At 36.0% G+C, this 139844-nt stretch overlaps 2 protein-coding genes and 1 pseudogene across 2 annotated transcripts; 2 read left to right on the forward strand and 1 right to left on the reverse strand.

The window, feature by feature from the left end:
- The first annotated feature begins 20169 nt into the window (after positions 1 to 20169).
- LOC141723804 (CASP-like protein 1F1) lies at positions 20170 to 21645 on the forward strand. Its single transcript, XM_074525702.1, has 3 exons — positions 20170 to 20650; positions 20733 to 20853; positions 21205 to 21645. Exons 1-3 carry the CDS (start codon positions 20448 to 20450, stop codon positions 21436 to 21438), a joined length of 558 nt encoding a protein of 185 aa, XP_074381803.1. The 5' UTR covers positions 20170 to 20447; the 3' UTR covers positions 21439 to 21645.
- A 3617-nt stretch (positions 21646 to 25262) lies between these two features.
- On the forward strand, positions 25263 to 115995 carry LOC141661426 (long chain base biosynthesis protein 2a-like; annotated as a pseudogene).
- Positions 115996 to 118058: 2063 nt separating this feature from the next.
- On the reverse strand, positions 118059 to 119243 carry LOC141723805 (uncharacterized). The gene has a single exon (XM_074525703.1). The coding sequence runs from the start codon at positions 119049 to 119051 to the stop codon at positions 118281 to 118283; it is 771 nt and encodes a 256-aa protein (XP_074381804.1). The 5' UTR covers positions 119052 to 119243; the 3' UTR covers positions 118059 to 118280.
- Positions 119244 to 139844: the final 20601 nt, after the last annotated feature.

Raw genomic sequence — 139844 nt, forward strand, 5'->3', positions numbered from 1 at the left:
CAAAATGTGCATGATAATTCTGCTTTAATGACTAGTTTCAAAGGTCCAACTCAAATGACTAAGGATGAATCAGAAATTCCCAAGTCAAATGAGATCAAACCTAAGAAACCAAAGAAGAAAACTAACAAGGCAGGACCCAAGGAAACTTGGATACCAAAATCAACTTGATTTGGTTTTGATGTGTACAGGGAAACAGAAAGAATCTTTGGTACATGGATATTGGTTGTTCAAGGCACATGACTGGAGATTCTACCCTGCTCACAGAGTTCAAGGAAAGAGCTGGCCCAAGCATCACTTTTGGAGATGACAGCAAAGGTTATACTGTAGGATATGGCTTGATTTCAAAAGACAATACCATCATTGTAGAGGTTGCCCTAGTGGATGGTCTCAAGCACAATTCGTTGAGTATCAGCCAGCTTTGTGACGAGGGCAATTCAGTAACCTTCAATTCAGAAGCCTGTGTTGTGACAACAAAAGAAGCAACAAAGTGGTTCTCACTGGAGTGAGAAAAGGAAATATGTATCTATCTGACTTCAACTCATCTAATGCAGAATCTATAACTTGTCTTCTCAGTAAAGCAAGTCAAGATGAAAGTTGGCTGTTGCACAAGAAGCTGTCACATCTAAACTTCAAGAGCATGAATGAGCTTGTCAAGAAAGAACTGGTTAGAGGCATTCCTCAAGTGTAGTTTTCTAAGGATGGATTGTGTGATGCCTGCCAAAAAGGAAAGCAGATCAAAGCATCATTAGGAAAGAAGCTTGATTCAACAATTAAAGAACCTTTGCAATTGCTACACATAGATTTATTTGGACCAATCAATGTGTTGTCCATCTCAAAGAAAAGATTTTTCCTAGTAATTGTGGATGATTTCTCAAAGTTCTTTTGGACATATTTCCTAAAGTCTAAAGATGAGGCTAGTGAAATCATCATCAATTATATAAGGCAAGTCAACAATCATCCTGATTTTAAAGTAAGAAGAATCAGGAGTGACAATGGAAATGAGTTCAAGAATTCTGTGATGAGATCATTTTGTGAAAAGAATGGGATAATGCATGAGTTTTCTGCAGCAAGAACTCCACAACAAAATGGAGTAGTGGAAAGAAAGAACAGATCTCTTATTGAAGCTGCAAGGACAATGCTTGAAGAATCAAAGTTACCAACATATTTTTGGGCTGAAGCTGTGAATACTGCCTGCTATACTCAGAATATTTCTTTGATTAATCAAGCAAAGTGTATGACACCCTACCAATTGTTCAAGAACAAGAAACCAACTCTAAATTTTCATCATGTCTTTGGCTGCAAATGTTTTATCTTGAGGAATCAAACTGATCAACATGGGAAGTTTGATGTTAAAGCAGATGAAGGAATTTTTATTGGATATGCTGTGGGAAAGGCATATAGGGTCTACAATCTAAGAACCAACATTGTTATGGAATTAATACATGTTGTGTTTGATGACAAAAAGATTGAAGGACTGCAAGATGGAGATTTCCATGAAAGCCTCAAGTTTGATAATGTGGAGATGGTTAGTGATGATAATGATGATGAAAGTGATCAAGAAACAGTGAATAAGGATAATGTAGAAAAATCTACAACTAATGAAGCACATGATTTAACATCTGTCGAGTTGTAAAATGCTTCATCCGTCGGGAGACAATCTGCCTTATCTGTCAGGAGACAATCAGCTTCATCTGTCGGGACACAAAGTGCACCATCCATCGGGTCATTAAGAGAAGCTGAAAGTCAGAATATATCACTTACAGAAAGTTCCCCTTTCTCAAATCAAAGGTTCACAAACTCAGGGGGAGTTTCTTATAATCAAAACTCAGTCACACATCAAGACAACAATGAGTCCTCTTCATCTAGAGCTAATCTACCTCAACAAAGAAAATGTTCTAAAGATCACCCTTTTGAGCTCATCATTGGTGATGCATCTTCTAGAGTTCAAACAAGGAGAGCAACTCAAGAAGAATGTCTATACAGTAGCTTCCTATCTAAGGAAGAACCAAAAAAGGTAGAAGAAGCTTTGTTGGATCCTGATTGGATTTTAGCTATGCAGGAGGATCTAAACCAATTTGAAAGGAACAATGTATTGAAGCTGGTACCCAAACCTAAAGGAAAGAATCCAATTGACACCAAATGGGTATTCAGAAACAAGATGGATGAAAATGGCATAGTAGTTAGGAACAAAGCTAGATTGGTTGCTAAGGGCTACTGTCAACAAGAAGGAATAGATTTTGATGAAACTTTTGCTCCTGTTGCAAGACTTGAAGCCATCAGAATTTTCTTAGCCTATGCAGCTCATGCCAATTTCAAAGTCTATCAAATGGATGTCAAAAGTGTTTTTCTGAATGGAGATTTGGAGGAGGAAGTCTATGTTAGTCAGCTCTTGGTTTTGAAGATCCAAATTTCCAAAATCATGTCTACTATCTTTTGAAAGCACTTTATGGACTGAAACAAGCACCTAGAGCCTTGTATGAAACTTTATCAAAGATTCTTTTGGAAAATCACTTCACAAGAGGTACTGTTGATAAAACTTTATTCTTTAGAATGTTAATGGCTCTAGTGTACTTGTTCAAATTTATGTAGATGATATTATATTTGGCTCTACAGATGAAAAACTTTGCAAAAAGTTTGCCATATTGATGCAAAGTAAGTATGAAATGAGCATGATGGGAGAACTAACTTACTTTCTTGGTTTGCAAGTTAAGCAAGTTAGTGATGGAATATTCATTTTTCAAACTAAATACATTCATGATCTTTTAAAGAAGTTTGATCTAATGGATTGCACATCTGCAAAAACTCTCATGGCCACTGCAACTAAGCTTGAATTAAACAATACTTAAAAGTCTGAGAATATTTCAAGCTATAGCTAGTAGGCTAGATATAATGTTTGCTACTTGTCTTTGTGCTAGATTTCAGGCCGATCCTATAGAATCTCACCTAGTAGTTATTAAGAGAATTTTCAGATATCTCAAGGGAACACCAAAACTTGGCATTTGGTACTCTAGAGATTCTGGTTTTGATCTAACTGGTTATTCAGATTCAGATTATGTAGGTTGTTGAAATAGACAGAAAAAGTACAACGGGAACCTGTCAATTTCTAGGGAACAAGTTTGTTTCCTGGTTCAGTAAAAAGCAAAATTCAGTTTCTACTTCTATAGCTGAAGCTGAATATATTGCTGTTGGTAGTTGTTGTGCACAGATTTTTTGGATGAAAAACCAATTGTTGGATTATGGTCTACAAGTGAATAGAATTCCCATTTTCTGTGATAACACAAGTGCAATTGCCATCACTGAAAATCCAGTACAGCATTCAAGAGCAAAGCACATAGACATCAAGTACCACTTCATAAGGGAACATGTGATGAATGGTACTGTGAAACTGCATTTTGTTCCAAGTGAAAAACAGCTTGCAGATATCTTTACCAAGCCACTTGATGAATCCACCTTTTCAAGGTTGGTAAGTGAGTTAGGTATGCTTAATTATTCCTAAATCATTTCAGATATTTTTGCAAGTTTTAATGCAGCCAGAAATTTAATTGATTTTTCTGTTTTGGATGAAATTGTATCTTAGTCAAAATTTACATCCCGACGGATGTTCATTATCCATTGAGTTTGATCATTCGTCGGAATATTAATTGTTAATAAAAATCAATTATTTTTCTGGAGTATTTAATAACTCGGCGGATAATTATTTTATCCTCATCGGTCGAATTGTCTTAATCCTAGCTGTTAAAAACTCTGAACATTATCCATCGGGTATACTTACAGTTTGTAAGCATAACACGACGGATAATTGAAGGAATTTTTACAATTTATTTATTTTTAAACGGCTATTTTGGGCAATTTTTATTGGTCTCTTTATTTCACTTTATTATTTTTGTCAGTTTATTTCTGAGATAGTACAAAAGCTAAATTCACTTTTATTCTAATATTTTATCATTCTCAAGAATCAATTGCTCTAACTTCTTTCTTCCTCAAAAGCAAATACTTTCTCTGCAAATTTCCCAATCTCTAACAATGGATCCAGTCGTCAAAATCATGTCTCAAACTGGATATATCTATGAAAAGAACAACTCCACAGCTCTTGTGAACAAGGAGATTCAACAGTCTCGTGAGTTCCACAAGATGATGGATTTTGTGAAAGGCTGTAAACTCAACTATGCTATGCTGGAATCTCCCACTATGTACTGTGAGGTTGTAGAAGAGATATGGACAACTGTAGTATACAACTCAACTGACAAGACCATTACATTCACTCTAAAAGGTAAGCAGTTTTGCATAAATAGTGACATTGTCAAACCATGCTTTAGAATTCCTAATAATACTGCTACTGCTCCACACACAGACACTGACATAGTTAATATGCTAAATTTCATGGGCTATGCACTTACTACCTCTAAATTAAGTGAAATTAGGAGGTTAAGTCTTAGAAAGGAATGGAGCTTTTTGTGTGAAGTGGTAACTAAGGTATTCTCTAGTAAGATTAGTAACTTTGATTCTGTTAACATTTCTATGCTTAACATGCTTTACATGCTAGTTACTGATAATTACTTTAATTTTAGTGACTTGGTCTTGTTTGAGTTAGGCTTTAAGTTAGGAGAACTCAATAAGAGAGGTAAAAGTGTTTATTATGCTAGATTCTTTATGATGCTTGCTAACCATCTCATTAAAAATATTGTGATTGAGAACCCAACCAACAAGCTGAATTGTTGGGTTCAAGAAAGAAGGATTATTGTAGATCTCAATAGGACAAACCACCACAAAGAGGTGCCCCTCTTCTATTTTCCAATCATGGAGGGACCGCAGGTAAGTGAGGTAATTTCTAATGTCTCCACTCTTCCAATCTCACACACTTCTTTGCCTTCAAATGTAGCAATGGCATCTATGTCAATGACCCAGCAGATGCCTACCCAAGCTACTAAACCATAAATTTCACAATCCAAGTCTAAAAAAGCCCCCTATGGTTTCTTTCAAAAGAAACCAGTTGCAAAATCCACTAAAACCCAAGAGGGGAGTGTGAAGGAGGGTAAGCAAGGTAAGGGACATGGTGAAAATCAAAGAAACCCTAAGGATAAGGCTGGTGAGAAGAGTGTACCCAAACCTAGCCACACCACAGTTTCCTAACAAACTGTGGTTGTTAATAAGGAAATAAGCTCAATTCTAGTTTCATCCTCCCAAAAGGATGTTACTATTGAAACAAGCTCCCAACCAGGAGCACAGGCCAAGAGGGGTAGGGACACTAGCACACCACAAACTTATGCTAGAAAGAAAAGATCAAAAACCCTTGGGGATGCACAGGTCACACTCACAGTGCAAACTAGTGCTAAAGACCCAGTCATTGCACCATCTCAAAGTCAGGTTGATGTGGCTCCAATAAATGTGGAGTCACAACCAAAATTTCTAATAATTGAAGCACCTGATACACCAAATTCTCCCACACGCTCACTGGATGTTGACATGATAAATACATCACTTCCAAATTCTCCATCTTTAACTCTATTGGAGAAGCCAAAAATCCAAGCAATTGAGCATCATCTTTTAGATGATTAGTTGGCTCACTTGCCATTTCTTTCTGAGTCTGTTGAGACATCTGTGCCAAAATTTTCATCAATCTGCACAGAGTCTACTATAGTCTCCACTCCAAACTCATTCATTTCTTCTATCCCGATGGATATTCATCATCCGTCGAGTAGTGATTGTATCCCGACGGATAAGCCTAACAGCAGTCATCCGTCGGATAGCCAAACTATTATCCTGATGGATATTCCCCATCCGTCGGGTGTCTCTACACAACTTAAAATTTCTTCAATTCTCACAAGTGCAGAAGACTTAGTAGTAGTACAATCACTCTTAGGGCTGAGGGAATGGAGTGAATTGAGTGAGAGGCTGGGTTGCTCCAGGCAAAAGGAGAGAATAAGAGTGAATCCATGCAGTCCATTTCTTCAGGACTAGAAAAAGTAAATGAGAGGAGTCCCACCTTAGATAGTGAAGGTGAGGGTGTGAGGGTGGGAAGCCAAGGGGAGCCTTTGATGCAGAAAGAGAGAGATCATGAGAGAAAAGCAGGGACAGGAGTGATAAGGATGGAATCCATTGCAAGTGAGTTAATGAGTGTCAATGATGCAGGAAGGAAAAGGCTATTTCAACAAGAATATCAAGCTGTCATAGATTCTATTTCCCTGGATGCTGGACATTTACTCATCCTGTTACAGCTTACCAAACTCTAGTTGTGCAGGGCAATGAGGAGGCTGAAAGGATTCTAAATTTGGTGCACACTACACAATCTCTTCAAAGAGCAAAGGATGCAATCACTGCTATGCCTTCCAACACTGGAAGTGATTATGAACTGGCTGAAGATTCATTTGGGAATGCTGGTGGGGATGATGAGGAAGACAGCATGAGCATAGGGGGCGATGCAGATGTTTCTTCCTGGATTCTAACAAAAGAATGTTCCTACTTACATCTCCAATCCACACTATTCAAGCTGATCCATGACACCCAAACAACCATTCAAGCATCTACTAATGCCAGCACAAAGAAGCTACTCACAACTCACCTTGAAGCACTCCAACTGCACAAAATTCAAGCCCTCCAACACAGTCAAAGTGTGGATGAAATCAAGCAAGAAATTTCTGAAGTAAAACAGGATTTCATAGCAAGGTTGGATGCTAGAATTCCTGGAACCACCATAACCGAAATAGCTCACAAGCTAAGAAAGGAGGCTGATCTCCATAGAAAAGTTGAGGCCATGGACTCAAGATTATCTGATGTAGAGAAGTCAATGGCCAAGATACTCACTAATCTAGAAACTCAGACTGCTTTACTCCAACAATTGGTAGCTGCTCAACTCCCTCCCACTCAACAACTCGATGCTAACAAAAAGGGGGAGAAAGGCTCAAGTGAGGGGGAGAAACAGCTCAACATACAAGTCGGCAAAGTGATTGTGCCAGTAATTTCTTTCACAAAACCACCAGTCATGGACAGCATTGACATCATAAATCTGGCAGCAGCAAAACTAAACACATATGATAAACTACTAAAGATTGATGTAGCAGCAGCTGAGAAGGAGTTGAAAGAAAAATGGAGAAAGATAGATACAGAAATTTAACAAAAGTTTAGGCCAATTCAGAAGCCAGACAAAATATTCATTCATCCCTCGCAAGTCAAGAACATTTCTGTGAATGAAATGAATATGAATTATCTGGAAAAAGGCCAAACATCTTGCATCAAATCTCCAAAAGCAAATTTCATCATGAAGTGTAAAAGAAACTACTAAAAGTTTTTAGACAAGAATCCTATGGATATTGTGTATGAGATACCTAGTCCAGATGAGAAGAAGCTGTTGGCTAGGTCAATTTCCTTTTACAAAGATCCAGCTGATTCAGCACTCAAAAGAAGATTAGCCAAGATTTACAGAAATGGTAAGGAAATTTATATGGTGGCTGGACACCCCATGTTTGTGGAAGCTAAGAAGGAAGAGAAAGAAAGAATCAGGCAAGAAAAGAAGCAAGCTGCTCTGGATACTAAAAAGCTTAAACAAAAGAAAAAGCAAGCTGTTATCTTCGCCAAGCTTCAAGCTGTAAAAACCACAACAAAAATTCCTGCAAAACCAACTGTAATTGTTGAACCTAAGGATCAGAATGTGCAAGAAGAACCACAGCAGAAAAGAAGATTCAGATACAAGCTCCATTCCAAGAGAAAATTGGAGCTTAGTGATGAAGAAATGGAAGAAAATATTCCTAAAAAGTCCATAACTTCAACTCAAACATCAAAACCCTCAGTGGTATTTGAAAAATTCAAGGTGATGGATCCAACTAGGAACATTCATGGTGAGCCCATTATTCCTAAGGATGAGCCAGTGGACTGGGATAGTTTGCCAATTCCTGAGCTGAACTTTTCTATCTTCAAGCCAAAGAATACAAAGATTAGAGCTAGCAAGAAAGTGAAACCAGTGACTCTCAAATCTAAGACCTTAGTCAAATCTCAATCCACAGTCAACAAAGAAGATATGTTGTACATCTGTGACATCAAAGAGTTTTCTGACATTAACCTCTACTTAGATGAATTGGAAGAAGTTAGAGGAATTGATGCTCACAGACATCTTCTTGAAAGACTGGTATTCAAATACAAGGGAAGAAAAGAGATCATATAGCCACTTCACAGGATCCTTCTAGAAAGCCAATCTATTCTAATAAAGATCTACTCATCATTCAAAAAGAACTTTGGGTACCATGTTACTGCTAGAAGATTAGTTTTAAAGAAGATTGAGGAGCTGATGAGTAATAGAGACAAAGATGCACTTCCAAAAACTCTATCAATTCCCTTCACAGGAAAGAGAGTGCATTTGAGGCCTTATTGGTTGCTGGAATTCAGGGATGAAAAGGGAGTTAGAAGATTTTTCAGATTGGAGGACCAGTTGAGTATCTCTAGCAATGAGACTCTATTGGAAATTCAAGGAATGCTAGATCTCTCAGAAGCTGATGAACTTGAATTCAACAGACAACTCCAAAACCAGATTAAAGAGAACAATAGGAGGCTTGGGAAGAAACCTAGACAATCAAGGAAGTAGACTTATCTGCTCAGACTAGAGGAGCACCTTGATAATGATTGTGAGCCATTCTTTGTATGCTTTGCATTTTTCAATTTTCAGTAAATACTGCAGCACTTATTAGTTTTATCTGCTATTTTCAATCTATATTCTTAGAGTGTTTTGTTATCATCAAGTTTCTCTTAATTTATGGCTGCAATTCCAGTAGACATAAATTGGGGGAGATTGTTAGGATTATGTTGTGAACTTGATGATAAATTATATAAGACACCTTAGTAGATTTAACTTATTGAATTTTGTAGCACTCGATGGATGATCAAATATAGTCCCGACGGATGATTCAATATAGTCCCGATGGATGATGATTTGACATCCATCGATTGAGTAGCTTATGTAATAATAAGTATTATAGCACATTTCTGCAAACAACTTTGTGTAGATTCTGTAGGAGCTTATGAGTCATGTTGACTATTAGAAGATATGCAGGATAGGTTGATTAATTGTAAAATGAGATGTCTTGTAATTATGCATAAGTGAAATGGAGTCAAGTGTCAAATAGCTACCCGACGGATGATCAACAAAGCTACCTGACGGATGATCAACAAAGCTACCCGACGGATAACAAGCATGTACCCGACGGATGATCAATTCAAATATCTGTTGACAGTGACAACACAGTCACATGCGTTGGGTGTTTGCAAAAAGAATGTGGCAGCCTATTTAGCAGGAAATTGAGAACAAAGAAGCATTACTATTTCCATGCAAGTTATGAAGATTTTCAAAGATGCTGGAATAGAGTAATGAAGCAGCATGGAGTTAGACTTGATAGGTTTTGTTTTATTATCCTGTCTTTTTACCATGTAAACTTGGTGATATATAAAACAAGTGTAGCTAGTAGAAAAAAATTAACCAAGCAAACACATTTTAGGAGAGAAATAAAAAAAGCTGTATTTGTCAAGAATTTCTCTGTAGTTTGTTTGTTCAACTTATAAAGCAGCTGTGAGCCAAATTGAGCTTCACAGAGTTCTCAAATCGATATATATATATATATATATATATATATATATATATATCTGGTGGATACATTCAAATCCACCAGAAAGTTTTAAAGACTTATGTTTTTATTACTTTGTGTTTGATTTATTTAATCCTTTCATTCCGCACTTTGCAAATTAAAACACATATATCTGTCATGTTAGAACTGTTTTAAAATCTTGAAAAAGTAGCCAGAATTATATTCAACCCCCCTTTTGTAATTCTTGTTGTATTGTTAGGGAATAACATATTCACTTAATCACGTCGCAAAATTCCCAGTTGCTACATTTTTCCACGGACGATGCCAAATATTATGGAATAAAAACTAATTTTCATTAGTATTTAATGCTAGGTTTTGTGAGATTCAAGTTTTAATAGTCGTTCTCGCGTTCGTGGATTGGTTGTCCTCTCAAGATGCCTACATATCTCTGTGTTGTAGAGAATCAATCCTAAAATGTAGTTCTAGGTTGAGGGGTAGAGCCCTTTGTATAGAGATGAGTCTAGGGTTAGACTTGTGTTGGGAGACTTGGTGTACAAGTCTCCAACTTAGATGGTAATTAGGACTCCTATAAGGTAGTGGATTCTAGATCCTTCCTTATATGAGTTAGTGTCCATGTTGGACGTCATGTCTCTAGTCTTCCAGTCGTATTAGGCCTTGCCCTTGAATAGATTATGCTCGTGGACCTTGATGACCTGGGTTGTTTCTATTTTGTGACAGACCATGACTGGCCTGGTTCGTATTGGACTTTGCACGTGAAATCCAAGCATATTTAATGCGACATTTAATGTGTCTTTAGGATGTATTTTACATCCATATCAATAAACATTTTACATGTATCTTAAAATTATGATTATAATTTGTATTTATAATTGTATTTATACACTCTTAGAACTATAAATATCACATTACTTTAATTATGTTTTTAATTTTATAATTTCTAATTTAATTTTAAGTATATTTTTTTAAAAAAATCAGTTCGTTCGGTTCAAAACCGGACACCGAACTGAATTATTTCAGTTTGGTTCGGTCCAAACCATAATACAACTTCGGTCCGATTCAGTCAAAGAAAAAATGGCAGTTCAGTTTTTCGATCTATTCGGTTCAGTCCAGGTTTGGACCAAAGTGGTTGAATGCTCAACCCTAGTTGCAAGAATATGTTGTAATTGTAAGGAGAATTGACCTAATTATGTATCTTACTCATGATAACATTTTAAGTCTGTGAGGGAGAATTAAGAGAAAGAGATAGTTTAACAGTATACTAAGTATTTGATATTTGATTTGGTTACAAAGATAAATGAATTTTGAAGTTAATATGAACTTGAATTATGGGGGAAAGAAGCAGCTTCTTGGAAAAGCTTATGAAATTGTTGGATTTTGAAGGTAACATCTACCTTAATACTATATCTCTACCTTAATACTTGTATTGTAGACAAAGTTGTATTCTCCAGAAAACTCAGTGGCAATGTACTGTAAATTTAGAAAATGGAGGATGTCAGTATGTGCTTCAACCATTATACTCTTAAGTATATATATATATATTGTTTAATATTTTAAATAATTTTTAGAGACTTTTTTCCTTCAGCACAGGGCATCCAAAATTTCATGAACGACTCTAATCAAAACTAAGATTGCCGCAGTAACAAACAACCATTAGAAACCTGCTAGTTTGCATATAACCTCAACTGCAGTATATTGAGAAAAAAATAATATGTGCAACTTCTAAAGCACCACTTTCGAGGATAACTTTCATAGACCCAGTATGATCAGTGATGAAAAGTGTCAAAAGCATACAAATTTAGATGGTGTAAGAAACACCCATTATAGTATTTAATCAACACTAATTATGTTTTGAATTTTCAATGACGAACTAACTCACTGAAGCTTACCTGTGCGAACAACAAAATGGATTTACTTAATAAAAGGTTCACTGCGGTATCCCCTTAATGACCACATCTATCATCTTTGTAAAAAAAATTATGCCTTTGACTTAAAATTAATTAAAGCACGCGATAAAATGGAAATAACCACACTGCAAAAAATGTTCATGAATATAATACTGATATGGTAAAGAATACATGAATGTGCAAAATGCATCAATACAACAAAACTCTATATTTTCCAACTCGATTGTGTGTGTTTGTAAAATCAGAATAAGGCGCTAAGAAACATCAACATTTAGACCTATTTCCAAAAAGGGTCACCCATCTGTTTGTCAAAATTTTCTTAGTGCATAACATCATAATTTTACTCACAATAGATTAGAAATTGGAAATTCTAAATCCCATCAATAGATTGTTGTTATAACCGCTTGGTGGCCTCTAAAAGCTTCCTCATCTGGCCACTAGACATAACAAACTCATTAGACAACACGAACTCACCGGCTACCATGAATTAAAATAAAAGAAATATCGGAATAAGAACAAACTTATTCAAAGTTGAAGTTGAAAAAATCAAATACCCTCAAGTAGGGGCGAGCATCGGGCGGTTTTAAGGGTATAAACCGAACTAGACCTAATTTATCGGTTTTCCTAAGTAGGGTTAAGCATCAGGCATTTTGAATCATATTAACTTGAAAAATAAAAAGAGAGGGAATAAGTGTTAGGGATTCGGGCATAAAAACGCAACGAAAAATACAAAAATTTCGAATCCCTACAATAGGATCTATGTATAATGAATGGATAATTATGGAGAATAGATGTTTACCTTAATAAAGCTTTCCTTCTGAATATGATGAATGTTCTGATCTTGATGAACCAATACAGCAACCCTCCTTTCGAAGATCTGCTCTCCAAGGTATCCACACGAACATCCGATCGTCCAACAATTACCGGAGTCGGTACTTGCCGATTTGGTTTCCTCCTTCTCTCTCTCTCTCTCTCTCTCTCTCTCTCTCTCTCTCTCTCTCGCCTCTCTAAGATGTAGAGCTTCTAGGGTTCTTCTAAAAAACGTGATTAACTTCTTAATGTATATATATGGAGAGAGGAGATTCGGGCCTAACCCTAATCATAATGGGCTTTTAAAAGGACCCATTCTGATTTTGGGTTTATATTATTATTAAATTCGAATTCTAATATATATACAATTAATCAAGTCTCACTTAATTAATTTAATAATTAACATCGAATTAACAATAATAAAATATTTAAATTCATAATTTAAATAACACTCCGTTTTAAACGTTCTTTGTGTGTGACCCTTTAAGTTATTATTACGTTGGCAATAATTTTATTTTCTAATAATAAAATTATAAACAATGAGAGACATCTAGTAATACATCATTGCTCCCCAAGTAATAATAATAATTGGTGATTCAATTAAACCTTTCGTGAATAATGTACAATGTAATATAATCCCTTTAGCCTTATATTATAAATACAAATCGAGGCATGCATTGTGTCATCCTCTGTTAACGTTTAATCCTTCTTTCCTTGATCAATGAGTAAACTATTAAACAAATCAGTATTTGTTAGGTCCCAATATGTTTGTAGAAGGGGGGTTGAATACAAACTATACCGTTTAATCGAATAAAATGTGGAATAAAAAAGTGAAACAAAATTCAAGTTAAATAAAACTATTATTAAACTTGAAAGGTGTTACAACAACGGTATCGTTTACAAGGGATTAATCTCAAATAAATTATTCCAAATCTAGAATAAATTTGACATGAACTTTTTCTATTTTTGAAATAAAAAGATCAAATGCTAAAAGCAATTTGAGATTAAGTTCTAGGGATTTTGATCCGCTAGATAGTTACACAACAACAAGATAATGATTTCTAGTGGTTTGAATTTAACATTAATGACTAGAAATTAATAGGCTCTGAATGCAGTTGAGAGAGATGAAATGCTTCTGCTGTGTTTTTCCTTCAGGTTGTTTTTCTGTAATCAATGAGCTTCTGTCTGAGTTTTTCTTTTATAATCATTCAACAGAAATTCACTGAATTGGAAAGACAATCCGTTTGAGCTAGCAAGACAATCCCAACAGCTGGTAGAACTATCAGTATGACAAATGAATGAACTAGCAAGACAATCCCAATAGCTGGTAGAACTTCCAGTAAGACAATTAAATGAACTGGCATGACTTTCGGTATGACTATTGATTGTCATACCGATTGTCATACTAATACAAAAAATTGTCTTGCTGAATTAATTTTGAATTTAACTTCAAAATTAATTCTGAAAATGCATAATATTAATTCAGAATTAATTAATCAATTAATCCAATTAATCAATAAATTAATCTTTGCAAATATAATTTATTTTCTTAATTAAATTATACGACTTAATTAATTAATAGAGAATTAATACTACTCTTGAACAACAACCATTCTTCTGAAAATCTTCTGATAATTATGAATCAATTCCAAACTTCAATGTTGACACTCGATGTACTGTCTGGTTCATGAGTGACTAACTTCCGTGACGTTTCTTCATGTCTTGACTTTAATAACTTGATTTTCTTCAAATTAAATCCCTGTAAATATTTAATACCCTGACTAGATCTCTGTCACTTGATTAAATCCACAATCTTGATTTATATCACTGAGGTTTGATCAATTTCTTTAGCTTCTTCCAGTGAATTAAGTCCTCAAGTCTGTAGATGAACAGTGTTACTTAATCCTTTGACATATGTTACTTAGTGAGATCTCTTTGACGATAGAACCACTATTTACTTGTTACATCCTTATTTAAGTTGAGTTAAATCCTCGAATAAACAAATAGGCTATGACATATGCCTTTCAGTATTTGAGCACGACCATGCATTTTATAGTCTTACTCAATCAAGAGGCCAATAATATCACTCATTTAATAAAAGAGGGCTAAATCCCATCTAGATCATTCATATTTCTCATACGATTCATAAAATACCCAATGACTACTTTTATTATTACCTGGTCAAGGATAACTTTAAATAGTATCAAAGTATATTAATTCTCGTATAGAAATATAATGATTTCAGGTCAAAGGACCAATACATCATTATCACTGTGAGATTAGCTTATGACACTTTAAACATGTTGTTAGGAATATGTTGTGAACTTGATGATAAGTTAAACAAAACACCTTAGTAGATTTAACTTAGTGAATATTGTAGCACTCGACGGATGATCAAATATAGTCCTGACGGATGATTCAATATAGTCCCGACAGATGATGATTTGACATTCATCGAGTGAGTAGCTTATGTAATAATAAGTATTGTAGCATATTTCTGTAAACAACTTTGTGTAGATTCTGTAGGAGCATATGAGTCATGTTGACTACTAGTAGATATGCAGAATAGGTTAATTAATTGTAAATATGAGATGTCTTGTAATTCTGCATAAGTGAAATGGAGTCAAGTGACAAATAGCTACCCGACGGATGATCAGCAAAGCTACCCGACGAATGATTAACAAAGCTACCCGACGGATGACAAGCATGTACCCGACGGATGATCAAATTCAAATATCTGTTGACGTTAACAACACAGTCACATGCGTTGGGTGTTTGCAAAAGGAATGTGGCAGCCTGTTAAGCAGAAATTTGAGAACAAAGAAGCATTACCATTTCCATACTATTATGAAGATATTCAAAGATGCTGGTATAGAGTAGTGAAGTAGCATGGAGTTAGACTAGATATGTTTTGTTTTATTATCTTGTCTTATTGTCATGTAAACTTGGTGATATATAAATCAAGTGTAGCTAGTAGAGTAATAAGCAACCAACTAAGCATACACATTTTCAGAGAAACATTTTCAAGCTGTATTCTATAGCATTTCTCTGTAAGTTTAGTTGTTCTACTTGTAAGCAGCTGTGAGGTATTCAAGCTTCACAGGGTTCTTATTTGATATATATATATATATGGTGGATACTTTAAAATCCACCAGAAAGTTTTAAAAACTTGTGTTTTTATTACTTTGTGTTTTGATTCATATAAATCATTTATTTCGCACTCTGCAAATCAAACACTTATATATTATCAAGTAAGAACTGTTTTAAAATCTTGAAGAAGAAGCCAGAATTATATTCAACCCCCCTTTTATAATTCTTGTTGTATTGTTAGGGAATAACACATGTAGTATCTCACAACGGGTCAATCCAGCACCATGTATTTAATACATGTGCCTATGTTTTAACTTTAGTATCACCATACCTATGATCAATGAGATGTGATCATCAGTCAACAAATACACTAGTCTCAATGTATTTATTATCGTCCCTTAACAATAATACTTGACTAGGGACCTTTAGGAATATCAATAATATTCTCATAATCTCATTTCTAAGTCACGTACTTAGAGATATAGATTTACATATCATATTCCAAGGACATTTATTAATCTAATATTTTATCACAGAAAATAAAGATATAATAAATTACTAATGAATAATCAATAGAATCATAATTAATAATCCAAATGTTTCATAATATAAACATAATAGTATTGTCTCTAGAGTACAAACACTAACAATAAGATCATAAAAAATGTGATTCTTTTACCTTTTATGAATAAAAATAAAAAGAATGATAACATAATATGTATACATAAAAATTAAAATCTCAACATTTTTAAAAAAAGTCTTTATATTGATACTTTAATATGTTTAATCTTTTACATATTTTATAAATTATAATTTATTATTATTATTATACATTACTCATACATGTATGTTAATATCTCAATGTAAATGTTCGATTCAATTATTTCAGACGGTTTGGAAGTAAAACCCGAAACCGAACCGAAAATATTCAGTTTTTAAAATCTCAAACTGTTACTGAACCAACCGTTAATAAACCGGAAATATCTGTTTGGACGGTCTGGGTTGGCTGTTTCGGTCGGTTTGGAAAATTCTTGTCCGACCCTACCCTCAAGTAAAGATCTCTAAGACCGGACTCGACGAGCTTTCGCTCGTTCACAAAGTAGCGAAAGTGTGTATGGCCTTTGTCTAAGATACGAGCATCGCGAGCATGTAACTCGGGGAGATCGAGTTTGAGAATGTGGTCCAGGTTATCAGTGACATTGTTGAAGCTAGTCCCGATGAACTCGCCCCAATCTCCACTTTTCCGCTCAAGGATAAAAAACTTTGTTTTAGTCGTGGTTAAACTCAGGAAGAGAGATCGAATTTATAATTTTATCAACACCAAGTCTATGATTGATCTGGACCCAACCCGCTCTCGATAATGGAGAATTCTTTAGCATGAACATGTGCTTCTAAATATGGTGGCGTTCAATGGAATGCCAAGTTGATGGCACCTTAATATGAAAACCGTTATAAGCGCCCAAGGGCTGGGAAAAACTTGACAAGGATGAACCTTGATCTCAGCTAATAACATTACTATAAAGGGATTAACAGGAAATCTTAACCCGACAACAATGGCACCTTTGAACACGCACAATCTTCCAGGACTCCAATTACAAGTCCTATTATTAAAAAATGTTTGACGGACCTTAACCCCGCTTGGAAAGATATATTGGCGATTAAGCCTCCTCACATCTTTTTTCGTCAGAATGTTTGGGTGACAGACAACGTCAAGATGAGCATTGGTCGGAAATACATCCGATAACTCATTTAACAGACTCTTCAAACTCACGATTCCGGAACAAGGGTATAAATACATGAAAGGAGTGAGAAACATACCTTTCTAAGACCTCACTCAAGCCCGTGTCATGACTTCGGCCACGGAAGGGGAAGGGTTGTCATTACTCTCAAACATCCTTGAAAGAGTAGAGTTGGCCGACTAGCCTCCTGGAGCGACGTTAGGCCAACTGGAAGAGGCCAATTAGACTCCAGGGAATCCTCTACTTAACTAATTGACCTTGGACAAGATGAAACGTCTACGGTCACGACTAAATGTCCACGGACATAACCTTATACAAGTTAGGGTGTTCACGGTCACAACTAAATGTCCGCAGACATGATCTTTGGGCTAATTAGGACGTCCACGGTCACGACTAAGCATCTATGAACACGACCTCAGAATAACTAGAATGCTCAGGAAGACGACCAAAGGCTCCCGCCCTTGACCTAGTAGAAAAGGCCGAGTACGTTCCCGGGAGAGTCTTAGGCCGAGTAGGTTCCCTCGGAGCCCTCAGGCCGAGTAGGCTCCCGGGAGAGCCCTCGGCCAAGTAGAAAGTTTTCAAAAAAATATATAGGCCGAGTTGGGGAGATCTGAGTAGGCTCCCAAGGGGCCTTCGGTTGTTCGCCACGACCACGAAATAATTTTGACCTTTGTGGAAAAAAATTGACGGACACGAACAAAATTTTCAGATTTTTCAATTAGCCCCGCTTAGGGCCAATTTGTGAAATTTACTTCGTAATTAGCTCCGATTATGGCCAATTAGTCTCGTCTTAAAAATGTTAGAAAAATAATTTGCAAAAAATAAAGAAATACAATTTTCGAAATAACAATTTTTTACTCATTCACAAAAAAATATAACATAATTATGAAAAACTGAAAATAAAACTGAGTAATACCGAATTTTCTTGGGATGATTCACGGAACACGCACTCTTTAAAACGTTTCGTGGCTACGTCTAAAAAATGCCAAACATAATTATCGGTCGAACTACACCTAAAATATACTGCTCGAGTTTCTTTTTTTCATTTAAGCAAGTTGATGCTTTTGGTGAAATGAGCCTAGATATTTGTAACTTGTTTTAGTTTGAATGTTTAGAGATTCACGGGTGTGCATGACTGAGCCAAGGGCAGATAAAAAAAAATGTATTTACAATTCATGTGGACATGTTAATTTGTTAGTGGGAACCAGATTGCAGTAAATCGCTTTGTGCAGTATGCTCATGGTAATTTTTTGTTATACACTTGATCTCGCAGACATTTATGCGCCAAAAGATCAATCTATCATCTGGACCAGGGAACAGTGGATCTAAAGATAAGAAAGATGACAATGCATGTTTCATCGGATCTAAGTAGTAGTCGATCACTGCAATGCAAAACATTGTCCACTGAATCAAGTAGAGTGCAGAAGTCTACTTACTGAGGATGGTTCAAACAAGTTAAACTCTGGCTTTCCTCAGGATCTTACCAGACTGTTGTCACCTTCTGGTGAATTAGATCAAAAGGAACATATAAATAGTGATGGAATTGATGAAGTCACTGCAACTATATCAAGCATTACTGAAAGTAGATCTATAATTGGCTCCCCAGAGGTGAATGAATATACAAGTGTATCTGCCCAAAAATGCAAGTTTGACCCCTTTATCTGAACCAGCACAGAAAAATAAAAACTCTGAAGGTGAAAGGCGCTTCTACTTATATAATGACATGAGGGTGGTGTTTCCTCAACGTCATCCAGATGCTGGTGAGGGCAAGGTATGTAGTCATTCGCTATTTTCGAGTTGAACGTATATGCTATTCTTTACAATATAAATTGTTTCTCTTATATAAAATTTTCGGACGTACTTGATAAATCCTTCATACTTTTCTGTGATAATTCAGAAGATAAGAGAGTCAATCGTCAACTTACAAGTAAAGTACATTCATTAGGCTCTTAGTCAACATGTTTCACTGGTTAGCATGGAATCACAGTAGAAAAGTTTTGATAATCCTCGAGAATGAATAAATTATAATCTCAGTCAATACTTGAAGATCATAACATCGAGTAAGAAGAAGAACCTACTCTGCAAAATCTGATATTCTGATCTGTTTCTTGGTTATAGATGCTGCAGGTTGAAACAAAATATAAACCTAGCATAAACCTGCAATTTTTGCAGAATTCTTTTAAGTGTCATAATCTGACGAGCATGGACATTGCAGTTAAATGTGGAATATCATGTTCCATCCGATCCGAAGTACTTTAACATCAGCTGCTGAAGGGCGGAGGTGATTTGCTGTCAGAATTTGGTTGTTTTGTACATAACTCCTAGCTGTAGGTACAGTTTATTTAGTCATCTGACCATAAGATTAGGTAAAAAAAACAACTGCATTTGTACATATTAGTTCCAAATGAATTAGATCATCTCAATTCTCATCTAAATTATAGCAAGATCTAAAAAACAAATTGTACATATTTTTTGTAACCATGTAATTTAAATATAAAAAAATACAAAGTAGCTGCCCTGGTGGATACGAAAAACAGAGCATAAGAGTGTACTGTGAGCTTGTAGCCTCCAAAACCATATCTATCAATGTGGAAATATGGCTCGCAAGTTTGTCTGTTCCCCTCCCATACCGTGCCGTGTCAAACAAAAACTTGGTTTGAAATGATATCTAAATTCCAACATTTATCCACATTAGACAACGTATTGCTGGGGTATGTTCAAATTTGGAAGACATGAATTGTAATCGAATATAGTGCATGGACAGAATATTTATCACGGATGCTACCTAACAAAGTCCGTTGCCCGTTGTTTAGTGCACAATAGTCCCGTATCAAAATTTGGATAAACCTAATAATCAAACCAAATTTCTTGAGTGCATATCATTTGTAAAATGTTGGTGAAAATAAGGTTTATTTAAATTTTTACTCAAAACTCATTTTATATACGCTACAATAGTTGGAAGTAGAATATTTTTTTGTTGATATAATTTATATTCTGAACTCTGAAGTAGTAAAGCTCTGTAATATACAGTACCAACAAGGAGTGCAGTGACTAAATTATTGGTACAAAAGATTCTATTTCCACACACGGCAACTTTATCAATAGATCAGAGTTCAGACTGCTACTTTTTGTGCCTTTTCTTCTCATTTCATACCATTCATTCCCACTTTCTCTCAATCTCTCTCATAATTTCTTCTCTCTCAATCTCTCTCATAATCTCTCTCTCTCCCTCCCTCCTTGAACTCTGCTCTGAACTTTTTACTCTGTTTTTATTTGCTCTATAAATCTCGACGACTCGACCCTTATTTTCTAGGGTAATGAACACGGGTGAGGAGGAGAAGAGCAGACAAATGGTTGCTCTTAATTTACAAAAATACACAAAAGCAGCTCAAATATCTTTGAGAATCATGGCTATGGCTACAACACTAGCAGCTGCATCGATCGTCCTTAGCAGCAACGAAACTGTTGTCATTTACGGTATCACTGCTAATGTTAAGTACAGTTACTCCCCTACTTACAAGTAGGTTCAATATATAAATCTTGTATTTAGTCCCCATTCCTTACCGGAGGCGTTATTGTAAAGCACTGATGTCTTTGTGCAGGTTTTTCGCAGCAGCAAATCTCATTGCATGTGTTTTATCAGCAGTATCCCTGCTGCTCTTTTACATCATAGGAAAAACCTCAAAATCAATCAACTATTTCTTTTTCTTCCTGCACGATTTGGTATGTTTGTTTTTTTTCGTATATAAAATATTGTACCTAGAGAACAAGACTCTTAAATGATTGTCCGATATTTTTTAATGTACGCACTCTTACACTTGAACATTGCCTAAAATGCGAGCGAATATAGGAGATAGAACCTTTTCATATATAATTTTTTGTACAAGAATGTTCATTTTCTAGTTTATATGACATTGCTGGTCCTTACAACAAAAGTTGTACTTGGGAGAAATTCGTAACAACACGGATTCGGAGATTACAACAAAAAATGTACTATTACAAAAAATGTACTATTGTTGGTTCTAATAACAAGAGTTGAGCACACTTGTTAATCATTGTTAAGTTGTGTATTAGGTGGTAATGACACTTCTGATGGCTGGTTGTTCCGCGGCGACAGCGATGGGATACCTGGGACGCTATGGTAACAAATACGCAGGATGGATAGCAATTTGCGGATACTTTGAAAGCTATTGTAACAGGATCACAATCTCTGTAACACTTTCATACATTGCCTTCCTCTTGTATTTTTTCCTCGCCATCATCTCTGCTAGCAAGTCTAGGCCCTCCACCACACAAGTTATTAAGTGATTTGTGTAGCAGTTTCTTGTTTTTGTACCAAACATAAAGTGTGCATTGTATTGTAACAACACACTTCCTACCAAACTATCTAAGTACCTAAAGCTATATCAATATGTGCCCTGGTTTGGTTGATGATACAATGTCTATTCTGTATCTTACTGTTCGTGCAAATGTATGAATGACAATTTAACAGGTTTTCACAATTGCTTCTTATAATACCTCTGTGCCCAAATTGGGGTTAAAGCACAAAATTTGGTATGTAACCAATTTGCTTCCTCAGTTTTTTAATTTTTTATTTAAATCTGTTTTTAATTATACTTTGCTTAAATTGATCAAAATATTGTACTTCAAGAAGATTGTGATTTAAAAAGTTCATATAAATATGAAACTATAATATTCCATATGTTACCATGTGCAAGCTCTAAAATCGAATTATGAATAAATGTTTATAAAATTACAAGCAAACTTTGATCAGATTAACTGAAATTCAGTTAAAAAGAAGAGAACGGAGAAAATATTAATAAGCTGAAGTTCACCATGCAAAATTGCAAATCGTGTTTGGCCGTTCGGGTTAAGATTTATGTTTGGAATTAAATACCGAATCTTCTTTATTTTATTAAAAAACAGATTTGATCATTTATTTAATTAAATACAAATTAAATAAGGGTGTTGGTTCACAATAAAATTATTTGTTCGCTAACACTTTTTGCAAAAAAAAAAACAATCCTAAAATTAAAGTTGAAGAATCCTAAATTATAGAATGATACGCCACTTCGTATTTATATCAATTTTTGTGTTAATTCTGTTTGCAAAAAAATTTAGGGACAGATATTTATAGCTACTATGGTTAGGACAATGAACATTAAGTAATAGGAGACTTCAATGGATCGTATACATGTATATTCAATTTGTTGCGTGTATTTCCATATTTCCGTGTCAAAATTTTAAATTAGTATTTGACTCAAATTTATATTCATGTATGATTTGATTGATACTAATACGAAACTAATAAATTTGTATCTACGTGTTTGGTACACACAAGTACACTAATTATATATGAAAAAGTTAATTTGTAGAAAACAGACTAGATAATTAAATTGTCTGAGATAGTAACAGCTAAATTCTGAAATGTTAAAAGTTTGGTTGGTAGTTTTTTAATCGTTAGATATTTCCTATCAAATTAATCATTATTGTTATATATTATTCTAAAAATTATTATCGTAAGTGATGTAAGTAGTGCTGCACACAATTCTGGTCTTGTAACCGGACCAGACCGAGTTTACTGATCCAAGACCCGGAACGGACCAAGTATACCCGGTTCGGTTCCTAATCCTTTTAATTGAAAAAATCCGGTTTTCAGTCTGGTTCGGTCTACGACTTGAAAAATCCGGTCCCGAATTGAATGGATTTGAATCCCCACACACACATATATAATTATTTTACCTTTATTTTAGGTTTTATAAAATCATATATAAATATTAAAGATTCACACGTATCATATTTTATTGATCCAAATTAATAGGTAATAAATGAATATAATAAAATAAATCGATAATACACTTTAAATTACTAGACTTTGTACCTCATATAATAAAATATTGATATTCATACACTTAAAAATTAATATTTATTTTTAAAATGATAAGATATATACTTAATTTTATATTTTTATTGTCGTACCAAATAACAAATTTTTTAATGTATATAAATTTGAAAGAAAAATTTAAAAAAATTGAAATAAATTAAACGTTTTTATAAATATTAATTAAACTGGTTCAAACCGGTCCGGTGCCGACCCAATCTGGATATTTCTGATCCGGTCTCAAGACCGGATAGAACCGGTCTGTTTTTTACCTTTGTAAAGCCCTAGATGTAAGTTTCAAATCTTACAAGTAACATATTAGAATTGTTATTATTATTAAATTATTATTAGAACGAGCGTAAGATAATAAATATATTAAAAATTGTAATTTACATTATATAATAATAAAAGTAACCGTGCATCGCACGGGTTATACACTAGTAAATTATAAAAATAAAATATTTATATTTGTTATTCAGTATTAAAATAAGATATATAAATGTTATTATTAAATTTTAAAAAAATAAAAAAAATATATTTTTTTATTCCATATACTTTCGTTCTATGTCGTGTACCTATTTTGAAAAACCAAATTCGATACTATTTATGTTCGTATTTTTTCATGTTCGGGTACCATATTTTCAAAAACAAACACTAAGGGGTTGTTTACTTCATTAGTTTTCTAGAAAACTTTTCTTGGAAAATATAAAAATTGGAATATGTGTTCAATTTGCATATTTTCTAAAATAAAAACTAGAAAAATGGAAAACACGGTTTTCTGATTTATAACTAGGAATGAGAAAACTCTGGAAAACAGTTTTTTATTGTTTTCTAATGTAAGAAAACAGAAAACACCCACGTTCTAATCTAATATCCACGTTCTAACCATAATATACATACATTCACTACCTTTTTATCTAATATATGCATAATATATTATAATATTGCTTTTTTTATGGAAATATATGAATATTATTAATAGTAATACAATTAATATTATTAATATTAATACATTTGTTTTAAAATAAAGACAAAAAACTCACATAAGATTTAAAAGTTTTATATTAATAAAGTAATCATAAATAAATTGTTAACATAATAATACATAAAAGTTGATATATAATACAAATATTGAAAACTCTATAAATATAATTAAATAATTTAAAAACAAGTTTTCATAATATAATTTTGTTGACAATAACATTATTTATAATTGTTCATTGATTACATAAAAGAATTATATATTTTAAATTGAGAAGTTTTATATATATTTTCTACTTTTTTTTAAGTTAATTTGGAACATGTTTTCTCATTTTTCAATAATTTTCTTAGAAATAGAAAAGTGAGAAAATTTTAGAAAATTGGACAACAAAAAACTGAAAGTTTTTTCTGTAAGTAAACAACCCCTAAATATTTGTTATTCACGTTTCGTATTCCAAAATTGCTCACGTCCAAGTAATACCCCATGGAAGCCGTCGTTGACGCTTTACTTGAGCAGGTAAGAAGCTGCTCTTTATTATTTTTTAAGAGAAAAATGGGAACTTGACTTATTGCCCATTTGAGAAATTTTAAAATAAGTAACTTACAATTTAAAATGAATAAATATATTATAAGTGATAAGTCGAAAAATACTTATAAATTAAATAAGTGTTTGGATAATTATACTTAAAATTTAGAATTCTTTTTCTTAAATGAACTAAAATAAATAATTATTAAATATAATTATCTTAATTCTTGAATTTGAAGTTTGATTAATATTTAAAAATATATATTTTGAAATTGAGATTAATAAATCAACAAAAAATTAAAATAAATTAAAAATTCAACTTATAAGTTGGATCGACAAACACTCATAGATAAGTTTTTAGGAACTTATAAGCCATAAGTAGCTTATAAGCTTTCCGTTTATGGCTTATAAGCTTCCCGTCAAACACGCCCTTAATTATATTTTTCAGTCGTAATTTCAAGCCAGACGCGGGAGTAATTTCAGAAGACATGTTGGGTTGTGCCATAATTATACGAAAAAAACAATAAAATGTTGTCGATAATCGATATGATTTTGAAAAAGGCCCATAAAGTAAGAGAACCAATTACAAGGCCCAATACTTGAAAGCCTCGTAGAGGGAAGAGGATCAGAAAGTTTGATTATGCTCCCGACTCCGTAATTTTCTCTCTCCAGCTCTCTCTCTGTATCTTCACTTGCTTTTAGAATTGAATACATCACAAGAGGACATACAAATTATTTGTTAAAATGATAACAATACCGTATTTGACAGCAGCACTAACCCCATACTTCAGTTACGGATTGCTATTTGCATTTGGCCAGTTTCGTGATTTCTTTCGTAAAATCTTCGATTGGTGGAATATGTGTAACAACTAAATTAGATAGGGGTGAGCGCGGTGCGGGCGGTACGGTTTTTTCCTCAAACCGCAAACCAAACCGCACATGCGGTTTGCTCAAATTTCCAAACCGCACCCGCACCACGTATCCTCGAAAACCGCATAAACCACACCACGCAAATGCGGTGCGGTTCACTGCGGTTTATACTTTACAAGTTCAAAAAATTTAAATAAATACAAAACTTAAATTTAATCAAATTTCCGAAAAAAGTTTTAGTCAATCAGAATGCAACATCTTAGTTCACTAGTATAAATACTTGGATTTTGGTTTTCCTAATGAAAAAATACAAACAAGAGATTGTGTAGTCTTTTTTTTATTTGTCAGAAGATCGTGTGGTCCATTTGAATTCCTTAATGAATTTAACATATAATTCTAACCCAATAAGGATGATATGGCCATCTGGTGAAATTCAGTTTAACTAAGAACATAAAATGGTTCTTTATGTTACCCGATAGGATTATATAAGTGTGTGTATATATATATATATTTATAATATATTAAATATTGCGGTGCGGTTTAAACCGTATTTCAGAAATTTAAAATCACAACCCGCACCGCACCGCGCGGTTTATTAAAAATTCAAACCGCAACCGTACCTCAAAAATTAAAAACCGCGTTTTGGCGGTGTGGTTTGGTGCGGTGCGAGCGGTTTTTTGTGGTTTGTGTGGTTTTATGCTCACCCCTAAAATTAGATGTAAATTTTAGGGCTATGCTCCAACATGTCTGGGCCTATGAGGAAATCTATATCCGCCGCGTATATCTTCATATTCAAGTATACCTTTTAGGAATCGTTTGGTTCACGTTTTTCTCGTATCATGTATATATTTTGATCATTCTAAACATATATCTGATTTTTTATTCTGAAATTTAATCATCCAACTCCATATCTCAAACACCAAGATATGAGTTTTTATATCATAGTTGAGAGGTGGTTATGAAATATAGATATGAGAAATCAAATATATATTTAGTTGACTCGAGGGTTGTCAGGATGTCGGAGAAAATAATGTTATCTAGAGAGAGAACCTCCCCATTCTCACTAGATATTTTTCCGCCCAATTCTTGTCTCTAATCTTTCTACTGCTGCCAATCCCTCTTCTTTGATTTGATTTTCTCACATTCTAGCTCTCTGCATTCGTGTCACACCCCAAACATTTATAAAAGACAATATAAGAGTAATTATATTAGTTAACAAAAGGAAGTAAATAAATCTGAATCCAAGATCTTTACAGTTTAGGGTTTGGAACAACCCAACACTATTAACTATTACAACCTGATTCCACTATCGAGTCTTCACACACAAAATCACTAACTACCTGAGCTCAAACATACGAATCGGCATCACAAGTCTTTCATCTAAGATCTCATCTTTAAGCTCTTGAACATTTGGAACCCAAATTCTGTAGGAATACCTCATTATTCCCTTATCATCTTTCTCAGTATTAATCTCTTATCTATTTGTTGGCTCTCTGCCTTCATTCATCACTTTTTCTGGCACAATATGTTCTTTTCCAATAATTCGGGCTGTATTGCAATCTCAAACAGCTTTTCGGTACCGGCTCCGGTTACCTTCACTTCTATTTCCATTTTCTCAAAATCTCTTATAAACTCTCCCAAAGACATTATCATCTTGAGTCTCTCCTTTTTACTAAGGGCATCAGCCACCACATTGGCTTTCCCCGAATGATAAAGAATCTCCCAATCATAATTCTTGATTAGCTCTAACCGCCTCCTCTGGCGTATGTTGAGTTCTTTCTACGTAAAAATGTACTAGAGCTCCTATGGTTTGTGTAAATATTGCACTTCTCTCCATACAAGTAGTGCCTCCAATCTTTAGGGAAAAACTATTTCCACGAGCCCAAGCTCATGGGTGAGGATATCGAATTTTATATTCCCTTAATTGTCTTGACGCGTACGCGATTACCTTGTTGTGTTGTATAAGAAGCACCCTAATTCCTTATGCGAAGCGTCACTACACATCACAAAATCTCCTTTTCCATCCGGCAAAGCCATCATAGGGGCCGTCAACAATCTTTGCTTCAGTTCTTGAAAGTTGTTCTCGTATTTCTCTGTCCATTCGAACTTCTCAATCTTACAAGTAAGCGCTTTAAAGGGGCTACAATCTTTACGAACTTGAACGAACCTCCGGTAGTAACCGGCCAATCCTACCTCTGGTAGTTGCCCTAACCATAGTCATCAATTCCTCAGTGGTCCTTTATTCATTCTTGTCAGGATCCTCCACGAGATTCTTCTCAACAACAATCCCTTCTAGGACAACATCCTCAACCGCTACATCCTCAATATGAACATCATCCGGTCCCACGTTAGGACGCTCTATCGGATCCATAATCTGATCTCCAATAAGTAATAAAACATCTGAATCCAAGATCTTTACAGTTTAGGGTTTGGAACAGCCCAACACTATTAACTATTACAACCTGATTCCACTATCGAGTCTTCAGACACAAAATCACTAACTACCTGAGCTCGAACATACGAATCGGCATCACAAGTCTTACGCGCTGTCTGCTTGAATCTAACCATATCTGCTAGCTGTAATATCAGGGTAAGCAAGTAGTGAGCCAAATGCTCAACAAGCGGTATAATATTCATAAACAAGAATAATACATTAACAATGGAATTGAAAGATTCAACAATATAGTATCAAGAGATAAACTTTCAGGATGATGGCATCTTTTATTGTAATAAAACCATTCAAAACCATTTCCTTATCAAAAACTATTTTATGACGCTACGGATTACAGCCGGTGATCAGCCGCGAAGTAATCCTGAACCTCGCTGGGTTCTAGAACATTAATGGGATCCCTAGGAAACTTTTAAGCCTACAAATTAAGAGCGGGAATGACTTGCGTCTCAGTCCAAATCCATTATCTAAAGAAAATATGTGTCCCCCTTTAGGACTGGAAATCCAAATTTTAACTTTTTATTTTAAAATCTGATGCCAAGTGACGGTTAATTTCTTAAACAGTGAACATATATATCAAGGGTTCTAGATCAACTTTGAAGCACAGGGAATAGGTCCACTAAATTTCAAGGCCATGATCAACTAGACTATACTTTATCAAGGAAATTGCAAGGTTTCTATTCACAAAGAATTTGACAATGAGATTTAGCAGGGTTATCGGATAGGATGAAGGAACTAAGTCAAACTAGGTTCAAGGTAATGGTTCCAGATAAGACATAGGTATTGAAATATAAAGAAGGTGAGCATCAGTTCAAAGGATAACATGGTATCATATTTTAGGGGTAAGAATAGGGTCATCAAGCAATCATGAACGACTTTTAAGGGATAGCTGACTTTTAGGTATCAAGATAAGGTTACTGAGTATAACTTGCATAGGGCTCCACATCACAATTACTTGGTATATTAGCATGGTATGATTTTTGAATTACTTGCATGGAAATCTCCAAGCAAAGTTAAACTACTTGCAATAGATACTTGAGGGTTCTGGCATTTGCATATAGTACGAAAGATAGATTTGAAACCACTTGGATCATATATATCAAGGTGAATTAGAATACTCGCATCATATATAAAAGTTGGGCTAACACTATCTTGTATAAACAAAAAGGTAGATTGAAATACTTGCCATGACAAAGGCTTGACTTGACTGGCAGGTGGGAGCAACTGGAGTTTCACTCGACTTTAATGGCAAGTTTACCCTCGTCTCGAGAGCCTACACAAAATAATAATATCCTCATTATAATATATACTCACAAACTCAACCTAATTATAAACCGAAATTACGCACATTGGCACTTAGGCCTATATACACATAAACGCTTATAATTACCTTATAAGCATTGTAACACCCCCAAATCCGGGGTCGGGGATCCGGGTTGTCACGATTTCCATTTCCCTTAATAACACCCAATCTTAATAAACAATCAACTACTCCGTACTGTGACCCCACAATATACACACACACGCCACAAGTTATAGTCTCAGAGATGAATACCAAAAATAACACAAGTCATTTTATTCCACATTATAAGCCATTACACCTCAAGAGGGTTTCTGAATAAATTTACATTTCTTTGCCATTATTACAATTTATATAGATACATAAGTCCGGTACAACAAAAGTTGAAAGCCTAGCCTACTGGTAGTTCCTACCTCAGCTACAACAACATCAACGCCTACAGGAAACTGCGGAACGTTTCCTAACCGCTCACGAATTGGGAGCTTGATCCTGTTCATCTTGTCTATCTGTTGTTGTGTGATGAAAGAAGAAAGCAAGGGTGAGCAACAAGCCCACCAAAATAATATGTATAATGAATAACAATATATGAGCATTCTCATAGCACTCATGAAAGTCTTGGTCAAGAAGAATTGAACCAAGTTGATATCTTAATGCGACCAAGTCGCAAAATATTCGGTATATATATAAATATATACTTTTCACAATCTTTGAAATCCTCTGACATGTATAATATACACAGAGTTCCAGTTTATAACTGTATAAAAATATCGTTGCAAGGTGATCTCATATATCTAACCCTGTCTCAACGTTTTTCTGAAAATCTTTGTCATTCATAAGATAATCATTAACTGGATATAAGTTGAAAAGATGAAGTTACAAGATACTCCAATATACTTATATCTTTTCCGAATACTACTTGAACCACCACCGTTCAAGGTATAAACAGTTTCGAAAGTTCATCACATAGATGAGACTACAAGATAAGACTTGAATAAATTCAATCCTTGAAAAGTTGTTTAAAAGAAATGAAGTTACGAGATACTTCATTTGAGGGAAACATCATTATAACCGTTTGACCCTGTCAATGCCTCAGCAATCACCCATTCGTAGCCTTTCGATTGAATGCTCCGGGTAGTATTGCAGAAATATCCAAACTGGATGATGAACTCATTACGGGAGTTTGCCGCGTCAGGAAGACCACTTACGATGATCAGTCGTAGTAGTTCAACCCCACCATTTTCTACATGTAGAGGAGAGAACCTGTCGGATTTACTTGTCAACCGAACACTGGACTCCTAAGGAATGGGCCGTCTTAGCGGAACTTTCAGGCCATTTGGGTCAATATAATAAGGCTGGGCCAGCGCCACTCGACCACTTACGCCACTCCTAGTTCAGATGAAATCCATGACTCTGAAACGTAAAGCTCGTCTCCCCTTTCCCCAAGTAGGAACTTGTTGATACAACTCCACCAAGAAGTCGCATCTAGTTGGAAAGAAAAACTCACCGATATTTCCCAGGCGATGTCTGTTAATGGATTAACTTATTCCAAGAATTTTACTTCCCGAGTGTTGGGTAAGTAATCAAAAACTCTTTTATCAAAACAGCAACCTTGTTGCGAATATAAAACACACCACAGAGCCGGATCCCTCAGGTTTTCAGCGAGTATTTAAATCCCCTTCGAAAGGAGGATCTTAAATATAAAAATGAGTTTTGGGATCCGCCCTAACTTTTAAAATCATTTTGAAGACTCGAAAATATTTTTAAGAATGTTTGGAGTAATGCTGATTTAATGAAATAAATCAGTCCCGATATGTTAGAAAGTATCTGAATATTATTATTTAAATAATATTCCCATAAGGATGATCCTTATAAAAATAATCAAGGTAGGAGTTTTAAAACTCATACTTGAAATGAATAATAAATAACCAAAGATATACTTATACGAAAGTATGATCTTTATTTGAATAATCGAAAATAAGTTTGATTATCGGAACATTATTCTTTAATAAAATAAAGAATATTATTTAGTAAATAAGCAGAGTCATAAGTCCTCGAATGAATATTCAAAAATAATATTCATTAAATAAAATAAACGGAGTCATAAGTCCTCGAATGAATATTAAAAATAATATTCATTAAATAGAATAAACGGAGTCATAATCCCTCGAATGAATATTCAAAATAATATTCATTAATAAAAATAAAGTTATCGAATAAACCTTATTCGATTAATAGTTTTGAAAACAATACCTATATATATAAATATATATAATATACTCGGGAACATCGACTCCCGGTTTTAGAAAATGTTCAGCTTTGGGTCCCCTATACTAAGGGTATACACAATTACTGCTTATCTCTAGCATAGGTATTATGCAACTATAAGCATTGGAATCAACAGATAGATATTAAGATTACGAAACAGACATGCATATATCCCATATCAGCATGCTCCAATATATGGCAAGATTTGCTAATTAACCATCATGCATCTATCACAAGATAATGCATATACATATATACATCACCACAACAGTATAACGAGTAGAAAACTTGCCTGAGTGCTCCGGGGTAGACTTAAGCTTAGAGTGGGTTCGGTAACCTATGAACAACAACATAAGCTGGAATTAAACCACGGTCGCTTAAGAAACTAGACTTTAACTAATTGAACCCTAACGTTTGCTTATGGTCATTTCTACGCTTAACAAATCACATAAGTCGTTCGAGTACCCTCGGCTCCACCATTTTTAATAAATTAACTGTTACGAATTTTAAGGCGACGCTTTCGCGAATACCCTACCAACTGCCTAGCCCACTTTACATAATTGTTTCATACTCCAATTAGTCATTTAAGAGCCTTAACCAAGGTTTCAAAGTAAGGCGAGGGGTAATGGTTCGTTCGCGAAACGCCGTTACTTAAAACGGTCGTTTCTCCTAAACCGTACATCGGATTCAAGCGAACCACATATCAAAACGAAGCTCGTAACATGAACTATCTAAACATGGCAAAGGTTAGAATCTTTCAGTGAATTCACGGGTCCTAAAGTTAAGAACAGAACAGTTAAGGAAAATCGGGCATTATGACGTTTATGTTTACGCGATTTTCAATTTTTAAACCACTCCAAACAACCACCATTCAACTCACAACCAACAATACAACCAACCCTCATCCAAACCTTACTACATCAGTCCCCAAACCTCAAGATTTTCCAATTTATACAACCCCACACATGAACTACTAGCTATACTTAAGTTTCATTAACTATAAACAAGATTTCAACATCCAAATCACTACAAATCCAATCCAAACTCTAAACACACAAGCATCATGCTTCTCATTTACTATAACCAACAAAACCATCATAATACTCAAAGTAAAGTTAGGGTTTGGAGGTGTTATACCTTCCTTGGAGTGATTAGAGTAGCTAGGAAGTCTTAGGGAGCCTCCTACAAGCTTGATCTTTCCAAAGGAATCAAGAACACAAAGTTAGGTTTTGAAGTTTCTAAAAGTCAGATTAAAAGAACTGTCAAAACGAGGGTCTTACCATGCTTAGTTGGACGAGACTTGTGAACAAGATTGTAGGCCATCTCAATACCTTTCTAAAGAGCTATATAACATACTATTTGAGTGAGTATTGAAGGAGATATGGTAGTTTGAAGTTGCTGCTCTGGTTTTGGCCGAGAGCTTTTGTTCTTGGAAAGCAAAAGTCAACTTCTAATTTGTGTTTTGTGATTTGTTTTGCCTTGGCTTGGTTGCTACCTTTTGTTTGTTAATTAAATTGTTACCATGGTAAAAATTGTGTGGCTCACAATCAACCAACCAATCCTTCCCACTTTGTCATGCTCATGTCATCTGCTTATGTCATCTTGTTACACTTGTCTTCCTCTTGTTGGTCTAATGACATCATCGTCCATTAACCTCTTTGATTAACCCCTAATTACTTGGCTAATGACCGCTGATCTGTTATACGGTTCGCTTAACTTTCGTTCTCGTTTATCTTTTGAGGGATCATACCCGGTATTTTATTACTTGGGTTCCCTTAACCTTTCTCAATACATTATATTTCTTTTATGATCCCCTCTTATAATCCTTGAATTTAAATCTTTTTTATCTTGTTACCTTATACTCAATTCTTTCGGTATTTGGTGGATTTTCGGGAAAAATCAAAGTGTTCGGATTTGGATTCTGACGATCTTTACATACACTTATATACCATATAGAGTACTAATAAGACCTCAGAATATCCATAAAAGAACTGCTACATTATGTGGCATGAAAATTTTCTTATTCAGAATAATCAGCAAAATCACTATTCATAAGGTTTACAAAAAGTCCTAAATTTTTGGGGTTATTACAGTCTCCCCTCCTTAAAAGGATTCCGTCCCGGAATCAGATAGAAAATGAATAGGGATACTTTCTTAGCATTGCACTTTCTAACTCTCAAGTCAATTTTCCCACATTGTGGTTCTGCCACAAACCCTGACTAGCATGATAACCCTTCTTCTAAGTACTTGTCCATTTTTGATCTATAACCCTTCCTGGTTGCTCCATATAGGTTACATCTTGTTGCATGTCTATGCGCTCATATGCCCCTATTTGTCTGGCATCCGGATTACACTTCCTTAACATTGATACATGGAACACGTTATGAACTTGCTAAGGTTCGGGGTAAGGCTAGCTCATATGTTAACTTCCCAATACGACTTAATATATCCAAGGGTCCAACAATTCGTGGGCTTAGCTTTCCTTTCTTTCCAAACCACATCCATCCTTTCCAAGGGAATACCTATAACAGCACTAGGTCCCCTACTTCTTATTCTTTGTCCTTTCATGTCAAATCAACATACTTCTTATGTCCATCTTGGGCTACTACCAGCCGTCCTCTGATTAGATCTATTATATCCTTGGTCCTTTGGACTACTGTGGGTCTGAGCATCTTGCGCTCTACAACTTCATAAGGCGATACCTCGATACTGACATACGATCGATTATCATAAAAAAACTCAATCCGCGTTAAGTGATCATTCCAAATTTCTTTCAAGTCTATTGTACAGACTCTCATTATCTATTCTAGATCTACAGCTTTTGCTTCTCAATACCCACTCTTTTCCAGTTCGTAATCGTTACTATCTTCCGTACCAAAGTTTATACTGATTACACTTTTGCTCGTTAGCGTTCTATAACCTTTTAATAATCGCGTCAACCTTAGTATCACGAACGCGTTAGAATCGGAATACCACCATACTTGGTACCACTTCATCTCTAGCTGCCTCTATCTTCGAAAGCTTGGTCCTTCATATAGAAGTAAAAGAATTTATTGAGAGATCACTATGATCATGAACACTTGTTACATTGCATAGTTAGTACAGAAGGTGGCCAACCTTTAGTACTTGACAAGCAATTAAACAATAGATAGTATCCTACTAGGCTTCTATCACACAGATAGATAGTCATTCGGCAATACCTCCCCTTCTGGAAGGGTTGTTCTTCTCAGCTTATATGAAATGAAAAGGAGAGAAAAGAACGAATTGAAGAGAATTGTATATATATAAAATATACTGCCACAAAATATCTGGCTTGGAATCTACCTCTGAACTATAGAGGTTTGTCATAGGAGACATATATGTATATATATCAACATCAAGTATTATAGCATCGTATTTCACATGTCTGAATATTTACTATTCCGTACATCATTCTATGGACCCATACTCTTGCTTGAGCTTATAAACAATCACCGTTAAAACTCCCTCGACAGCGAAAATCGAATCTGGGATTTCATTCTAGACCTCCTCGTTACTAGAATTTTATGCTTGCACCGCAACCTTCCTCGTATAGTAATACGACTCTCTATTGATAAGAAGAAATAAATATTCAATAGGTAGATAATCGACTTAATTAGTCTATCAATGATAACTTATACATCACCACGACCCGCTTAGTGGTACTTAATCTCAACGTCCATTACCGTACAACTCTCGCGGTTGTAATCGGCTCATTATTCAAAGAATCGTTGATGCATTACTATAGTCCACCACGGACCTACGGTAGTCATTCGTTTTCCTTGAAATCTTAATAACTAACCATACGGAGTCCATACCTGTCGTATCGAATTCTTCTAAGGAGGTAACATGATCACCGCTCATGATTCATGAAGAACACTTTTGAACTTGACGCACATATGACATGAAGCAGATAAAATTTCAGAAGAGTTTCAATGAAAGCAACGATAGCAGGTTAATACCATTATTAACCATATGTCTTTATTAGTAGACATGAAGCTCAAAGGTTCATTTAGTCCTCTCGTAATATGGTCCTGGCTTATCTCAAGACAGGACCTTCTAAAATAGATAGCTCGCTCACAGTGCTAACATGAATTAAATCTTTACCAAACTACTATTACGGTTGAGTATCTTATAATCATCAGAAGAAATGTCAATCTTTCAAACCATAATACAACCTTCACGGCTTTATCCATCGTCACTGTATTCCTCTGGCATGTGTGCTTATAATTGTCCTCTTATACTTAAAGTGTCGACCACCTCTTTGACCTTTCCTGATAGTAAAATTTCCTTACAATCAATGTCATTTTTTAACCACCTCCAAATAAATTTTCTACCTCATTTCAATCACTGCTTATGTGAAAATGCTTTTCTTAAGTCCTGGTGAGAAGAAAAAAAAATCACCATTTTTTTCCATAAGTCATTGCCTTAGTCTTTAGATGTGAACATTGTCACGACTGACTCTCGATCATACTTAGGATGTCTCTTATCTTGGGTCCTTCTTGTTTTCACCAATCTCGACCCTCATTGTATCGATCTATACTTTCTTATGGTTCAACACGTGCCCCACCTGGCATTATTATAATTACGTCATATTTCCTTCATCAAAATTTCTATTCTTGAGAACTTTGAATATTACCTTTCTCTTTGTAAAACCTCTAAGGTTATCCTTAAATCCTTCATCAGGTACACCCTAGGCACAGGGCATATCAAGATACCATTTACTAATACCAGAATCATTGTCTATATACTTCTGAAAAATTTCTCCACTGATCCTTAAAGGTTGTTGTTACCTTAATCCTTTCCAATTCATACTATCAAAACTCATGCTTTCCCTTGTTAGATATATTTGATAATGTCATGGCTAATATGATTTATGTTTAGTTTTCAGATCTTACTTAAACAGGATAAATCAGTACTTACTGGAAGTCAGGACTTAAGGATATCAGTACTTATATTATGAGGAGATAATCATCAGAAGATGGATATTAGAACTTAAGTGCTGAAGGACGTTCAGATAAAGATAGTAGTTGATTAAAGGAAAGAAGATCGAGATAAACATAAGAAGAGATATGCATGAAGAAGGAGTTCTATGAAGAATAGAATACTTGGAAGAAAAGATATCTGATTGATATATTTTAGGAAGCAGAAGTATATTCCATATCAATTAGCGATTATCTTGTAACTATGTAGTATATAAACACAGACATAGGGTTTACACTATAAGTGTTATCATATTTGAGAAGATTATTCATTGTAACCCTAGCAGCTCTCGTGATAATTATTCATCACTGAGAGGTAACGGTTCCATACTGTAACAGAGTTTATTGTTTCAATAAAGTTTGTTTTCTGTTACTTGATATATTAAAGTTCGATTTGATTGTACTTTACACTGTATTCACCCCCTCTACAGTGTGTGTGACCTAATAAGTGGTATCAGAGCAGATCTGTTAACGCACATACAGTTTAAGATCCAAACACAATCATGTCTGACACATAAACTCCATCTAAGCCTACCAAAACTGAAGAACCAACAAAGACACAAATTCAAAGTCGGTATGAGACCATCAGAGTTCCCATACTGAGACCATCTGAATATCCCATATGGAAGGTGAGGATGACCATGTTCCTGGAAGCAACAGATCCAGAATATCTTGATAGAATCAAGGAAGGGCCTCACAAACCAACCAAGCTCGCTGTTGCAGTTGCAGGTGAAGCAGAAAAGACCGTACTAAAGGAGAAGAGTGATTATACTGTTGAAGATATCGCATCAATTGCTAAGGATGCTAAGGTACGACACTTACTGCATAGTGCCATTGATAATGTAATGTCAAACAGGGTAATTAACTACAAGACTGCTAAGGAGATATGGGATGCTCTGGAAACAAGGTGTCAGGGAACTGATACAATTAAGAAGAACAGGAAGACAATACTCACTCAAGAGTATGAACACTTTGACTCAAAGTCTAATGAGTCATTGACTGATTTATATGATAGATTTGTCAAACTCTTGAATGATTTGTCATTGGTTGATAAGGAGTATGATCTTGAAGATTCAAACCTTAAATTCCTGTTAGCTCTTCCTGAATGCTGGGATTTGAAGGCAACAACAATAAGAGACAACTACAATCTTGATGAAACAACTCTTGATGAAATTTATGGAATGCTCAAGACTCATGAACTTGAGATGGAACAAAGAAGCAAGAGGAAAGGAGGAAAGTCAAGGACAGTTGCTCTTAAGGCTGAAGAAGAATCCACCAAAGCAGCTACCTCAAGGAAAGACAAGGGTAAAGCTCTTCTCACAAAGTCTGATACTGAGTCATCAAGTTCTGAAAGTGATGATGACTCAGATTCTAGAAGCTTGCCTGAGACTGATGTTGATGAGGAGATGATGAAGCTGTGTGCTCTTATGGTGAAAGGGATCACAAAGATTGCATACAGAAAGTTCAGGAAGGGAAAGAAGTTTTCCAGGAAAGTCATAAGTTCTGATAAGAAGAATTTCAGAAGATCTGAGAGTAGAGGAGGAAAGTCTGATAGAGGAGATTATACCAATGTCAAATGCTATAACTGTGGTGAGAAAGGCCACATATCTCCTGATTGCAAGAAAGTGAAGGGTGACAAAGGCAAGGCTCTTGTCACAAAGAAGAAAAGCTGGACAGGCACCTCGAACTCTGAAAGTGAGGAGAATTATGCTTTGATGGCAAATGCTGATAAAGAAAGTGCTGAGAGCAGTTCTGAAGCTGCTGAAACAAAGGTACCTCAGACTACTTATGCTTTTCATACTGATGATATTAATGAGTTGAGAAGATATCTTAAAACCATGTTTGTTAGTTATAGAGATCAAACTTTAACATGTGAAAGATTAACTTCTGAAAATCTTGCTTTTAAGAAAAGAAATGATTTCTTAGAAAAAGAGTTAGTTACGTTCCATCAAACTCAGAAGGATAGAGATGATGCTTTTTATATTAGGGATGAAGTGCTAAAAATGAATGAATCTCTAAAAACTGAGTTAGAAAAGGAAAGAGAGATTATCAGGACTTGGACTAACTCTGGCAGAACAACTCAAAATTTGATAAGTAGTGAAAATTGGAAAGAGGGCTTAGGTTATGGAGAGGATAAGAATGATAAAGGAACTGTAGAAATTAAGCCTGTTATTGTTAAGCAAAAGCCAAAGTTAAAACCTGTTAAGTTTGTAACTGTAAAGTCTGATAATTTGAAATCAGAAGTTAAAGTGGAATTAACTTCTGACAAACTAAAACAGGAAAAGACAGCAAAAGTAAATATAGGCTTAATGACTAAGAAGCAGCTTAAGCATAAGCTGAAAGATGTTAAGAATGCAAACAAGGTAAAATCACCTAGGAAAAATAGGAATGGAAAGGAAGGTGTGAATAAAAGCAATGATTATAAGCCTGTTCCTGATGCTCCTAGGAAAACGTGTCATAACTGTGGGAGTTCTAACCATCTGGCTTCTTTTTGCAGGAAGAATAAGAACATAAACTCCTTACCTTCAAAATCAGGAGTTAAGAGTCAGTCTGTTAGATATAAACCACAAAATCCTTGTTTTCATTGTGGTAGTTTATGGCATTCCGTTTATACTTGTAAGGAATATCATAGTTTGTACTATGATTATTATCAAATAAAACCTTCTTTGAAGAAAGTTTCCATTGTTCCTTCTAGTGTAAATTCTGATTCAAAGTCTGACAGTGTAAGTTCTGATAAGAATAATGTTAACATAAACTCTGATACTAAATCCGCTGCAAATGTTAACAAACTTGATAAGGCCAAAGGATCCAAGCAAGTCTGGGTCCTTAAAACTAATCATTAGTGGTCTTTGTGATTGCAGGGCAACAGGAAAAATATTCTAGTTCTGGACAGTGGATGTTCAGGACATATGACTGGAAATAAGGCCCTGCTATCAGACTTTGTGGAGAAAGCTGGCCCAAGTGTTTCTTATGGAGATGGCAACATTGGAAAAACATTGGGATATGGCAATATCAATCTTGGGAACGTCATCATTAAAGAAGTAGCTCTGGTCTCAGGACTTAAACACAATCTGCTGAGCATAAGTCAAATCTGTGACAGAGGTTATCATGTTGATTTCTTTGAAAAAACACTGTGAAGCTGTAAGTAAATCTAAAGGCAAAGTTGTTCTGAAAGGATACAGGCGTGGTAACATTTATGAAGCTAAGCTTTCACCAAGTACTGATGGTTCTGCAATCTGTCTGATGAGTAGAGCATCAATTGAAGAAAGATGGAATTGGCACAAGAAACTCTCTCAATTAAATTTCAACAATATAAATGAACTGGTCAAGAAAGATCTTGTGAGAGGACTGCCAAATTCAGTATTTGCTCCTGATGGCCTGTGTGATTCTTATCAGAAGGTCAAACAAAAAAAATCTTCATTTAAGAGCAAGACTGAATCATCAATTCTTGAGCCTTATCATCTACTACATGTTGATCTATTTGGTCCAGTGAATGTCATGTCTATTACAAAGAAGAAATATGCGTTGGTCATAGTGGATGAGTTCACCAGATACACATGGGTGTATTTCTTGCACACAAAAAGTGAAACTGCATCTATCTTGATTGATCATGTCAAACATCTGGATAAATTGGTCAAAGATTCTGTGAAAATCATAAGGAGTGATAATGGCACTGAGTTCAAGAATTTGATAACGGAAGAGTTCTGCAAAAACCATGGAATTAAGCAGGAATTTTCTGCTCCTAGAATTCCACAGCAAAATGGAGTTGTTGAAAGGAAGAATAGAACTCTCATTGAAGCTGCACGTACAATGCTTGAAGAAGCAAAGCTTCCAACCTATTTATGGGCTGAAGCTGTGCAGACTGCTTGTTTTACTCAAAATGCAACACTCATTAACAAGCAAGGAAAAATACCATATGAGATGGTGAAGAAAAAGAAGCCAAATCTAAAGTACTTTCATGTATTTGGATGCAAGTGTTTTGTTCTCAAGACTCATCCTAAACAGCTATCCAAATTGATCTAAAAGCTGATGAAGGAATCTTTGTTGGATATCCACTTTCCATAAAAGCCTTCAGAGTCTATAATTTGAGAACAAGAGTGGTCATGGAATCTATCAACGTCTCTTTTGATGACAAGAAGATTACTGGTCTTGAAGATTTTATTGATCATGATCAGCTGAGATTTGAAAATGAAGACTCAAATTCTGATACTGAAAATCCTGACAGTCTAAGTCCTGAGACTGTAAACTCTGATGGATTAAACTCTGATATTATTGAAACTGTGGTAACTACGCCAAAGGAAGATGCACCTATACAGGGGGAGCATACTCAAGAACAAATCACATCTCAAGAAGCATCAGAACATACATCTGGCTCTTCAAGTTATGATTCATCAAGTTCTGATAAGCCAAGTTCTGATAGTTCTGAAAATCTAAATTCTGAAGAATCCAACTCAGAGAACATAGTTTCAGGGGAGCATCAAAAAATGAAAATGAAGACAGCATGGATCATGGGGGAGCATCCAGTTCTAGAGAAAAACTTCCATCTGCAAGAAAGTGGACTGAATCACATACACCTGATTTGATAATTTTCCTGATGCAGGTGTCAGAACTAGAACAGGTACTTCTAACGAATGTCTTTACAATTCTTTTCTCTCTCAGACTGAGCCAAAGAAAGTGGAAGAAGCTCTTCAAGATGTTGATTGGGTGAAAGCAATGCAGGAAGAGTTAAATGAATTTGAAAGAAACAAAGTCTGGACCCTAGTGCCAAGACCAAAGAATAGATCTGTTGTTGGTACAAAGTGGGTATTCAGAAACAAAACTGACAATGATGGCATAATTACAAGGAATAAGGCAAGGCTGGTTGCAAAAGGATATTCTCAACAGGAGGGAATTGATTATGATGAAACATTTGCACCAGTTGCTAGGTTAGAAGCCATAAGGATATTTTGGCTTATGCTGCTCACAAAAAGTTTACTGTCTTTCAAATGGATGTGAAAAGTGCTTTTCTCAATGGAGAATTGGAGGAGGAAGTATATGTTGAACAACCTCCAGGATTTGTAGATTCCAACCATCCAGATTATGTCTACAGGCTTGATAAAGCACTTTATGGACTTAAGCAAGCTCCTAGAGCATGGTATGAGACCTTAGCTCAGTTTCTTCTGAAAAGTGGATTTAACAGAGGAACTATAGACAAAACATTGGTCTACCTCAACCATGGAAAGGACTTACTTCTGGTCCAGATTTATGTTGATGATATCATTTTTGGGTCTACAAATGACAGACTTTGCAAGAAATTTGCCAAACTGATGCAGTCAGGGTATCAGATGAGTATGATGGAGGAACTTAGCTATTTTCTGGGCCTTCAAGTCAAGCAGAATGAAGAAGGCACTTTTATTTGTCAAACTAAGTACACCAGAAACTTGCTAAAGAAATTTGGAATGCAAGATTGTTCAAGTTCATCCACTCCCATGGCCACTGCAACAAAACTGGATAAGGATACTGGTAAATCAGTAGATATTACTGATTACAGAGGTATGATTGACTCTCTACTCTATCTAACTGTAAGTAGACCTGATAGCATGTATGCTACCTGTCTTTGTGCAAGATTTCAAGCAGATCCAAGAGAACCGCACCTAACAGTTGTGAAAAGAATTTTCAAATATCTTAAGGGAACAGCTGATCTGGGATTGTGGTATCCTAGAGAATCAGATTTTAAACTAATAGGTTACTCAGATGCAGATTTTGCAGGTTGCAAAATTGACAGGAAAAGCACAAGTGGAAGCTGCCAATTTCTTGGAGGCAGATTGGTTTCTTGGTTTAGCAAGAAACAAAAGTCAATTTCCACATCAACTGCAGAAGCAGAGTATATTGCTGCAGGAAGCTGTTGTGCACAGATTCTTTGGATGAAGAATCAGTTACTGGATTATGGGTTAACATATTTCAAAATCCCTATTTACTGTGATAATCAAAGTGCTATTGCTATGACAGGTAATCCAGTTCAACACTCTATGACAAAGCACATCAGCATCAGGTACCACTTCATCAGGGAACATGTGGATGAAGGTACAGTGGAATTGCACTTTGTTCCAACAGATCAACAACTAGCAGATATCTTCACAAAACCATTGTGTGAAGTTACTTTTACAAGATTGGTAAATGAACTTGGAATGGTTTCAGGTTCTTTCTCTAAATCTGCTTAGTTTTGTTCTGATGCATCAGACTTTATGATCAGTATTTACAGAATTTAATCTCTTTGTGTATTCTGTGATTAATTGAAAAATGTGTTTAAGTACTGATTGTTGTCTGATATATGTTTCTAAACTCTGATAGTGATATGTCTATTTAAGTAACTATTCAATCCTATGAGGATAACTGTGCTAGATGCTAACCTAGTAGTCTTCAATAAACAAGGGATCTCATGTAAGAAGTAATTATTTCTGTGGAAATCTATTGACACAAGCAAATTCCGATAATTGAGCTTAGTTGAGTTTACTTTGTCTATCTTATTACTAAGTCACAAACTAGAATATTGCTTCTCATCTGTTAAGTTCTGATGCTAGTAAATCTGTTGAATGTACTAAGTGTTGATAAACCTCACTTATCAAAAGAAAAAGCAAACGAATCAAGGATTAAAATTTAGTTACTCCTTTGAGATCTAGAGTAAAAAATGTGGAAGGGACGACCCAAGTGCATGGCTGATATTAAGTAAATATGCATTAGAAAAGCAAAATATTTTCTTGGTGACTTTTCAAACTCTATGATTACTGGAGAAATACTCTGATAATAGCATAAATTCTGATAAGCAGTTGTGACTCACTTACACTGAGAAGCCACTGTAAAAAAAGGGAATTTAAAAAGATGCACAAAATTAGCACAAAATAGTTGAGGTGGACTCAAGCATGAACTCATTCAACAGTAGGTTTCAGAATAATGACAGCTCTTTAGCAAAGTTTTAGTTATGCCTTATTTCTAAGATGTACTGAAGTGAATCAGACTTTACTCTTTGTCTGATATTTAGCTTAATGCACACACTAACCACTCCATATGAATGATGAAAATCACTGTGGTGATCTATGTTATTTTAGATGAACAGTCATTGTGTCACATTGCACAAATTCTGAGGACAAGTTCTGATTGCATGTTCTGATGATTAAGTTCTGAAGAAAATAAAATCAGAATTTGTGTGAGGACTTACTAAAATAGGCATTCCTTTTTCGGGTTAAGAAATTATGTTCAGATGACTGTTAAGTTCTGATATAAGCCTAAGTTCTGATATTAACGTCTGATTCTTTACTTGACTTATTTGTGGATAAAATTTGGAAACAGTCTTAGTTTAAACCTGAATACGTTGAATTGGAAGATTAACAGTCACTATAATTAGGGATAGTGGTACTCGTACATGAACAATCAACTTTTACTTGCTTCTTGTGCGAATTAAATCATGTTTTCCTTTTCCAATGAATGCTTTTCTTTTTCCAAGTCTAGGGAGACGAGGTAGAATTAATTCTACCTGTAAGCATTAAATTTCTTTGCGTCTCCTGGCATTCTCTTGCCTATATAAGCAACCACTTCACATCAGCCTTTCCATCAAATCTTTTATCACAAACTCACCTTCATAATCCTTATATCAAAAACACCATGGTCAATTACAATATGTTTTTGAACTACGAAACTTTCAACATGGAGCTGAGCTGTGCCGATTGGCAGCAGGAATGGCACGTTACTTCCATTCCTGATGATATATGGGACTCCGTTCCCCAGGAGGTACTCACCCACCTCCTGTTCTTCTACATGGACTACCATCACCATCTGGAGCGATTGGAGGAGGAAAGGCTGGAAGCTCTCCGCCAGCAAGAGCGAATCATTCGACTCGCTATTCTGTTTGTCGATAGTAGGAAGAAGAAATGATTTATTTTCTTCTTCCTGTTTTTCTTCATCATCAGCCTTGCCCTGCTTCTTGAGCTAGGACAAAGGCTGTTGACGTTAGGTTTAGCAGCTTAGGAAAATCTTGTACAAGTTCTGATGTAATTTAAATTTCATGAATGTATTCTCTTGATATATTAATGAAATTTGTTTTTGTTTCAAGATCTTGTCTCTGAGATATTTTGTAATGCATTGATAAATCCTGATACATATTCATATTCTGATGACCATATAAATTTTGTTTTAACTTAAGTTCTGATTTTATTTTATCACTACTTGCTCAATAGATTTATTATGGTCATTTTCACTCGATTTTTTTTCTTCAGAATATTGATGTTGCAGGGAAAAATAACTTGGTAAGTGGGAACGGTTTCAATTTTGAATTAAAACTGTTTCACCTTGATTAATGGAATAACTTGGTAAGTGGAATGGTTTTTTTTTCCTTGAAAAATGCAAGTGGGTAAGTAATGATTACTGTTTTCTCGTGCCCATTAACTATTTGTTTTTACTGCATGTCTGACAGGTGTCCAACGGTTACATTTTTTTTCAAAAGTATAAGTAAGACAGAGAGAGGATTTTTTTTTAATCTTTTATTTCCTTTCACACTTTTTCTCTCTATTTGCTTCTTCTAACGTTGGTTTTTCATATAGACATTCTATCAAACACCTAACAGGCACTTATACATCTCAATTAATTTCATGGCACCTAAGGATTTAATCATTGATGGAGCTAAATTTGTTCCAAACAACTATGCTGCAATTCTTGATAATGCTGAAGCTCCGTCTGAATTGCATTTTGTGCAAGATCTTCTTGCACACAGTGAAATCGGGTATGCATTGACCCAACCTTCAGTATTCTCAAGCCAACAAGTTCTAACACTTTAGAGGACTGGAAACTTTGATAATGATGGTCAAAATGGTACTCCTAGTATTGTTTTCGAAGTGGGTGATTCTCCTTATGCAGTCACTCCTGGTATAATACGCAAGGCTCTACATCTCCCAGAAGGATGTACTTTTTCAATTCCAGAGGAATCGGCTCTTCAGGAGTTAATGGCCAGTTTGGGGTATGAACAGAGTTTGGCAAAGCTTGGAGCGTTGAAACGGGCTCATATCACAAGGGAATGGAGTTTCTTCTTCGACTGCATCACTAAAGCTTTTGGGAACAAGTGTTCGAATTTTGATGCCATGCCCATAATGAGTCAGCACATCGGGTATGCCATTATAAACCAAACTCATTTTGATTTTGCAACGGCTATAATAGGTTTTATTGGGGATAGGATGACAGAGGATAGGAATGTTGTCTACTTTGCTTGATTCTGTCAACTTATATATACTTTTTGTACTGATGAACCTCACTTAGTCAGTACCTTAACTCCACCTTTTAAGGTTGCAAAACGATACTTTAATGACCTGGTAAATGCTGACACTAAGAAATCAGTGGTTAGACCTTTACAGATTCCTCAGTCTGTAAAACAGATCTTAGTAAATGCTGATCCTGATTCCTATAGATCAGTTTATCCTGATGTCCAACCAACAACCACCTCCCACACACCACAACAACCATCAGAACATACCACTCATTCTACTCAACCAACCCTCAGGCAATATATCGAATCCTATCTCTCCACTTCACAGAAAGTTCAACCCTCATCCTCAGCACCTAGTGTGAAGCCTTCATCTTCCAGGCCTAAGAGGACAAAGACTGTTCCTCAAACACCTCAAAAGAGAAGGATGATTGCTTTGAGATATGAGTCAGACAGTGAGGAACAGGTTTCTACATCAGAACCTGTTGTCAAAGAAGCTGAGAAAGTGACTTCTCAGAAGGATTCTGGAATTGGGGGATCTAGGCTTCTTAAGAGGCTTAGAAGAATGACTATTCCTGAAACTCCCAAGGAATCGACACCTACAAAGAGATACAAGAAACAGAGGGCAAAAAGGCCAGTTTCAGATGATGAAGAAGCAGCAGCTAAGGAAGGGGATCAGGAATCTCTGATCTCACAAGAAAAGGAATCTGCTCCAGTCACTACTTCTCCATCAACTCCAATTCAAGAAGCTGTTACTAAAAAGGCCAACACACCATCTGTGTCTCCTGTTCAAAAATCTGTATCTCCTGTTAATACAGGCACAAGTGCTGATATTGATATTCAGACCTTGGTTGTGCCTGAAGTAATTCTCTTAGAAGCTCCAACAGCAACTAATCCATCAACAACACCTGTTACTGATGCTGCTCAAACTCCAGAATTATCTACTACACCTTCTATGCATCTAGATGCTACTGATCAGAATATAGGTGAACATCAGGATATGGCTGTTGATCAGAACTTAGAACCAGATCAGCAATTAGAGGATGCTGAAGCCTCCATTGCTACTCACACTGTTGTTCTATCAGAAGACTCTGATTCTGTAAGTTCTGATGCTGCAAATGCTGGAGATACTGGTGATGCTGCTCCAGATGCTGATGAAGCGGGTCCTTCAGGACATGCCCCTCAACAAACTGTTCTTAAAACTGAAATTGTTAGGAAGTTTGTTACAAGAGAAGCACCAGTGCCTTGGAGTGAAACTCCTGCAGGACAGGAGTGGACTAAGGAATGTAACTCAGTTATCTGTGCTCCTTCTGCACAGAATCTGGCTGAGCACTTGACAAAAGCTGATGAAATGTTAAATACTGATGATTTTAAAACACAACTTAGAGTCACTGCATTGAGTACTAAACATTTACAAGGTCTTCATTCAAATGGTCATGCAAAGTTACATCTCTTAAGGGAAGAATTAATGAAGCAAGAACAAGTTTAGAAGATTGACAAGAAAAAATTCTTCCAACCTACCTTTGACAGGATTGCTTATATTGAGAAGACTCAAGAGACACAACAAGCTCAGATTGATGATATTCTGAAAAATCAAGCTTCTCAGCAATCTCAACTTACTGAAATTCAAGCCCTAGTGGAATTGCTTGTCTCTCTTCTACTACCTGCTGATGCCAAAAAGGGGGAGAAAGTAATAAAGTCCAAATACAAGACTGACAAGACACTGAAAGGGAAGGATGATGAAAAGGATGATCAAGGAAACTCTGGAATGGGTAGAGGTCATAGTCAAGGTAGAGGTTTCTCATCAAAAAAAGCTGAAATCACAAGTCACAGGACAAGTTCTGATACTGGGAAAAGAATTAGTTCTGCTACTGGTAAAAGGATAAGTTCTGATGAACTTTTAGATCTTGATGAAGAAATGTCAAGACAGTTATTTCTTCAGAAAAATCCAGGAATGGACTTGGAGAGTTTAATGGAAGAAGAAGCCAGACTTAAATCAGAGAAAGTCACATCTAAATCTGAAGCTTCTGGTAAAAAGACACTTCCAAAACTCAAAGGCATTTTGATAAAAGAAAGGACAAATACTGAAGCAACATTGGCTAAATCACAACCGCAGATAGATCCAAGATCCAAGGGTAAAGAAAAGGTTGGTGAACCTATCAAGGTTTATGTGCCTCCTGAGACTGAAGAAATCACTGATAAAAAGGATGATCTTGCTCTGACTTCAAGAAAAGTTCTTAAAACAACCTCTGACATGGCTCAAGTTGTTCAGACTCAAGAGACAGTAAGTTCTGATATTCCAAAAAAGCAAGTAACCTCTGACACAGCTCAAGTTAACTTGATATCAGAAGATAGATCAAAGACACTTCTACCAGGATTCACTAAAGCAAAACAAACTCAACCTTTGAAGACTGCTGCAAGTGGTTTTGAAGCAAGAGTAGTTACTGGAAAGGAAAAAAGAGATAAAACTGGATTAGGAAGTGCTGATGAAAGAAGAATACAAAACACTACCAATGATCCAACTTCCTTGAGTGAACCAGGTATTGGAGCAACTCCTGAGAGATTGAATCAACTGGAATCTGTACAAATGGTTTACCATACCTACTTGAAAGAACACATCTTGTTGTACTTCATGACAGATGGTAGGGTTTATCATATAAGGCAAAATGCCATTCCATTGAAGTATTTTGAAGAATTGGAGCATGTACTATTCTTACTTCAAGTGGATGACAGATTGACAGAAAGTGCTGCAAACTATTTGAAGGATCAGAGACAGAAAAGGCTTTATTCTGTTAAGTCTGACAGCACATATGTTCCAAAGTACAGAGATCACAAGGGTGATATAGTTGAAATGAAGCCCAACACTGCTCAAATTATAACTACCTTTCTGGGTTACAGGGTTGTGGAATTCAATCTTTAGTCTGATAAAGCTTATTTGATCAGACTAGATCAGGATATAAGAAAAACAAAGATTAATGATCTCAGGGCTGCAATCTTTCAAATTGGTGAAGATAATGCAGAGCTTAAAGATGCTAAAAGGAGGATGATTGATGAACTTCGATATGCTGAGAGATGTTTGTTGAAGAACTATCTCATAACAACTCCTGACATCAGAGAGATCAGAAGATGAAGCCAAGTCAAGATCTACAACTGCTTAAATTCTGATGTTTGTACAAACTGAAGCTGTTATCAGAAGTTAAATATTGGTAAAGCTTTAAGGACTGTAAGTTGTAGTTATCTAGTCTAATTCTCATGCATTTGTACTTAATGTTTTTGACATCATCAAATATCTATTAAACTTGTATATTATGCTAATTTACAAGTTGGGGGAGATTGTTAGATATATTTGATAATGTCATGGCTAATATGATTTATGTTTAGTTTTCAGATCTTACTTAAACAGGATAAATTAGTACTTACTGGAAGTCAGGACTTAAGGATATCAGTACTTATATTATCAGGAGATAATCATGAGAAGATGGATATCAGAACTTAAGTACTGAAGGACGTTCAGATAAAGATAGTAGCTGATTAAAGGAAAGAAGATCGAGATAAACATAAGAAGAGATATGCATGAAGAAGGAGTTCTATGAAGAATAGAATACTTGGAAGAAAAGATATCTGATTGATATATTTTAGGAAGCAGAAGTATATTCCATATCAATTAGCGATTATCTTGTAACTGTGTAGTATATAAACACAGACATAGGGTTTACACTATAAGTGTTATCATATTCGAGAAGATTATTCATTGTAACCCTAGCAGCTCTCGTGATAATTATTCATCACTGAGAGGTAACAGTTCCATACTGTAACAGAGTTTATTGTTTCAATAAAGTTTGTTTTCTGTTACTTGAGATATTAAAGTTCGATTTGATTGTACTTTATACTGTATTCACCCCCTCTACAGTGTGTGTAACCTAACATCCCTATTAAGGGTGAAATTCCAACCTTTATGCATTCCCCTAGGATTCATTTCAAGTTATCGGGGTTTTATCCTTAATTCCACCTTTACAAGATACTTACATTCTTCCATGGATAAATCAAGTCATATATACTTGATAGATTACCTTATTTAATCATTCTCACTTCGATAGTCTATACTTAATTTCACAATAGCATCCTTATTCAAACTGAGGTCAATCCATATGGCCTCCAAAAGATAACAACGGTTTTTTTTTTGCTTTGCTTGCCTAATTTGGTAATGACAACAGGGATGTTCTGGAAGATATTGGTCGTGTTCAACGTGAACTTCTTCTTAATAATTCCTTATTTACTATTGTTGTTTATCTCAACAGTCATCTCAATGTTGGGATATCTTTCATACCCGGCATCTCCCTTTCTGGGTATCAAGCCACCGATCTTACCCTTCACATTCTTGAAGGTCACTTCCTTCATCCAATTTTCCTAATTTCTTACTTCCTTGTCTCCTCAGTCTATCCGCGTCTCATTATTTATCCTTCGAACTATCTCAAGGTTTCCTCGAATCCTCCCAACTTACAGGGGATAAAATATATGTATCACTCATGCCTTCAACCATCAATTTTAACTCATGGTGAATCACCCTCATCCTGACGATTACATACTTTTCTATTTCTATTGCTACGAGTCTTTAGGGTTTCCTCATACCCAACTCCCTTATCATTCCTCAAACTCTATTGCCTTTATATTCCTTTCCACTTCAGTTTCTTTTTATTTTCCTTTCTCTTATCATTATTTCATGAACCAACACAACATAAGCATTGATTTCAAACATCCCGTCATTCTGGATTCGTGTACTCAGAACGAATCTTGACAACTTTTACAACTTAGATTCATAATTCATCATACTCGTCTGCCTTTGTTCTGGCTCAAAAGCTTTTACACTATCTCCATAACCTTGGGAAGTACTTTCCTGAAAACAATTGACTGAACTTAAATCAGTTTATTATAATTTCTTGCTTCGTGCCTTCCTTGGCCTTTCACCAGCGGGTGGCCTCTCTCTTAGGAGGGTAGTGACAAAAACAGTCTTTTGTGATTCGTCAATCATTTAGAATCTCAAATGATTCCTATATTTCCTTTAGCCAGGCTCTTCCCTCGACCGGGTCAGCTTGTTCCTTAGAACTCTGAGAGCTTAACGACTTAAAGGTCCTGAAAGAATTTCTCACCGCATTATTTCCTCAGGGTGGTGGTTGGGGATAATAGTCTAAGTTCTGTCTAGAAAGGTCCATAAATTATCGTATAGGAGTACCATCTCGGGTCTCCTTTCCTTACTCGACTTCTGTTTCCTTAGTCTGAACATTCCCTCCTCATCCCCATAATCGGGGTCATCCTACATGTTTTAAATCCTCATTTTCCACTTCATTATGTTATGGGTTCCTTCTATCTTGATGGCGACCTCCCTGACTATCACGTTCAGGGTTTGCTCTAAATCTTATTCCTCAAATTAGCTTTCATCTAAGATCTCATCTTTAAGCTCTTGAACATTTGGAACCCAAATTTTGTAGGAATACCTCATTATTCCCTTATCATCTTTCTCGGTATTAATCTCTTATCTATTTGTTGGCTCTCTGCCTTCATTCATCACTTTTTCTGGCACAATATGTTCTTTTCCAATAATTCGAGTTGTATTGCAATCTCAAACAACTTTTCGGTACCGACTCCGGTTACCTTCACTTCTATTTCCATTTTCTCAAAATCTCTTATAAACTCTCCCAAAGACATTATCATCTTGAGTCTCTCCTTTTTACTAAGGGCATCAGCCACCATATTGGCTTTCCCCGAATGATAAAGAATCTCCCAATCATAATTCTTGATTAGCTCTAACTGCCTCCTCTGGCGTATGTTGAGCTCTTTCTACGTAAAAATGTACTAGAGCTCCTATGGTTTGTGTAAATCTTGCACTTCTCTCCATACAAGTAGTGCCTCCAATCTTAAGGGAAAAACTATTTTCACGAGCCCAAGCTCATGGGTGGGGATATCGAATTTTATATTCCCTTAATTGTCTTGACGCGTACGCGATTACCTTGTTGTGTTGTATAAGAAGCACCCTAATTCCTTATGCGAAGCGTCACTACACATCACAAAATCTCCTTTTCCATCCGGCAAAGCCATCATAGGGGTCGTCACCAATCTTTGCTTCAGTTCTTGAAAGTTGTTCTCGTATTTCTCTGTCCATTCGAACGTCTCAGTCTTATGAGTAAGCGCATTAAAGGGGCTACTATCTTTACGAACTTAAACGAACCTCCGGTAGTAACCGGCCAATCCTACCTCTGGTAGTCACCCTAACCATAGTCATCAATTCCTCAGTGGTCCTTTATTCATTCTTGTCAGGATCCTCCACGGGATTCTTCTCAACAACAATCCCTTCTAGGACAACATCCTCAACCGCTACATCCTCAATATGAACATCATCCGGTCCCGCGTTAGGACACTCTATCGGATCCATAATCTGATCTCCAATAAGTAATAAAACATCTGAATCCAAGATCTTTACAGTTCAGGGTTTGGAACAGCCCAACACTATTAACTATCACAACCTGATTCCACTATCGAGTCTTCACACACAAAATCACTAACTACCTGAGCTCGAATATACGAATCGGCATCACAAGTTTTATGCGCTGTCTGCTTGAATCTAACCATATCTCCTAGCTATAATATCAGGGTAAGCAAGTAGTGAGCCAAATGCTCAACAAGCGGTATAATATTCATAAACAAGAATAATACATTAATAATGGAATTGAAAGATTCAACAATATAGTATCAAGAGATAAACTTTCAGGATGATGGCATCTTTTATTGTAATAAAACCATTCAAAACTATTTCCTTATCAAAAACCATTTTATGACGTTACGGATTACAGCCGGTGATCAGCCGCGAAGTAATCACGAACCTCGCTGGGTTCTAGAACATTAATGGGATCCCTAGGAAACTTTTAAGCCTACAAATTAAGAGCGGGAATGACTTGCGTCTCAGTCCAAATCCACTATCTAAAGAAAATATGTGTCCCCTTTTGGGACTGGAAATCGAAATTTTAACTTTTTATTTTAAAATCTGATGCCAAGTGACGGTTAATTTCTTAAACAGTGAACATATATATCAAGGGTTCTAGATCAACTTTGAAGCACAGGGAATAGGTTCACTAAATTTCAAGGCCATGATCAACTAGACTATACTTTATCAAGGGAATTGCAAGGTTTCTATTCACAAGGAATTTGACAATGAGATTTAGCAGGGTTATCGGATAGTATGAAGGAACTAAGTCAAACTAGGTTCAAGGTAATGGTTCCAGATAAGACATAGGTATTGAAATATAAAGAAGGTGAGCATCAGTTCAAAGGATAACAGGGTATCATATTTTAGGGGTAAGAATAGGGTCATCAAGCAATCATGAACGACTTTTAAGGGATAGCTGACTTTTAGGTATCAAGATAAGGTTACTGAGTATAACTTGCACAGGGCTCCACATCACAATTACTTGGTATATTAGCATGGTATGATTTTTGAATTACTTGCATAGAAATCTCCAAGCAAAGTTAAACTACTTGCAATAGATACTTGAGGGTTTTGGCATTTGCATATAATACGAAAGATAGATTTGAAACCACTTAGATCATATATATCAAGGTGAATTAGAATACTCGCATCATATATAAAAGTTGGGCTAACACTATCTTGTATAAACAAAAAGGTAGATTGAAACACTTGCCATGACAAAGGCTTGACTTGACTGGCAGGTGGGAGCAACTGGAGCTTCACTCGACTTTAATGGCAAGTTTACCCTCGTCTCGAGAGCCTACACAAAATAATAATATCCTCATTATAATATATACTCACAAACTCAAGCTAATTATAAACCGAAATTATGCAAATTGGCACTTAGGCCTATATACACATAAACACTTATAATTACCTTATAAGCATTGTAACACCCCCAAATCCGGGGTCGGGGATCCGGGTTGTCACAATTTCCATTTCCCTTAATAACACCCAATCTTAATAAACAATCAACTACTCCGTACTGTGACCCCACAATATACACACACACGCCACAAGTTATAGTCTCAGAGATGAATACCAAAAATAACACAAGTCATTTTATTCCACATTATAAGCCATTACACCTCAAGAGGGTTTCTGAATAAATTTACATTTCTTTGCCATTATTACAATTCATATAGATACATAAGTCTGGTACAACAAAAGTTGAAAGCCTAGCCTACTGGTAGTTCCTACCTCAGCTACAACGGCATCAATGCCTACAGGAAACTGCAGAACGTTTCCTAACTGCTCACGAATTGGGAGCTTGATCCTGTTCTTCTTGTCTATCTGTTGTTGTGTGATGAAAGAAGAAAGCAAGGGTGAACAACAAGCCCACCGAAATAATATGTATAATGAATAACAATATATGAGCATTCTCATAGCACTCATGAAAGTCTTGGTCAGGAAGAATTGAACCGAGTTAATATCTTAACGCGACCAAGTCGCAAAATATTCGGTATATATATAAATATATACTTTTCACAATATTTGAAATCCTCTGACATGTATAATATACACAGAGTTCCAGTTTATAACTGTTTAAAAATATCGTTGCAAGGTGATCTCATATATCTAACCTTGTCTCAACGTTTTTCTGAAATTTTTTATCATTCATAAGATAATCATTAACTGGATATAAGTTGAAAAGATGAAGTTACAAGATACTCCAATATACTTATATCTTTTCTGAATACTACTTGAGCCACCACCATTCAAGGTATAAACAGTTTCGAAAGTTCATCACATAGATGAGACTACAAGATAAGACTTGAATAGATTCAATCCTTGAAATGTTGTTTAAAAGAAATGAAGTTACAAGATACTTCATTTGAGGGAAACATCATTATAACCGTTTGACCCTGTCAATGCCTCAACAATCACCCATCCGTAGCCTTTCGATCGAATGCTCCGGGTAGTGTTGCAGAAATATCCAAACTGGATGATGAACTCATTACGGGAGTTTGCCGTGCCAGAAAGACCACTTACGATGATCAGTCACAGTAGTACAACCCCACCATTTTTTACATGTAGAGGAGAACCTGTCGGATTTACTTGTCAACCGAACACTGGACTCCTAAGGAATGGACCGTCTTAGCGAAACTTCCAGGCCATTTGGGCCAATATAATAAGGCTGGGCCGGCGCCACTAGACCACTTACGCCACTCCTAGTTCAGATGAAATCCATGACTCTGAAACGTAAAGCTCGTCTCCCCTTCCCCCAAGTAGGAACTTGTTGATACGACTCCACCAAGAAGTCGCATCTAGTTGGAAAGAAAAACTCACCGATATTTCCCAGGCGATGTCTGTTAATGGATTAACTTATTCCAAGAATTTTACTTCCCGAGTGTTGGGTAAGTAATCAAAAACTCTTTTATCAAAACAGCAACCTTGTTGCGAATATAAAACACACCACAGAGCCGGATCCCTCAGGTTTTCAGCGAGTATTTAAATCCCCTTCGAAAGGAGGATCTTAAATATAAAAATGAGTTTTGGGATCCGCCCTAACTTTTAAAATCATTTTGAAGACTCGAAAACATTTTTAAGAATGTTTGGAGTAATGCTGATTTAATGAAATAAATCAGTCCCGATATGTTAGAAAGTATCTGAATATTATTATTTAAATAATATTCCCATAAGGATGATCCTTATAAAAATAATCGAGATAGGAGTTTTAAAACTCATACTTGAAATGAATAATAAATAACCAAAGATATACTTATACGAAAGTATGATCTTTATTTGAATAATCGAAAATAAGTTTGATTATCGGAACATTATTCTTTAATAAAATAAAGAATATTATTTAGTAAATAAGCGGAGTCATAAGTCCTCGAATGAATATTCAAAAATAATATTCATTAAATAAAATAAACGGAGTCATAAGTCCTCGAATAAATATTAAAAATAATATTCATTAAATAGAATAAACGGAGTCATAATCCCTCGAATGAATATTCAAAATAATATTCATTAATAAAAATAAAGTTATCGAATAAACCTTATTCGATTAATAGTTTTGAAAACTATATCTATATATATATAAATATATAATATACTCGGGAACATCGACTCCCGGTTTTAGAAAATGCTCACCTTTGGGTCCCCTATACTAAGGTTATACACAATTACTGCTTATCTCTAGCATAGGTATTATGCAACTATAAGCATTGGAATCAACATATAGATATCAAGATTACGAAACAGACATGCATATATCCCATATCAGCATTCTCCAATATATCGCAAGATTTGCTAATTCCATCATGCATCTATCACAAGATAATGCATATACATATATACATCACCACAATAGTGTAACGGGTAGAAAACTTGCCTGAGTGCTTCGGGGTAGACTTAAGCTTAGAGTGGGTCCGGTAACCTATGAACAACAACATAAGCCGGAATTAAACCACGGTCGCTTAAGAAACTAGACTTTAACCAATTGAACCCTAACGTTTGCTTATGGTCATTTCTACGCTTAACAAATCACATAAGTCGTTCGAGTACCCTCGGCTCCACCATTTTTAATAAATTAACCGTTTCGAATTTTAAGGCGACGCTTTCGCGAATACCCTACCAACTGCCTAGCCCACTTTACATAATTGTTTCATACTCCAATTAGTCATTTAAGGGCCTTAACCAAGGTTTCAAAGTAAGGCGAGGGGTAATGGTTCGTTCGCGAAACGCCGTTACTTAAAACGGTCGTTTCTCCTAAACCGTACATCGGATTCAAGCGAACCACATATCAAAACGAAACTCGTAACATGAACTATCTAAAAATGGCAAAGGTTAGAATATTTCAGTGATCTCACGGGTCCTTAAGTTAAGAACAGAACAGTTAAGGAAAATCGGGCATTATGACGTTTATGTTTACGTGATTTCCAATTTTTAAACCACTCCAAACAACCACCATTCAACTCAAAACCAACAATACAACCAACCCTCATCCAAACCTTACTACATCAGTCCCCAAACCTCAAGATTTTCCAATTTATACAACCCCACACATGAACTACTAGCTATACTTAAGTTTCATTAACTATAAACAAGATTTCAACATCCAAATCACTACAAATCCAATCCAAACTCTAAACACACAAGCATCATGCTTTTCATTTACTATAACCATCAAAACCATCATAATACTCAAAGTAAAGTTAGGGTTTGGAGGTGTTATACCTTCCTTGGAGTGATTAGAGTAGCTAGGAAGTCTTAGGGAACCTCCTACAAGCTTGATCTTTCCAAAGGAATCAAGAACACAAAGTTAGGTTTTGAAGTTTCTAAAAGTCAGATTGAAAGAACTGTCAAAACGAGGGTCTTAACATGCTTATTTGGACGAGACTTGTGAACAAGAGTTGTAGGCAATCTCAATACCTTTCCAAAGAGCTATGGAACATACTATTTGAGTGAGTATTGAAGGAGATATGGTAGTTTGAAGTTGCTGCTCTGGTTTTGGCCGAGAGCTTTTGTTCTTGGAAAGCAAAAGTCAACTTCTAATTTGTGTTTTGTGATTTGTTTTGCCTTGGCTTGGTTGCTACCTTTTGTTTGTTAATTAAATTGTTACCATGGTAAAAATTATGTGGCTCACAATCAACCAACCAATCCTTCCCACTTTGTCATGCTCATGTCATCTGCTTATGTCATCTTGTTACACTTGTCTTCCTCTTGTTGGTGTAATGACATCATCGTCCATTAACCTCTTTGATTAACCCCTAATTACTTGGCTAATGACCGCTGATCTGTTATACGGTTCGCTTAACTTTCGTTCTCGTTTATCGTTTGAGGGATCATACCCGGGATTTTGTTACTTGGGTTCCCTTAACCTTTCTCAATACATTATATTCCTTTTATGATCCCCTCTTATAATCCTTGAATTTAAATCCTTTTTATCTTGTTAACTTATACTCAATTCTTTCGATATCTGGTGGATTTTCGGGAAAAATCAAAGTGTTCGGATTTGGATTCTGACGATCTTTACATATACTTATATACCATATAGAGTACTAATAAGACCTCAGAATATCCATAAAAGAACTGTTACAGTGTGTGACATGAAAAGTTTTTTTATTCAGCATAATCAGCAAAATCACTATTCATAAGGTTTACAAAAAGTCCAAATTTTTTTGGGGTTATTAAAAGCATAATAGTTCACATAGCCACTCATGTTCACATAGCACATTTAAGTACATAATAATATATCCATACATACTGTATTCCATCACTAGGCTTGGATGAACTCACTCCACTTACTCAAGTCACTTAGTTATGCTAAACTAGCCAAAACTCTTAATATCGTCCTCATAACTCGAAGTCCTTTTCTAAACCAACAAGTTCTTATGGACATTGACTTAGGCCTTACACTTGACTGACCTCATACTATCTTACAACTATGGTGGTCAACCTAGGCCTCACTCATAAGTGCCCTAAAACTAAAGGTTAAGTGGTTTTGCTCATTATAGTGATTTCAGGGTGACACCAATGAGTTTATGAGTACAATTGACACCCTTAAACTTTAAGTTTACCTCTCAAACTTCTACACTAGACTCTTTTGATCATAAGGAAACTCTCAAACTTGGTTTGGCTCGAGGGCCTAGCTTGGGCCTACCTGGGCCCAAGCTTAAAGTCCAATATTCCCCTATTTTCTGGACAGAAAAGTGTCCTATTTTGCACTAACTTATGACACATGATTCTAACTCAATTCCTATGAACTATGTCTGTAAAAACTCCTCTGACACTCCCTCTAACTAGGTCTAACCAAGGCCTAGTGAGGGCCTACCCATGACATGGTCAAAACTCCTCATTTCTAAGTTGCAACAAAACTGTCCCCTGATGGACAGATTCTAAATTTTGGTGTGTGCACCTCACTAAATGGTTGGGTTTCTCTAATATGTGACTTCTAGACTCAATTATACCCCAAGATTTAACTCCCCGTGGCTTGGGCCTAACAATGCTTAAGAAATGCTAATTCAAAATCAACACAAAACTCACATGCAAATCTGGAAAAAATTTCAGGATTCTATCCTAGCCTTTCCACCTTAACTCACACTTTAAAACCATGAATTAAATCTCAACCAAGGAAAATTTACTATTATAAGACTCTAAACTAAGGCCTCAACCAATAATGGAGATCATCCATGCCCTATAGTACCAACATGCAAAATAAAACTTTACATGCAACTCAAGATGATCACTAAATCAAGTTCGACTAAACAAGAGGGTTATTAGCTCATAAATTCGACTTAAAATACTTAACTACTTCAAAAGATCATGCACACTACCTTTTAACAACTAATATCAAGCATAATATCAAGGAAACAATTCGTTTTAAGCACATATAAGGTGGAATTTAACACAAACTAAGCACGCATGTACATTTTCGAAAAGAAGAACATATATAACATGATTATACTTGAAAATAATGCCCTATCTCCAACATGCAAAGTAGAATATGACTTTACAACTAAAGATCAGTAGCATGCAAAGGTTTTAAAAGAGTTTTATTCATGGAAACACTTAGTTTATGCACATAAAAAGTATATCTCATAGAGAACTATTTAATCCACATGAATTAAGAGTTTCTCTTTGGAGATCACACAAAATCAAGACATGCAAGCATTAAACTTCATCTCCTAAGTATGGAACTTCTTGTAAAGTGTATATTATATGAATGGGTAATGGAATTATACTAGAATGACAAGGATTTGATGAAGAAAAATTGAAGGGAATGGGGGAAGGGGCTTCGGCCGAATGAAGAAAAAGAGAGGGGGAGGAGAGAAAATTTGAGAGTGAAAATGATGAGCTTGAGTGGAGTGTGGTTTTGGGTTAACTTCTCTCTTTATGGTTCATCATGCACTAATTCAATAGTGGAATTTAGAATGTACTAAAGTGCCCTTCTCCACTAACCAAACAAAAGTGCATGCAAGGGTATTTTAGTCTTTTGGTGGATAGAAGAAGGTTAGTGGGGTATGAATTTTCTCTTATGCCCTTTAAATTGAATTGGAGGGTATTTGCATGCATGGGCAACTAAGTAATTTGCAATTTAAAAATCAACTAATTTATATAAAATAATTTTTATAAATATAAATGCACCTCCATAAATCACAAAATGAATATCATAAAATAGCTTATGATTTTAGAAATTTAATGATATAAAATTTGAAAATTTATTGTTAAAAGATTTTTAAAATCGATTTTTCATATAAAATGAAGTACTTTTGATTATCATTTAAAAATAATAAATTATAAGATTTTCTTTTTAAATTTTTTTATATAAACTAATACATTAAACACTTAGTTTATAGGCACTCAGTCATATAAATCATCCACATTTATAATTCCACACAATTTAAATTTTAATTATAACACACAATTATATATTGATAAGGTTTAGAAATACCGGTCGTAACATCCTCTCCCCTTTAAGGATTCTGTCCTCAGAATCTAGGAGAATAAGTGAGGATACCGGCTACGCATATCCGACTCTAGTTCCCACGTTGACTCTTCAACCTTGTGATTTCTCCAAAGTACTCTTACCAACTTGACCAACTTATTTCTAAGACTCTTCTCTTTTCAGTCGAGTATTTTGACAGGTTGCTCCACAAATGACGGGTCTGCCTGAATCTCTATAGGTTCATATTATATCACATGGTTGGCATCAGGATTATACTTCTTAAGTAATGACACATGAAACACGTTATGCACATGCTGATACTGAGGTGGCAAAGCTAATTCATAGGCCACCTTCCCTACTTGACTCAAAACTTCAAAAGGACCAATATATCTAGGTGCTAACTTCCCTTTCTTGCCAAATCTAGACAATCTTTTCCTCGTTGATACTTTCAGCAATACGGCTTCACCTACTTGGAATATGATATCCTTACGTGCCGGGTCTGCATACTTTCTTTGCCTATCTTGAGCAGCAAGTAATCTCTTCTGAATCAATTTGATTGTCTCATGCATTTGTTGCACCAATTCCGGGCCTAAAATCTTTCTTTCTCCCACTTCATCCCAGCTGGTTGGTGATCTGCATTTCCGTCCGTATAAAGCTTCGTATGATGGCATGCCAATGCTGGTGTGATAGCTATTGTTTGGAGAATTCTACCAATGGCAGGTGGTCGTCCCAACTTCCTGCAAAATCAATCGCACAGCTACGCAATATATCTTCAATTGTTTGAATTGTCCTCTCGCTTTGACCATCAATCTGCGGATGATACGCCGTACTTGTATTCAACTTGGTGCCAAGACTTTCTTGAAATTGCTTCCAGAATCTCGAGTTAAATCATGGATCTCTGTTCGAAACTATTGATACAGGTACGCCATATCGTAACACGATTTCACGTACATACAGTTGGACCAATCTGTCCAATGAAGACCTCTCGTTAATCGGAAGAAAATGTGCCGACTTCGTAAGGCGAGCAACTATAACCTATATAGCGTCATGTCCGGATTTCGTTCATGGTAATCCTATTATAAAGTACATGGCAATGTTTTTCCACTTCCATTCTGGAATCTTTAAAGGCTGAATTAATCCACTTGATCTTTGATGTTCTGCCTTCACTTTCTGACAAGTATAGCACCTCGCAACCCATTCTGCTACTTCTCGCTTCATATTTGGCCACCAAAAGTTCTGCTTCAAGTCCTGGTACATCTTGGTGCTTCCCGGATGGATTGAAAATCTAGAATTATGAGCTTCTTGCAATATCTCATTCTTTAATTCAATCACATGAGGAATCCAAATTCTTGAGGAAAACCTTAATATACCTTGTTCATCCCTTTGAGTATAAATCGCTTCTCCGGTCAGTTGATTATTCTCCTGTTTCATCACTTCTTCCTGACATTTCTTTATCTTTTCCAACAATGATGGCTGAAAAGTCATAGTACGAGAAATCTCCTCAGCTTTTCCGCAAACACACAGTTCTAATTCAAATATCTTGATTTCTCCAGATAATTCCTTTGATACCACTGCCATATTCAACCGCTCTTTCCTACTCAAAGCATCAACTACCACATTCGCCTTTCCCGGATGATAATTTATCGAGCAATCATAGTCCTTAATTAATTCCAACCATCTCATTTTCCTCATATTTAGCTCTTTCTGAGTGAAAATATACTTCAAACTCTTGTGATCCGTGTAGATCTCACACCTTTCTCCGTAAAGGTAATATCTCCAGATCTTAAGTGCAAATACTATAGCTGTTCAATTCATGTGGTTTTAACTGTCTTGACGCATACCCAATCACCTTGTTGTGTTGCATTAGCACGCAACCCATGCACTTATGTGAAGCGTCCCTGAAAATCACAAAGTCTCCTTGATCGTCTGGTAATACTAGTACCGGAGCTGTAACCAACCTCTATTTCAATTCTTGAAAACTATCTTCACATTCTGCATTCCATTCAAATTTCTGATTCTTCCTAGTCAACTTAGTCAATGGCGTGGCGATTTTCGAGAAATCTTTAACAAACCTTCTATATATCCCGCCAATCCTAGAAAACTTCGCACTTCCGTAGGTGTCTTTGGTCTCTCCCAACTCATAATTGCCTTAATATTTGCCGGATCCACTTTGACTCCTTCATTTCCAATAACATGTCCCAAAAATTGAACTTCCTTTAACCAGAACTCACACTTAGAAAACTTGGCATACAACTTCTCTTGTCGGAGTATCTCCAATGCTAACCATAGATGTTACATATGTTCTTCTTCTGACTTTGAATATATAAGAATATCATCAATGAATACCACTACAAACTTGTCCAAATACTTTTTAAATACCTGGTTCATCAGATCCATAAATGCTGCAGGAGCATTAGTCAACCCAAAAGGCGTTACTAAGAATTCATAATGTCTGTATATTGTTCTGAATGCTGTCTTCGAGATGTCATCTTCTTTGATCTTCAATTGATGGTATCATGATCTTAAATCAATCTTGGAAAAGCACTTAGCTCCTTTCAGCTGATCAAATAAATCATCTATCCTTGGTAGGGGGTAACGGTTCTTAATCGTCATCTTATTCAACTCCCGATAGTCTATACATAATCTCATGCTTTCATCCTTCTTCTTTACGAATAGAACAGGTGCTCCCATGGTGACGTACTTGGCCGTATCACTCCTTTGTCCAACAATGCCTGTAGCTGGCTCTCCAACTCTTTCATCTCTGCTGGTGCCATTCTATAAGGTGCCTTCGAAACTGGTTCCGTGCTTGGAGCAAGGTTGATCTCAAACTCAATCTGTCGATCGGTTGGTAAACCTGGTACTTCATCTGGAAACACATCTGGAAATTCGTTGACTACGGGGATATCTTCCATGCAGAGGCTCTCTCTTTCTGAATCCACTACATAGGCTAGGAACGATTCGCAACCTTTCCTAAGCAATTTCTTAGCCTGGACGATTGTAAGAAACAGTCGCTCTTGCCTTTGACCCTTAAATACCACTTTCTCTCCAAACTCTGTTTTTTAAATTTACTTTCTTAGATTTACAATCTATCTGGGCGTCATTCTTCCCTAACCAATCTATGCATAAGATTATATCAAACTCCCCTAACTTGAAAAGTATCAAGTCTGCTGAAAATTTATGCCCCGAAATATCAATCTCACACTTAGGACAAAATTGACTCACAATAATCTTCCCTTGGTTCGCAATTACCACATCTATTACCTCGTTCAGGGTCATTTTATCACATTTAAGTTTATCAACGAAAGTTTCTGATACAAAAGACCTAGTAGCTCCAGAATAAATCAATAACTTAGCTTCAACATTATTCATTAAAGGTTTACCTGCTATTACCTCAAAATTCTGAACAGTGTCCTTCATCTTTAAATCAAATGTCCTTGTTGTCGCTTATGGAGTTGCGGTAGATGGTGGAGGTAATGCCAATACCTCAGCTGGCATGCTTGCACTAGTACTTGCCACGTTCATCAAAGCCTTGACTGGTTCGGTTGACTTGCATTCCCTAGCTATATGTCCAGTCTTTCCACACTTATAGCATGTAACTCCCGGCTTCGGTATCTTACACTCGTTAGCCAAGTGTCCCTTCTGATTGCATTTATAGCATGTCATGTTCAACTTATTACACACTCCTGGATGTCTTTTTCCATAATGCTTGCACTCTGGTCTCTGAAATCTATTTTCTTCAACTTGTCCTTGGCTTGACTGGTTGTCCCCCTTAGAATCTTGTCTCTTGTTCAAATTTCCCTTCTTCTGAAAATTTTCGCCTTAATGGAATTCAATCTTTTTCACACTCCTTTCTTGTGAGCTTCCGGCTTCAGACTTCTCTCCATAAAATGGAACATTTCTCTTCTTGCTATCCTTTTCTTTCCTTGACTGTATCCCATTACTCTCAATCAGAGCAGCCTTCTGTACTACTCCAGCATAAGTATCAAGCTCAAACATAACCACTCTATCCTTGATCCAAGGCTCTAATCCTTGTTGGAATCTCTTTGCTTTCTCTTCCTCAGTGTTGGTATACTTCTTCACAAACCTTGACAGCTCCGTAAACTTCTTCTCGTACTCCAATACAGACATAATTCCTTGCTTCAATTCATGAAATTTAAGCTCCATCTGATTTTGCATATACTTAGGGTAATACTTTTCATGGAATAACCTCTTAAAACCTTTCCCAAGAAACCGGCTGATTTGTCTCCATAGCTTTCACTGAATCCCACCAATAGATGACTTCCCCTTTCAGAAAATAAGTAGCATATGGCGTCTTCTGATCTTCTCCTAACTGAACCAATTCAAAAGCTCTTTCCATTTCCCTAATACATGTATTAGCTATTACCGGGTCAGTGGTATCATGAAATGCAGGTGGATTCACATTCTAAAAAGCTTTAAAAGTAACAATTTATCGAGGTGGTACTAATGGATCAGGTGGTTGGTGTGGTTCATGATTATCTTGGTTTTTAAATTGTTGTTAAAGAGTTAGTTGCCGTTGAGCTATAGTGTTTGTTTGTTGTTTTAAGGTTTCCAAAAGTCGAAGAATATTAGGATCTGTGGTAGAAGTTGTTGTCGGGTTCTTTTTTTAGGTGGTATGATCCTGAAATAAAAGTTATATCAAAACAGGTATGAACAATACATAAAATTTCATTGTTATGGTGTCACAAGCCATTTCATTCAATCGGGTTTCAAAATAAATAATAAGGGTGATGCATATAAAAGCATAAAAATAATTGAAAGCAAATAGAACAATAGTGCATAATTATCGAAATTAGGGTCAAGATACATCAAGATTGGAATAGGGTCTGAATCTAGGGATAACATGCTTAATTAAGGGAAACAACAGGGAATTCTACAAAGTCCAATAATACAACGACATGAAAAGTAGATAATGGAAAGAACTAAGGCTCCACTCCATCAGAACGGGGTCCGGAAGTCTTCTCTTCACAAAGCGTCTTTACAATGCATTGGAGCTCATCCACAATCATCTGGATAGTATACTGGCTGGTACGGTCTCGGTGCGATGGCATCTCATCAAGCTTAGTATTAACGTATTTAACCAAGGTCTCAAGTCTCGCAGTCATCTACTCCTTAGGCTTTCCTTCATATTTCAGCTGTCCGGATATACGTTCTTCAATCGCTCTAACATTCGATCGTACTTTCCCTTAAGCCTATCGAACTCACGCCTCAACTCAGCATACACGGAGAAAGCAATTGTGTCAGACGGTTCAGAAGATGACGAGGAATGCGCCTTTTGCTGCCAAACAATGCATGGATATATATATATATATATAAGAGAATTAGTGGCAAACGACTCAAATATCCTATACCTACACTCTCGTATAATATTCTATTAACCTATATACATATATAACCTATTTGGGCTGTCCAGGGACTCTAAACCGTAGCTCTGATACCAAAACCTGTCACGCCCCAAACATTTACAAAAGACAATATACGAGTAATTATATTAGTTAACAAAAAGAAGTAAATACATCTGAATCCAAGACCTTTACAGTTTAGGGTTTGGAACAGCCCAACACTATTAACTATTACAACGTGATTCCACTATCGAGTCCTCACACATAAAATCACTAACTACCTGAGCTCGAACATACGAATTGGCATCACAAGACTTACGCGCTGTCTGCTTGAATCTAACCATATCTGCTAGCTGTAATATCAGGGTAAGCAAGTAGTGAGCCAAATGCTCAACAAGCGCTATAATATTCATAAACAAGAATAATACATTAACAATGGAATTGAAAGATTCAACAATATAGTATCAAGAGATAAACTTTCAGGATGATGGCATCTTTTAATTTAATAAAACCATTCAAAACCATTTCCTTATCAAAAACCATTTTTATAATGCTACGAATTACAGTCGGTGATCAGCCGCGAAGTAATCCCGAACCTCGCTGGGTTCTAGAACATTAATGGGATCCCTAGGAAACTTTTAAGCCTACAAATTATGAGCGGAAAGGACTTGTGTCTCTGTCCAGATCCACTATCTAAAGAAAATATTTGTCCCCCTTTGGGACTGGAAATCCAAATTTTAACTTTTCATTTTAAAAACTGATACAAGGTGACGGTTAATTTCTTAAACAGTGAACATATTTATCAAGGGTTCTAGATCAATTTTGAAACACAGGGAAAAGGTCCACTAAATTTCAAGGCCATGATCTACTAGACTATACTTTATCAAGGGAATTGCAAGGTTTCTATTCACAAGGAATTTGACAAAGAGATTTAGTAGGGTTATCGGATAGTATGAAGGAACTAAGTCGAATTAGGTTCAAGGTAATGGTTCCAGATAAGACATAGGTATTGAAATATAAAAAAGGTGAGCATCAGTTCAAAGGATAACAGGGTATCCTGTTTTAGGGGTAAGAATAGGGTTATCAAGCAATTATGAACGACTTTTAAGGGATAGCTGACTTTTAGGTATCAAGATAAGGTTACTGAGTATAACTTGCACAGGGTTCGACATCACAATTACTTGGTATATTAGCATGGTATGATTTTTGAATTACTTGCATAGAAATCTCCAAGCAAAGTTAAACTACTTACAATATATACTTGAGGGTTCATGGCATTTGCATATAATACGAAAGATAGATTTGAAACCACTTGGATCATATATATCAAGGTGAATTAGAATAATCGCATCATATATAAAAGCTGGGCTAACACTATCTTGCAGTATAAACAAAAAGGTAGATTGAAACACTTGCCTTGAGAAAGGCTTGACTTGAATGGCAGGTGGGAGCAACTGGAGCTTCACTCGACTTTAATGGAAAGTTTACCCTCATCTCGAGAGCCTACATAAAATAATAATATCCTCATTATAATAATTACTCACTAACTCAACCTAATTATAAACCGAAATTACGCACATTGGCACTTAGGTCTATATACACATAAACGCTTATAATTACCTTATAAGCATAATAGTTCACATAGACACTCATGTTCACATAGCATATTTAAGTACATAATAATATATCCATACACACTGTATTGCATCACTAGGCTTGGATGAACTCACTCCACTTACTCAAGTCACTTAGTTATGCTAAACTAGCCAAAACTCTTAATATCGTCCTCATAACTCGAAGTGCCTTTTCTAAACCATAAAGTTCTTATGGACCCTGACTTAGGCCTTACACTCTAATGACCTCATAATATCTTAAAACTATGGTGGTCAACATAGGCCTCACTCATAATTGCCCTAAAACTAAGGGTTAAGTGATTTTGCTCATTATAGTGATTTCAGGGTGACACCAATGGGTTTATGAGTACAATTGACACCCTTATACTAAAATTTTACCTCTCAAACTTCCATAAGGCAATTCTCAAACTTGGAGTGGCTTGAGGGCCTAGCTTGGGCCTACTTGGGCCCAAGATTAAAGTCCAATGTTCCCCTATTTTCTGGACATAAAAGTGTCATGTTTTGCACTAACTTATGACACATGATTCTAACTCAATTCCTATGAACTATGGCTTGAAAAACTCCTCTGACACTCCCTCTAACTAGTGCTAACCAAGGCCTAGTGAGGGCCTACCCATGACATGGTCAAAACTCCTCATTTCTAAGTTGCAACAAAATTGTCCCCTGCTGGACAGATTTTAAATTTTGGTGTGTGCACCTCACTAAATGCTTGGGTTTATCTAATTTGTGACTTCTAGACTCAATTATACCCCAATTCTTAACTCCCCGTGGCTTGGGCCTAAAAATTCATAAGAAATGCCCATTCAAAATCAACACAAAACTCACATGCAAATCAGGATTCTATCCTAGCCTTTCCACCTTAATTCCCACTTTAAAACCACGAATTAAATCTCAACCAAGGAAAATTTACTACTATAAGACTCTAAACTAAGGCCTCAACCAATAATGGAGATCATCCATGCCCTATAGTACCAACATGCAAAATAAAACTTAACATGCAACTCAAGATGATCACTAAATCAAGTTCGACTAAACAAGAGGGTTATTAGCTCATAAATTCGACTTAAAATACTTAAATACTTTAAAAGATCATGCACACTACCTTTTAACAACTAAGATCAAGCATAATATCAAGGAAATAATTCGTTTTAAGCACATATAAGGTCGAATTTAACACAAACTAAACATGCATGTACATTTTCGAAAAGAAGAGCATATATAACATGATTATACTTGAAAATAATGCCCTATCTCTAACATGCAAAGTAGAATATGACTTTACAACTAAAGATCAGTAGCATGCAAATGTTTTAAAAGAGTTTTATTCATGGAAACACTTAGTTTATGCACATAAAAAGTATTTCTCATAGAGAACTCTTTAATCCACATGAATTAAGAGTTTCTCTTTGGAGATCACATAAAATCAAGACATGCAAGCATTAAACTTCATCTCCTAAGCACGAAACTTCTTGTAAAGTGTATATTATATGAATGGGTAATGGAATTATACTAGAATGACAAGGATTTGATGAAGAAAATTTGAAGGGATTGGGGGAAGGGGCTTCGGCCGAATGAAGAAAAAGATAGGGGGAGGAGAGAAAATTTGAGAGTGAAAATGATGAGCTTGAGTGGATTGTGGTTTTGGGTTAACTCCTCTCTTTATGGTTCATCATTCACCAATTCATTAGTGAAATTTGGAATGTACTAAAGTGCCCTTCTTCAATAACCAAGCAAAAGTGCATGCATGGGTAGTTTAGTCTTTTGGTGGATAGAAAAAGGTTAGTGGGGTATGAATTGTCTCTTATGCCCTTTAAATTAAATTGGGGGGTATCTGCATGCATGGGCAACTAAGTAATTTTCAATTTAAAAATTAACTAATTTATATAAAACAATTTTTATAAGTATAAATGCACCTCCATAAATCACAAAATAAATATCATAAAATAGCTTATGATTTTTGAAATTTAATGATATAAAATTTGAAAATTTATTGTTAGATTTTAAAATCGATTTTTCATATAAAATGAAGTACTTTTGATTATCATTTAAAAATACTAAATGATAAGGTTTTCTTTTCAAAAAAATTTATATAAACTAATACATTAAACACTTAGTTTATAGGCACTCAATCATATAGATAATTCACATTTATAATTCCACACAATTTAAATTTTAATTATAACACATAATTATATATAATTATATATAGATACGATTTAGAAATACCGGTCGTAACAATTCGCCTTGGTAAACTCTTCCAGATCTAGTAGGTCGTGTCTTGTTCTTTCTACATGTTTTAATGGGTTCTCGAAACTCAGAACACTCGGGATCCATGAATTCGGAGGAATTTTCCATTATGCTTGGGCATAACTATCATAACGCCATTATTCCAGTTCTTGATAACTTTTCCCAACAAGTTTTAGATGAAGAATCCAACAACACTGTAGATTTTGTAGACCCTCGTCCCTTTTCTCCAAGACAACTTCTTAGAATCCAAGAATAAAATCTACCCATTGCTAATGATGGTTCTGCGAGGAATGATGAAGGACTGATAACGTTGATCTCCGTTAGTTCTCAGGGTAGCCACAAAGAATCATCTCCACCGGAGGTTACCTCTCATAGAGTGGCCAACCTAACATCTAATGATAAGAGCACCCTTGAATCTCTTCATGATAAAGTTCCTGTGCATAACGGTGTTTTAACTCTTGCTAACTTTGTTACTGGGGAGTCTAGTCTTCCACCTACTAAACATATTTCTTGGAGCTCTCTTTTTAGTAAAGGGATACCAAGCAATGAGCCTGAACCACAAACAGCTAGCAACAACGACAATGTTTCCTTTACTTATAACGAATATGGCTCTGCTACCCTAGAAATACCTAGAGAAATTCTTATCAACAATGGTCAAAAAAAGTGGGAGACTAGTTTTATTGGACACTTCATTGGTGCCAATTTTGCTTTTAAGTTTGTTAGAGAACAAGATTTTAGGTTGTGGAAGAATTATGGGTTATCTAAAGTGTACTACAGTTTTAAAGGTTATTACACCTTTAAGTTCAATTCTGTTAGAGAAAAAGATGCAACTTTAACTTTGAACTCAGTCCAAATGGGGGGCCGGACTCTTTATTTGATGCAATGGATGGAAGGTTCAACCTTTAAGTGCAATGTCATTCATAGGGTGCCTTGCTGGATTAAACTTGTTCATGTTCCTCACTCACACTGGACCCGTGAAGGGCTAACTAGAATTGCTAAACTTGTTGGCACTCCGATTAGATTCGATGAAATCACCAGCCATTTTGAACCCTTTAAGTTTGTGCAGGTGGAATTGGCATACTCTGCTCCAAGGCCAACACATGTATGAGTGTCTGTTATTAACGGAATTGGTGATGTAGAAAAAATGAAAGTGAAGATTCTTTACTTCCCTCTACCTTTCTCTTGCAGCTCCAAGTTATTTGGTCATTCTTTGGCAAGATGTGCCAACAATCCGGAAGCTATGAAAAATAGATAAGAAGCATATGCAAAGAAGAACTAGAAAAGCAAAACTAATAACACCACTTTTACTGAGGACGCGAACAATCATAATTTGGATGATTGTGATATGGATGATCACTCTCATAGAGTCATTGGAGAATTCTTTGGTTGTGATGTGGTTCAGGATGAGGATGACCCCCGGGTTAACACTATTGAGGACAATGCAGTAAATGCAGGAATTGACAAGGTCGACTTGGTTAACTTTGATACTCACAGGGACAAAGATGCGGATATGGAACCAATCTCAATGCACAATGCCTTTGAAACCTTGAACTCGGAGGAATGCATTAAAATGTCTGACTCACCAAATGTCAACAGGAAAAGAAAAAATAATGTTTCACGTACACCTCAAGTTATCTTGCCACATGGTAAGGATATGATTGATAATTTTGATCGATCAGTTGTTAATGATGATTATGATGATACATTGGAGCTACCCACGGCTCCTAACATTAATGAAGATGGCTACATTCAAGTAAAACACAAGAAAAGTCTGAGGCTGGCAGGAAAACCAGCCCCACTGCGACGTCTCCAATGAATTTCTCATCTTGGAATGTGAGGGGATTAAATAAGAGTACTCATCAACGAGAACTCATGAATTTTATTTTAACTAACTCAATTACTTTTATGAGCTGTATTGAGACTAAAGTTAAGTCCAACAATGTTGTTGATATCTCTAAATGCATTAATAATAATTGGCTTTGGGCCTTTAATTATGAACATCATGACAATGGTAGGATTTGGGTGGGTTGGGATCCCTCAGTTTGGATTGTCAATATCCATGACAAGTCAGCACAACACATGACATGCTTTGCTACATTCTTGGAGAAACAGATTCACTTTGTTGTGACTTTTGTTTATGCGCACAATAAACCTTACCAGAGAGAGGCTCTTTGGGAAAACTTAGTTCAACTTAGCTCCCTCGTCACCATGCTTTGGGTTGTAACAGTGATTTTAATTACATTCTTCACACTGATGAAGTGTTGGGAGGCGGAGAACACTGGTCTCCAGACATGACTGCTTTCAAGGAATGTGTTAGTGATTCTGGTTTAGACCACATTCGAACCTTGGGTTCCTTGTTTACTTGGTTGAATAACAAACCAAATTATCTCATTCATAAATGTCTTGATCATATGCTTAGCAATCAACACTGGTTACACACGTTTCCGGATGGCTTTGTCGAGGTTAAAATAGAGTTATTATGGACCATTGTCCTTTACTTTTAACAGTTCCTTTGAATGTGGAATTTAATGCTAAACCTTTTCAGTACTTTAACTTTCTAAGTAAAATTGAAGGGTTTAGAGATACGGTTGCTGAAGCTTGGTCTTGTTCCCTCAGTGGTGATCCTATGCAAATTCTGAGTGATAAACTCAAGCGGGTTAAGAAGGGGTTGGTTGCTCTGAATAAAAAGCAAGGTAATGCTCATAGTAATGTGAACATAGCTCATGCTGATTTGAAGTAAATCCAGGATAAAATGACATTGGGTCCCATTGACAGTTCTGTTATCATTGAGGAAAGAGTTGCAGCCAACAAGTTGGAAGCCCTTCTTATCATCGAAGAATCTCTTCTCTTACAGAAATCCAGGGTTAGATGGCTTGAAGAGGGTGATGGAAACAATTACTTATTCTTTAACCAAGTCAAATCCAACTGGAACAGGAAAAAAATTCTAGCTATTGAATACAGTGAAGGAAGCACAGTGTTTGGCCAGCAACAAGTAGCTACAGTTGCCTTAGATTTCTACTCTAACTCCATTGGTGATCGTAATTTTAATGATCCTTGCATATTTGATTTCCCCTGTCCAACTCTTTTTTCGGATACACAAGATTCTTTGTTGGAACAACCTGTCACCCCTGAACTTATTCACGCTACGATGAAATCTATGAAGCTTAATAAGGCCCCGGGTCCAGACGGGTTTCCGGTTGATTTCTTCTTGGATGTCTGAGACATCGTAGGGAAAGATTTATGTGCTGCGATTTTATATTTCTTTCGCACCTCAATCATGAACAAAGGTATTAATTCAAATAGCATTGCTCTTATTCTCAAAGTGCTGACTCCATCCAACATGTGAGATTTTAGGCCCATATCTCTCTGCTCCACATCTTACAAATGTATAGCAAAAATTACTGTTAATCGTCTTAAGGTGATCATGCTTTCCATTATTGACAAATCTCAGTCAGCTTTTATTAAAGGTCGTAGCATCTCAGATAATGTGTTAATTTCCCAAGAGATATTTAGGGGTTATGGCAGAGTTTCTGGCACTCCGAAGTGTGCTCTCAAATTAGACCTTTATAAGGCTTTTGACTCGATTGACTGGAGTTTTCTGATGCAAGCTTTAAGTCGAATGAGATTTGTTAGATATATTTGATAATGTCATAACTAATATGATTTATGTTTAGTTTTTAGATCTTACTTAATCAGAACAAATCAGTACTAAACTGAAATCAGCACTTATACTGAAGTTAGAACTTAAGTGGTCAGTACTTAAGGTTCAGGAGATATTTATCAGGAGATATTTATCAGGAGATAATATCATAACTTAAAGGAAACTTTCAGATAAGGAAAGCGGCTGATTGAAAGGAAAGAAGATCGAGACAAACGTAAGAAGAGATATGCATGAAGAAGGAATTCTATGAAGAATAGAATACTTGGAAGAAAAGATATCTGATTGATATATTTTAGGAAGCAGAATTATATTCCATATCAATTAGCGATTATCTTTTAACTGTGTAGTATATAAACACAGACATAGGGTTTACACTATAAATGTTATCATTATTGAGAATATTATTTATTGTAACCCTAGCAGCTCTCGTGATATTTGTTCATCATTGAGAGAGGATAGTTCCATATTGTAACAGAGTTTATTATTTGTAATAAAGTTTGTTTTCTGTTACTTGTGTTCTTTGAATTCGATTTGATTGTGCTATACACTGTATTCAACCCCCTTCTATAGTGTGTGTGACCTAACAAGTGGTATCAGAGCATATCTGTTAACACACAAACAGTTTAAGATCCAAAAACAATCATGTCTGAAGCAGAAACTCCAACTAAGCCCACCAAAACTAAAGAACCACCAAAGACTCAAATCCATAGTCGATATGAGGCTATTAGAGTTCCCATACTGAAGCCATCTGAATATCCCATATGGAAGGTGAGGATGACTATGTTTCTGGAAGCTACTGATCCAGAATATCTTGACAGAATCCATGAAGGACCTCACAAGCCAACAAAACTCGCTGTTGTAGTTGCAGGTGAAGCAGCAAAGTCTGTACCAAAGGAGAAGAGTGATTGCACTGCTGAAGATATTGGTTCAATTGCTAAGGATGCTGAGGTACGACACTTGCTGCATAGTGCCATTGATAATGTAATGTCAAACAGGGTAATTAACTGCAACACTGCAAATGAGATATGGGATGCCTTGGAGACAAGGTGCCAGAGAACTGATTCGATTACGAAAACAGGAAGACAATACTCACTCAAGAGTATGAACACTTTGACTCAAAGCCTAATGAGTCATTGACTGATTTATATGACAGATTTTTCAAACTTTTGAATGATTTGTCACTAGTTGATAAGGAGTATGATATTGAAGATTCAAACCCTAAATTCCTGTTAGCTCTTTCTGAAAGTTGGGATTTGAAGGCAACAATTATAAGAGACAACTATAATCTTGAAGAAACAACTCTTGATGAAATTTATGGGATTCTCAAGACTCATGAAGTTGAGATGGAACAAAGAAGCAAGAGGAAAGGAGGAAAGTCAAGGACAGTTTCTCTTAAGGCTGAAGAAGAATCCCCCAAGGCAGCTACCTCAAGGAAAGGCAAGGGAAAAGCGCTCATCACAAAGTCTGATACTGAGTCATCAAGTTCTGATAGTGATGATGACTCAGAAACTGAAAGCTTGCCTAAGATGGATGTTGATGAAGAGATGATGAAGCTGTGTGCTCTTATGGTGAAAGGAATCACAAGGATTGCATACAGGAAGTTCAGGAAGGGAAAGAGGTTTTCCAGGAAAGGTGCAAGTTCTGATAAGAAGAATTTCAGAAAATCTGAAGGCAAAGGAGGGAAGTCTGATTGAGGAGATCACTCAAATGTCAAATGTTACAACTGTGGTGAGAGAGGCCACATATCTCCTGATTGCAAGAAAATGAAGAGTGACATAGGCAAGGCTCTTGTCACAAAGAAGAAAAGCTGAACAGACACTTCAGATTCTGAAAGTGAGGAGAACTATGCCTTGATGGCAAATGCTGATATGGCAAATGCTGATAGCAGTTCTGAAGCTGCTGAGTTAAAAGTACCTCAAACTACTTATGCCTTTCATACTGATGATATTAATGAGTTGAGAAGATATCTTAAAACCATGTTCATTATTTATAGAGATCAAACTTTAACATGTGAAAGATTAACTTTTGAAAATCTTGCTTGTAAAAAGAGGAATGATTATTTAGAAAAAGAGTTAGTCATGTTCCATCAAACTCAGAAAGATAGAGATGATGCTTTCTATGTTAAGGATGAAGTACTTAAAATGAATGAATCTCTAAAGACTGAGTTAGAAAAGGAAAGAGAGATTATCGGGACTTGGACTAACTCTGACAGAACAACTCAGAATTTGTTAAGTAGTGGAAACTGGAAAGAGGGCTTAGGTTATGGAGATGATAAGAATGATAAAGGAACTGTAGAAATTAAGCCTATAGTTGTTAAACAAAAGCCAAAGTTAAAACCTGTTAAGTTTGAGGCTGTAAAGTCTGATACTGAGCAATCAGAAGTTAAAGAGGAATTAACTTCTGACAAACTAAAACATGAAAAGACAACTGAAGTAAACGTAGGCTTAATAACAAAGAAGCAGCTTAAGCATAAGCTGAAAGAAGATAAGAATGTAAACAAGGTAAAGTCACCTAAGAAAAATAGGAATGGAAAGGAAGGTGTAAATAAAAACAATGATTATAAGCCTGTTCCTAATGCTCCTAGAAAAATATGTCATAACTGTGGAAGTTCTAACCATCTGGCTTCTTTTTGTAGGAAGAATAAGAACATAAACTTTTTACCTTCAAAGTCAGGAGTTAAGAGTCAGTCTGTAAGATATAGGCCACAAAATCCTTGTTTTCATTGTGGTAGTTTATGGCATTCCATTTATACTTGTAAGGAATATCATAGTTTGTACTATGATTATTATCAAATAAAACCTTCTTTAAAGAAAGTTAGCATTGTTCCTTCTAGTGTAAGTTCTGATACAAAGTCTGATAGTGTAACTGCTGATAAGAAAAAGGTTAACATAAACTCTGATGCTAAATCCGCTGCAAATGTTAACAAACTTAATAAGGCCAAAGGATCCAAACAAGTCTGGGTCCTTAAAACTAATCATTAGTGGTCTTTGTGATTACAGGGCAACAAAAAAAACATCCTAGTTCTGGACAGTGGATGCTCATGACATATGACTGGAAATAAAGCCCTGCTATCAGACTTTGTGGAGAAGGCTGGCCCAAGTGTTTCTTATGGAGATGGTAACATTGGAAAAACACTGGGATATGGCAATATCAATCTTGGGAATGTCATCATTAAAGAAGTAGCTCTGGTCTCAGGACTTAAACACAATCTGCTAAGTGTTAGTCAAATCTGTGACAGAGGTTATCATGTGGATTTCTTTGAAGAACACTGTGAAGTTGTAAGCAAATCTACAGGAAAAGTTGTTATGAAAGGATACAGGCATGGTAACATTTATGAAGTCAAGCTTTCAACAAGTACTGATGGGTCTGCAATCTGTCTGGTGAGTAGAGAATCAATTGAAGAAAGCTGGAATTGGCACAAGAAACTCTCTCATTTAAATTTCAACAATATAAATGAACTGGTCAAGAAAGATCTTGTGAGAGGACTGCCAAAGTTAGTATTTGCTCCTGATGGCCTTTGTGATTCTTGTCAGAAGGTTAAACAAAGAAAATCTTCATTCAAGAGCAAGACTGAATCATCAATTCTTGAGCCTTATCACCTACTACACGTTGATCTATTTGGTCCAGTGAATGTCATGTCTATTGCAAAGAAGAAATATGATATGTTCATAGTGGATGAGTTCACCAGATACACATGGATGTATTTCTTGCACACAAAAAGTGAAACTGCATCTATCTTGATTGATCATGTCAAGCAACTGGATAAATTGGTCAAAGATTCTGTGAAGATAATAAGAAGTGATAATGGCACTGAGTTCAAGAATTTGACAATGGAAGAGTTCTGCAAAGACCATGTAATCAAGCAGGAATTTTCTGCTCCTGGAACTCCGCAGCAAAATGGAGTTGTTGAGAGAAAGAATAGAACTCTTATTGAAGCTGCACGAACTATGCTTGATGAAGCAAAGCTACCAACCTATTTTTGGGCTGAAGTTGTGCAGACTGCTTATTTTACACAGAATGCAACACTCATTAACAAGCATGGAAACACACCATATGAGATGGTGAAGAAAAAGAAGCCAAATCTGAAGTATTTTCATATATTTGGATGCAAGTGTTTTGTTCTTAAGACTCACCCTGAACAGCTATCCAAATTTGATTTAAAAGCTGATGAAGGAATTTTTGTTGGGTATCCACTTTCCACAAAAGCCTTCAGAGTCTACAATTTAAGAACAATGGTTGTCATGGAATCTATCAATGTCTCCTTTGATGATAAGAAGATTACTGGACTTGAAGATTTCAATGACCATGATCAGCTGAGATTTGAAAATGAAGACTTAAATTCTGATACCGAAAATCCTGACAGTCTAAATCCTGATACTGCAAACTCTGATGGATTAAACTCTGATGTTATTGAAACTGAGGTGACTACGCCAAAGGAAGATGCACCTGTGCAGGGGGCATACTGAAGATACAATCACATCTCAAGAAGCATCAGAACATACAACTGGCTCTTCAAGTTCTGATTCATCAAGTTCTGATAAGCCAAGTTCTGATAATTCTGAAAACTCAATTTCTGAAGGATCCAACTCAGAGAGCATAGTTTCAGGGGGAGTATCAGAAAATGTTGATGAAGATAGCATGGATCATGGGGGAGCATCCAGTTCTAGAGAAAACCTTCCATCTGCAAGAAAGTGGACTAAATCACATACACCTGACTTAATTATTGGAAATCATGATGCAGGTGTCAGAACTAGAACAACTACTTCAAGTGAATGTCTCTATAATTCTTTTCTTTCTCAGACTGAACCAAAGAAAGTGGAAGAAGCTCTTCAAGATGCTGATTGGGTGCAAGCAATTCAGGAAGAGTTAAATGAATTTGAAAGAAACAAAGTCTGGACCCTAGTGCCAAGACCAAAGAACAGATCTGTTGTTGGTATAAAGTGGGTGTTCAGAAACAAAACTGATAGTGATGGCATAATTACAAGGAATAAAGCAAGGCTGGTTGCAAAAGGATATTCTCAACAGGAGGGAATTGATTATGATGAAACATTTGCACCAGTTGCTAGATTGGAAGCCATACGGATATTTTTGGCTTATGCTGCTCACAAAAAGTTTACTGTCTTTCAAATGGATGTGAAAAGTGCTTTTCTCAATGGAGAATTGGAAGAGGAAGTATATGTTGAACAACCTCCAAGCTTTGTAGATCCCAAATATCCAAATCATGTCTACGGGCTTGATAAAGCACTTTATGGCCTTAAGCAAGCTCCAAGAGCATGGTATGAGACTTTAACTCAGTTTCTTCTGGAAAGTGGATTTAACAGAGGAACTATTGACAAAACACTGTTCTACCTCAACCATGGAAAGGACTTACTTTTGGTTCAGATATATGTTGATGATATCATCTTTGGTTCTACAAATGACAGACTTTGCAAGAAGTTTGCCAAACTGATGCAGTCAAGATATCAAATGAGTATGATGGGGAAACTTAGCTATTTTTTGGGCCTTCAAGTCAAGCAGAATGAAGAAGGCACTTTTATTTATCAAACCAAGTACACCAGAAATTTGCTGAAGAAATTTGGAATGCAAGATTGTTCAAGTGCATCCACTCCCATGGCCACTACAACAAAATTGGATAAGGATACTGGTAAATTAGTAGATATTACTGATTACAGAGGTATGATTGGCTCTCTACTCTATCTAACTACTAGTAGACCTGATATCATGTATGCTACCTGTCTTTGTGCAAGATTTCAAGAAGTTCCAAGAGAACCTCACTTAACAGCTGTGAAAAGAATTTTCAAGTATCTTAAGGGAACAGCTGATCTGGGATTGTGGTATCCCAGAGAATCAGAATTTAAACTAATAGGTTACTCCGATGCATATTTTGCAGGTTACAAAATAGACAGGAAAAGCACAAGTGGAAGCTGCTAATTTCTTGGAGGCAGTTTGGTTTAGCAAGAAACAAAAGTCAATTTCCACATCAACTGCAGAAGCATAATACACTGCTGCAGGAAGCTGTTGTGCACAGATTCTTAGGATGAAGAATCAGTTACTAGATTATGGCTTAACATATTTTAAAATCCCTATTTACTGTGATAATCAAAGTGCTATTGCTATGACAGGTAATCCAGTTCAACACTCAATGACAAAGCACATCAGCATTAGGTACCACTTCATAAGGGAACATGTGGATGAAGGTACAGTGGAATTGCATTTTGTTCCAACAGATCAACAACTAGAAGATATCTTCACCAAACCACTGTGTGAAGCTACTTTTACAAGATTGGTAAATGAACTTGGAATGGTTTCAGGTTCTTTCTCTAAATATGCTTAGCTTTTGTTCTGATGCATCAGACTTTATGATCAGTATTTACAGATATTACTATCTTTGTGTATTCTGTGCCTAATTGAAAATTGCTTAAGTACTGATTGTTGTCTGATGTGAATTTCTACACTCTGATAGTGATACAAATGTTTCTGTGACTATTCAATCCAATGAGGATAAATATGCTAGATGCTGACCTAGTAGTCTTTAATATTCTAACAAATCCCATGTTAGAAGTAATTATTTATGTGGAAATCTATTGACACAAGCAAATTCTGATATTGAGCTTAGTTAAGTTTACTTTGTCTATCTTATTACTAAGTCAAAAACTAGAATAATGCTTCTCATCTGTTAAGTTCTGATGTTAGTAAATCTGATGCATGTACTAAGTGCTGATAAGCCTCACTTATAAAAAAAATAATACAAATCAGGTACTCCTTTGAGATCTAGAGTAAAAACTGTGGAAGGGAAGACCCAAGTGCATTGCTGGTATTAAGTAATATGCATCAGAAAAGCAAAAATAAATATTTTTCTTGGTGACTTTTCACACTCTATGATTACTGGAGAAATACTCTGATAATAGCATAAATTCTGATAAGCAGTCGTGACTCACTTACACTGAGAAGCCACAGTAAAATGGAATTTCAAAAGATGCATAAAATGAGCACAAAACAGTTGAGGTAGACTCATGCATGAACTCATTCTAAAGTAGACTTCAGAATCATGACATGTTTTGAGCAAAGTTCTTAGTTATGCCTTATTTTTAAGATGTATTGAAGTGAATCAGACTTTAATCTTTATCTGATATTTAGCTTACTGCACACACATTCACTCCATATGAATGATGAAAATTACTGTGGTGATAAATGATGTTTTAGATGAACAGTTTATGTGTCAGATTGCATAAAGTCTGAGGACAAGTTCTGATGAAAGTTCTGATGATTATGTTCTGAAGAAATGAAATCAAAATTTGTGTGAAGAATTGCAGAAATAGGCATTCATTTTTTGAGTTAAGAAATCATGTTCTGATGAATGTTAATTCTGATATGAGTCTAAGTTATGAAATTTCACTCTTATTCTTTACTTGACTTATTTATGGTTACAATCTGAAACAGTCTTATTTAAAATCAGAATATGTTTGGGTGAGATATTAACTGTTAGGTCACACACACACTGTAGAGGGGGTGAATACAGTGTATAGTACACTCAAATCGAACTTAAAGAACTTGAGTAACAGAAAACAAACTTTATTGAAACAATAAACTCTGTTACAATATGGAACTGTTACCTCTCAGTGATGAACAAATATCACGAGAGCTGCTAGGGTTATTTTGAATAATAACTTTGATAATGATAACACTTATAGTGTAAACCCTATGCCTGTGTTTATATACTACACAGTTACAAGATAATCGCTAATTGATATGGAATATAATTCTGCTTCCTAAAATATATCAATCAGATATCTTCTATTCCAAGTATTCCATTCTTCACGGAATTCCTTCTTCATGCATATCTCTTCTTATGTTTTATCTCTATCTTCTTTCCTTTAATCAGCTACTGTCCTTATCTGATCGTCCTTCAGCACTTTAAGTTCTGATATCTATCTTCTGATGATTATCTCCTGATAATATAAGTACTGATATCCTTAAGTCCTGACTTCCAGTATAAGTACTGATCAACAGTTAAGTACTGATCTATCCTGTTCACACAAGATCTGAAAGCTAAACATAAGACATATTAGCCATGACATTATCAAATATATCTAACAATCTCCCCCAACTTGTAAATTAACAAAATATACAAGTTAAACAGATATTTGATGATGTTAAAAACATTAAGTACAAATGCATGAGAAATAGACTAGATAACTACAACTTACAGTCCTTAAAGTTTTACCAATTTCAACTTCTGATAACAACTTCAATCTCCATAAATATCAGAATTTAAGCAGTTGTAGATCTTCGACTTGGCTTCATCAACTTCTGATCTCTCTGATGTCAGGAGTTGTTCTGAGATAGTTCTTCAACAAATATTTCTCAGCATATCTTAGTTCATCAATCATTCTCCTTTTAACACCTTTAAGCTCTGCAGTATCTTCACCAGTTTGAAAGATTGCAGCTCTGAGATCATTAATCTTTGCTTTCCTTAACTCCTGGTCTAGTCTTATGACATAAGCTTTGTCAGATTCAAGATTGAATTCAAGTCCCTTAATACCAAGATACGTTCTGATCTGTGCATTATTAGGCTTCATATCGACAATATCCCCATTGTGATCTCTGTACTTTGGAACATATCTGCTGTCAGACTTAACAGAATAAAGCCTTTTCTGTCTCTGAATCTGTTCTTTTAAGTAGTTTACAGCAGTCTCTGTTATTCTGTCATCCACTTGAAGTAAGAAAAATACATGCTCAAATTCTTCAAAATACTTCAAAGGAATGGCATTTTGTCTTATATGATAAACCCTACCATCTGTCATGAAATACGACATGATGTATTCTTTCAAGTAGGTATGGTAAACCATCTGTATAGATTCTTGTTGATTCAATCTCTCAGGAGTTGCTCCAATACCTGGTTCACTCAAGGAAGTCGGATCATCGGTAGTGTTGTATACTCTTCTTTCATCAGCACTTCCCAATCCAGTTTTATCTCTAGCTTCCTTTCCAGTAACTACACTTGCTTCAAAACCACTTGGAGTAGTCTTCAAAGATTGAGTCTGTTTTGCTTTAGTGAATCCTGGTAGGAGTGTTTTAGATCTATTTTCTGATATCAAGTTAACTTGAGCACTGTCAGAGGTTACTTGCTTCTTCTGAATATCAGAACTTACAATTTCTTGACTCTGAACAACTTGAGCCATGTCAGAGGTTGTTTTAAGAACTTTTCTTGAAGTCAGAGCAAGATCATCTTTTCCATCAGTAATTTCTTTTTCCTCAGGAGGTACATAAGGCTTGATAGGTTCACCAACCTTTTCTTTACCCTTGGATCTTGGATCTATCTGTGGTTGTGATCTAGCCAAAGTTTCTTCAGTATGAATCCTTTCTTTGATCACAATGCCTTTAGGTTTTGGAAGTAACTTTTTACCAGAAGCTTCAGATTTAGATGTGACTTTCTCTGATTTAAGTCTGGCTTCTTCTTCCTTTAAACTTTCCAAGTCCATCCCTGGATTTTCTTGAAGAAATAACTATCTTGACATTTCCTCATCAAGATCTAGAAGTTCATCAGAACTTATCCTTTTACCAGCAGCAGAACTTATTCTTTTCCCAGTATCAGAACTTGTTCTGTGACTATCTTGTCTTGATGTAAACCTTCTACCTTGACTATGACCACTACCCATTCCAGAGTTTCCTTGGTCATCTTTTCCATCATCCTTTCCTTGCAGTGTCTTGTTGGTTTTGCATTTGGACTTAATTACCTTCTCCCCCTTTTTGGCATCAGCAGGTAATAAAAGAGAGATAAGTAGTTCCACTGAGGTCTGGATTTCAATAAGTTGCGATTGCTGAGAAACTTGATTTGTCAGAATTTGATCAATCTGAGCTTGTTGCTTCTCTTGAGTTTTCTCAATATAAGCAACCCTGTCAATGGTAGGTTGGAAGAACTTTTTCTTATCAATTTTCCAAACTTGTTCCTGTTTGATAAAGTTCTCCTGAATCTTGTGTAGCTCTGCATGAGTGTTAGAATGAAGACCTTGTAGATGTTTAGTACTCAATGCAGTGACTCTAAGCTGGGTTTTAAAATCATCAGAATGTAACATTTCATCAGCTTTAGTCAAGTGCTCAGCAAGATGTAAAGCATTTGGAACACATGAAACTGAGTTCCATTCCTTAGTCCACTCCTGACATGCAGGAGTTTCACTCCAAGGTACTGGTGCATCCCTAAAAACAAACTCCTTTACCAGTTCAGACTTAGGAAGAGTCAGTGGAGGAGTATGTCCTGAAGGACCTGCTTCATCAGCATCTACTGTTGTAGCAGCCTCACCAGTATCTCCAACATTTGCAGCATCAGAACTTACAGAATCAGTATCTTCTGATAAGACAACAGTGTGAGTAGCAATGGAGGCTTCAGCATCCTCTAATTGCTGATCTGATATTAAGTTCTGATCAACAGCCATATCCTGATGCTCACCTAAAATCTGATCATCAGCATCTTGATGCAGAGAAGGTGTTAGTGATAACTCAGGAGTTTGAACAGCATCAGTAATAGGTGTTGTGGAATGATTATTTGCTGTTGGAGCTTCTAAGAAAAGTATTTCAGGCACAACCAGGTTCTGAATATCAATTTCAGCACTTGTGCCTGGATCAACAAGAGACACAGAAGGTGAATTAGCCTTGTCAGATACAGGTTCCTGAGATGGAGTTGATGGAGAAGAAGTGACTGGAGCAAATTCCTTGTCTTGTGAGATCAGAGATTCCTGATCCCCTTCCTTAGCTGCTTCCTCCTCATCATCTGAAACTGGCCTTTGTGCCCTCTGTTTCTTGTACTTCCTTGTTGATTTGGATTCCTTGGGAGTTTCAGGAACCGTCATACGTCTAAGCCTCTTGAGAAGCCTAGAACCCCCAATTGCAGAATCCTTCTGAGAAGTTGCCTTCTCAGCTTCATTTACCACAGGTTCTGAAGAAGGAATCTGATCCTCAGAATCTGATTCATCTCTCAAAGTAATTCTCCTCCTCTTTTGAGGTGTGTGAGAAACAGTCTTTGTTCTCTTTGGCTTAGAGGATGTAGGCTTCACAGTAGGTGCTGAAGAAGAAGGTTGAGCAGTCTGTGAAGTGGAGAGATAGGATTTGAGATAAGTTCTGAGGGTAGGTTGAGTAGAATGAGAGGTAGGTACTGAGGTTGATGGATTTTGGTTATGGTGAGTTGGTTGAACATTTGAGTAAACAGATTTGTAAGTAGCAGGATCAGCATGTACCAGAATCTGTTTCACAGACTGAGGAATCTGTAATTGTCTCACCATTGATTTCTTTGTGTCAGCATTTATCAGGTCGTTAAAGTACCTTTTTGCAACCTTAAAAGGTGGGGTTTGAGTGCTGACTAACTGGGGTTCAGCAGTACAATACGTATAAATAAGTTGACAGAATCTAGCAAAATAAACAACATCTCGATCCTCTGTCATCCTATCCCCAATAAAACCAATTAAAGCAGTTGCAAAATCAAAATGAGTTTGATTGATAATTGCATACCCGATGTGCTGACTCATAATGGGAATAGCATCAAAATTTGAACACTTGTTGCCAAAAGCCTTGGTGATGCAATCGAAGAAGAAACTCCATTCTCTTCGGATATTAGCCCGTTTCAACTGTCCAAGTTTCGTCAGACTCTTTTCATATCCCAAATCAGTCATTAACCCCCGAAGTTCTGATTCCTCTGGTATAGAGAAGGTACAATCTTCTGGAAGATGTAATGCTCTTCGTACTATACCAGGAGTGACTACATAGGATGAATCACCCACTTGGAAGATAATACTGGGAGTTCCTCATTTACCACCATCATCAAAAACGCCAGTCCTCCAGAACCGCAGAACTTGTTGACTTGAAAATAATTCAGGCTGAGTTATGGCGTACCCAACCTCACTATGTGCAAGAAGATCTTGCACAAAGTGCAATTCAGATGGAGCTTCAGCATGATCAAGAATTGCAGCATAGTTGTTTGGAACAAACTTTGCTCCATCAATGATTAAATCCTTTGGTGCCATGTGAAAAAATATTGAGATTCAAGTATGCCTGTTAGGTGTTTGAGATAATGTCTGTATGAAAAAACAACGTGAGAAAGAATGAGAAATAGAGTAAAAGTAAGAAGAGAGATAAAGTATAAAGAAAATAAAAGATTAAAGAAATCTTCTCTCTGTTGTTCTTATACTCTGAAAAAAATGTTACCGTTGGACACCTGTCAGACATGCAGTAATAACGGATAGTTACTGGGCTCGAGAAAACAGGAATGATTACTTACCCAGTTGCCTTGTTTCAAGGAAAAACCATTCCATTTATCAAGAGACACAGTTTTAATTCAAAATTTAAACCGTTAGCACTGATTGAGTTATTTTTCACTACAACATTAATATTCTGAAAATGAATCATGTTAAAAATGACCGAGATAATTTCGATGAATAAGTGCTGACAAAGAATCAGAACTTAAATAAAGACAAAATTTAAATGGTCATCAGAATATCAAGCAGGATTTAACAACACAAGATAAAATAACTCAGAGACAAAATCTTGAAGTAAAAACAGTTTTCATTAATATATCAAGTCAATACATATATGAAATAGAAAGTACATCAATACAAGATTTTTCCTAAGCTTCTAATCCTAACGTCAACAGCTTTAGTCCTAGCTAAGAAGCCTGATAAAGCTGAGGATGAAGAAGAACAGGAAGAAGACGAGATTAAGTCATCTTCCTCTTCCTATCTTAGACGAACAAGATGGCGAGTCGTATGATTCGCTCTTGCTGACGGATAGCTTCCCGCCTTTCCTCCTCCAGGCGCTCCAGATGGCGATGATAATCCATCTCGAAGAATAGAAGGTGAGCCAGCACCTCCTGTGGGACAGAGTCCCAGATCTCCTCAGGAATGGCTGTTATATGCCACTCCTGCTGCCACTCGGCACAACTGAGCTCCATGGTGAAGGTTTGTGTGTTCAAAAATATGTTGTATCGAACCATTGTGTTTTTGACAGAAGAAGGAGGATAAGTGTGTGAGAAGAATGTGATGGAAGGACTGATGTGAAGTGGTTGTTTAAATAGGCAAAAGAATGCCAAGAGACGCAAAGATATTTAATGCTGACAGGTAGAATTAATTCTACCTCGGCTCCCTAGACTTTGAAAAAGAATAACAGTCATTGGAAAGAGGAATCATGGTCTAGACCGCACAAAACACAAGAAACAGTGGACTGTTCAAGTACAAAACCATTAATCCTAATCATAGTGACTATTAATCTTCCACTTCAACATATGCGAGTACAAACTGAGACTGTTATTAAATTTCATTCAAAGATAAGCCAAGTAAAGGATTAGACTGAGAAATCAGAACTTAGACCTATACCAGAACTTAACAGTCATCAGAACATAATTTCTTAACTCGAAAAAGTAATGGTCATCTTAGTAAATCCTCATACAAGTTCTTAGTTATGAACGTCAGAACTTAACCATTAGAACGTGTAACTAGAACTTGTCCTCAGAATTTGTGCAAAAATGACACAATGACTGTTTATCTAAAATAACATAGACCACCACAGAAATTTTCATCATTCAGACGGAGTGATTAGTGTGTGCATTAAGCTAAAAATAGACAAAGAGTAAAGTCTGATTCACTTCAGTACATCTTAGAAATAAGGCATAACTAAAATTTTGCTAAAGAGCTGTCATTATCCTGAAACCTACTGATGAATGAGTTCATGCTTGAGGCCACCTCAACTGTTTTGTGCTAATTTTATGCATCTTTTGAAATTCTATTTTACAGTGGCTTCTCAGTGTAAGTGAGTCACGACTGTTTATCAGAATTTATGCTATTATCAGAGTATTTCTCCAGTAATCATAGAGTGTGAAAAGTCACCAAGAAAATATTTTGCTTTTCTAATGCATATTTACTTAATACCAGCAATGCACTTGGGTCGTCCCTTTCACATTTTTACTCTAGATCTCAAAGGAGTACCTGATTTTATTCTTTAATCTTTTTGCTTTTTCTTTTTATAAGAGAGGTCTATCAGCACTTAGTGCACTCAGTAGTTTTACTAGTATCAGAACTTAACATATGAGTAGCATTATTCTAATTTGTGACTTAGTAATGAGATATACAAAGTAAACTTAACTAAGCTCAATTATCAGAATTTTCTAGTGTCATAAGATTTCCACTGAAATAATTACTTCTTCCATGGAATCATTTGTTTATTGAAGACTACTAGGTCAGTATCTAGCACAGTTATCCTCATAGGATTGAATAGGTACTAGAACAAACATATCACTTATCAGAGTTTAGAAACATATATCAGACAACAGTCAGTACTTAAAGACATTTATCAATTAAGCATAGAATACACAATGATATTAATTCTGTAAATACTGAGCATAAAGTCTGATAACACAGAACAAGTCTAAGTAGATTTAAAGAAAGAACCTGAAACCATTCCAAGTTCATTTACCAATCTTGTAAAAGTAGCTTCACATAATGGTTTTGTGAAGATATCTGCCAACTGTTGATCTGTGGGAACAAAATGCAATTCCACTGTACCTTCATCCACATGTTCCCTGATGAAGTGGTACCTGATGCTGATGTGCTTTGTCATTGAGTGTTGAACTGGATTACCTGTCATAGCAATAGCACTTTGATTATCACAGTAAATAGGGATTTTGAAATATGTTAACCCATAATCCAGTAACTGATTCTTCATCCAAAGAATCTGTGCACAACAGCTTCCTGCAGTAATATACTCTGCTTCTGCAGTTGATGTGGAAATTGACTTTTGTTTCTTGCTGTACCAAGAAACCAATCTGCCTCCAAGAAATTGGCAGCTTCCACTTGTGCTTTTCCTGTCAATTTTGCAACCTGCAAAATCTGCATCTGAGTAACCTATTAGTTTAAAATCTGATTCTCTAGGATACCATAATCCTAGAGCAGCTGTTCCTTTAAGATACTTAAAGATTCTTTTTACAGCTGTTAAGTGAGGTTCTCTTGGATCTGCTTGAAATCTTGCACAAAGACAGGTAGCATACATGATATCAGGTCTACTAGCAATTAGATAGAGTAGAGAGCCAATCATACCTCTGTAGTCAGTAATATCTACTGATTTACCGGTATCCTTATCCAGTTTTGTTGCAGTGGCCATTGGAGTGGATGCACTTGAACAATCTTGCATTCCAAATTTCTTTAGCAAGTTTCTGGTGTACTTGGTTTGACAAATAAAAGTGCCTTCCTCATTCTGCTTGACTTGAAGGCCCAGAAAATAGCTAAGTTCCCCCATCATACTCATCTGATATCTTGACTGCATTAGTTTGGCAAACTTCTTGCAAAGTTTATCATTTGTAGATCCAAAAATGATATCATCAACATAAATCTGGACCAGAAGTAAGTCCTTTCCATGGTTGAGGTAGAACAGTGTTTTGTCTATTGTCCCTCTGTTGAATCCACTTTCCAGAAGAAACTGAGCTAAAGTCTCATACCATGCTCTAGGAGCTTGCTTAAGTACATAAAGTGCTTTATCAAGCCTGTAGACATAATCTGAATGTTTGGTATCTACAAAACCTGGAGGTTGTTCAACATATACCTCTTCCTCCAATTCTCCATTGAGAAAAGCACTTTTCACATCCATTTGAAAGACAGTAAACTTTTTGTGAGCAGCATAAGCCAAAAATATCCTTATGGCTTCTAACCTAGCAACTGGTGCAAATGTTTTATCATAATCAATTCCCTCTTGTTGAGAATATCCTTTTGCAACCAGCCTTGCCTTATTTCTTGTAATTATGCCATCACTATCAGTTTTGTTTCTGAATACCCACTTTGTACCAACAACAGATCTATTCTTTGGTCTTGGCACTAGGGTCCAGACTTTGTTTCTTTCAAATTCATTCAACTCTTCCTGCATTGCTTGCACCCAATCAGCATCTTGAAGAGCTTCTTCTACTTTCTTTGGCTCAGTCTGAGAGAGAAAAGAATTGTATAGACACTCATTTGAAGTACCTGTTCTAGTTCTGACACCTGCATCAGGATTTCCAATTATCAAATCAGGTGTATGTGATTTTGTCCACTTCCTTGCAGATGGAATGTTTTCTCTAGAACTGGATGCTCCCCCATGATCCATGCTATCTTCATTTTCATTTTCTGATGCTCCCCCTGAAACTTTGCTCTCTGAGTTGGATTCTTCAGTATTTAGATTTTCAGCACTATCAGAACTTGGCTTATCAGAACTTGACGAATCAGAACTTGAAGAGCCAGATGCATGTTCTGATGTTTCTTGAGATGTGGTAGAATCTTGAGTATGCTCCCCCTGCATAGGTGCATCTTCCTTTAACGTAATCACCACAGTTTCAATAACATCAGAGTTTAATCCGTCAGAGTTTGTAGTATCAGGACTTAGACTGTCAGGTTTTTCAGTATCAGAATATGAGTCTTCATTTTCAAATCTCAGCTGATCATGATCAACGAAATCTTTAAGACCAGTGATCTTCTTATCATCAAAAGAGACATTGATAGATTCCATGACCACTTTTGTTCTTAAATTATAGACTCTGAAGGCTTTTGTGGAAAGTGGATATCCAACAAAGATTCCTTCATCAGCTTTTAGATCAAACTTTGATAGCTGTTCAGGATGAGTCTTGAGAACAAAACACTTGCATCCAAATACATGAAAATATTTCAGATTTGGCTTCTTTTTCTTCACCATCTCATATGGTGTTTTTCCATGCTTGTTAATGAGTGTTGCATTTTGAGTAAAACAAGCAGTCTGCACAGCTTCAGCCCAGAAATAGGTTGGAAGCTTTGCTTCTTCAAGCATTGTACGTGCAGCTTAAATGAGAGTTCTATTCTTCCTTTCAACAACTCCATTTTGCTGTGGAGTTCCAGGAGTAGAAAATTCCTGCTTTATTCCATGGCTTTTGCAGAACTCTTCCATTATCAGATTCTTGAACTCAGTGTCATTATCACTCCTTAAAATTTTCACAGAATCTTTGACCATTTTATCCAGCTGTTTGACATGATCAATCAAGATAGATGCAGTTTCACTTTTTGTGTGCAAGAAATACACCCATGTGTATCTGGTGAACTCATCCACTATGACCAACGCATACTTCTTCTTTGCAATACACATGACATTTACTGGACCAAATAGATCAACATGTATAAGATGATAAGGCTCAAGAATTGATGATTCAGTCTTGCTCTTGAATGAAGATTTTCTTTGTTTGGCTTTCTGACATGAATCACAAAGACCATCAGGAGCAAATACTGTGTTTGGCAATCCTCTCACAAGATCTTTCTTGACCAGTTCATTTATATTGTTAAAATTTAAATGAGAGAGTTTCTTATGCCAATTCCAGCTTTCTTCAATTGATGCTCTACTTAACAGACAGATTGCAGAGCCATCAGCACTTGTTGAAAGCTTAGCTTCATAAATGTTACCACGTCTATATCCTTTCAGAACAACTTTGCCTTTAGATTTACTCACAATTTCACAGTGTTCTTCAAAGAAATCAACATGATAACCTCTGTCACAGATTTGACTTATACTCAGAAGGTTGTGTTTAAGTCCTGAGACTAGAGCTACTTCTTTAATGATGACATTCCCAAGATTGATATTGCCATATCCCAATGTTTTTCCAATGTTGCCATCTCCATAAGAAACACTTGGGCCAGCTTTCTCCACAAAGTCTGATAGCAGGGCCTTATTTCCAGTCATATGACCTGAACATCCACTGTCCAGAACTAGAATATTTTTCCTGTTGCCCTGCAATCATAAGGACCACTAATTATTAGTTTTAAGGACCCAGACTTGCTTGGATCCTTTGGTCTTATTAAGTTTGTTAACATTTGCAGCGGATTTAGCATCAGAGTTTATGTTAACATTTTTCTTATCAGAATTTACATTATCAGACTTTGAATCAGAATTTATACTAGAAGGAACAATGGAAACTTTCTTCAAAGAAGGTTTTATTTGATAATAATCATAGTACAGACTATGATATTCCTTACAAGTATAAATGGAATGCCATAAACTACCACAATGAAAACAAGGATTTTGTGGTTTGTATCTAACTGACTGACTCTTAACTCCTGATTTCGAAGGTAAGGAGTTAATATTCTTATTTTTCCTGCAAAAAGAAGCCAGATGGTTAGAACTTCCATAGTTATGACATGTTTTCCTAGGTGCATCAGGAACAGGTTTATAATCATTGCTTTTATTCACACCTTCCTTTCCATTCCTATTTTTCCTAGGTGATTTTACCTTGTTTGCATTCTTGACATCTTTCAGCTTATACTTAAGTTGCTTCTTTGTCATTAAGCATATGTTTACTTCAGCTGTCTTTTCCTATTTTAGTTTGTCAGAAGTTAATTCCTCTTTAACTTCTGATTTCTCATTATCAGACTTTACAGTTACAAACTTAACAGGTTTTAACTTTGGCTTTTGCTTAACAACAGGCTTAATTTCTTCAGTTCCTTTATCATTCTTATTTTCTCCATAACCTAAGCCCTCTTTCCAATTTTCACTACTTAGCAAATTTTGAGTTGTTCTGCCAGAGTTAGTCCAAGTCCTGATTATTTCTCTTTCCTTTTCTAACTCAGTTTTTAGAGATTCATTCATTTTTAGCACTTCATCCCTAACATAAAAAGCATCATCTCTATCCTTCTGAGTTTGATGGAATATGACTAACTCTTTTTCTAAGAAATCATTTCTTTTCTTATATGCAAGATTTTCAGAAGTTAATCTTTCACATGTTAAAGTTTGATCTCTATAGCTAACAAACATGGTTTTAAGATATCTTCTCAACTCATTAATATCATCAGTATGAAAATCATAAGTAGTCTGAGGTACCTTTGTTTCAGCAGCTTCAGAACTGCTCTCAGCACTTTCTTTATCAGCATTTGCCATTAATGCATAGTTCTCCTCACTTTCAGAGTCTGAGGTTTCTGTCCAGCTTTTCTGCTTTGTGACAAGAGCCTTGCCTTTGTCACCCTTTACCTTCTTGCAGTCAGGAGATATGTGGCCTTTCTCACCACAGTTATAGCATTTAACATTGGTGTAATCTCCTCTGTCAGATTTTCCTCCTCTTCCTTCAGATCTTCTGAAATTCTTCTTATCAGAACTTATGCGTTTCCTGGGAAACTTCTTTCCCTTCCTGAACTTTCTGTATGCAATCTTTGTGATTCCTTTCACCATAAGAGCACACAGTTTCATCATCTCCTCATCAGCATCAGTCTCAGGCAAGCTTTCAGAATCTGAGTCATCATCACTCTCAGAACTTGATGACTCAGTATCAGATTTTATGAAAAGAGCTTTACCCTTGTCTTTCTTTGAGGAAGCTGCTTTGGGGAATTCTTCTTCAGCCTTAAGAGCAACTGTCCTTGACTTTCCTCCTTTCCTCTTGCTTCTTTGTTCCATCTCCAGCTCGTGTGTCTTGAGCATTCCATAGATTTCGTCAAGAGTTGTTTCATCAAGATTGTAGTTGTCTCTTATTGTCGTTGCCTTCAAATCCCAGCATTCAGGAAGAGCTAACAGGAACTTAAGGTTTGAGTCTTCAAGATCATACTCTTTATCAACCAATGACAAATCATTCAAAAGTTTGACAAATCTATCATATAAATCATTCAATGACTCATTAGTCTTTGAGTCAAAGTGTTCATACTCTTGAGTGAGTATTGTCTTCCTGTTCTTCTTAATTATGTCAGTTCCCTGACATCTTGTTTCCAGAGCATCCCATATCTCCTTAGCAGTCTTGCAGTTGATTACCCTGTTTGACATTACATTGTCAATGGCACTATGCAGTAAGTGTCGTACCTTAGCATCCTTAGCAATTGATGCTATGTCCTCAGCAGTATAATCACTCTTCTCCTTTGGTACGGTCATTGCTGCTTCACCTGCAACTGCAACAGCGAGTTTGGTTGGTTTGTGAGGACCTTCCTTGATTCTATCCAGGTATTCTGGATCTGTTGCTTCCAGGAACATGGTCATCCTTACCTTCCATATGCGATATTCAGATGGTCTCAGTATGGGGACTCTGATGGTCTCATACCGACTCTGAATTTGTGTCTTTGGTGGTTCCTCAGTTGTGGTAGGCTTAGTTGGAGTTTCTGTGTCCGACATGATTGTGTTTGGATCTTTAACTGTATGTAAGTTAACAGATAGGCTCTGATACCAATTATTAGGTCACACACACACTGTAGAGGGGGTGAATATAGTGTATAGTACACTCAAATCGAACTTAAAGAACTTGAGTAACAGAAAACAAACTTTATTGAAACAATAAACTCTGTTATAATATGGAACTGTTACCTCTCAGTGATGAACAAATATCACGAGAGCTGCTAGGGTTATTTTTGAATAATAACTTCGATAATGATAACACTTATAGTGTAAACCCTATGCCTGTGTTTATATACTACACAATTACAAGATAATCGCTAATTGATATGGAATATAATTCTGCTTCCTAAAATATATCAATCAGATATCTTCTATTCCAAGTATTCCATTCTTCACGGAATTCCTTCTTCATGCATATCTCTTCTTATGTTTTATCTCTATCTTCTTTCCTTTAATCAGCTACTGTCCTTATCTGATCGTCCTTCAACACTTTAAGTTCTGATATCTATCTTCTGATGATTATCTCCTGATAATATAAGTACTGATATCCTTAAGTCCTGACTTCCAGTATAAGTACTGATCAACAGTTAAGTACTGATCTATCCTGTTCACACAAGATCTGAAAGCTAAACATAAGACATATTAGCCATGACATTATCAAATATATCTAACATTAACAGTCAATACAATTAGGGTTAGTGGCACACGTCCATGCACAGTAATTTTTACTTGTTTCATGTGCGCATTAAATCCTGTTTTACACTTCCAATGGCTGTTTTTCTTCTCATCAGTCTAGGGAGACGAGGTAGAATTATTTCTACCTATAATCATTAAATTTTCCTTGCGTCTCCTGACATTCCATTGGCTATATAAACCAATACTTCATTCCAGCCAACACATCTCTCATTTTCTCACAAACTCACTCTCGTCTTATTCTTATCACCACAAATGGCTGCGTTTGGCTGGTTTTACAATTATGGTAAAATCAAGCTTCTCAGCAATCTCAACTCGATGAAATTCAATCCTCAGTGGAATCGCTTGTCTCTTTTCTTTTACTTGCTGATGCCAAAAAGGGGGAGAAAGTAATTAAGTCCAAATGCAAAACTGTTAAGACACTGAAGGGGAAGGATGATGAAAAAGATGACCAGGGAAACGGTCTCTCATCAAGAAGAGCCGGAACTACAAGTCATAGAACAAGTTCTGATACTGGGAGAAGAATAACTTCTGATACTGGTAAAAGAAATTTCAAGACAGTTATTTATGAAAGAAAATCCAGGAATGGACTTTGAAAGTCTAATGGAAGAAGAAGCTAGACTTAAGTCAGAAAAAGTCAACTCCAAATATGAAGCTTCTATTGGTAAAAAGAAACTTCCCACGGCTAAAGGCATTGTGATGAAAGAAAGGACAAATCCTGTGGCAACTAAGGTCAAATCACAATTGTAGATAGATCCAAGGTCCAAGGGCAAAGAAAAAGTTGGTGAACCTATAAAGGTTTATGTCCTCCTATGGATGAAGAAATTTCTGTTGAAGATGTTGATCTTACTCTGACTTCAAGGAAGATTTCTAAGACAACCTCTGACATGGCTCAAGTTGTTCAGAGTCAAGATATAGTTAGTTCTGATATAACCATGAAGCAAGCAACCTCTGACATAGCTCAAGTTGACTTGATATTAGAATGTAAATCAAAGGAAACCTCTGACATTGCTCATGTTAAATCCTCAAGGTTACTCCTATCAGGATTCACTAAAGCCAAACAGACTCAACCTTTGAAGACTGCAACAAGTGGTTTTAAAGCAAGAGTGGTTACTGGAAAGGAAGCAAGAGATAAATCTGGATTGGGTAGTGCTGATGAAAGAAGAGTGCAGATCACAACCAATGATCCAACTTCCTTAAGTGAACCAGGTGTTGGAGCAACTCCTGAAAGATTGAATCAACTAGAATCTGTACAGATGGTCTACCATACCTACTTGAAAGAACACATCTTGTTATATTTCATGACAGATGGTAGGGTTTACCATATAAGGGAAAATGCTATACCACTGAAGTATTTTGAAAAACTAGAACATGTTTTATTCTTACTTCAAGTGAATGACAGAATAACAAAAAGGGCTGCAAACTATTTGAAGACTCAAATTCAGAGACAGAAAAGGCTTTATTCTATAAAGTCTGACAACACATATCTTCCAAAGTACAGAGATCACAAGGGTGATATTGTTGAGATGAAGCCTAACTCTGCTAAGATTATAACTACCTTTCTGGGTTATAAGGCTATAGAATTCAATCTTGAGTCTGACAAGGCATATTTGATCAGACTGGATCAGGACATAAGGAAAGCTAGAATAAATGATCTCGGGGCTGCTATCTTTCAAACTGGTGAAGATTCTGCAGAACTCAAAGATGCTAAAAGGAGGATGATTGATGAACTCAGATATGCTGAGAGATGTTTGTTAAAGAACTATCTCAGAATAACTCCTAACATCAAAATGATCAGAAAGTGAAGCCAAGTCAAGATCTACAACTGCTCAAATTTTGATATATATACAGACTGAAGTTGTTATCAGAAGTTAAAGTTGGTAAAGCTTTAAGGACTGTAAGTTATAGTTATCTAGTCCATTTCTCATGCATTTGTACTTAATGTTTTTGACATCATCAAATATCTGTTAAACTTGTATATTATGCTAATTTACAAGTTAGGGGAGATTGTTAGATATATTTGATAATGTCATGACTAATATGATTTATGTTTAGTTTTCAGATCTTACTTAATCAGGACAAATCAGTACTTAACTGAAATCAGCACTTATACTGAAGTCAGAACTTAAGTGATCAGTACTTAAGGTTCAGGAGATAATATCAGAACTTAAAGGAAACTTTCAGATAAGGAAAGCGGCTGATTGAAAGGAAAGAAGATCGAGACAAACGTAAGAAGAGATGTGCATGAAGAATGAATTCTATGAAGAATGGAATACTTGGAAGAAAAGATATCTAATTGATATATTTTAGGAAGCATAATTATATTCCATATCAATTAGCCATTATCTTGTAACTGTGTAGTATATAAACACAAACATAGGGTTTATACTATAAGTGTTATCATTATTGAGAATATTATTTATTGTAACCCTAGCAGCTCTCGTGATATTTGTTCATCACTGAGAGAGGACAGTTCCATATTGTAACAGAGTTTATTATATTTAATAAAGTTTATTTTATGTTACTTGTGTTCTTCGATTTGATTGTGCTATATGTTAAGTCACACACACACACTGTAGAGGGGGTGAATACAGTGTATAGTATACTCAAATCGAACTTTAAGAACTTAAGTAACAGAAAACAAACTTTATTGAAACAATAAACTCTGTTACAGTATAGAACTGTTACCTCTCAGTGATGAACAAATATCACGAGAGCTGCTAGGGTTACAATAAATAATCTTCTCGAATATGATAACACTTATAGTGTAAACCCTATGTCTGTGTTTATATACTACACAGTTACAAGATAATCGCTAATTGATATGGAATATAATTCTACTTCCTAAAATATATCAATCAGATATCTTTTCTTCCAAGTATTCCATTCTTTACAGAATTCCTTCTTCATGCATATCTCTTCTTATGTTTATCTTGATCTTCTTTCCTTTAATCATCTACTGTCCTTATCTGATCGTCCTTCAGCACTTAAGTTCTGATATCTATCTTCTGATGATTATCTCTTGATAACATACGTACTGATATCCTTAAGTCCTGACTTCCAGTATAAGTACTGATCAACAATTAAGTACTGATTTATCCTGTTCAAGTAAGATCTGAAAGCTAAACATAAAACATATTAGCCATGACATTATCAAATATATCTAACAATCTCCCCCAACTTGTAAATTAACATAATATACAAGTTTAACAGATATTTGATGATGTCAAAAACATTAAGTACAAATGCATGAGAATTAGACTAGATAACTACAACTTACAGTCCTTAAAGCTTTTACCAATTTCAACTTCTGATAACAACTTCAGTCTGTATAAATACCAGAATTTAAGCAGTTGTAGATCTTCGACTTGGCTTCATCATTTTCTGATCTCTCTGATGTCAGGAGTTGTTCTGAGATAGTTCTTCAACAAACATTTCTCAGCATATCTGAGTTCATCAATCATTCTCCTTTTGACATCTTTAAGCTCTGCAGTATCTTCACCAGTTTGAAAGATTGCAGCTCTGAGATCATTGATCTTTGCTTTTCTCAACTCCTGATCTAGTCTTATGACATAAGCTTTGTCAGACTCTAGATTGAATTCAAGTCCCTTAATACCAAGAGATGTTCTGATCTGTGCAGTATTAGGCTTCATATCAACAATATCACCATTGTGATCTCTGTACTTTGGAACATATATGCTGTCAGACTTAACAGAATAAAGCCTTTTCTGTCTCTGAATCTGTTCTTTTAAGTAGTTTACAGCAGTCTCTGTTATTCTGTCATCCACTTGAAGTAAGAAAAGTACATGCTCCAATTCTTCAAAATACTTCAAAGGAATGGCATTTTGTCTTATATGATAAACCCTACCATCTGTCATGAAATACAACATGATGTATTCTTTCAAGTAGGTATGGTAAACCATCTGTACAGATTCCAGTTGATTCAATCTCTCAGGAGTTGCTCCAATACCTGGTTCACTCAAGGAAGTTGGATCATTGGTAGTGTTGTGTACTCTTCTTTCATCAGCACTTCCCAATCCAGTTTTATCTCTAGCTTCCTTTCCAGTAACTACTCTTGCTTCAAAACCACTTGGAGTAGTCTTCAAAGATTGAGTCTGTTTTGCTTTAGTGAATCCTGGTAAGAGTGTCTTTGATCTATTTTCTGATATCAAGTAAACTTGAGCTATGTCAGAGGTTACTTGCTTCTTCTAAATATCAGAACTTACAATTTCTTGACTCTGAACAACTTGAGCCATGTCAGAGGTTGTTTTAAGAACTTTTCTTGTAGTCAGAGCAAGATCATCCTTTTCATCAGTAATTTCTTCTTCCTCAGGAGGTACATAAACCTTGATAGGTTCACCAACCTTTTCTTTACCCTTGGATCTTGGATCTATCTGTGGTTGTGATCTAGCCAATGTTGCTTCAGTATGTGTCCTTTCTTTGATCACAATGCCTTTGAGTTTTGGAAGTGATTTTTTACCAGAAGCTTCAGATTTAGATATGACTTTCTCTTATTTAAGTCTGGCTTCTTCTTCCTTTAAACTTTCCAAGTCCATTCCTGGATTTTCTTGAAGAAATAACTGTCTTGACATTTCCTCATCAAGATCTAGAAGTTCATCAGAACTTATCCTTTTACCAGCAGTAGAACTTATTCTTTTCCCAGTATCAGAACTTGTCCTGTGACTAGCTTGTCTTGATGTAAACCTTCTACCTTGACTATGACCGCTACCCATTCCAGAGTATCCTTGATCATCATTTCCATCATCCTTTCCTTGCAGTGTCTTGTTAGTTTTGCATTTGGACTTAATTACCTTCTCCCCCTTTTTGGCATCAGCAGGTAGTAAAAGAGAGATAAGTAATTCCACTGAGGATTGGATTTCAGTAAGTTGCGATTGCTGAGAAGCTTGATTTGTCAGAATTTCATCAATCTGAGCTTGTTGTTTCTCTTGAGTTTGCTCAATATAAGCAATTCTGTCAATGGTAGGTTGAAAGAACTTTTTCTTATCAATTTTCCAAACTTGTTCCTGTTTGATAAAGTTCTCCTGAATCTTGTGTAGCTCTGCATGAGTAGTTGAATGAAGACCTTGTAGATACTTAGTACTCAATGCAGTGACTCTAAGCTGGGTTTTAAAATCATCAGAATTTAACATTTCATCAGCTTTAGTCAAGTGCTCAGCAAAATGTTTGTCAGTTGGAATACATGAAACTGAATTCCATTCCTTAGTCCACTCCTGACCTGCAGGAGTTTCACTCCAAGGTACTGGTGCTTCCCCGATAACAAACTTCTTTACCAGTTCAGACTTAGAAAGAGTCTGTTGAGGAGTATGTCCTGAAGGACCTGCTGCATCAGCATCTACAGTTGGAGCAGCATCACCAGTATCTCCAGCATTTGCAGCATCAGAACTTAAAGAATCAGTATCTTCTGATAAGACAACAGTGTGAGTAGCAATGGAGGTTTCAGCATCCTCTAATTGCTGATCTGATACTAAGTTCTGATCAACAGCCATATCCTGATGCTCACCTAAAGTCTGATCATCAGCATATTGATACAAAGAAGGTGTTGTTGATAACTCTGGAGTTTGAACAGCATCAGTAACAGGTGTTGTGGAAGGATTATTTGATGTTGGAGCTTTTAAGAGAAATACTTCAGACACAACCAAATGTTGAACATCAATATCAGCACTTATGCCTGGATCAACAAGAGACACAGATGGTGAGTTAGCCTTGTCAGATACAGCTTCCTGAGATGGAGTTGATGGAAAAGAAGTGACTGGAGCAAATTCCTTGTCTTGTGAGATCAGAGATTCCTGATCCCCTTCCTTAGCTGCTTCCTCTTCATCATCTGAAACTGGCCTTTGTGCCCTCTGTTTCTTGTACTTCCTTGTTGATTTGGATTCCTTGGGAGTTTCAGGAACTGTCATTCGTCTAAGCCTCTTGAGAAGCCTAGAACCCCCAATTTCAGAATCCTTCTGAGAAATCACTTTCTCAGCTTCAGTTACAACAGGTTCTCTAGCAGGAACCGGTTCCTCAGAATCAGATTCATCTCTCAATGCAATCCTCCTTCTCTTTTGAGGTGTTTGAGGAACATTCTTTGTCCTCTTTGGCTTGGAAGATGAAGATTTCACAGTAGGTGCTGAAGATGAAGGTTGAGCAGTCTGTGAAGTGGAGAGATAGGATTTGAGATATGTTCTGAGGGTAGGTTGAGTAGTATGAGAGGTAGGTACTGAGGTTAATGGATTTTGGGTGTTTGGAGTTGGTTGGACATCAGAGTAAACAGATCTATAAGTATCAGGATCAACATTTACTAGGATCTGTTTTACAGACTGAGGAATCTGTAATGGTCTAACCACTTTTTTCTTAGTATCAGCATTTACCAGGTCATTAAAGTATCATTTTGCAACCTTAAAAGGTGGGGTTTTGGTGCTGACTAAATGAGGTTCATCAGTACAATAAGTGTAAATAAGTTGACAGAATCTAGCAAAATAAACAACATCTCGATCCTCTGTCATCCTATCCCCAATAAAACCAATTATTCCAGTTGCAAAATCAAAATGAGTTTGATGAATAATAGCATACCCTATGTGCTGACTCAGAATTGGGATAGCATCAAAATTTGAACATTTGTTCCCAAAAGCTTTGGTGATGCAATCAAAGAAGAAACTCCATTCTCTTCTGATATTAGCCCGTTTCAACTGTCCAAGTTTCATCAGACTCTTTTCATATCCCAATTCAGCCATTAACTCCCGAAGGGCTGAGTCCTCTGGAATTGAGAAAGTACAATCTTCTGGAAGATGTAAAGCCCTGCGTACTGTACCAGGAGTGACTACAAAGGATGAATCACCCACTTGGAAGATAATACTAGGAGTTCCACGTTGACCACCATCATCAAAAAGTCCAGTCCTCCAAAACCTCAGAACTTGTTGACTTGAAAAGAATTCAGGCTGTGTTAATGCATACCCAACCTCACTATGTGCAAGAAGATCTTGCACAAAGTGCAATTCAGATGGAGCTTCAGTGTGATCAAGAACTGCAGCATAGTTGTTGGGGACAAACTTAGCTCTATCAATGATTAAATCCTTTGGTGCCATGTAAAAAAAATGAGATTCAAGTATGCCTGTGAGGTGTTTGATATAATGTCTGTATGAAAAACCAACGTGAGAAATAAAGAGAAAGAGAGTAGAAGTAAGGAGAGAGATAAAATATGAAGAAAATAAAAGATTAAAGAAATCCTCTCTCTGTTGTACTTATACTCTGAACAAAAATGTTACCGTTGGACACTTGTCAGACATGCAGTAATAACGGACAGTTACTGGGCTCGAGAAAACAGGAAACATTACTTACCCATTTGCCTAGTTTCAAAAAAAAAACCGTTCCATTTATCAAGAGAAACAGTGTTAATTCAAAATTTAAACTGTTATCACTGATTGAATTATTTTTCACTGCATCATCAATATTCTGAAAATACATCACATGAAAATGACCAAGATAAATTAGATAAGTAAGTGCTGAAAACGAATCAGAACTTAATATAAAACAAAATTTATATGGTCATCAGAATATCAATCAGGATTTATCAACACAAGATAAAATAACTCAGAGACAAAATCTTGAAGTAAAAACAACTTTCATTAATATATCAAGACAATACATTCATGAAATGGAAATTACATCAATACTTATACAAGATTTTCCCTAAGCTTCTAAACCTAACATCAACAACCTTAGTCCTAGCTAAGAAGCCTGACAAAGCTGATGATGAAGAAAAACAGGAAGAAGACAAGATTAAGTCATCTTCTTCTTCCTACTCTCAACAAACAGAATGGCGAGTCGGATGATTCGCTCTTGCTGGCGAAGACGATGAAGATGAAGTTCTCTTCGAACGGCCACCAGATCACGTTTGATAACCTCTGGAAATTGAATCCAGAGATTGTGAGGAATGTTGGTGATAGGGTATGGAGTTGGAATTCCATTCAAAAAGACATGAACAGTCTCATCACCATAATTGTAGAACCAGCCAAATTCAGCCATTTGTGATGATAAATGAAAAACGAGAGTGAGTTTGTGATAAAAGTGTGATGGGAAGGCTGATGTGAAGTGGTTGCATATATAGGCAAGAGAATACCAGGAGACGCAAAGAAATTGAATGCTGACAGGTAGAATTAATTCTACCTCGTCTCCCTAGACTGTGAAAAAGAATAACATTCATTGGAAAGAGGAAACATGGTTTAAAGCGCACAAGAAACAAGTAACATTGGACTGATCAGGTACAAATACCATTAACCCTAACCATAGTGACTATTAATCTTCCACTTCAACATATTCAAGTTCGAACTGAGACTGTTACCAAATTTTATTCACAGATAAGCCAAGTAAAGGATTAGACTGTAATATCAGAACTTAGACTTATATCAGAACTTAACAGTCATCAGAACATAATTTCTTAACTCGAAAAAGGAATGCCCATCTTAGTAAATCCTCATACAAGTTCTGAGTTATAGACTTCAGAACTTAATCATTAGAACGTGTAACTAGAACTTATCCTCAGAATTTGTGCAAAGTGACACAGTGACTGTTTATCTAGAATAACATAGACCACCACAGTAATTTTCATCATTCATATGGAGTGATTAGTGTGTGCATGAAGCTAAATAACAGACAAAGAGTAAAGTCTGAGTCACTTCAGTACATCTTAGAAATAAGGCATAACTAAAATTTTGCTAAAGAGCTGTCATTGTCCTGAAACCTACTGATGAATGAGTTCATGCTTGAGTCCACCTCAAATATTTTGTGCTAATTTTATGCATCTCTTGAAATTCTATTTTACAGTGTCTTCTCAGTGTAAGTGAGTCACGACTGTTTATCAGAATTTATGCTATTATCAGAGTATTTCTCCAGTAATCATAGAGTGTGAAAAGTCACCAAGAAAATATTTTGCTTTTCTAATGCATATTTACTTAATACCAGCAATGCACTTGGGTCGTCCCTTCCATATTTTTACTCTAGATCTCAAAGGAGTACCTGATTTTATTCTTTGATCTTTTTGCTTTTTCTTTTGATAAGTGAGGTTTATCAGCACTTAGTACATTCAGCAGTTTTACTAGTATCAGAACTTAACAGATGAGTAGCATTATTCTAATTTGTGACTTAGTAATAAGATATACAAAGTAAACTTAACTAAGCTCAATTATCAGAATTTGCTAGTGTCATAAGATTTCCACTGAAATAATTACTTCTTACATGGAATCATTTGTTTATTGAAGACTATTAGGTCAGTATCTAGCACAGTTATCCTCATAGGATTGAATAGGTACTAGAACAGACATATCACTTATCAGAGTTTAGAAACATATATCAGACAACAGTCAGTACTTAAAGACATTTATCAATTAAGCACAGAATACACAATGATATTAATTCTGTAAATACTGAGCATAAAGTCTGATACCACTAAACAAGACTAAGCAGATTTAGAGAAAGAACCTGAAACCATTCCAAGTTCATTTACCAATCTTGTAAAAGTAGCTTCACAAAGTGGTTTTATGAAGATATCTGCTAGTTGTTGATCTGTGGGAACAAAATGCAATTCCACTGTACCTTCATCCACATGTTCCCTGATAAAGTGGTACCTGATGCTGATGTGCTTTGTCATAGAGTGTTGAACTGGATTACTTGTCATAGCAATAGCACTTTGATTATCACAGTAAATAGGGATTTTGAAATATATTAACCCATAATCCAGTAACTGATTCTTCATCCAAAGAATCTGTGCACAACAGCTTCCTGCAGCAATATACTCTGCTTCTGCAGTTGATGTGGAAATTGACTTTTATTTCTTGCTGTACCAAGAAACCAATCTGCCTCCAAGAAATTGGCAGCTTCCACTTGTGCTTTTCCTGTCAATTTTGCAACCTGCAAAATCTGCATCTGAGTAACCTATTAGTTTAAAATCTGATTCTCTAGGATACCATAATCCCAGAGCAGCTGTTCCTTTAAGATACTTAAAGATTCTTTTTACAGCTGTTAAGTGAGGTTCTCTTGGATCTGCTTGAAATCTTGCACAAAGACAGGTAGCATACATGATATCAGGTCTACTAGCAGTTAGATAGAGTAGAGAGCCAATCATACCTCTGTAGTCAGTAATATCTACTGATTTACCGGTATCCTTATCCAGTTTTGTTGCAGTGGCCATTGGAGTGGATGCACTTGAACAATCTTGCATTCCAAATTTCTTCAGCAAGTTTCTGGTGTACTTGGTTTGACAAATAAAAGTGCCTTCCTCATTCTGCTTGACTTGAAGGCCCAGAAAATAGCTAAGTTCCCCCATCATACTCATCTGATATCTTGACTGCATTAGTTTGGCAAATTCTTGCAAAGTTTGTCATTTGTAGATCCAAAAATGATATCATCAACATAAATCTGGACCAGAAGTAAGTCCTTTCCATGGTTGAGGTAGAACAATGTTTTGTCTATTGTCCCTCTGTTGAATCCACTTTCCAGAAGAAACTGAGCTAAAGTCTCATACCATGCTCTAGGAGCTTGCTTAAGTCCATAAAGTGCTTTATCAAGCCTGTAGACATAATTTGGATGTTTGGTATCTACAAAACCTGGAAGTTGTTCAACATATACCTCCTCCTCCAATTCTCCATTGAGAAAAGCACTTTTCACATCCATTTGAAAGACAGTAAACTTTTTGTGAGCAGCATAAGCCAAGAATATCCTTATGGCTTCTAACCTAGCAACTGGTGCAAATGTTTCATCATAATCAATTCCCTCCTGTTGAGAATATCCTTTTGCAACCAGCCTTGCCTTTTTCCTTATAATTATGCCATCACTGTCAGTTTTGTTTCTGAATACCCACTTTGTACCAACAACAGATCTATTCTTTGGTCTTGGCACTAGGGTCCAGACTGTGTTTCTTTCAAATTCATTAAACTCTTCCTGCATTGATTGCACCCAATCAACATTTTGAAGAGCTTCTTCCACTTTCTTTGGCTCAGTCTGAGAGAGAAAAGAATTGTAAAGACATTCATTTGAAGTACCTGTTTTAGTTCTGACACCTGCATCAGGATTTCCAATTATCAAATCAGGTGTATGTGATTTTGTCCACTTCCTTGCAGATGGAAGGTTTTCTCTAGAACTGGATGCTCCCCCATGATCTATGCTATCTTCATTTTCATTTTCTGATGCTCCCCCTGAAACTATGCACTCTGAGTTGGAGTCTTCAGTATTTAAATTTTCAGCACTATCAGAACTTGACGAATCAGAATTTGAAGAGTCAGATGTATGTCCTGATGTTTCTTGAGCTGTGGTAGGATCTTGAGTATGCTCCCCCTGCATCGGTGCATCTTCCCTTGGCGTAGCCACCACAGTTTCAATATCATCAGAGTTTATTCCATCAGAGTTTACAGTATCAGGACTTAGACTTTCAGGATTTTCAGTATCAGAATTTGAGTCTTCATTTTCAAATCTCAGCTGATCATGGTCAATGAAATCTTCAAGACCAGTAATCTTCTTGTCATCAAAAGAGACATTGATAGATTCCATGACTACTTTTGTTCTCAAATTATAGACTCTGAAGGCTTTGGTGGAAAGTGGATATCCAACAAAGATTCCTTCATCAGCTTTTAGATCAAACTTTGATAGTTGTTCAGTATGAGTCTTGAGAACAAAACACTTACATCCAAATACATGAAAGTATTTCAGATTTGGCCTCTTTTTCTTCACCATCTCATATGGTTTTTTTCCATGCTTGTTAATGAGTGTTGCATTTTGAGTAAAACAAGCAGTCTGCACAGCTTCAGCCCAGAAATAGGTTGGAAGCTTTGCTTCTTCAAGCATTGTACGTGCAGCTTCAATGAGAGTTCTATTCTTCCTTTCAACAACTCCATTTTGCTGTGGAGCTCCAGGAGCAGAAAATTCCTGCTTTATTCCATGGCTTTTGCAGAACTCTTCCATTATCAAATTCTTGAACTCAGTGCCATTATCACTCCTTAAAACTTTCACAGAATCTTTGACCATTTTATCCTGATGTTTGACATGATCAATCAAGATTGATGTAGTTTCACTTTTTGTATGCAAGAAATACACCCATGTGTATCTGGTGAACTCATCCACTATGACCAACGCATACTTCTTCTTTGCAATACACATGACATTTACTGGACCAAATAGATCAACATGTAGTAGATGATAAGGCTCAAGAATTGATGATTCAGTCTTGCTCTTGAATTAAGATTTTCTTTGTTTGGCTTTCTGACATGAATCACAAAGACCATCAGGAGCAAATACTGTGTTTGGCAATCCTCTCACAAGATCTTTCTTGACCAATTCATTTATATTGTTGAAATTTAAATGAGAGAGTTTCTTATGCCAATTCCAGCTTTCTTCAATTGATGCTCTACTCATCAGACAGATTGCAGAACCATCAGTACTTGTTGAAAGCTTAGCTTCATAAATGTTACCACGCCTGAATCCTTTCAGAACAACTTTGCCTTTAGATTTACTCACAATTTCACAGTGTTCTTCAAAGAAATCAACATGATAACCTCTGTCACAGATTTGACTTATACTCAGTTGGTTGTGTTTAAGTCCTGAGACCAGAGCTACTAGTTTAATTATGACATTTCCAAGATTGATATTACCATATCCCAATGTTTTTCCAATGTTGCCATCTCCATAAGAAACACTTGGGCCAACTTTCTCCACAAAGTCTGATAGCAGGGCCTTATTTCCAGTCATATGTCCTGAACATCCACTGTCCAGAACTAGAATATTTTTCATGTTGCCCTGCAATCACAAAGACCACTAATTATTAGTTTTAAGGACCCAGACTTGCTTGGATCCTTTGGCCTTATTAAGTTTGTTAACATTTGCAGCGGATTTAGCATCAGAGTTTATGTTAACATTTTTCTTATCAGAACTTACACTATCAGACTTTGTATCAGAATTTACACTAGAAGGAACAATGGAAACTTCCTTCAAAGAAGGTTTTATTTGATAATAATCATAGTACAAGCTATGATATTCCTTACAAGTATAAATGGAATGCCATAAACTACCACAATGAAAACAAGGATTTTGTGGTTTGTATCTAACAGACTGACTCTTAACTCCTGACTTTGAAGGTAAGGAGTTAATATTCTTATTCTTCCTGCAAAAAGAAGCCAGATGGTTAGAACTTCCACAGTTATGACATGTTTTCCTAGAAGCATCAGGAACAGGTTTATAATTATTGCTTTTATTCACACTTTCCTTTCCATTCCTATTTTTCCTAGGTGATTTTACCTTGTTTGCATTCTTAACATCTTTCAGCTTATGCTTAAGCTGTTTCTTTGTCATTAAGCCTATGTTCACTTCAGCTGTCTTTTCATGTTTTAGTTTGTCAGAAGTTAATTTCTTTGTAACTTCTGATTTTTCATTTTCAGACTTTACAGTTACAAACTTAACAGGTTTTAACTTTAGCTTTTGCTTATCAATAGACTTAATTTCTTCAGTTCCTTTATCATTCTTATCTTCTCCATAACCTAAACCCTCTTTCCAGTTTCCACTACTTAGCAAATTTTGAGTTGTTTTGCCAGAGTTAGTCCAAGTCCTGATAATCTCTCTTTCCTTTTCTAACTCAGTTTTTAAAGATTCATTTATTTTTAGCACTTCATTCCTAACATAAAAAGCATCATCTCTATCCTTCTAAGTTTGATGGAACATGACTAACTCTTTTTCTAAGAAATTATTTCTTTTCTTAAATGCAAGATTTTCAGAAGTTAATCTTTCACATGTTAAAGTTTGATCTCTATAACTAACAAACATGGTTTTAAGATATATTCTCAACTCATTAATATCATCAGTATGAAAAGCATAAGCAGTCTGAGGTACCTTTGTTTCAGCAGCTTCAGAACTGCTCTCAGCACTTTCTTTATCAGCATTTGCCATCAATGCATAGTTTTCCTCACTTTCAGAGTCTGAGGTGTCTGTCCAGCTTTTCTGCTTTGTGACAAGAGCCTTGCCTTTGTCACCCTTTACCTTCTTGCAATCAGGAGATATGTGGCCTTTCTCACCACAGTTATAGCATTTAACATTGGTGTAATCTCCTCTATCAGACTTTCCTCCTCTGCCTTCAGATCTTCTGAAATTTTTCTTATCAGAACTTATGCCTTTCCTGGAAAACTTATTTCCCTTCCTGAACTTCCTGTATGCAATCTTTGTGATTCCTTTCACCATAAGAGCACACAGCTTCATCATCTCCTCATCAGCATCAGTCTCAGGCAAGCTTTCAGAATCTGAGTCATCATCACTCTCAGAACTTGATAACTCAGTATCAGACTTTATGAAAAGAGCTTTACCCTTGTCTTTCTTTGAGGAAGCTGCTTTGGGGAATTCTTCTTCAGCCTTAAGAGCAACTGTCCTTGACTTTCCTCCTTTCCTCTTGCTTCTTTGTTCCATCTCCAGCTCATGAGTCTTGAGCATTCCATAGATTTCGTCAAGAGTTGTTTCATCAAGATTGTAGTTGTCTCTTATTGTCATTGCCTTCAAATCCCAGCATTCAGGAAGAGCTAACAGGAACTTAAGGTTTGAATCTTCAAGATAATACTCTTTATCAACCAATGACAAATTATTCAAAAGTTTGACAAATCTATCATATAAATCATTCAATGACTCATTAGTCCTTGAGTCAAAGTGTTCATACTCTTGAGTGAGTATTGTCTTCCTGTTTTTCTTAATTGTGTCAGTTCCCTGACACCTTATTTCCAGAGCATCCCATATCTCCTTAGCAGTCTTGCAGTTGATTACCCTGTTTGACATTACATTATCAATGGCACTATGCAGTAAGTGTCGTACCTTAGCATCTTTAGCAATTGATGCTATGTCTTCAGCAGTATAATCACTCTTCTCCTTTGGTACGGTCTTTGCTGCTTCACCTGCAACTGCAACAGCGAGCTTGGTTGGTTTGTGAGGGCCTTCCTTGATTCTTCCTTGATTCTATCAAGGTATTCTGGATCTGTTGCTTCCAGGAACATGGTCATCCTTACCTTCCATATGGGATATTCAGATGGTCTCAGTATGGGAACTCTGATGGTCTCATACCGACTCTGAATTTGTGTCTTTGGTGGTTCCTCAGTTTTGGTAGGCTTAGTTGGAGTTTCTGTGTCCGACATGATTGTGTTTGGATCTTTAACTGTATGTATGTTAACAGATAGGCTCTGATACCAATTGTTAGGTCACACACACACACACTGTAGAGGGGGTGAATACAGTGTATAGTATACTCAAATCGAACTTTAAGAACTTAAGTAACAGAAAACAAACTTTATTGAAACAATAAACTCTGTTACAGTATGGAACTGTTACCTCTCAGTGATGAACAAATATCACGAGAGCTGCTAGGGTTACAATAAATAATCTTCTCGAATATGATAACACTTATAGCGTAAACCCTATGTCTGTGTTTATATACTACACAGTTACAAGATAATCGCTAATTGATATGGAATATAATTCTACTTCCTAAAATATATCAATCAGATATCTTTTCTTCCAAGTATTCCATTCTTTACAGAATTCCTTCTTCATGCATATCTCTTCTTATGTTTATCTTGATCTTCTTTCCTTTAATCAGCTACTGTCCTTATCTGATCGTCCTTTAGCACTTAAGTTCTGATATCTATCTTCTGATGATTATCTCCTGATAACATACGTACTGATATCCTTAAGTCCTGACTTCCAGTATAAGTACTGATCAACAGTTAAGTACTGATTTATCCTGTTCAAGTAAGATCTGAAAACTAAACATAAAACATATTAGCCATGACATTATCAAATATATCTAACACTATACACTGTATTCAACCCCCTTCTACAGTGTGTGTGACCTAACAAGATTTCCTTCAACTTTCATCAACTAGATCTTCCAGTGCATATCTACTCCTATGTACTCCATCAAATTAAATGGGGTTCTTCATGGTTATTTTCCTGGGAAGAAAGGTCTTCGACAAGGCGATCCAATGTCCCCCTATATATTCACCATTGGCATGAATATGTTGTCTTGTATGCTAGCGCAGACTCCTTCGTCCTTCTCCTTTCATTGGAAATGCAAAGAACTTAAGATCACTTATCTCATTTTTACGGATGATGTGTTACTATTCTCTAGGGGGGATGTTGATTCTTTAACTCACATCATGCAATGTATCAACAAATTTGGTGGTATGAGTGGTTTGAAGCCTAGTGTGACCAAAAGCACTATTTTTTCTGTAATTGTCCCGAGGATGTTATGAATTGGTTTGACAGGAATAACGCTTACACTCGAGGTAATCTTCCTGTTAAGTTCCTTGGTGTACCTCTAATTTCCAAGAAGCTTAGCATCAACAACTGTATGTCGCTCATTGAAAGATTGACTTCTAGAATCTTTTAATGGACCTCTAGATTCTTATCTCTTGCTGGACGGGTTCAGTTGATTAGAGCAGTTTTTTTATCGATGCAAGCGTATTGGACTAACCATTTCTTATTGCCATCTTTGGTTCATAAGCAGATTTAAACTATATTCACGAGGTTTTTGTGGAAAAGAGACATCACAAAGAAAGGGGGTGCTAGAGTGGCTTGGAAAAACTTGTGTCTACCTCGTAACGAGGGTGGTCTGGCCATAAAAAACCCGAGTGACTGGAATAAATATCAATTTCTCCTTCACTTATGTCATATCATTTCAGGTCATTCCTCTCTGTGGTGCAACTGGATCAATACTACAGCTCTTAAAAGATGTCACTTCTAGATTATGGACATCCCTACTGATTGTTCGTGGATATGGAGACGAATTCTTGAACTCTGACACCTAGCTTTGCAGTTTCTCAGATTTAAAGTTGGAAATGGTACTGCATTCTCCCTGTGGTTTGACCCTTGGTGGCACAACTCATGTCTTGCATCTACCAACACAGACCCCATCATCACGCAATCAGGTATCCCTTCTTTGGCTACAGTCTCTACCATCATCCTTAATGGTAATTGGCTTCTACCTCAACCAAGTACGAGAACTCGTCACCTCAGTGTTACCTTTGCCCATTGGTTAAACAATTTCGATCACCCCGTTTTTGACTTAAACACCTTAGACACTATTTACTGGAATGACTTCATGGTTACCAAGCTGAAGGCCCAACACATCTGGGATTCCATCAGGTTTAGACTTCCAAGAATTACCTGGTTTAAGTGGGTATGGCATAAGCTTCATGTCATTAGGTATGCTCACCATGAATGGTTGGTTTGCCTTGACAGGCTTCCTACTCTAACTCGCCTTGCTGCGTTTGGTATATCCAACACTACTACTTGCTTCTTCTGTGTTGGAGGGGTCGAGCATTTGAATCATCTCTTTCTCAAGTGCCCTTACAGTAACTATGTTCTTCCAGCTATATGTCATCATCCGCACTAGTATCTGAGGTGCTACCTTGCTTGATCTCTTAAGTCACTGGGATACCATTTGTCATCCAGGATATCAAGACTTAGCCTTGCTGACAGCTCAAATCTTTACTTACCACATTTTGCGAGAACGGAATGCCAGAGCTCATAACAAAGAAATTTTTGGCCCTTCTAAGATTATTTCAGCCATTGTTGTAGATATTAAAACTCGTATTACTAACTCTAGTTGGCTTGTAAAACATGACTGTTTCGATACTATAGCTAGTTGGTTTATTTGAGGGTGGCGCCTCCTTTTGCTTTTTATTTTCAATCTTCTTTGGATTGATCATAGATAGTCCCATCTATGGCATTTCATAGAGTTAGGGAACTTCCCTTTTTTGTTTCCTGTTTTTTCTCTAATATACAAAGTTTAGCAAAAAATAAATATATATTTAGTTTCTTATGCACTTTTATGTAAATATTTAACACAAAATTAAATCAATAAATTAAAATAAGAAAAAAATAGAATTTTATTAATTTTTTGAATTAAAAAATTAAATATATTTAAATTAAATATATTCATTTCATCACCCAACCAGAACATGATATCAAGAATGATACCTCAATTTTATATCACCTTAACTCGATTTTTTTTTCAACCTCCATCCCTTGCATAACTCGCAATATGTACTGCTTTTTATTTTGGTATGTTACATACTTTTTTGTTTGCATGATTCCTTAGTGTTACATATTCGATTGGTCTGACATTTATGTATTGCAATCAGTGACCTTTTTATTTAGTTTGTTTTGCTGTAGTTCAGTCACGGCCTTGCCCGTTCTATTTGACAGGTAATCTTTTCCTTTCAATAATTAGGGATATAATTCGAGTCGAGTTGAATTTGTACTTATTAAATTTGAGTTCGAGTTTTTTTTTAATCAAGTCGAGTCGAGCCAAAAAAAATCGAGCTTGAAAATTATGTCCTAGCTCGACCCGATAATAAACGAGTCGAGTTCGAGCTACTCGCGAGTTTTCGAGCTTTTCGAGTCTTTAATCGAGCTTTTCGAGTCTTTAAACGAGTTTTCGAGTTTTTAAACGAGTTTTCGAGTTTTTAAACGAGTTTTCGAATTTACTCCATTTGCACCGTATTTTTGCAAAAGAAATTATAATTTAGATATTTTTGAAAAAACTCATAAAATTAATTTTGTTAACGAAAATGAAGTTATTAAGTTATTATTTTATTTTTAATTTTAGATAACACTTATCGTATATTTAAACTAATTAGAGTTGAATTTTTCAAAAATAAATAAATTAAGCTCATACTTTTTAACATTTAACTATAAAAAAATAATTAAATATATTTTAACAAAATAATTCAATTCAAAATTTTTACCAAATATAATAAAACGTAATAATGCCAATATATTATGAAAAACTAGTAAATTAGTCTGTAAAACTAATTTTATTGTATAATTGAATGACACATATATTAGCAAACACATAAATATTTATGAAAAAAAATAATTGTGCTCGAATTCGAGTCGAGTCGAGTTCGAGTTCGAGTTTATCGAGTTGATCTCGAGTCGAGCTAAAAAAAACTCGACTCGACTCGAGTTTTTTATCGAGCCAGAAAATGTGTTACTTTGGTACAAAAGTGACAATGATACAAAATAAAGGGTTACTATGAAATTAACCCTTTCATTTTTAAGTACTACTTGAGTCCAGAGTTAAAAAAAACACCAATGTTTTAATTGCATTCTTTGCCGAGTTGTGATAGGGTACGGAATAATTGTACAGAATAAAATGAAAATTGATGTGAAATATTTTAATTGAGATTGTTAATATGAAAACATGAGACTTATTCCAATTAAAACCGAACATATAACATTATTTGCAAAATTTTGTATCAAATTCTGTACAGAAGACATTTTCCTTATTTGCCGTACAAAAGTAAGGATTTTCTAAATTAACTACCGAATGAGTGTAAATTAGGGGTGTACAGATGAACCGCTCAACCGCTCGTAACTGAACCGAATTTTGCGGATAATCGCGAAACGTGGGTTGGTTGTGGATTTAAATTTTAAAAATCGCTCATTCGCGGTTTGGATGCGGTTTTAAATTCTTGAAAATCGCAAAATCGCAACGGCAACCGCAACTTGCACCATATATTTATAATAAAATTATTTCCAAAAATATAGTTGATATCATAGAAATTAATAAGTGTACACATTTATTAACTAATGTTAGGTTAATGTTAAGACTTCGTTAATAAGATTTACAATCATTATAAGATACTCCCTCCGTCCCATTTTACATGTCCCTTTTGAAAAAAAAAACACATATTAAGAGAAGGGTTAATTGGCTAACATTTTGAACAAAATACCTCATTAAATGCATTGAAAAAAGAGAATAGATACTAATTTTAGAAAGTCAAATCTTGGAAATAACAAATCTAAGAATAATTTTGAAAAATTATGCTTAAATTTATATTGAAAGAAGAGAGGGACAAGTAATTTGGGACAATTTTTTTTTTCAAAAGGGACATGTATATTGGGACGGAGGTAGTATATAACTAAACAAATGGAAAATGTAATCAACATGTAATTTTTTGTATCCTTTTCTTTTTTTTTTTCTCTCGCCTCCATATTTGTGTATGTTTTTAATATCTTTACTTCACACGGAGTATTAGTTTGTATTTTATTTTTGAATGTAAATTTATCACATAACTTAAACTTGAATTTATTAATATTCCGAATTTATTTTTTTGCAAATTATTAATTATTTTAAAATAAGTGGTTGAACCGCAAATGATCCGCAATAACCGCAAATTCGCAACCGTAATTGACGCGGTTAACCGCAACTGCATTGGCGGATAACAATTTTCTAAAACCACTTTTCGCGGTTTGGTTCGACTTTTACCTCAAAACGATCCGATCCGATCCGAACAGGTGTGTATCAATTAGAATACACGCTGTACTTCGTGCACTGGTTCCACCAACATTCTTCCGGGTGGTAATAGCTCTAAAGAAACAAACATCTCAACTTCAGTTATTTGGAAATCTGTCTAGCAAGTTGTCTACATAAAATTGAAATTTCTTAAAATTGTCTCCATGATCTGGCCATGTCATGTGTAATGCTTATACATAAAGTTATTCTGCTCACTATTATGTAGGATTGTTTTGGCGGTCCAATATCAAGTCCACCTGATGTTTGGTTTGATGTGGTGGAGCGTCTCAGAGAACAGCAATAAGACGCTAAAGTGAGTATTTCGATTTTTCGATTACAAGTTACAGTATCTTTGTTCCTTCATAGGAGTTTCAATCGAACTTGTTGCTGGTTAAATTGTGTTACCCCAAGTGTCCAACTTTACATGCCTAAATTTGACCAGCAAAAAGAAAATCAGGACAAGCGAAACGACTTGCATATTTGTTTAAACCACCTACTTTATATAGTTTTAAACAGACTCTGCTAATTAGTTCTAGGATTTGTCAAGATAGTAGAAGATTACTGAACTTGGCTTGGAGGACAACTTAAAAAGTTCAAGTCAGGTCTTCTAATACTAACCAGATTGAGATGTCAGATGTTTATGTGTTGAATGAATTAAATAATATTCCTTATGTAGGCGTACAAGTAATGTTAGTAGATGCCTTAACCTGGGATCCTACAATTACCTTGGGTTTGCGGCAGCAGATGAATACTGCACCCCTGGTGTGATTGACTTATTGAAGAAATTTTCTTTTAAGCACATGCAGTCCCCATGTTGATGCAGGTAACCATTCAATTTCGTCAAGATGCATTTTGAAGACAATTTTGCTCACGTGAGTAACTATGCTATTTTATCAGGCACGACGACACTTCATGCCGAATTGGAGGGGCAAGTTGCGAGTTTTGTTACAAAGCCAGCTGCTTTAGTTACTGGCATGGGCTATTATGTCACAAACTCTGCCATCCTCCCTGTCTTAATAGGAAAGGCAAGTCCTTGTATTAGAGTTTTTCAGTATGTTTCTTTATATATTTATTTTGTTGTTTCGTTCTCACGCTCATGAAGTCATTCACAGGGCGGGTTGATAATTAGTGATTCTCTCAATCACAATTCAATTGTAAATGGTGCAAGAGGTTCAGGAGCCACAATCAGAGTTTTCTTACACAACAGTATGTTTCATTAATGTCGTTCACATTTTAAGATCTTTTAAAATAATTTTCTGCTTTTGACAATCTTTTTTTTGAGCTTATCGCAGCTCCCGCTCATTTAGACCAAGTTTTGGATGAAGCTCGGAGCATTGGGGCCATTGGAAAAACAGTAAGGGGCGTTTGTGAACTTTAATATGTACCATCTGCTCAACAGATAATGTGTACAATAAATGTCATACTTGGGGAAGATGGTTCTTCTAGAGGTATCTTCTTTTTTTCTTCCTTTAAATTGATTTTTAGTCCCTTATTCTCTTCCAATTGTTTACATTTATGAGGATGTGTTCGGCATGCATTTTAAGGTACATAAAAAGTATAGTTATGTAACTTATTTTTACAATTTTCATTTTCTGAATAAAAGTTGAATGTTTTAATTTTTATTCAAAAAAACAAAATTGTAAAAAAAAATTACAGAACTATACTTTATATGCACCTTAAAATGCGTGTCGAACATTCTCTAAAAAATGTAAACAATTGAAAGGGACGGAGGGAGACTGATGGTTTGACTAGCATTTATTGTCGATAGGGGCCCTAAAGCTTGCAAGAATTCGTGAAAACAGCAACTTCTTCAAATCACAACTGAAGAAGATGGGATTCGAAGTTCTTGGGGACAAAGACTCGCTTGTGATGCCCGTAACACTTTACAATCCAGCAAAAATTCCTGCATTTTGAAGGGAGTGCCTCGAATGAAATGCAAGTTTCCTTGCTTCCTCAATTCTGTAGATTTGTTTTCCATGATTAGCTTAGCATTGATGTTCTGAGGACTCGCTTAAGTGTTCAGCTCAATTTTCCTTGCATTAGTAATGAGGTTGATACCATATTTGGAGGGAGTAGTAGTAGATTTGTCTTTGGCATGTAAAACATATACCAGTAGATTTGTCTTTGACTTTTGTTGAATCATTTCTTTTATTGAATCATTTTCAGGGCTCGATAGATAATTTTATAAACTAATGAATTTTTTTATATGTTTCAGTAAACTAATTGATTACAGTAAATTGGATCGAATTTTGCAATTTTTTTTCGGGCTTTTAGTTCCTAAAAAAATAAGATTCTTGGATATATAGATCTAAATTTTGGAAATGGATGCATAAGTTCAACATATACTCTTCACACCGCTGAAATTATACATACTTTTCACATTTGTAAAAATTTCTAAATTAGCGTATTCTTCCAATAAACAAACATATATATATTTGTTTACTTCTTCTGTCTCTCCCATTTGTTCATTTTTCTTTTTTGGATATCTCTTTCAATTGTTTACATTTCAAAATTTTTCAAAAATAGTAAAATTTTTATAATATAAAAAGTAAATACATCTACTACTTCTCTCCACTATACTCAATTTATACATATAATATTATTCGGCCTCACTACTTTAACTCACTTTTTTAAATTTCCTCCACTATTTTATTATTTTTCTTGACACTTTCCTAACACCAAATGAGCATCAAAACAATGCCAATTCTCCTGTTCCTAATATAAGCCTGAAATGCAAAAATACTACAAAACACATCAAAAACACAAATAACTTGAGTACAAAACACAAATTCAAGCCTTCATAGGACATAATAAATGGACACAAATAACATGCATCTCCCTCGTGAAGGAAACAAGTTGCAAGGCCTTGTAAATCATTCTGAAATAGGCTTGAAGTTAAAGGTGTCCGGTTTTCATACTAAGGATCCGACTCTACTCTCAAGTGCTCTTAAGCTCTCATCGAGACCTTGTCCTGGATCTATTCTTGACTCTGGATGTGCCGAAGCTGCACCTACCACTTAAGGGGGGAAAAAGATTTGTAAGGGATAATTGCTGGATGGGATGGAATGGAATATGATGAGAAAGCAATGAAAAAAACGAAAAGATGAGAGGTGGACGAAAAAGACTGAAAGAGCTGATAAAGATAGAAATGATAGAAGGGAATGATCATTTATCCCAAGCAAAATAAGGATATGAGACTAGTTGAGAATTGAGATTGATGGAATGGAGATTGGAAAACAGATGACATGACATCAATATTAAATCTAATCATGCATATGCACTTCTTTTGTCGTTCTTTTATTCAAAAGCTTCTGCAGTAGTTTTAGCCTCCATTACCACAAGTAACATGATTAGAATGCCTAAACCAAAACCAACAAACTTATATAATTATAATTAGGTATTTCAGTTTTAAAACACCTATTACATAGTACATACATATGAATTGCCGCAAGAAGCAATGTACCTGCTTTATCCTCCTATGTATTCATAACAAGAATGTGTCTGTATAACCTCATCCAAGTAGTTGGTCTGACGGGATACATTAACCCAACCACCCAGAACAACATCAGAAGTCTTGCCTTAGTGTTCTTTTACATTATGCAGTCAGGTTCGCAATACAAATAATTTAGAGGGAAAAGTGATTAACACATAATAACTGAATGAACCTTTAAATCTGACAGTCAAGATTGGTGGTACTAACAAATGTAACAAGTAGCCATTAAACAAGTAGGAAATATTCAACAACAATTACATAAGCAACTTTAGGAAGTACATTAATATCACTTATTTAGACCCCAATTATGTACTTCCTAATTATCACATATTCATCCAAACATAAGATAAAACTACATTTCACAAGATTTAAATTCCCTAAATGCTTTGAGCATGACATAAATGATGTGACAATCATAACGAATACATTTTCCATAAGGAATCATCCAGAAATGCTAACTGTGCCAGATTCTAAATCCTGCTTCCTTTTACACAAGCACACATATAATCAAGCCCCAAATTTCTTTAAGATTATGTTAGTAAAGTTACAACTATTTACCAAAAACATCATCATTGAGTAACATTAGATTTATAAATTCCAAACGAAAACAAAAGACTACTAATCTAAATAAAATACACCAGAGAAGTTCAAACCAGTTCCGACAATCTGTCTTCCCTCTTCATCATGCTAACTCCTCTTTCTCCTCCCATCCAAACCAACCACCTCAAGAAAAGTTCTTCCCAAGCTTCTGAATCGATGAAAACATCTTCCGTCTCGACCCAACCGCATTAATCCCCATATCCTTCAAATCCTCCAATGTCAACATTGGCAAAACCTCATCATCCACCTCATGAATTTCGAAAACCGGGGCATACCTTCCTAACCCTAACTCATTCAACCAAACCCTCACCCCATTCCTCTCCCCATTACAATTCTCCCAATTCTCCGACGGACCATCCAAATCCACCCCTCTCGTAAACTCCTCCATCGAATCATTCCCTTTCCCCGGACTCTCCGAATCACCCACATTCCTAAACCCCTCTCCCCCATCATCACTAAACTTATCCAATTCATCACCTTCTCCACCATTATCACCCATTTTCGAGACCCAATTAGACCTAATTCTCTTAATTCCACCACTCGACCGCCTTTTCGACTTAAAGTCCCCAACTTTCCAGCTCCCAATTGCAACACCATCTAAATTTCTCTCATTCCCCTCTTTTTCATCACCATCTAGGGTTTCTTGAAACTCACCCCCACTCAAATTCAACAAAGCTCGAGTCTTTGAAGACGAATTAGCTTGATTTTTCCACTGAAACTTTCGAGATCTTCCAAGATTTAGATGCGAATCGAAAGATTGATCTCCGCCAATGTCGCCCAATCGAACACTGGGTCGTCGTTGACGCTTCGCTCCGACGTTCTCGTTGGATGTAACGGCTAGAGCTCCGGCGGCGCCGCCGTTAGTTTGAGTCTCCGGTGGCTGTAACTCGGTCATTCTGAGTTCGGTGAGTTAAGAACGAGTTGACACAGTTGTGTAATTTTGCAGGGCTCGAATAAATTGTGTGTGTGTTTTTTATTTGGACATGTGGAGGTGAAGTTGAGAGGAGTTGATAAGTGAAGCATATACAAATACTGCAAGAGAAACAAATTGCTAGGCTTGTTCTTTAGGGAATTTGGGAAATATGTCCCAATTTAGTACTAGAATACTTTATGGATATGTCCTCTTTTATTTATATTTTATAAATATATTTTTTGGTTAAAATTTAACTTTCATGTAATTTATATATGTGTATTTAAGATATAAAAGTGATATACATTTACTAAATATTTCTAAAATGCCCTGACAAAAATAGATTGACATAGAAAATAAGTTTGAAAAAATTATGATGGAATCACCACTAAGTTAGTCCGCATCTTGTTTATGCTTACAAAAAGAGAGCCAAAAGCTAAGTACTACTCCATCCGTCCCCCTCAATTCTTTATATTGGGGGACGGGGACTTCGCACGCACTTTAAGGCTCAGTAAAAGTGTAGTTCTATAATTATTTTTCAAATTTTTTTTCTTTTGAATGAAAATATAATGTTTATGTTAGGTCACACACACTGTAGAGGGGGTGAATACAGTGTATAGTACACTCAAATCGAACTTTAAGAACTTAAGTAACAGAAAACAAACTTTATTGAAACAATAAACTCTGTTACAGTATGGAACTGTTACCTCTCAGTGATGAACAAATATCACGAGAACTGCTAGGGTTACAATGAATAATCTTTTCTAATAATGATAACACTTATAGTGTAAACTCTGTGTTTATATACTACACAGTTCAAGATAATCGCTAATTGATATGGAATATAATTCTGCTTCCTAAAATATATCAATCAGATATCTTTTCTTCCAAGTATTCCATTCTTCACGGAATTCCTTCTTCATGCATATCTCTTCTTATGTTTATCTTGATCTTCTTTCCTTTAATCAGCTACTGTCCTTATTTGATTGTCCTTCAGCACTTAAGTTCTGATATCTATCTTCTGATGATTATCTCCTGATAACATACGTACTGATATCCTTAAGTCCTGACTTCCAGTATAAGTACTGATCAACAGTTAAGTACTGATTTATCCTGTTTAAGTAAGATCTGAAAGCTAAACATAAAATATATTAGTCATGACATTATCAAATATATCTAACAATCTCCCCCAACTTGTAAATTAACATAATATACAAGTTTAACAGATATTTGATGATGTCAAAAACATTAAGTACAAATGCATGAGAATTAGACTAGATAACTACAACTTACAGTCCTTAAAGTTTTTACCAATTTCAACTTCTGATAACAACTTCAGTCTGTATAAATATCAGAATTTAAGCAGTTGTAGATCTTCGACTTGGCTTCTTCATTTTCTGATCTCTCTGATGTCAGGAGTTGTTCTGAGATAGTTCTTCAACAAACATTTCTCAGCATATCTTAGTTCTTCAATCATTCTCCTTTTCACATCTTTAAGCTCTGCGGTATCTTCACCAGTTTGAAAGATTGCAGCTCTGAGATCATTGATCTTTGCTTTTCTCAACTCCTGATCTAGTCTTATGACATAAGCTTTGTCAGACTCTAGATTGAATTCAAGTCCCTTAATACCAAGATACGTTCTGATCTGTGCAGTATTAGGCTTCATATCAACAATATCACCATTATGATCTCTGTACTTTGGAACATATATGCTGTCAGACTTAACAGAATAAAGCCTTTTCTGTCTCTGAATCTGTTCTTTTAAGTAGTTTGCAGCAGTCCCTGTTATTCTGTCATTCACTTGAAGTAAGAAAAGTACATGCTCCAATTCTTCAAAATACTTCAATGGAATGGCATTTTGTCTTATATGATAAACCCTACCATCTGTCATGAAATACAACATGATGTATTCTTTCAAGTAGGTATGGTAAACCATCTGTACAGATTCCAGTTGATTCAATCTCTCAGGAGTTGCTCCAATACCTGGTTCACTCAAGGAAGTTGGATCATTGGTAGTGTTGTGTACTCTTCTTTCATCAGCACTTCCCAATCCACTTTTATCTCTAGCTTCCTTTCCAGTAACTACTCTTGCTTCAAAACCACTTGCAGTAGTCTTCAAAGATTGAGTCTGTTTTGCTTTAGTGAATCCTGGTAGGAGTGTCTTAGATCTATTTTCTGATATCAAGTTAACTTGAGCTCTGTCAGAGGTTACTTGCTTCTTTTGAATATCAGAACTTACAATTTCTTGACTCTGAACAACTTGAGCCATGTCAGAGGTTGTATTTAAGCACTTTTCTTGAAGTCAGAGCAAGATCATCTTTTTCATCAGCAATTTCTTCTTCCTCAGGAGGTACATAAACCTTGATAGGTTCACCAACCTTTTCTTTATCCTTGGATCTTGGATCTATCTGCGGTTGTGATCTAGCCAATGTTGCTTCAGTATGTGTCCTTTCTTTGATCACAATGCCTTTAAGTTTTGGAAGTGACTTTTTACCAGAAGCTTCAGATTTAAATGTGACTTTCTCTGATTTAAGTCTGGCTTCTTCTTCCTTTAAACTTTCCAAGTCCATTCCTGGATTTTCTTGAAGAAATAACTGTCTTGACATTTCTTCATCAAGATCTAGAAGTTCATCAGAACTTATCCTTTTACCAGCAGCAGAACTTATTCTTTTCCCAGTATCAGAACTTGTCCTGTGACTAGCTCGTCTTGATGTGAATCTTCTACCTTGACTATGACCACTACCCATTCCAGAGTTTCCTTGGTCATCTTTCCCATCATCCTTTCCTTGCAGTGTCTTGTTGGTTTTGCATTTGGACTTAATTACCTTCTCCCCCTTTTTGGCATCAGCAGGTAGTAAAAGAGAGATAAGTAATTCCACTGAGGTCTGGATTTCAGTAAGTTGCGATTGCTGAGAAGCTTGATTTGTCAGAATTTGATCAATCTGAGCCTGTTGTTTCTCTTGAGTTTTCTCAATATAAGTAATCCTGTCAATGGTAGGTTGAAAGAACTTTTTCTTATCAATTTTCCAAACTTGTTCTTGTTTGATAAAGTTCTCCTGAATCTTGTGTAGCTCTGCATGAGTAGTTGAATGAAGACCTTGTAGATGTTTAGTACTCAATGCAATGACTCTAAGCTGGGTTTTAAAATCATCAGAATTTAACATTTCATCAGCTTTAGTCAAGTGCTCAGCAAGATGTAATGCATTTGGAACACATGAAACTGGGTTCCATTCCTTAGTCCACTCCTGACCTGCAGGAGTTTCACTCCAAGGCACTGGTGCATCCCTGATAACAAACTCCTTTACCAGTTCAGACTTAGGAAGAGTCGGTTGAGGAGTATGTCCTGAAGGACCTGCTTCATCAGCATCTACAGTTGGAGCAGCATCACCAGTATCTCCAGCATTTGCAGCATTAGAACTTAAAGAATTAGTATCTTCTGATAAGACAACAGTGTGAGTAGCAATGGAGGCTTCAGCATCCTCTAATTGCTGATCTGATACTAAGTTCTGATCAACAGCCAAATCCTGATGCTCACCTAAAGTCTGATCATCAGCATCGTGATGCAAAGAAGGTGTTGTTGATAATTCTGGAGTTTGAACAACATCAGTAACAGGTGTTGTGAAAGGATTATTTGCTGTTGGAGCTTCTAAGAAAAATATTTCAGGCACAACCAGGTTCTGAATATCAATTTCAGCACTTGTGCCTGGATCAACAAGAGACACAAATGGTGAGTTAGCCTTGTCAGATATAGCTTCCTGAGATGGAGTTGATGGAGAAGAAGTGACTGGAGCAAATTCCTTGTCTTGTGTGATCAGAGATTCCTAATCCCCTTCCTTAGCTGCTTCCTCCTCATCATCTGAAACTGGCCTTTGTGCCCTCTGTTTCTTGTACTTCTTGGTTGATTTGGATTCTTTGGGAGTTTCAGGAACAGTCATTCGTCTAAGCCTTTTGAGAAGCTTAGAACCCCCAATATCAGAATCCTTCTGAGAAGTTGCTTTCTCAGCTTCATTTACCACAGGTTCTGAAGAAGGAATCTGTTCCTCAGAATCTGATTCATCTCTCAAAGTAATCCTCCTCCTCTTTTGAGGTGTTTGAGGAACAGTCTTTGTTCTCTTTGGCTTAGAGGATGTAGGCTTCACAGTAGGTGCTGAAGAAGAAGGTTGAGCAGTCTGTGAAGTGGAGAGATAGGATTTGAGATAAGTTCTGAGGGTAGGCTGAGATATACCATGAGTGGTAGGGACTGAAAATGATGAATTTTGGTTATGGTGAGTTGGTTGAACATTGGAGTAAACAGATTGGTAAGTAGCAGGATCAGCATTTACCAGAATCTGTTTGACAGACTGAGGAATCTGTAATGGTCTCACCATTGATTTCTTTGTGTCAGCATTTATCAGGTCGTTAAAGTACCTTTTTGCAACCTTAAAAAGTGGGGTTTGAGTGCTGACTAACTGGGGTTCATCAGTACAATACGTATAAATAAGTTGACAGAATCGAGCAAAGTAAACAACAGTTCTATCCTCTGTCATCCTATCCCCAATAAAACCAATTAAAGCAGTTGCAAAATCAAAGTGAGTTTGATTGATAAGTGCATACCCGATATGCTGACTCATTATTGGGATAGCATCAAAGTTTGAACACTTGTTGCCAAAAGCCTTGGTGATGCAATCGAAGAAGAAACTCCATTCTCTTCTGATATGAGCCCGTTTCAATTGTCCTAGTTTCATTAGACTCTTTTCATATCCCAAATCAGTCATTAACTCCCGAAGTTCTGATTCCTCTGGTATAGAGAAAGTACAATCTTCTGGAAGATGTAATGCTCTTCGTACTGTACCAGGAGTGACTACATAGGATGAATCACCCACTTGGAAGATAATACTGGGAGTTCCTCGTTTACCACCATCATCAAAAACTCCAGTCCTCCAGAACCTCAGAACTTGTTGACTTGAAAATAATTCAGGCTGAGTTAGGGCGTACCCAACCTCACTATGTGCAAGAAGATCTTGCACAAAGTGCAATTCAGATGGAGCTTCAGTGTGATCAAGAACTGCAGCATAGTTGTTAGGGACAAACTTAGCTCCATCAATGATTAAATCCTTTGGTGCCATGTGAAAAAATTGAGAATTAAGTATGCCTGTTAGGTGTTTGATATAATGTCTGTATGAAAACAACGGAAAAAGTAAAGTGAAGGAGAGTAAAAGTAAGAAGAGAAATAAAAGATGAAGAAATTAAAAAGATTAAAGAAATCTTCTCTCTGCTGTACTTATACAAAAAAATATTACTGTTGGACACCTGTCAGACATGCAGTAATAACGGATAGTTACTGTGCTCGAGAAAACAGTAATCATTACTTACCCATTTGCCGAGTTTCAAGGAAAAACTGTTCCATGTATCAAGGGAAACAATTTTAATTCAAAATTTAACCCGTTAGCACTGATTGAATTATTTTTCACTGCAACATTAATATTCTGAAAATAAATCATGTTAAAAATGACCGAGATAATTTCGATGAATAAGTGCTGACAGAGAATCAGAACTTAAATAAAAACAAAATTTAAATGGTCATCAGAATATCAATCAGGATTTATCAACACAAGACAAATAACTCAGAGATCAAATCTTGAAGTAAAAACAATTTTCATTAATATATCAAGACAATACATTCATGAATTGGAAATTACATCAATACTTATACAAGATTTTCCCTAAGCTTCTAATCCTAACATCAACAGCCTTAGTCCTAGCTAAGAAGCCTGACAAAGCTGATGATGAAGAAAAACAGGAAGAAGACGAGATTAAGTCATCTTCTTCTTCCTACTCTCGATAAACAGAATGGCGAGTCTGATGATTCGCTCTTGTTGGCGGAGAGCTTCCAGCCTTTCCTCCTCCAATCGCTCCAGATGGCGATGGTAGTCCATATAGAAGAACAGGAGGTGAGTCAGCACCTCCTGTGGGACAGAGTCCCAGATCTCCTCAGGAATGGCTGTTACATGCCACTCCTGCGGCCACTCGGCATAACTTAGCTCCATATTGAAGGTTTGGTAGTTCAAAAACATGTTGTATCTGACCATTGTGTTTTTGAAAGAAAAAAGGAGGATAAGTGTGTGAGAAGAATGTGATGGAAAGACTGATGTGAAGTAGCTGTTTATATAGGGAAGAGAATGCCAGGAGACGCAAAGATATTTAATGCTGACAGGTAGAGTTAAGTCTACCTCGTCTCCCCAGACTTGAAAAAGAAGAACAATCATTGGAAAGAGGAATCATGGTCTAGACCGCACAAGACACAAGAAACAGTGGACTGTTCAAGTACGAATACCATTAATCCTAATCATAGTGACTATTAATCTTCCACTTCAACATATTCAATTATTAACTGAGACTGTTATTAAATTTTATTCACAGATAAGTCAAGTAAAACATTAGACTGAGAAATCAGAACTTAGACCTATACCAGAACTTAACAGTCATCAGAACATAATTTCTTAAATCGAAAAAGGAATGCCCATCTTAGTAAATACTCATACAAGTTCTGAGTTATAGACTTCAGAACTTAATCATTAGAACATGTAACTAGAACTTGTCCTCAGAATTAGTGCAAAGTGACACAATGACTGTTTATCTAAAATAACATAGACCGCCACAGAAATTTTCATCATTCAGATGGAGTGATTAGTGTGTGCATTAAGCTAAATAACAGACAAAGAGTAAAGTCTGATTCACTTCAGTACATCTTAGAAATAAGGCATAACTAAAATTTTGCTAAAGATCTGTCATTGTCTTGAAACCTACTGATGAATGAGTTCATGCTTGAGTCCACCTCAACTGTTTTGTGCTAATTTATGCATCTTTTGTAATTCTATTTTACAGCGGCTTCTCAGTGTAAGTGAGTCACGACTGTTTATCAGAATTTATGCTATTAACAGAGTATTTCTCCAGTAATCATAGAGTGTGAAAAGTCACCAAGAAAATATTTTGCTTTTCTAATGCATATTTACTTAATACCAGCAATGCACTTGGGTCGTCCCTTCCACATTTTTACTCTAGATCTCAAAGGAGTACCTGATTTTATTCTTTGATCTTTTTTCTTTTTCTTTTGATAAGTGATGTTTATCAGCACTTAGTACATTCAGCAGTTTTACTAGTATCAGAACTTAACAGATGAGTAGCATTATTCTAATTTGTGACTTAGTAATAAGATATACAAAGTAAACTTAACTAAGCTCAATTATCAGAATTTGCTAGTGTCATAAGATTTCCACTGAATTAATTACTTCTTACATGGAATCATTTGTTTATTGAAGACTACTAGGCCAGTATCTAGCACAGTTATCCTCATAGGATTGAATAGTTACTTGAACAGACATATCACTTATCAGAGTTGAGAAATATATATCAGACAACAGTCAGTACTTAAAAACATTTATCAATTAAGCACAGAATACACAATGAGATTAATTCTGTAAATACTGAGCATAAAGTCTGATAACACATAACAAGACTAAGCAGATTTAGAGAAAGAACCTGAAACCATTCCAAGTTCATTTACTAATCTTGTAAAAGTAGCTTCACACAGTGGTTTTGTGAAGATATCTGCTAGTTGTTGATCTGTGGGAACAAAATGCAATTCCACTGTACCTTCATCCACATGTTCCCTGATGAAGTGGTACCTGATGCTGATGTGCTTTGTCATTGAGTGTTGAACTGGATTACCTGTCATAGCAATAGCACTTTGATTATCACAGTAAATAGGGATTTTGAAATATGTTAACCCATAATCCAGTAACTGATTCTTCATCCAAAGAATCTGTGCACAACAGCTTCCTACAGCAATATACTCTGCTTCTGCAGTTGATGTGGAAATTGACTTTTGTTTCTTGCTGTACCAAGAAACCAATCTACCTCCAAGAAATTGGCAGCTTCCACTTGTGCTTTTCCTGTCAATTTTGCAACCTGCAAAATCTGCATCTGAGTAACCTATTAGTTTAAAATCTGATTCTCTAGGATACCATAATCCCAGAGCAGCTGTTCCTTTAAGATACTTAAAGATTCTTTTTACAGCTGTTAAGTGAGGTTCTCTTGGATCTGCTTGAAATCTTGCACAAAGACAGATAGCATACATGATATCAGGTCTACTAGCAGTTAGATAGAGTAGAGAGCCAGTCATACCTCTGTAGTCAGTAATATCTACTGATTTACCGGTATCCTTATCCAGTTTTGTAGCAGTGGCCATTGGAGTGGATGCACTTGAACAATCTTGCATTCCAAATTTCTTCAGCAAGTTTCTGGTGTACTTGGTTTGACAAATAAAAGTGCCTTCCTCATTCTGCTTGACTTGAAAATAGCTAAGTTCCCCCATCATACTCATCTGATATCTTGACTGCATTAGTTTGGCAAACTTCTTGCAAAGTTTGTCATTTGTAGATCCAAAAATGATATCATCAACATAAATCTGGACCAGAAGTAAGTCCTTTCCATGGTTGAGGTAGAACAGTGTTTTGTCTATTGTCCCTCTGTTGAATCCACTTTCCAGAAAAAACTGAGCTAAAGTCTCATACCATGCTCTAGGAGCTTGCTTAAGTCCATAAAGTGCTTTATCAAGCCCGTAGACATAATCTGGATGTTTGGTATCTACAAAACCTGGAGGTTGTTCAACATATACCTCTTCCTCCAATTATCCATTGAGAAAAGCACTTTTCACATCCATTTGAAAGACAGTAAACTTTTTGTGAGCAGCATAAGCCAAAAATATCCTTATGGCTTCTAACCTAGCAACTGGTGCAAATGTTTCATCATAATCAATTCCCTCCTGTTGAGAATATCCTTTTGCAACCAGCCTTGCCTTATTCCTTGTAATTATGCCATCACTGTCAGTTTTGTTTCTGAATACCCACTTTGTACCAACAACAGATCTATTCTTTGGTCTTGGCACTAGGGTCCAGACTTTGTTCTTTCAAATTCATTCAACTCTTCCTGCATTGCTTGCACCCAATCAGCATCTTGAAGAGCTTCTTCCACTTTCTTTGGCTCAGTCTGAGAGAGAAAAGAATTGTAAAGACATTCATTTGAAGTACCTATTCTAGTTCTGACACCTGCATCAGGATTTCCAATTATCAAATCAGGTGTATGTGATTTTGTCCACTTCCTTGTAGATGGAAGGTTTTCTCTAGAACTGGATGCTCCCCCATGACCCATGCTATCTTTATTTTCATTTTCTGATGCTCCCCCTGAAACTATGCTCTCTGAGTTGGATTCTTCAGTATTTAGATTTTTAGCACTATCAGAACTTGGCTTATCAGAACTTGACGAATCAGAACTTGAAGAGCCAGATGCATGTTCTGATGTTTCTTGAGATGTGGTAGGATCTTGAGTATGCTCCCCCTGCATAGGTGCATCTTCCTTTGACGTAGTCACCACAGTTTCAATAACATCAGAGTTTAATCCATCAGAGTTTATAGTATCAGGACTTAGACTGTCGGGATTTTCAGTATCAGAATTTGAGTCTTCATTTTCAAATCTCAGCTGATCATGGTCGATGAAATCTTCAAGACCAGTAATCGTCTTGTCATCAAAAGAGACATTGATAGATTCCATGACCACTTTTGTTCTCAAATTATAGACTCTGAAGGCTTTTGTGGAAAGTGGATATCCAACAAAGATTTCTTCATCAGCTTTTAGATCAAACTTTGATTGCTGTTCAGGATGAGTCTTGAGAACAAAACACTTGCATCCAAATACATGAAAATATTTCAGATTTGGCTTCTTTTTCTTCACCATCTCATATGGTGTTTTTCCATGCTTGTTAATGAGTGTTGCATTTTGAGTAAAACAAGCAGTCTGCACAGCTTCAGCCCAGAATTAGGTTGGAAGCTTTGCTTCTTCATATATTGTACGTGCAGCTTCAATGAGAGTTCTATTCTACCTTTCAACAACTCCATTTTGCTGTGGAGTTCCAGGAGCAGAAAATTCCTGCTTCATTCCATGGCTTTTGCAGAACTCTTCCATTATCAAATTCTTGAACTCAGTGCCATTATCACTCCTTAAAATTTTCACAGAATCTTTGACCATTTTATCCAGCTATTTGACATGATCAATCAAGATAGATGCAGTTTCACTTTTTGTGTGCAAGAAATACACCCATGTGTATCTGGTGAACTCATCCACTATGACCAACGCATACTTCTTCTTTATAATAGACATGACATTTACTGGACCAAATAGATCAACATGTATTAGATGATAAGGCTCAAGAATTGATGATTCAGTCTTGCTCTTGAATGAAGATTTTCTTTGTTTGGCTTCTGACATGAATCACAAAGACCATCAGGAGCAAATACTGTGTTTGGCAATCCTCTCACAAGATCTTTCTTGACCAGTTCATTTATATTGTTGAAATTTAAATGAGAGAGTTTCTTATGCCAATTCCATCTTTCTTCAATTGATGCTCTACTCATCAGACAGATTGCAGAACCATCAGTACTTGTTGAAAGCTTAGCTTCATAAATGTTACCCACGCCTGTATCCTTTCAGAACAACTTTGCCTTTAGATTTACTCACAATTTCACAGTGTTCTTCAAAGAAATCAACATGATAACCTCTGTCACAGATTTGACTTATACTCAGTAGGTTGTGTTTAAGTCCTGAGACCAGAGCTACTTGTTTAATTATGACATTTCCAAGATTGATATTGCCATATCCCAATGTTTTCCAATGTTGCCATCTCCATAAGAAACACTTGGGCCAGCTTTCTCCACAAAGTCTGATAGCAGGGCCTTATTTCCAGTCATATGTCCTGAACATCCACTGTCCAGAACTAGAATATTTTTCCTGTTGCCCTGCAATCACAAAAGACCACTAATTATTAGTTTTAAGGACCCAGACTTGCTTGGATCCTTTGGCCTTATTAAGTTTGTTAACATTTGCAGCGGATTTAGCATCAGAGTTTATGTTAACATTTTTCTTATCAGAACTTACACTATCAGACTTTGAATCAGAATTTACACTAGAAGGAACAATGGAAACTTTCTTCAAAGAAGGTTTTATTTGATAATAATCATAGTACAAACTATGATATTCCTTACAAGTATAAATGGAATGCCATAAACTACCACAATGAAAACAAGGATTTGTGGTTTGTATCTAACAGACTGACTCTTAACTCCTGATTTTGAAGGTAAGGAGTTAATATTCTTATTCTTCCTGCAAAAAGAAGTCAGATGGTTAGAACTTCCACAGTTATGACATGTTTTCCTAGGAGCATCAGGAACAGGTTTATAATCATTGCTTTTATTCACACCTTCCTTTCCATTCCTATTTTTCCTAGGTGATTTACCTTGTTTGCATTCTTAACATCTTTCAGCTTATGTTTAAGCCGCTTCTTTGTCATTAAGCCTATGTTCACTTCAGCTGTCTTTTCCTGTTTTAGTTTGTCAGAAGTTAATTCCTCTTTAACTTCTGATTTCTCATTTTCAGACTTTACAGTTACAAACTTAACAGGTTTAAACTTTGGATTTTGCTTAACAACAGGCTTAATTTTCTTCAGTTCCTTTATCATTCTTATCTTCTCCATAACCTAAGCCCTCTTTCCAGTTTCCACTACTTAGCAAATTTTGAGTTATTTTGCCAGAGTTAGTCCAAGTCCTGATAATCTCTCTTTCCTTTTCTAACTCAGTTTTTAGAGATTCATTTAATTTTAGCACTTCATTCCTAACATAAAAAGCATCATCTCTATCCTTCTGAGTTTGATGGAACATGACTAACTCTTTTCTAAGAAATCATTCCTTTTCTTAAATGCAAGATTTTCAGAAGTTAATCTTTCACATGTTAAAGTTTGATCTCTATAGCTAACAAATATGGTTTTAAGATATCTTCTCACACTCATTAATATCATCAGTATTAAAAGCATAAGTAGTCTGAGGTACCTTTGTTTCAGCAGCTTCAGAACTGCTCTCAGCACTTTCTTTATCAGCATTTGCCATCAATGCATAGTTCTTCTCACTTTCAGAGTCTGAGGTGTCTGTCCAGCTTTTCTGCTTTGTGACAAGAGCCTTGCCTTTGTCACCCTTTACCTTCTTGCAGTCAGGAGATATGTGGCCTTTCTCACCACAGTTATAGCATTTAACATTAGTGTAATCTCCTCTGTCAGACTTTCCTCCTCTGCCTTTAGATCTTCTGAAATTCTTTTTATCAGAACTTATGCCTTTCCTGGAAAACTTCTTTCCCTTCCTGAACTTCCTGTATGCAATCTTTGTGATTCCTTTCACCATAAGAGCACACAGCTTCATCATCTTCTCATCAGCATCAGTCTCAGGCAAACTTCAGAATCTGAGTCATCATCACTCTCAGAACTTGATGACTCAGTATCAGACTTTATGAAAAGAGCTTTACCCTTGTCTTTCTTTGAGGAAGCTGCTTTGGGGAATTCTTCTTCAGCCTTAAGAGCAACTGTTCTTGACTTTCCTCCTTTCCTCTTGCTTCTTTGTTCCATCTCCAGCTCATGAGTCTTGAGCATTCCATAGATTTCGTCAAAGTTATTTCATCAAGATTGTAGTTGTCTCTTATTGTCGTTGCCGTCAAATCCCGCATTCACGAAGAGCTAACAGGAACCTTAAGGTTTGAATAGGAATAATCTCTTTGTAATATATTATGATTGTAACGTAATATAATCCCTCTAAAATTAAATAATATCAATAAGTAAGTAGTGGCCAAAGATACAACGGGCTTGTGTCGGTCATAGCCTTCCAACATGATAGAAAGTAGTTCTTATTTTTAAATCATTGTCGGTTCGTGCTACAGCCGAGGGCTTTGATTTCGAAATAAGAAATACTTGTCTATTACATAAAGATGTGTATATTGAATTAGAATCTAAAGGTCGGTACGTGCCACAGCCGTGGGCCGTTGGAGACTGATTCAATTGTACGAAATGTTGGGTTAGACTTGACTTAGAATATTGAGTTTGTCGTGTCACAGCCGTGACTCAAGTATTCAAGAGGCTAAAGTTTGATTAGGGAATAACATAAGATGTAATTGACAAGAGTTGTCTGTCTATTGAACATTACATGGCGGTTCGTGCCACAGCCGAGGTTGTGTGATGGAATGTAGGATCCCTATTCCCACTAGCATTATGAATGCTTAATTTTTCACGTAGGGGGTTGAATAAATTAGATAAACTAGTGGGAGCCACTTATGAATAAAGACCCGATTCATATAGTGTTTTGAAATGAAATTGAATATTTGCTAAGTGTTGTTATGTGTTTATCATTTACAGATTTACTATATACATTATGTCTTCTGCACTATCACTCAGGAGCATACTAGATCCTCACAAGTTGACTGGTCCTAATTATGCTGACTGGCTTCGAAACTTGAGAATTGTTCTCAGGGTTGAGAATCTGGAATATGTGCTTGACTCACCTAAGCCTACTGAACCTGCTATCGATGCACATAATGATGAACATGTTGTCTATCGTAAGTGGATAGATGATGCAAATGTTGCTCAATGCATCATGCTAGCTTCCATGAACATTGAGCTACAGAAGCAACATGAGCATATGGATGCTCACACTATCCTAATGCATCTACAAGAGTTGTATGATGTGGCGGGGAGGACAGCTCGATATGAGATATCGAAGGAGCTGTTCGGTTGTAGGATGTCTGAGGGATCATCTGTGAATGACCATGTACTTAAGATGATCAATTTGATTGAACGTCTTGGACAACTTGGTTTTGCCATGGATGGGGAGCTGAGCCAAGACTTGGTCTTGCAATCGCTTCCGAGTTCATTCTCGCAGTTTGTTGTGAACTTTCATATGAATAAGTTGGATGTCAGCCTGCCTGAACTCCACAACATGTTGAAGACTGCGGAATCGAATTTTCCCCCTAAGAAGAGTTTTGTTCTTCTAATGGTGAAGGTTCCAATCCTAAGAAAAGGAAGAGGAACCTTTCCAAGAAGAAGAAAGTAGGTGAAGAAAAGCCGGTTCCACCAAAAGCTGAAGACCCCAAGAGCAAAGTTGTTTGCTTTCACTGTAACAAGGTGGGGCACTGAAAGAGGAACTGCAAGGTTTACCTTGCAGAATTGAAGAAGAAGAAGAAGGGTAGTGAGACTACCCCTTCTGATTCAGGTATGTTCATGATAGAAGTGAATATGTCATTAAATCAAATTCTACTTGGGTATTAGATACCGCCTGTGGTTCTCATATCTGTAATTCGTTGCAGGGACTAAGGAGAAGTAGGACCTTAAGGAAGAGGAGGTGATTCTACTGATGGGAAATGGAGCAAGAGTTGCTGCTGAAGATGTAGGATCATTTCATTTACATATGCCTACGGGCAAGACTATATTTTTTCTTAAATAATTGTTATTTTGTTTCCTCGATTGTGAGGAATATTATTCCCATGTTAGACTTGGCTGAATTTTCATTTATTATTGAGAATAATGAATGTTCTATTCTTAGAGATAATATTCTTTATGGACGTGGTACTTTAAATAATGGTCTGTATGTATGTGACATAATTTACTTCAGATTGAACAAAATAATAAAAGAAAAGGGATGATGAAAATCTCACTTTCTTTTGGCACTGCAGACTTGGTCATATTAGTGAAATAGACTTCGGACATTGCATAAGGAAGGGTTACTAGACCCCTTTGATTTTGAATCATATCCTACATGCGAGTCTTGTCTATTGGGTAAAATGACCAAATCTCCATTTAGTGGACATGGAGAGGATGCTGCAGATTTGCTAGAATTGGTACACACAGATGTATGTGGACCAATGTCTACGCAAGCCATGGGTGGATTTTCGTACTTCATTACTTTCATAGATGATAGATCTAGATTCGGATATGTGTTTGATGAAACACAAGTCTGAAGCCTTTGAAAAGTTCAAAAAGTATAAGTATGAAGTGGAGAAACAAACCAAAAAATGGTATTATAACTCTTCGATTAGATCGAGATGGTGAATACTTGAATGGAGAGTTTTTGGATTATCTCAAAGAAAAGTGTATAGTCTCCCAGTGGACTCCTCCAGATTGGTATCTGAAAGGAGAAATCGAACTCTGTTAGACATGGTTCGGTCCATGATGAGCTATGCGAATCTTCCAGTATTCCTATGGGGTTACACATTGGAAACCTCAGCATATTTACTGAATAAGGTACCTTCCAAATCTGTTCCTCAAACTCCATATGAGATATGGAAAGAAAGGAAACCGAGTCTTAAACACGTTAAGATTTGGGGATGTCCAGCTTATGTCAAGAAAATTGACCCAGATAGGCTGGAATCTCGATCCGTAAAATGTAATTTTGTGGGATATCCTAAAGAGACTTTAGGGTATTACTTTTACACCGATCATCGGGTGTTTTTCTCCAGACATGCTACCTTCTTGGAAATGGAGTTTATCCTTGAAGGAAACAGTGGGAGCAAAATTGAACTTGATAAAGTTCAAGAAGACAAACTACTACGGTTCAAGTGGAAACACCTGTTCAGACTGAACAACCTTCTGTGGAACAGCCCATTCGTAGGTCAGAGAGAGTGTCTCGCCAACCTAAGAGGTATTATGGCCTTGTCATTGAGAATGGCAATGAGTTTTCAATCATCGATGAAGACGACCCTGTGACCTATAATGAGGCTATGAGTAGTTTTAACTCAGAGAAATGGCGAAGTGCCATGAAATCCGAAATGGAATCTATGTATACGGTATACAAAAGAAAGATTAGAGCAGATGGCCAGGTGGAGACCTATAAGGCCAGGCTTGTGGAAAAAGAATTCAAACAAAGGCAATGGATTGACTTTGATGATGAAACCTTTTACCTGTAGCCCTGTTAAAATCAGTTCGGATTTTGCTTGCGATTGCTGCTTACTACGACTATGAAATCTGGCAAATGGGCAGATGGTTTCTTTCCAAGGGAAATGAAAACCTAGTGTGTAAGCTGCTGCGAACCATATGTGGTTTAAAGCAAGCTTCTCGTAGATGGAACATCCGTTTTGATGAGACAATCAAAGAGTTTGGTTTATCAAAAACGTAGATGAACCATGTGTCTACAAAAGGGTTAGTGGGAGCGCGGTCACATTCTTGTATTGTATTGAAAGAGAGTTGACACACATAACAACATTGTAGACCCACTCACAAAGCTACTTTCTGAAAGTCACTTTGATCGTCATAAAGACAGGATGGGTATTAGATACCAGAGTGATTGGCTTTAGTACAAGTGGGAGATTGAAAGAGATATGTCCTAAGTCCAATCATGTATGCGGATTTAGGAATAACTTTTTATGTAATCTGTTTTGATTTCATTGATATTAATAAAAGACTTGTTTTGTTTTTATTACGGGCTCTATCTATTTAAGTGTTTAAATAAGATATACCATAGTTTAGAGTAAAGCTTTTTATGGATTATGATGAGATCATAATAGTGAGACCTAAAAGATGATAACTCTAAACTTAAATAGTTCCTGGTCATAGGATTACTAAATGGTAATTAATAATCCACAAAGATCGGTACATACTATGCTTGCTTCATTATGAAGGATGTCTGTTCTCATAGATATTTGGTGGTGATACTATAGCTAGTATGTAGGTGCTTATTATAGAATAAGTTCACTGAACATGACTCGCACAGCTGAACAACTGATGGAGTTCACTCACGTGTCAGCAGTTGTTCACATAGTGATAGTTGTACAAGTATCCTTAGACTTGAGGTCATCATAGTCATCTTGTGTACACTGAACTATGCTTGGGTTTAGTTTAGTCTCCAGGGACAATTATTAGGGCTCTATTGGGTATAGGAATTTGTACACAAAGATAGTGTATGATCAATAAAGGATCTACCCCTTCCGGTGAAGGAAGAGAATGTTCAAGGCTGATCCACTTATGCTAGTTCAGGAATCTCTGGCCAGAGTGAATGAAATTAGAAAGGAGTTTCTAATTTAATAGAACTGAGCATAGTGAATGGGAAATCAAATGATTAAATTAGATAGGCTTGACACAAGATCCATGCCTTGTATTTAATCAGGACATTGTAGGGTAGAAGGAGTTAATTGTACGGTAACTATTCACTGAATAGGTTCTTAGTATTCTAAGCAGTGAATTCGTATTATCCGGATAGTCGCGATATGCTGAGAAGTATCCCTCACGATGTAGAATAAATATGATTAATTAATTAATCATATTTAATAAATTAGAGAATTTATATAAATAATGATAAAATAGTTTTATTATTATTATTTCTACTACCGGCTTAATATTGAACCTACGGGGTCACACCATAAAAGAGAATGATTTAATGGTGGATGAATTAATTAATAATGGCTAATAATTATTTATTTATGAAATAAATAATTAATTGGAAAATTTAATAATTGATTAAATGAGATTTAATTGATAAATTAATTAAGAAAAGTTCTTAATTATTAATTAAGAATTTAATTTTTTGAAATTAAATCAAGAGAGAATTATTTCTAAAGTGTTTAGAAAAAGGATTAATAATTAAAAGATGTTTTAATTATTAATGTGAATAATAAAGGGTTAATAATAATAATATTTTATGGGAAAATTTCAGCTGAAAATTTTGCCTATAAATATACTATTATAACCCTATTTTTATTCTAACCCAAAATTTTAGAAAAACCTAATTCTCTCCACCTCCTCCTCCTCCTTAGCATCGTTTTCTTGGTGGATATCGGTGGAGTGCTTCACGTTTGAGGGCAGCTGCTAAGGATCTGATAGTTGCTTTTGGATCGCAATTAAAGGTTAGTAATCGATTCATATGTTTTAATCACGATTTATATGCTTTTATTTGGATTTATATGTGTAAAAGGTTTTGCCATGCTTCCGATGCGATTAAAATCTATCAAGAGATAGATTGACCGAGTGCCTTCCACTTTCTCCAGATAAATCTGCGAGTGGAGAATCCCGTGAGGGAGCCAGAGGTGTTGGATCTGGGAGGGGAGGAAATGACTCTATTAAAGGTGGCTGAGAGTCATATTTTCCCTCAGAAGCATGTGACTGCTCTTCTGCCATAACTATGGCAGGCACTGTAACCGACTCAATGTGCATCCCGCTCCATATCTGAGTATCATCTACTGGTCTTGTGACGCCCTCCAAACCCGGGTCAGAAGTTTGGGGTCCACACACAAACACAATACATCAACCTGTATAGGAAATATTTATAATGACCCTGCTTCACAAAACCACGGATCGCAATAGGTTACAGTATGAAAACAAGCCACAACCTTAACTTTTATTATAAGTACCAAATCCCAACTAATTTAACTTACAATTGATAATAAAATCATTCTTACAATCTAACTATCTCTTTACCGCATGAAACTTCTGCTAGCTCGATCCACTCACTGGAACCTTAGCCCGCACTTTGGACTGAGGAACTTCACTATCATCCATATTCTCTTCAACTGAAAATATATAAAAGAATCGCAAGGGTGAGCTAACTAGCTCAGCAAGTCACGATAACGATAACTGAAGTTAAACAATGATCAAATGAGAGGATTCAAAGGAATCAAGTTTCTTTTCAACTAATCATTAGAATTGGATATCATTTTAAGTTTTAAAAACCAAGGTTAGGCTGCTGATCAGTCACGCACTAACCCCGAGCAAGCACACAGCACTGCTCTAATTACCGGATCCAAGGCACACATTGGCCTAACTTGACCATTGGTATGGTCTGACCACGAATCTGGTCCACATATACAAAAACTATCCAATCCTAAAGCAGTTCAATATGATAAGTGATATAATTCAATAAAACAAGTTCATACTCAACGATAGTTAAACACTTGAATAAAAGCATAAGGAGGCTTATGGATATCTCAAGGGAATTTGGGTATGTATAAGAAATGGTTTTCAATTTATACCAGCATCCGGTATTAGGTCAGAAATGATTTCTCAAAGTATAGTTCTTTGATGTGTATAAAGAATGGTTGCAGTATAAAAGTTATGTGTTTTCAAACAATTTTGTTTCAGTGTTTGGTGTTTGGTAGTTATACCTTTGGGGAGTAGTATCATATTGGTGTGAATTGATATCTGGGGATCAACAAAGGATGGTTTACAAAGAATAAGGCTTACGGCTCAAGATCAAGAAAGATTCAGGGTTTAAGGTAAGCAGTTTAAAAACACTTGCATTACAAAACAGGAATTATGTTTAATAATAGCAACATGTTATGAAATAGTTCAAAAACATTGGTAATATGTCTTGAAGAAAGGTCCAGAAATACTTGCCTTACAAGGTTTTACAACTATTACTGATCAATTCTGGACCAATTCTGCCGCTTAGGCTTTTACGTCCAACCATATCATTCTGGATTCGACCTCAACACTTAAGTCCTTTGATTGAGACCTTAATGAGCTTTTCGACTCACCACCAACTATCTTTCGTCCAATTCCAATTCTCAGGCATTCTGACTAGAACCTACAATGTCGAAATATCATAACTTAGACATTCGATTATGCTTGACATATCCTCGCTAACAATCTACCCAAACGTTAACAAAATCTGGCTCGTAACATATTTTATATAATAATACACGTCTCACTTAGGGCTCACGTTCTCGAAAATCGGTTAAGTGTTCATTTCGGAAAATACCCATACTTTATTTTATGAAATCAGGGTTATCAATTTAGAAAATATTCCATCACATCGTACAATCAAGTTTCGTATAAAACACACGCACATATATATATAGTCATTCAACATCTCGATAATCATCGAATAGTTCTCGTATTTACGTAGTTCAGTTTCCCGGAAATTGAGCAGCACTTCCTTTATTTATCACTTCCTTTATTTATCGGACTAACCCGTCGAACAATTCGACGTCACTTCGCCACAATAATTCACAACAACCAATATTCACAATTCCCCAAATCGTCAATTCAATACTATTATTATTCGCATTTTACATTAATTTGTTAAATTAGGACTCAGAATATAATCATCATAGTCCACCGTCCACTCGTAAAAGTCATCGCGGCCGGCGACAAAATTTCGCGGGTACCCGATAAATTCTCGGATTCCAACGCAAAATTCTATCGATTAGTTATAAAAAAAATAACTTTTGATACGAACAATTTAATATCACGAATGTAATCAATAAATTCCTGCGAGAAAAAGGGAATTTAAGTTAATAACAATTCTGCAAAAAAATCCAATCCAATGCACAATCGACCCAACAGGACAGGGCTCAACAGGAACAAAATGTAACCGCACAACAGACCAGAGAATCAACCACCAAAAAGCAAAGCAACAGGCCGAAAGTAAAAGAACAGGCCAAAAAAAACAAGGCCAATCGGAGATAGATATAAGGACACAATCACAGAACACAATAATCAACAACAACCATACCCTCCACTGCGATATACACCACGTGTGTGTATTTATAGCAGAACACTAACCAGGCCGATACCAAGGCGGCAGAACCCACTGGACTACTGCCGGCAATGAGACCAAGAAAACAGAGGCGAAGGTCGCCGGAAAAGAAAGTACAACGCCGCCAGGACAAGAAAGAGAGAGGGAGAATTAAAAAAGAAAATAAGAAGAGAGATTGATGTTTATTAGAAAAACACAGGAGTCCCCTGGCTTTGGTTGTGTTGACGCGTGTCTTTTAATAAGACACGTGTCAGTTTTTTTTTTTATCCGGACCGCATAGAGTTTCTGATCAGTTTTAATCTTACAACGGGTACTTGCGGTAACTAATCACTATCGAAATAGACCCATTATGATTAAAATTATATAGATACCCCGAGAGTAATAGAATATAAATTTCAAAATTTTAACACAT

Source organism: Apium graveolens, chromosome 5 (assembly GCF_009905375.1).
Source record: "Apium graveolens cultivar Ventura chromosome 5, ASM990537v1, whole genome shotgun sequence".
Lineage (NCBI taxonomy): Eukaryota > Viridiplantae > Streptophyta > Magnoliopsida > Apiales > Apiaceae > Apium > Apium graveolens.

What these genes read in the sequence shown, in the direction of transcription:
- LOC141723804 (XM_074525702.1), top strand. Translation starts at nt 20,448, where the DNA reads ATGAACACGGGTGAGGAGGAGAAGAGCAGACAAATGGTTGCTCTTAAT. An exon ending in AGTTACTCCCCTACTTACAA is followed by an intron (nt 20,651 to 20,732) that starts GTAGGTTCAATA and finishes GTCTTTGTGCAG; the next exon opens with GTTTTTCGCAGCAGCAAATC. An exon ending in TTTTCTTCCTGCACGATTTG is followed by an intron (nt 20,854 to 21,204) that starts GTATGTTTGTTT and finishes GTTGTGTATTAG; the next exon opens with GTGGTAATGACACTTCTGAT.
- LOC141723805 (XM_074525703.1), bottom strand. Translation starts at nt 119,051, where the DNA reads ATGACCGAGTTACAGCCACCGGAGACTCAAACTAACGGCGGCGCCGCC.